Genomic DNA, 144179 nt, shown 5'->3' on the forward strand with positions numbered 1-144179 from the left:
GAAGAAGAAGCAAGTGGCACCACTTACCAAGGAGACTGGTGGCTCGACCACTAAATTTTTGTGGAAAAAACAAAAGTCCACCATGAGTGCTGCACAGGTAGCCTGTTTAGTGGTTCAATCACCAACGACTAGTGATGTTGGCTCATCGCAAGAAAGTAGCAGCACACAATCAACACAGGTTGTAACTCATCTCACAAGTACTATTCAACAACCAAAGCTGCAACAACAACTGCATGGGCTACTAGTACAAGCACAAGTACATGCGCAAGGAGCTGTCCGAGAAGGAGCTGTCGAGAAGGAGCTGTCCGAGAAGGAGCTGTCCGAGAAGGAGCTGTCCGAGAAGGAGCTGGCCGAGAAGGAGCTGTCCGAGAAGGAGCTGGCCGAGAAGGAGCTGGCCGAGAAGGAGCTGGCCGAGAAGGAGCTGGCCGAGAAGGAGAAGGCCGAGAAGGAGAAGGCCGAGAAGGAGAAGGCCGAGAAGGAGAAGGCCGAGAAGGAGAGGTCCATGGAGAGTTGCAAGTAGAGGTCAGTGAAGAGGCCCATGTAGCGGCGCATGGAGCGGTGCAAGTGCCCACAATGGTTGTTCTTCCAGAAGTAGGGGCACAGGAGGAAATTGACTTTGGAGCCGGGGTATCATGTCAGGAAGACGAAGCCACTCCTCCTGATGATTCATTTTCTCCCAGCTCCCCAGCAAGGAAAAGATCAAGGAGGGTGTGTAGAAGTTCCTCTTCAAGCCCCGCTCCATCAGATGATCTGGATCTAGATTGGCAACCATCTCCGACGTCTGAGAGGAAGGCACACCATGAGCTGCGAAAGGTATCAAATGTTAAAAGGAAGGGCCCCGGAAAGCTCATACTTATGGATCCGAACGTCGGACTTGATGAAGTGGTGCATTCTGATGTTGTTGAACAGGATGACAGCAATGACCTAGTCATCACACACGTCATTCCAGCCACACCGGCCATGCAGCAGACAGACATTTATACCCTATCCCGACGTCATGCTGAGCGTGACCCTGGCGACGTGGCACTGGTAGCACCACCAACGCAGTCAAGTAGTACAACAAGTTCAACAAAACCTACAGCTCCCATATTTTCTCCCCAGAGGGGAACTCCATCCAGCTCGACTCCCTCAAGTAGGGTTGCTGCAATAATTGCACAACCCAGTAGATGTCTGCAAGGCTCATCCACCACTGCTTCATCTGGCATTGGCAGTATCACCTCGTGCGGCAAAACCAGAAGTTTCCAGTCCCCAGTTTGGAACTTTTTAGTGTCCATGCAAAGTATGATAACCTAGCCATTTGTTCCATTTGTAAGACTAGACTTAGCCGTGGTAAGCCTGGTACCAACTATGGTACCGGAGGCCAGATAGGTCATATTCAAAGAAGGCACAGTATGGAATGGTTTGCGCACCTAGCAAACATCGAGGGAAAGCAATCCCAAAGGGCAAGTGGCCAAAATATACCCGTACTAGATGTTTCATCTGAACATGACGGGGAGGTAGAAGAAGCGTCAGACATTTGTCCGGTTGCACCCAGTACCCCTGGCAGCACCACACCCTCCGCAACACATAGGAGGCACACTGAGAGTCTGGGAGACACACCAATGCGGAAAATGTCAACACTGCGCAGAACTGGGTCGAAGAAGGCATCAGCATCATCCAGTAAATTTGTCCAGCGCACCATTACAGCCATGTTCTCCTCAGATGCGCCATTTCAACGCAACCACCCAATTGTGCGCCTGTATAACACTAAGCTGGCTAAAATGCTAGCGGTGGACCTTCTCCCTTTTTTGTTTGTCGAAGGTGTGGGTTTCCTTGAACTCGTGGCAACACTGGCCCCTAAATGGAAGGTTCCTAGCTGGTTCTATTTTGCCAGGGTTGCTGTTCCAGCACTACATAAAGAGGTGCTTGAGTTGATTGGGGCAGCTTTGCAGAAGAGTGCTGTTCACACTGTACACCTGACAACAGACATGTGGACCAGTTGCCAAGCCCTTGATTACATGTGCATCACTGAACACTGGGTCTCTTTTTCAGGGGTTGCAAAACAGATAAATGCAGGTGGTGACTTGGTCGAGATTTTTAAGGGTGCTCGTAAACATGCAACATTAGCCATGTTTGGCATGGAGAAAAGTCATACTGCAGACAACATTTTGGATGACTTTAACAAAAAGGTCTTGCAATGGCTGCCCCCAAGAAAATGCAATGTTGGTTATGTTTCTACTGATAATGGCAGCAATGTAGTTAAGGCCATGGAGGACGGTGACTATTTCAGAGTGGCGTGTTTGGCGCACTGTATAAACCTGGTCGTGCAAAAGTTCTTGAAAAAAGAAATTGCAGTCGACAAAATACTGACCATCTGCAGAAGAATATGCACACATTTCAACCATTCTTTTAAGGCCCGGAAGGAGCTGAGGCGCAAGCAAAATGAACGTAGTATGCCAGTGAAAGCACTTATCCAGGAGGTGGCAACACGTTGGAACTCAACCTTCTACATGCTTGAGCGTCTGCATGAGCTGTTTCCAGTAGTCAATGAGTATGTCTACAACCTGGGTGGTGGTACGACAGAAATGATGCTAGCGGTGGAGCAATGGCAGCTAGTTAATTTAATTTAATTGTGGGTTTATATAGCGCTAGAATCAACTCCCGGAGGAGTATCTCCGCGCTTCGACCGCTGGGGAACCCGTCCTGGCTCACCCTGAGAGATGGTCCCTAATGGGTATCTCTAAGGTGCGACCAAGCATCCCCGGCGGTCTGGGGGGCCGTTGTGAAGATGAGGCAAGCTAATGCCCAGAGTTGCCGAGTGTGGTCCCTGACTGGAGTAGGCACCGAGGCGAGAATTATCGAGCCCGCTGACCCTGGTCCATGACCCTGCCGCGTCGGGAATCGAACCCTGGTCCCGGGCCGTCCTCTGCCTACGGGTCTGCCGCCTCTAACCAGTGAGCCACACCACTCCAGCCACTTAAAAGCCTGACAGACATGCTTCGTCCTTTTGAGGTCTTCACGCGTGAAGTCAGCAGGGAGGACTGTTCTTTGAGCAAAGCTATCCCATTGTTGCTGAAGCTCGAGCACCAAGTCAAGGTGGTGTCTTCAAAATTAAAGGACGCTGGAAAGAATGAAGCATATGAGTTGGCGCAGAGATTATTACAACGCCTAGTTAGCAATGAACGGCTTGTAAATATCAAGAAACAACAGCACTACATTTGTGCTACTATTCTGGATCCACGTTACAAAAAGCCATTGTTTGGCAAAGTATTAATTCCTTTTGAAACATCAGATGTTACAGAGTACAAAGGTTGGCTAACTCAGTCAGCCATTCGTTTTGAAAGAGAGCGCAAGGAAACTGTAGGAGAAGACAGTACTACTAGTGAATCAGCAGGCCATCAGGCGTCCCAAAAAAGCACTTCTGCATCTGTGCCTGTGGCAGAAGTGAGTGTCTTTTCCTCTGAGCCGTTAACCACACCAGCAACCGTATCATCTGCACCAGGCCCAGGCGATATGTCTGAAGAGGATTGGCTAAGTCAGCTAGGGTTTCCTTGTCCCAGAAAGGACACAGAAGTGCAAAGTACAGGAATCCGGGAGAACATTGTTTCAATGGTGCAGGCCTATCTGGATGACTCAACAGCGGTCAATATTACTGAGGACCCATTGGCGTATTGGCATGGGAAAAGAAACATGTGGCGAGAGCTCACCAACCTGGCTATCAATTACTTGTCTTGCCCACTCGCAAGCGTGTCTTCAGAACGTGTTTTTAGTTCTGCTGGTGGCATTGTGACTTCCAAAAGGTCCCGCCTCTTGCCCGCAAATGTGGAGCGGCTCACCATGATAAAGATGAACCAGCACTTCATACCACCAGATTACAAAGTACGAGAATGCACGCAGGAAGAAGAGGACACCGACCTACCTGAGGGAAGTTTTCCTCAGTTACCAGAAGTACTACCGACTCAATTTGCAGAGTTTGAGGACGAGCTCTGCTTCCCTGACAGCGAGTTCTGAAAATGAGTCAATGATTCATTAACTTTATTTTTCGTCCTTATTCACTTTTATTCCTGTGTGTCTGTCTTTCTTTGTTTAGCAAGTGCTTGATCACATTCACAACAAAACTGTAATCACCCCATCACAACAACAAGGCCATCAGCAGAACTGTCTTGATTTTGATGCCGCAGCATTCCTCATTTGGCCAATTACACGTGAACCAACACGATGACAGTGTTCAGTAAAACGAACTTACTGCAAAACCACCACCCACCAGGCTCAAAAGTAGTAAAAAACAGGTATGCTCAGATAAAGTTTGAAAAAGTATATTTTTATATCCCTAACAAAATAATCTACCGCAAGACCCTCCCTAACCCCAACAAATAAATAGTCCTTCAAAAGTCCCCAAAAACCCCAACTCCCAATTCCCACCCCCCAAACGTCTCTAAAAAAGGGGCAAGGGACACTCTAGGGATGCATGCTGTGGACTTTGGCCTCCAGGGCATCATGCCTTAGGGCCAGGGCATCGTACTGCTCCTGGAGGATGGCGTGGTCTAAGCGGAGGCCCTCCAACAAATTTTGATGTTCCTTCAACTTGCGGACCTCCGCCTCCAGGTCGGACACTCTGTGGGTTGCACGGCGCAAGCGAGCATTCAGAGTACTGTGAGGGACAGCCTTTGATGCTCGGCGGTGGCGTCTGCCAGCCCGGCTCCGTACCGCCGGAGCACTGCGCTGACCGGCAGAACGTGGGGGCGCGGAGGAGGATGCAGGTGTCCCATTAGATGTACTGGACTGCGTGTCCTCCCCCTCCAGTTCCACCAGCCGCCGATATTCAGCAACAGTGGCATCCAGCCTCCGTTGCCGGGCCAGTAGAGCCTGTATACTCCTGGATGGTTTGGATGTTTTAGTACAACCAACTATATGAAGAAAGAAAGACATAATCTGTAACCAATGCTCTTTAAGAATATGATTAACACAAAATGATTCAGCAGAAAGTTGTGTCACAGTACAACTAGCAACTAGCCAGCGCAGTACAAAACTATTGAGGCCAGTATCATGGGCGTCCGCAGGGAGGGGCAAGGGGGCAAAAGTGTTTGGTACGTTATCTGCAAGCCGGCATAATGCCAGCGCAGTGAACTTGCACCCGAGAAAAATAACAGACGCACGCCATGATGAGTGACATACACTTGCGTTACTGTACCGGTCCAGTACATGCAGGTGGTGAAGCTCTTACTTTTCTATTACGGGTGGCACTGAGAATACTCTGTTACAAGGGCTACTGCTTAATTAATTTAACTTTCACCCTACAGTGCAAATGAGTACTAGGAAAGGAAAATCAAGGAGATAAATAATGGGATTATCTATCACTTCACATGGGATGTATTTGCTTACATATGGGATGACTTCAGGTGCTTTGCTTTTTATTGAGTGACCAGTGATACATCCACACATGAATGACGTACTACTACTAAAACTATTAAGAGGTAGGGAGTGGCCACCGTACTATTAACCGGATATATGCTGTGCTTGCAATAAAAACTACTGCTACTATTCATGGTAGTTTTTTGACAAAATTACAACTTCTTTTCCTTGCCTTTCCTACACTGGAACGGACGTGCGGGTGCGGTGTTACATGCTCTTCAAAGTAACACGTAGTTCATCCAGTGACCGTCTACTCTCTGTAGATACACATCATATGCTATCTAAGAGTCAGATAGTACCATGATCCAGCTTACCTCTACCCGCCACCACCACTGTCTGCTTCCTCACAGTATCTTCTTGGGCCACTTGCGCCGCCTCCTCCCCAGAGTTGTCCTCGGAGTCGACCACCACCACCACATCCAAGCTGGCCCCGCCACCAGATGTTCCACCTACAAAGTAGATTTAAGAATGTTAGATTACACCACTCACTAGTATTTGGTCTAGGAATGAAGAAATGTGAAAACAACAGAAAAAGTAATTGACTGTCTAATCTAAAGTAAAAATGTCCCTCCTTCCACGGAAAGGCTGTTGTCTTGCTGCACTTTTTTGTCACAATTGATGAATGCTTGCTTAATTTTAACACACACCATTTTTCTCCGAACAGACAGAAGCTGGACTTCTAAGGACAAGAGCAACATCAACTTCAAACCAGGTGAAAGCTCGGCTCGACCACAAGAAATGTGTTCCATTACTCATCAACTCAGCACCAAGCACTTTTCCATTTCCAGCTAACTTAATTTTAATATATGTGTTTACTTTTAATAAAGCTTTTAAACTTGAATAGACTCTGTGGTTTTTGGTCCTCCAGACTAGAGTGACTGAGCGAAAGGTTTTGCAATTTTTGCAAGGAGGAGTCCGTGCCTCTGACACTACCAGGTTTATACAGTGCGCCAAACACGCCACTCTGAAATATTTTTACTCTGGTGTTTAGTGTCCATAGTTCGGTTTGTGGAGAATTGTCCCTGCAACAGTAGTATTATGGATTGTGCTCCTATCTAAACACTATTTTGAAAAAATTAAATTAGGAACGCTTGGACAACAATAGGTCCTCTATATTTAAATGAAAACTTACTGGGGCCAGCAAAGGAGCACTCGCCGCCCTGGCCTGCATCCTCCTCCTCCTCTGGAGCCACAGCATCCTCCTGTTCCGTCCGCTTGCCCCTGGGGGGACCTGACGTACAACATGAAAGAAAGAACAGAAAACATTGATGATTGCTGCTTGTCGATGTCCTTGTCAACCAAATCAAACATTTAGAAAGAACAAGAACCAACTATTTCAGCCAAAAAGAGGGCTACAAAGGAAGGACTGCACCTGAGCCTCTACTCTAGGGGCAAATTTACAAGCCCCTTGCAGCTCTTTTGCTACGTTCTTGCGTCACTTTTGTGACGCAGCGCCACAACAAGAGAGGCGCCATGGTGTGGCGTATATTAACAACGTGACGCATATGGGAGATGCATCCCATTCTAAAGCCCTGCGCCATAAGGGAGCGTTCCAGCGCAAGGGAGGGCGTTCCTGCGCAGGAACGCATGCTAAAAGTGGCTATGGGGAATATATAAAATTTCAATCAGTCATTTAGGACAATGATGCGTCACTCAAACCCTGCGCCTGCATGAAGCAGACGTACGGCTTGACGCAGCATTGCTGGAGCTGCGCCATCGTTGCAACGCAACTCCATCAATGTGCTGCCTTACGGCACCGATGCGTAACGCTTCGGTGACGTTTTGGGACCATGGTGTGTCGCATTGTAAATACGGCGCACCATGGGTGGAGCTGGCGTGCACCACACTTTGCAGGGATGCGCAGGTAATTGCAAATCTGACACTTAGGGGCATACTTACGAGTTCTGGGCTGCACACCTCCAGAGGTGATCCAGAACAAATGCGTAACGCAAAACTAACCTTGCGTCACGGTAGATGCGCCGCAATTACAATGCGGCACACCCTGGCGCAAGGGTAGGCAGATGCGTGACGCATCTCGTGCCGAAAGAGGGGCGCATCTCTACAGTCGCGTCGCAGGCGCAATGCAACTCTAGCAATGCTCAGGGCTGCCCAATACTCAACATACCGCATCAGTCCTTACGCCTGCTTCAAGCAAGCAGGCATAAAGAATTGACGTAGCAGCGTCGCGGAAGTGCCTGCGTTATATCTTGTAGATTTCACGCAGGCACTTTTGCGAGGCGCACAGCTGCCTGACCCCCCCCCCACCCCACCCCCCTGCGTGGGAACGCACCCATTGTGGAGCAGGCCCAGGCCTTAACGTGGCGCATCTCCCTAGATGCATCACGTTGTACATGACTCGCAGGGATGCGCCACGTTTACGTCGCTGTTGCGTCAGGTAAGGCAGCGTAAACGTGGCGCAAGGGGCTTGTAAATCTGCCCCTTTGTGTCTAGCATTACGCAGTTCTGTAAAGTACACTCATACATTACTCAGCACAATTAAATGAACACAAAATAGAAAACAAATAAGCAGTGGCACCGCCACAGAGAAGGAGAGCAGTGCACCTGAAATGCACAGAAGATTTTGAAATATTAGTTTACCTCTATGTAGGAAGGTAGATCCCTGACTATGGTTGCCCCCAACTTTTTGCCTGGTGTTTTGCTGGTTTTCTGACTTAGTTGACCTGGGGCCCTGCTATTCAGGACCCCAGGCCTACTGCTCTCTCTATAAAATGGATTCCATGTACCCTAGGTACATATCTAATTGGATACTGAGTCACCTTATCAGTCCCTGTACAGTGTACCTTAGGTACCCAGGGCATAGGTGTACCCAGGGCCTACCAGGGGCTGCAGCATGTATTATGCCACCCCTGGCTGGCCATCCAAATCTGACACAACTGGCTGCACGACAGCTGGGGCAAGGTGGTGTAATCACCCTTTGCTTTAGATATAGTATACCTATATCTAACCCTAAAATGGACACACAGATCTCCTATCAGTCACTCCTATGGCAGGCCTTAACAATCCTGAAGGCAGAGTGCTTGGAATCGTGTGAGATGGTGCTCTGGCATGAGCTGAGCCTGTCTGCGGCTTTCGGGATCTATCCCTTAGCCGTTTCCATGATATCGCATACCATATACTCTTAACTGCATTATAATCCTCGCGGTTAAATGCCAACTCTGGTATCGCTTTATCAAAACATGTCGAGTAAGGTGTCATACGAATTGGAATACTAGCCCCTCGCCAATTCTGGCGACGGGGTTAGCATTCCACCCTTCTAGAGGGACACGACATGTGTGTAACCTATAACCCGGTTAAAAGTCAGACAGAGCCTTAGCATCCACAAAATGGATGCTGCCACCGAGACACAAGTCTGCCCTCCTGCTGCTGGGAGTCCTCCCAGAGCAGGAGATAAGGACAAAGGGTTTCCTGCCAGGGGCGGTGCCAGCACCGTCCCAGACAGGGTTTTGTGTATTGTAGGTAGGCAGGGCTTCAGAGGAAGGTGACTGCACTTGGCACCCCGGTGCTCACTGTGCATAGGCTGGCTTAAACCAGTTCCAGGGACACTCCAGACCCTGTGCTGGGGAAAAGCCCGCCAAGGAAGTGGGTGTAACCACCCCCCTCCTGGTCCCACCCATAGGGCAGGACTTAGTCGCGTGCCAGCCCCCTTTTCCCAGGTAAAGGTAGAGACTGGCCCCCTTCCAAATCAGATCATCTTTGAATCCTGAAACTACTTTCTACGAAAGGAACTCAAGACTTCTTCCTAAGATTTCTCCCTTGTGGCTAAGGAGTAGTCACCCTGCATCCGCAGGCACCATCTAAGAACACTGCGGTCTGCTGCACGTCCTTCCTCCGGAATCCGACTGCCCAGCTCGACGAGAACCGGCTTCCCTGGCACCTCTGACCTCTACCCACCTCTACAGCCCAGCTGAGAACCGTGGGTGCGACGAGACCTCGAGGGACCGGCCATCTTCAAGACTGCACGACTTCTGCACAGCAAGCCCGCCGAGTAATTTCCTGGTGAGTGCTTTGGGGTCCGAGAAGCCCCGACCCTGAGCAGCTCCAGCACCGAAGAGCAGCCCCCCAGCATCTCCACGATCTGCGTGGGGCCCTTCTGCTTTTTGCTGCTCACCGCGTTGTTTGGCTACTAGCCCGTTGGCTTGTGGCCTTCTGAACGACGCCCGACGACATTTCTGCTGCTGGTCTGGTTGCTCCAGACTGGCCCTTGCTCCCTTCCAGAAGAGGAGCACCCCGGACCCTCCTGGTCCACTCAAGACACCATTTTGAGTCCACCGCGTGGGCTTGAATTAGCCAAGGCTTGTTACCCAATCCAGGGTAACTTCGACGCCGACAGCTTCATCCATCGTGGGACAGCTCGCCTCTCCATCCTGGTCACCGACAACGCCTCCTGGTCCGTGAGATCTGCAGAGCCAGCGTCGCCCACTCACCTAGTCGAGGTGACTACCATCCGGTGCCCTCCTGGTGCCCACTGACTACTGGCTAGTAGTCACGAACTTGGTCCCCTCTGCTTTCAGGTGTCATCCATCTTCCAGATCCAGGCTTGGATCAACTCGAACTATCTTCACTGGTCGCCTGCCAGCATCTTTCTTCCAGGCTCCTGGTCCGGCAACGAGGATTCCAAACGTCTTTTGAGACCTATGCAGCTGCAGCCCCTGGGCTAGGTAACTTCGGCACTTCGGTGTCCCAGCATAGCCTCACTATCCAAGGGTCAGGATCCACTGTCGTTTTCTCCCTACCAGGTCGGGTTCGCCCGTGAACACTAACTTTGCCTTTACTAGCTTCCATAGACTTTGTCCCGCATCCCGCGTGAGAGTGCACACTCTGCACCCGAGCCCCCTAGGTCTCCTAGAAGTAATCTAACGATTCTGTAGTCAAGTCCTAGCGATTCCAAAGCCTATTAGTACTGTACTTACCTGCTAGTAACTTCGCATTCCACTTTTAGAGTATATGGTTTTTCGTGCCCCTCGGGCATTTGTGTATACTGTGCTAACTTAAGTATTTTCGTAAGAGTTTTGTTGTGTGCCTAGCACCCTGTCCTCATAAAGAGTACAGGGTTGTTGTGATTCTAATAAATACACTGTTTATTTTCATAACACTTGTGTGGTGTCCTTTCACTGGGTGTTCAAGGGGTAATGTGATGGTAAAACAGCTGGCTTAACACGCCCTCTAGAGTCTTAGCCTTAGACTGCTCGTATCCATGCTACTAGGATAGCTGGTCTATAAGGTTGACTTACAACCAATCATCAATAAGGGTCGTTTGGACTGATACAAAGTGCTCACTAGAATAGTGAACATTATATATCAGGCCAACTTCTCACACTCTACTATCAATGTAATTGGCAGCATTATTGCTCTTTGTAAAAAAGTTAAAACAAACATTTGCAATATAACACACAGAGCAGGAGAAAAAACAGAGTAGTGAGTGATGAAAAAATTGCTACTACTACTCACCAAGCCCGGGGACCTCCACTCCCAGCCGGTCGAGCAGGTCGCGCTCCCGGTCCAGGAGATCCGTCCAGCGGTGGGTCACCTGGTTGTAGGTGCGCTGGACCCCCGAGATGTCAAACAGAGCCCGGCACACCAACTCCCACCGCTTCCGCCGCTCCTGGAGGTTGTTGTAGCCACCAGCGATCCTGCCGCCTGCCGCGATGGTCCTGGGGAGGCGGCGGTGTACAAAGTAAACCAGTGCGCCCACCTCCTCAGGGCTGAAGATTTCCCTGGGCACCACCATTTCCGCCCTCAAACGGCCACACGGGAGCCGGGCACGGGCTGCGGGGCCCGTCTTGGGCAGCTTGACTGATGGCTTCACCATGGTCTGGGCAGGTGGTAGCAACAAGGAGAAAAAATTAAAAAGAATAAGACTAGGGAAGAAGAAAATAAAAGTTTAAAAAAGTAGTTGAAAAGTAAACAAAAGTAGCCTAAAACACAAAAATATAGAGCTACAAAACTAGAGGGATAGATAATAAGTTAAATAGATCAAAAAAATATTAAAACAAGCAAAGGATGGCAGAGATATAGAGAGGATAGAAACACCATGCCCAGACACATAGGAATAAATGAAAAACAAGATGGCGGCCCGATCACGTGCGCGTAAGTAAGTTCGCACGCGATTTCTCTCGCGAACTCGTGCGAACTTGTATTCGCAAGGCGCTCATTCCGCGAGATTACAAATAGCGGGCGGAAACGGAAATACGTCACGCAAAAAAAATGGCGGCGCCCATACTCGACCTTGGGGTAATTCGCACGAGTTCGCGGCTTCCACAGTCGATTTCGCACGACGCCGCGCCTCGCGAAAAGCGCGAAATTACCGAAAAACGATTTTTGCAAAAGCAAAACCAATGAGCAGGTGCAAAAGTTCAAGCTCATCATTTGTAACCATTTCCTGTAGTGCTTCCTGAAGGGGCCCTCCAGAATTCGGTTGCCTACTTGCAACTATTGTGTGACCCTGCTCTGACAGTCACAGAATAGTTACAAGTATGCCATTGCCAACAAAGATCATGTTAAAAAAATTTACATTGCAACACAAAGTAAAGGGAGCAGACAAGCAGGTGCCAGCCTTCATTAATGTCAGTTGGGGCAGGGCAGGTGTTGTTGTAATTTAATTTTGCAAAACTTAAAGCACTTAGCAGGTGTGCTTTGCTTTGCCACAATAATGTACACTGACTGGTCAACCAGAGGGTGCTGTGATGACACCGAGGGTGGCATGGGTGTGCCAGCCAGAGGGTGGCATGGGTGAACCAGAGTGCCAGTGTTGACAGAGGATGGCAGTGCTTTGCTTTCCCCCAATAATGTACACTGGTGAACCAGAGGGTGCTGTGATGACACAGAGGGTGACATGGGTGAGCCAGAGGGTGGCATGGGTGAACAAAGAGAGTGCCAGTGGTGACAGAGGGTGGCAGTGATGAAGAAAGGCTTGCAAACAGGCTGGGCACGTAGAAACAACAAGTTCGCAAAACTGGCGACCCGACAAGTAAGTTCGTAATTTGCGAAATTGTACGAAACCCTCGCGAACTTGCAGAAACCCGTGCGAACACACAAAAAAATATCTGCAAAATCCGTGAGAATTCGCGGATTTTGCGGATTTTCGCAATCCGCAAATTCGCAAATCCGCAAATTCGCGGATTGCGAATCCGCAAAATCCGCCGATGCCTAGTTGTGTTGTGGTGTGCGGTGTTTGCCTGTCATGGCGCAGCAACACCTCCTAAAAGTTGCTGACTGTAATCTTAAAGATTTCACTCCGTCACTTCTATGCACATGCTGCCTCAAAACTCTGTGCATGCTTGAAGCAGACGTAAGGATTGACACAGAATTGTGCAGATAGGGCCATACAGAGCATAACAGGATCTGCCTTGTGCCAGCTACACAACTACAGCAATGTGCCACTTCCATGGCACAGATGCGTGATGCAGCTGTTCTGTTCTTCCACCATGTATATGAAAATTTGATGTTGCATGACATGGCATTAACATCTTCTGTCTCTCACACCCACAGGGCAATGTGCCGTATCTACCCCCAACCAGGGGGAAGATGGATCCCAGTCCCAGGCTCTGCAGGATCCTGATCCCACCAACAGCGACACCTCTTACCACTCCACGGATGACACAGACCAACCTGGCACCTCTGGTTCCCAAACCCATGCAGCAGCTGGATCAGGGCCATCTGTGCCAACCACCACACCCATTCCGGCCACATCCCAGCAGACAGCTCGGAGCCCTGCCCACGATCCACAACTGAGCCAGTCTGACAATGAGGGACAAGGTTCACCGGACACCCAGGAGGTGGCAGACAACACCCCGACTGTCAACTCTCAGGGGTCCCGGCGACCCGATGTGCCCACTGCAGCAGGCCAGGCTTGTGTGGGCAGGGGTGGTGGGAGTGGCACAAGGCGGAGAAGAGAACCTGACCAGCAAGGTGCAGGGCCCGGTATATCTGAACTGAGAAACATCATGGAGGTATACCGGCGGGACACCAGGTAGTTCAGCCAGGGAGTGGGGGCCCTCATTGACTTTACAAAGCAGCAGGCCGAGCAACACGCCAGTCAACAACAACACCAATGACGGATGGAGGCAAGACTGACTGAGCTCTTGGCGGTGCAGAGGGACATAAGCCACTCACTCCGTCGGATCGCTGACAACATGCAGCAGCCTCCCTGTGTCACCAGGCCAGAAACATCAAGGCAAAGACTGACAACAGGCACAGGGAGTGAGTAGGAGGCGGAATCGTCCGACGGAGCGTCCCAGGCATCGTCAAGGCCTGCATATGAGGGTCCCCCAAGGAAGGTGGATCGTCCACGAAGAAGGCGCTTTGAGGCAGTGGGCCATGCGCATCTCCCAGGTCACCTGGTCTGGCATCTTGCCTTTCTGTGCAACAGCATCACCTTATTAACTTTCCAACTCTCCCACATGGCTTTGCTGGTTGCAGTGTGACCAATGATGCCAAGCAATGTGTGCTGGACTCTGTTGACTCAAACTGCAAGGCATCACATCTCCCTTTGTGAACTTTGGATTCCCAACATTTTTGTACAGCACCTACCACCTACTCACATTTTATGCACAAGATGGTCAAATAAATTTGACAACCACTATATGTATTGATGTACTAATTATTTTTCCCGGGCTCAACAACCTACGTGTGGGGATATGTCAAAGTATGCCAGAGTGTAGAACAAACTAAAGCCACCCGTACAGTGGAGTCTGAGTCCGGTTGAGGACACACATAGGTCACAATGTATCATCAACTACATACATGGAGGGCAATACTCACCTGTGATGGTTACTATCTGCTTAGGGGGTGGCTTGCCATACTACTATGACAGACAGTTACAGAACAGTCCCATGAATGTATAGAGGTCATGTGTAATGTGTAGGTGTCCAGGGAGGGAGTACCAGGTCTGTTTGTTTAGGTGGGAGAATTATCACCCACATGCAGATGTATTGTGGATGTGATGAATGGTCCCCAGGGCAACGGTGGCTGGACGAAGTTTGGCCAACGGGGTGTAGTTTGGCAGACGTCCATATTTCAGCTACTATTGGTTTGGGTTGTGGAGTGCCTACTGAGTGTGGCAGAGGAGCATGAAGGTGTTCCTGCAGTTGACTGTGGGACTATTGTACGTATCTAAGGTGGACGATCATGTGGCTGTGGCAGGGGAAGTTGAGGATGAACATGTGCATGCACCCTGTATGAGCACAAGTACTGCTGGAGTATGGCTCTTGTTCCTGCATAGATGTTGTTGCTGTAGTACAGCTGCCTGGTATCGTGGACCTGGGTGGCTGTCTGTCTTGACTAGGAGTGGATCTATCGGAAGATCATTTCCTGCATGTGGAGGGAATTGCAGCATGAGGTAGTGATGGTATTGTCTTGGGGAATTGGATGCAAACGGTGAGGTACCAATCCTGGATGTTGGTGTGCATCTCATCCAAAAAAACAAAAGGAATCCACTCCTTGAGTATAGGGTGTATCCTCCACAGTTGGGGAACACCTTCTTTGTTTTTGGGTCCCCTCACACACCAACAGGCCCCTTGGTGTCATGCTTCATCATCGGGGTCCTCGTACCCCTCAACGGGGTAAGGCGTGCTGCGACCTACGGATACGTGGGAGCACTTAAAAGACTATGTGTGGTGCGGATGGGGTATTTAGATGTGAGTGTATGGTGGGGTTTAGATCTAAGTGAATGAAGTTTAAAAAGGACCTGGCTCGTGGGGTGACTAAAAATTATTTAATGAGCCCCCGGGCTGGTGCTATTAAAATAAAGTGTGGGAGGTTAATCACGCAGACAATGTGCATTACCTCCTCTCTGTGTGCATCGACATGTTTCGGTGTAAAAACACCTTCTTCAGGACGGGGTACACAAATCCCCACCTTACTCACGTTTCTCTAACTCATATCAGAATCTCTAATAAAAAGTGAGAACTACAGTGCAGGTAAAACAATGTACCTAACAAAACGTCGCTTTATAGTCGACCTGTTTAAGAGAAGGAGACAACATTTTTTTTGGGGTGGTCTACTTTTCAACAACCATAGGTAAGGTGAACAGTGGTTACAGGTGACAAAATTGCGGTCAAATCTATTACTATAGGTGTCAATTGTGCCTATAGTGGAATAAAAACAAAAGGACAAACCAGACTCACTAACACTTAACATAAAACACACACTTGTTTTGTAGATTTGGTATTTAGCATTTCAGAGCATAACACCACTCGTGGTTGAAAAATGTTACGCAAAATGTTCAGTGCCCCTGTAAGGAAAGAAAGACACTACATGCCCTTAAGTACTATTAACATACTGTTTTGCAGGGGTGGAAAAGCCTCATGAGCCAACCAAATGTCAGGGTCCCATATGCTATTTAGCACCTGTTTGGAAAAACGGATATTCAAATTCCCATTCTACTTACATTAGCGTCGTGGAGATAATAGCTGCTCTTTGCCCCAAGTACTCACGATTTCAGCGAGGAAATTCCTCCCGATCGGTGATTATGCCAAGTGGAGTCAAAAGTACGTGTTTTTTATCCTTTCCCGCGGTTGAGTTAATTGCTCGATTGAGCAATTAGCGTTTCCTCTCTGTCCATATAAGGGTTTTTTGTCGGTTCTGCTCGCGACTAAATGCAATAGCGTACCAGAGTCGCGCATGCAGCTATTATCTCCACGACGCTAATGTAAGTAGAATGGGAATTTGAATATCCGTTTTTCCAAACAGGTGCTAAATAGCATATGGGACCCTGATGTTTGGTTGGCTCATGAGGCTTTTCCACCTCTGCAAAACAGTATGTTAATAGTACTAATAGTACTTAAGGGTGTGTAGTGTCTCTCTTTCCTTACAGGGGCACTGAACATTTTGCGTAACATTTTTCAACCACGAGTGGTGTTATGCTCTGAAACAACGCTAAATACCAAATCTACAAAACAAGTGTGTGTTTCATGTTAAGTGTTAGTGAGTCTGGTTTGTCCTTTTGTTTTTATCCCACTATAGGCACAATTGACACCTATAGTAATAGATTTGACCGCAATTTTGTCACCTGTAACCACTGGTCACCTTACCTATGGTTGTTGAAAAGTAGACCACCCCAAAAAAAATGTGTCTCCTTCTCTTAAACAGGTCGACTATAAAGCGACGTTTTGTTAGGTACATTGTTTTACCTGCACTGTAGTTCTCACTTTTTATTAGAGATTCTGATATGAGTTAGAGAAACGTGAGTAAGGTGGGGATTTGTGTACCCCGTCCTGAAGAAGGTGTTTTTACACCGAAACATGTCGACGCACACAGAGAGGAGGTAATGCACATTGTCTGCGTGATTAACCTCCCACACTTTATTTTAATAGCACCAGCCCGGGGGCTCATTAAATAATTTTTAGTCACCCCACGAGCCAGGTCCTTTTTAAACTTCACTCACTTAGATCTAAACCCCACCATACACTCACATCTAAATACCCCATCCGCACCACACATAGTCTTTTAAGTGCTCCCGCGTATCCGTATGTCGCAGCACGCTGTACCCCGTAGAGGGGTACGAGGACCCCGATGATGAAGCATGACACCAAGGGGCCTGTTGGTGTGTGAGGGGACCCAAAAACAAAGAAGGTGTTCCCCAACTGTGGAGGATACACCCTATACTCAAGGAGTGGATTCCTTTTGTTTATTTGCATATGTTTAGGGAGAACTAATCCATTTCGATCTATTTTTCTCTCTCCCCCTTTTGTTATTGATAGTGCATCTCATCCAGCCAGGACTTGCTCTACCTCTGACCCATGTAGTCTGTGTAGGTGCGGACCTGTGTGCTGATGTAGTACTCCAATGTCTGAGGAGCAATCAGTTGCGTTGATTCCAAGCTCAGTAGTCTCAGATTTTGACACAATTAATGGTGAAGCCTCTCTGCTCGATTAGCAGATGTGCCAATCCAGTTCCCCTATGGACCCCATTCCCGCAAAGCAATACAACATCCTTGCTAAGATTCCCAAACACCATTTGTACACCATTTGTAACCTGTACCTCAGATTGGCCACTAATCCGGATGGCTGCAGACACCTGTTACTCCTGCCCATCTTGAGTAAAGGCTAGAACAGCTCGTCGGGTTAAATGTGCGCACAATTAATGACTATTAATATGATACTAGATGGCTTAGCAGATATGTGGGTGTAGTTTTGGAGAGCTGTTGATGATAGTTACACTGAGGGTGGGCCAGGTGTTGGTGTGAAAGGTGAAGTGCAGAAGTTTGACAATGTGGAGTGTGTCCTTGGTGTTGTATGTGACACAGAGGGTGTACCTCGTAGAGTCTGGCAAATCATACTCCTGGAATCTTGTTCTGGTCCCTGCGGGTGTACCACTATCTGGCTGTGATGGCAATGTTGAAGTAGTGTGCTGTGGTTGTGGACAAACAGGTCACATGAATGAAGGCGATGTGTGGGGCTGTCGTGTTGATGAGTTGACAGATAACAATGGGCTGGTGGTGGAATTAGCGTGTGTGCAGTATGAGGCACATGACTTCGTTGTACGGACATGCACTGTTATGTGGTGCAGCGTGGTGTTGGCAGTATGAGTGCGCACACACAGCCTGGAAAGGTGTCATGTGTGCACCTAGGGGTTGGCTGATCACAGGTGGATGAATGTCTGGCCTACACTGTGTGGAGGGTGGCTGGAGCATGAGTCTGTTGTGTTACCTGCGTCATGGATGGCCCAGAGGGTCCTGCCTTGTGCACGTTGCATGCACTGATGGTCCTGCCTTTTGCACGTAGTTGGTGCAACAGTGGCATAGACAAGTTGTGGAATGCCTTAATGGCTGGAGGGACATCCTGGAGGCGTGTGTGTTGCAGAATCAGGGCACTCGTGTTGTAGTGTTGCTGGTGAGGCAGCAGCATGAATGACTGAACACATGACGGCAGAAGGGTTGACACACCATGAAAAACTAGTACCCAAAGAGAAGGATTATTGCAAGGCACCCTGTAACATGTGTATGCAAAGGAAGGAGTGTGTGGTTACTCATGGTTCACTGCACAAAACTTGTTGAACACTCACAAATTATGATGGACACAGGATCAGGCACCAAAAGGACAAGGGGGGCACAGGACACACAGCGTCATCTGGTGTTGCCGTCCCGTTGTGGGTAGCCAGCTAAACAAGACATAACCAACCATGTACGTCATGCACTATATGGACCATTAGCCATTTAAAAAACAGCATGCATGTTGCCACATTACACATAAGCACATATGTACAAACATTGTAAATAAAAACATAGATGACGCATGGAAACTGGCTAAAGATCTGCGGTGATAGTAATGATGCACAACGTACTGTGGGTAACACATTCACTACACAAAATTATCACGTTTGCTATGAGGCCATGATGCTTTGCACAATGTACATGGTCAGTGGCATTGCTCTGATGAAGATAACAGATATGCAATGATGTTACCTGTAATGCTGTTCAACCAATAGCCACATGACTGCCAGGAGCTGTCGGTACCTTTGGGCCTCAGAGTTGTGCGATGCTGAAATGGGTCCATCTCCCAATAGCCCCTTGGTCTGAGTATAAATGACAGACACAAAAGGGTGATCAGGCGAGGGAAGGGGAGGATGGGAACAGCAGGGAGTCAGATCTGAAACAAAGGTAAAGAAGCATAAGAACCTATTGAACAGCACTCACATGTAACGCTGCTTGTGTACTTCTTAATCTTTGCTGCTACTTTTAACCTCACAGAGCCTCCTGCTCGTTTTTTAATGTTTATTGTGTTTATTGTTTTCTGCGTATTTTGCACTATCATCACATTTTAATATTTCTGCCGCTTTGAAATTGACCGCATTGTTCACATTTACACCCCAGTGACTCTAGTTGGGGATTTTTATCGCTGCCTCACTGCCGACCGCCATTTTGGGTGTGGGGGCTGAGACGCCATCTAGCTGCCTTGCCGGTTAGCGGTACAGTCTTTCTAGGGTCACTGCCCTATACTATTTAACCTCAGATATGCTAGCGCGCAGCGCACGCGCCGGAGGAGCGCCAGAGGAAAGCCCGTCTGCGCCCGTCAGCGTCCTGGAGGCGGACGGGGCGCCGGGAGGCGCTGACTCTAGGATATTATATACGGCAGGTGAGCTGTTGGCTATAAGGACGGGGAGGGGAGCATGTCGAACTGTTTTCCCGGGTCGATATTGTGGGAAACGGCGCTGCCCTGGCTGCGGCTGGCTCCCAAGTAATATACGTGTAGGGATACCTGTGGCCCCTGAGGTCACTAACAACCATCTGTGCTTGCTTCTCAATACACGCTCCTTGGGCAGGCATGCGCCCAATATCTATGAGCTCCTCGTATCAGAGAGGCCGCTATGTTTAATGCTGACTGAAACCTGGCTGGGGGAAACATCCAATCCAGATCTCGCAGCCGCCATCCCTTCCGATTATGTCATCTTACAGCAAGATAGAGTGAAAGGGAGAGGTGGTGGTGTGGCGATTGGGGTTAGGAGATCGGCCACCTGTGCTGTAGTCCCGATAGAGCCCCTTCCGGGTTGTGAGGCTCTAGCTTTCTCTATAACTCTTTCTGCCCACCAATCCTTTACGGGGCTTCTTGTTTATTGCCCCCCGGGGCCCCTTGGTTCTTTTCATGAGGATCTACAGGCAAGGGCCATAGAGCTATGTTTGAAGGGTAAACATTGTCTGGTCTTGGGCGATCTAAACATTCATATGGACCAAGGAGATGAGGGTGACACGACTAAAATCTTGGAAGTCACCGCCCCTCTTGGCCTTATCCCCTACTTGGCTGTGCCGACCCATAATAGAGGTCATACCCTTGACCAGGTGTTTTCCACTTTGCCTCTCATCATGGCCCACCCGATCCCGGTGCTCTGGTCAGATCACTTTTTGATATCCTTTCAGATTGTCGGGGTCGGTAAGCCTGTGTGTGCCGCCACTTGTCCATCGGGGCAGCCCCGACGAGCCTATCATAAGATATCCCTTGAAGATTTAGGACAGGCCTGCCTGGATTATCCCTGCCGGTTGTCGGGAAACCTGGAGTCCGACCTTGTCCAGCTACAAGATTGGATCAGGGAGCGACTTAATGAACTTGCTCCCGAATCCTCTCCTCGTAAAACTCCTAGGCGGTCCTCTGCACCTTGGTTTACCGAGGCCCTGGCCTCTTCCAGACGCGCCTGTAAGAGTGCGGAAAGACGGTGGCGCCATAGGTACGAGGATGTGGCCAAGACGGAGTACAAGATAGCTATTAAAGCCTATCATGCTGACATTCTGCGGGAAAAACGGCACTACTTCGCGGCTCGAATAGAGTCAGCCTCTAGCTCCTGTAAGGAGATTTTCGCCATTGTGAAGGAGTTCATGTCGCCCAAAGCTCTTGCATCTCAGCACGAGTTCTCTGAACCGTGGGTGACCGCATTGGCCAGCTTCTTTCATGATAAGATCAAGTTGATCCAGGACTCTTCCCCAGCCCCTGTCATCGGGACTAGGGTGTGCCAGGAGATCCGCGGGAATTTGGCGGAAGATTCTGAGCGTACTTTATCGGAATTTCCACCTTTATCGATCACTGCGTCGCTTGATTTGCTTTTTCAGCTCAAATCAGGTTCACCTGCTGACCCGTGTCCTGCCAGGTTTTTGGCAAGGATGGCGGAGGTGGTCAATCCACTTGTGAATCGTGTGCTGAATTGTTCCTTGACCAGCGGCGTTGTTCCTGGTGTCTGGAAAGAGGCGAGGGTGGTTCCGCTTCTCAAAAAACCGGGCCTTGACCCTGACCTTCATGCTAACTATCGCCCGATCTCTCTCCTACCTGCTTTTGCTAAAATCGTCGAGAAGCATGTCCATAAGGTCCTCTCTGCCTTTCTTGAGTCACATAGCCTGCTGCATGCCACCCAGTCTGGCTTCCGTATTAACTTTAGCACCGAAACGGCGCTTCTCGAAGTCAGTGAGGCTATCAAGGATGTGCTGGATTCAGGGGGTAGGGCGTTGTTGGTCATGCTTGATCTGTCGGCGGCCTTCGACACCGTCCCTCATGAAGGTCTTCTCCGCAGACTGTATGAGATAGGTCTGCGTGGGACGGTGTTGAGGTGGTTTCAATCTTACCTGGCTGGTCGCCGGCAGGTGGTCTGGGCCACCCCTTACACAGCCGAAGTGCCGCTGCTGGAGGTTGGAGTATCGCAGGGCTCCGTGCTGAGCCCGACACTCTTTAATATCTTTCTGACCCCTTTGGCGGTGCTGGCTGAGTCCTTTGGGGCCCAGATAATATCATACGCCGACGACACCCAGCTCCTTTTCACGTGCGCAAAGGGGGCTGAGTTCGATGGAGAGAGTAGCCGTGGCTGCCTGGGAGCTGTATTTGAATGGTTTCAGGGTAATAGTCTTAAGTGTAACCCTGGAAAATCTGAGGTGCTCTTTTTTGGGTGCCAATCTGACCCGAGTTGGCAGGAATGGTGGCCGCATGACATGTTTCCACCGGCATCTTCCTCCACCGTGGCGAAAAACCTGGGGGTCAAAATTGATAACGGCCTGACTATGAAAGCCCAAGTTCTTGGCCTTGTGGGCGTCTGCTTTGGCTTGCTTAGGATGCTTCGGAGGTTTCTCCCTCTGCTCTCATTTGACCATCGAAAGATTACCGTCCATGCCCTCATTGGCTGGAGGCTGGACTACTCCAATGTTCTCTACCTGGGTTTGCCCGACTACCTGCTGCAGCGTCTTCAGGTAGTCCAGAACTCGGCGGCCCGCGCCATTTATGGTCTTCCCCGCCGTGCCAGTGCCTCTGACCTTTTATCCACCTTGCACTGGCTCCCTGTCAGAAAGCGAATTGCCTTTAAGGCCCTTACTTTGGCCCACAAGGCGCTCTATTCTACTGGAGCGACCTATATCCGGAAAAGGCTAGCCTTTTATAATCCTACCAGGGCTCTGAGATCAGAAACTCTCTCTCTTGCGGTGGTGCCAGTGGTGAAGAAGGCCCGGACTGGTGGACGCTCCTTCAAACGTCTCGCTCCTCAGCTCTGGAACACTCTCCCCTTATCACTCCGCAGCACTGCCAATTTGCTTGCTTTTAGAAAGAGACTTAAAACCTAGTTGTTTTGTCTCTAGTCTTCTGTTTTCTTTTTCCACTGGTCCTATTTCCTGTTGTGTTATGTGTTAGTTGCTGACCTGTTGATCTAAAAGCGCTGGGACACTCCTTTGGAGTAGCTGAGCGCTATACAAACCCCCCCCATAACATAACATAACATAACATAACATAACATAACATAAGCATTCCACGCTTCTTGTCACATATTAACAGAAAACCTCTGGACCTATACTGTAACATTTACACATGTGAAGTATGATCACAGCCACTGTATCCTAATTGGGAACACATATTTGGAAATGATACAAGATCAGAACATTGAATACGGGCACATCAAAGGTAGCAGAGTTTGTCACCTAAATGAAGGGGGTGTAACGCTCACCAGGACAGCATTAATGCAATGAGATCTATGCACTCATCTATAGATTCACAGTGTATGAATGAGGCTCAAACTTACAGTGAAGATAATGTGTGGCAGTGCTACTCACACAAAGCCCACAATCTGTAGTCATCCTGGGGAATCAGTGACGGTCATCAAGGCAAATAACACATCACCCGCAAGAGCTCTAAGAAGCTCAACCAACGAGGAAGGGAATTATCTAAACACAAGGTAGCCCCGCAAGAGCCTGTCATTGGCTTGTCCAACTGTGCCTTATGATGCCTAACATGACAAGTAGGTCGCAACAAGCTACAACGAGAGAAATTATTTACAAATCCAATAAACCACCCCTACCGTGACCAGGATATGCAGCACAGCACAAAAGAATCCTGGGATTGACGTCACCCGACTGGTGCCACAGAAGTGTAAACATTATCCACAGCACAACGTTGTGACATCATCAGTGCTACATACCTGCCATCATGGGAATAGAAAGTTAACATCAACTTACAGAGAAGGCTTGCAAAGCAGTGTTCTCCACCGGCACAGGGGTAGCGACATGACTGTGACATTACATACGGGCACAAGGGGCAATGCATCCCTACGAACAGACTCACAGGAGAGTTGACAGACCATGTGGGACATACACTGTCCCACAACTTCACAACATGGTTGTTTGCAGATCAAACTGTACTGGCACACAGGATAAAGGGGATGAGCCAGACACATCCTGCTGCACACAGTGAGGCTGCAATTCCACACAGAGCTTGTTGTTGAGATGTCCCACGCTATTATTCGGCACACGTTGCAATCGTCATGGGGAATAGCAGGAGGACTAAGATGACACGAACAGGCAACAGGCTGAGCAACCTGCAAATAACAGGCACACTAGTCTTTACATTGAGAATCAATATCCTACAGGCATGGTCATGTAAAATACACCAACAATGTAGTACACATGTACATTTCAGGATCACTCATTGTGCATATGTGTGTGGTCGAACATCAGCACTTGTGTGACATGTCACAACATACATCAAAGTGACTTTCCATACAGTCAGCTGGACACACAGTTTGAAACACATGCCACTCTATGCTACAAGCTTGCACAATAATTCACAATGGCTCACCATTAAGAGAAAAAGTTGCGTATGAGCTGACTCCGGATATCCTCCTCCTCCTCCTCATCTCTCTCATCGTGGCCAAGGCCGGCAACCTCAACGGGTGGATGTTTCAGCTCGTCAGGATCCAGGATGAGCGGCACAGCCTCCTCAACTGCCATGTTGTGCAGCATGCAGCACACGATGAAGATGTTACACACCTTTTGTGGGGCGTATGGGAGGGATCCACCAGTCTTATCAAGGCACCAGAATCGACTCTTCAGGAGTCCAAAAGTCCGCTATATCAATCGCCTGGTCTGCCCGTGTGCATTGTTGTACCGCTGTTCTGGGATTGCGGAGCGGTGTCATGAGCCACGGCATGTTGGGATATCCCGCGTCTCCTACAAGTAAACATCATGCAAAAAAGTGTGTAATGAGATGCCGTCATACATAAAACATAAATGAGACATACAGGACAAACAGAGTTTATCCACCAACAAGACATGCCTGCTCGTTGTGCAGCTGCAGCATCATCAGTGGTACCCTGCTACGCCTCATGATGAATGCACCATGGCACGATCCTGGAAAACTTGCACAAAAATGGGAAATCAGCATGTTAGCAAGACACACAACCAGGGCATTTATTGAGTGGTAATGTTTCCTGTTGTGGAAGGCCTGCTCCTGAGCCTGTGGTGGCACCAAAGCCACATGTGTACCATCAATGGACCCAATGACATGTGGCATCCCTCCCAGGGCATAGAAGTAACCCTTGACATCTGTCAACTCTTGTGCAATTGGAAATTTTATGAACTCATCAATGTGCTGCAACATAGCAGCTAACACATCATGTAGAACACGGCTGAACATGGTTTGGGACATACCCCCAACATCAGCTATGGTAAATTGAAACGTACCAGTAGCAAAGAAATGTACTGCTGCCATCACCTTTAGCTTGGGTGTCAGCGCAGCCGGATACCTGTGTTGCGGTTGGGGATGTGGTTCCAGCCTGACCGTCAAGTTCTGAATCAACTCTCGAGTGAATCGGTAACGTCGGATGCAATCACGTTCCCTCATGGTCTCCAAGTCAGGAAAAGGCCTTGGTAGAGGCGGTGCCCTGCAGGACATATTTGGGAAGAATTGAGAACAACTGTCAGCCAACAACGATACCAATGTACATAGCACATGCAACACTGCAACTACACATCAAGTCACTATGGGGTCTGGAATGTGCAAAACATCCAGGACACATATGGCATCTTGCTGGCACTCCAACATTTCATATCGGACAAATTGTAAATGAGGTGTGCATGTGTTAAAGCAACACCACAGCCATTGTCACGCAGACATGTATGCCTGAGGATAAATGATGTATGATGCCATCAGACACAAAACCCTTTGAAAAGCACATGTGGCATGGTGTACGTACATGGACAACCATGTCAATCATAACACAGACGCATGAGAGATGCACCAACAGCATATGCAGTTAATGCAACACAAACAGCTATTGCAACTCTTACCATGACACACACATGACATTGTCAGATAGTGTCATGCTGAGCGTCAAAATGTCAAGTGAGAAGGGGCCCCGGTCACTGGCATAATGAGACAGCTGCCCATAGTGATGACTGTGCCATCCCAGTGTTGATGTGCATGAGTGAATGCACATATTGATACATAGGGGACAAGTGTTAAGGTGATGTGTTACACTTACTGACCCATCACACATGACAGGTGTCAACAGGTCGTCACACTGATTGAGGAAAGGGTCAGATGCCCTGTGTTTATGTCACAGCCTGCTACACCTAGGCACTGCTCATGTAATTATGCAATGACAAAAACCTGTTATACATCCTGGTTTGAACCATACACAAACATTGGTGCTATGTGTGCGCCTCGAAACACAATTGTAATATTGCAGTAAGTGAGCATGTGCAACGCACCGTACCCCTGCCTTCACCACAGCGAGTGTAACGCACCATACCCCGACCTGACGTGCATGTGTGCGCCTCATTTCACTATTGTCATCGTGCCATATGGGAGCGAACCGTACCCCGACCTGACGTACGTGTGTGCACCTCGTTTCACTACTACAATCTTGCAATACGCGAGCGAACCGTACCCCGACCTGACGTGCGTCTGTGCGCCTCGTTTCACTATTGTCATCGTGCCATACGCAAGCGAACCGTACCCCGACCTGACGTGCGTGTGTGTGCCTCGTTTCACTACTACACTTGTGCCATACGCGAGCAAACCGTACCCCGACCTGACGTGCGTGTGTGCGCCTCGTTTCACTACTACAATGGTGCCATACGCGAGCGAACCATACCCCGACCTGACGTGCGTGTGTGCTCCTCGTTTCACTACTACAATCGTGCCATACGCGACGTGGAAAGCACCGTAGACGTGTGTTGATCTCAGAAACTAGCTAGGGTACACCTATGAGGCAAATAATGGGCCCTTAATGCAGCCTGGTTGTCATGGATACTGAGATTTGAGTGTGTTCTACAGGTGTCCTGCAAAAGTCAGTTGGGCAGAAATATACACTGTTGCAATTAGCATTTGGAGCTGAAGCACAAATTTTAAAGCATGCAAATGTGAATCAGGACCTTATGTTTGAAGGGATTGAATGAAACATAGGATGCAAAGTATTCTGGCCTATCACACTGTACTCTAGAAACAGAAAGCCCCTCAGCAGCACAGATTTAAGGCTGCATGTGTCTGTGAGTGAGCACTTGCCTGCACAACATTGGAGTGGACCACACTGCTGCTGTCTCTGCAGTCCCTGGACTCTGAATGTGCTGGCCATGGAGAGGGCACCTGCATTCAGTGAGGAGGAGAACCAGGCCCTGCTGGATGCCCTCCTACCAAACTACAGCAAGCTGTATGGGAGACCAGGGGAGCAGGTGAGTGATGACTGCACTTGCTTTGGCTGTGCACCTGTTGTGTGAGTGGCACTACGGGCATTGTGTATTTGTGGAACAGACTTGCAATGTGGTTTGGCAGTGAGTGCCGGGTGTGTACATTGTGCTGTCTCCCATGCAGAGCATGTTGTAGTTAAAGTGTGTTTACTCCGTACTTGCATTATGCTAACTGTAACATTCAATGCATACTGATTTACACATTCTGCTGTGCCACACCTTGCAGGTTTTTTAGCCATAATTTACTGAGCTGTAATAGTGTTCACCCCAGAGTGACAGCTGAATGTACTCACTGATGTTTATGTTTTGTGGACCTGTGGTGATGTTATACAAATGCTGTGTTTGAACTCATGGACATCGAAGAGTGTGAATGTTCCTTGTCACCTGGCTGAGTGTGTATGTGATGTTTTGCACCACAGCTGCATGGCGTATGCAGCAGCTGTAGCCATCTGATGTGACAAGTATGCTATAGTGTGTGCCTGACTTGCACAGTTAGCACAACACCTGTGGCACCTCTTTGTCAAGTAGGACATGTGCAAAATGAAGGTTGTTTTATACACTGTTGACACTGACAGGCAAGTGATCGGTACCAGGGTGTGTCTGTCTGGTCTGCTGAGTGTTTTTAAGTGGAGTAGGATATGTGGCAGGTTGTCACGTGCTGTCCCACAACCTGCATTTGTATGTGTTGTACAGTGTGTGCCATGATCAGTGAGTGTGTTGCACCCCTTATGCCATATGTTGACTTTCAAAGGCATGTGGTGTGTTTGGGTTTGCCCATATGCCTAATTCACATGGATAATAATGCAAATCCTGTCAGCATCCTATGCCCTATTCACATTATCAATGGTGTGCAAGTGTGTGTCTCTGGGACATGGAGCAGGTGTACTGATGTTGATTCACTTGTTCTTCCTGACAGGTATCTGTCTATGAGAAGGGAGAGATGTGGATGGACATCGTCAGGGCTGTCAGGAGTACGGGGGGGCCATCGCCGGTGGCTGAGGAATGTAAAGAAGAGGTGGCAAGACATCCGGTGCTGGACCCCGCGTATCGCCCGGGTCCAACTGAAGATGGAGGCCCCACGCTGGCATGGTGGAAGCCGCCACCTCACCCCCCAGATGCTCCGGGTCCTGGCAGTGGTAAGGTAGGGTAAGGTAAATTTTATTATGCATAGTTAATTAAAACCAGTTCAAAATGTGTTACAAAAAAAGGATTTAAAATGTCATAAAAGTTTGTTCATTATAATCGTCCTTAAAAGCATACAATGAATGACCCAGTCTGAATTGTCCGAGAGCATTTTCCCTAAGGGAGAGCCGCGTATTCCCATGGGTCCTGATGACCGCCTACTTGTTGCCTATGTCGATGATCGTTGATTTTGGTAGTTTTGACAGTCTTTGCTCGATCATCTCAAGGAACTTAACGTATCTGCAGTTCAGTTTCGTGTTTGCAGGATTCAAGCAGGCAAGCACCGCTTGCCTTCTAGTACGAGTCCCTGTCTGCTTGAACTGGTCCTTTAAGAGCTGTTGAAGGGCTGGCTGAAGCTCTTCGCAGAGACAGGTCATGTGGAGCATGTCGCCCTTCTCTAGTTTGCAGAAAGGGCAGGCTTCGTGGCTTTTGCTCCTGAGCCATGGTGGAAGATGCTCTCTACTAGGCAAGACCCCTAGTCTGTGTTTCAAAAACCTCAGTTTTGTCGCCTTTGGATAACCCTGACTGAAATATGATTGTGGTTTCAGGGATTTGTATGAATTTAATGTCATCCATGCGTGGTTTCTTTTTGCAAATGTGGCCCTATCCTCTAGTAAGGAGAGAGATTTGATGTTTTTCCAGACTAGTTTTTTAAACGGGTTATGCCCGAGTTGCAAATCCCAGATCTCGAATAGATTGATGGTCCCCAGGGCTACCTTCAGGTATGATCTTGCCTGAGATACGTCCCTGCTTTGGATATCTAGCCATAACAACAAGTTTAGTGTGTTATGAGTAGCAGAGCGAAGTTTATGGCAGCAGATGATGTAAGCTCCCTGTCTGGCAAGAACTTGTTTTTGCAAACCAAATTCCAGCCTAATTTGGGCGGGCGAAGTATAGGATGGGAGCGAAAACATTGTTCTGTAGGCTTTTGTCTGGATTATGTCCAGGTTTTTAGAGTCTCTTCCTCGTAGCGCCTCGTTGCCATAGCAGATAGATGGGAGTAGCTTGGCCTGAATAACTTTCAGGTAAGGGGTCAGAATTGGCCCCGTCAGTTGATTGGCTAAATTTTTTAATGTGACGGCAATGCAAGCCCCTCTCCTTTTTGATTCCTGCTTCTGCTGCGCAAATGTGCCATCTCTGTCAAAGATGACTCCCAGGTATTTATAGTTAGTCGCTGGCTCTATTTTTTGGCCGCCTAGGGCCCATGACTTCTGTTGTTTGTTTTTGGTATTGATCGACATGGTGCGTGTCTTACTCAGGTTCATTTTTAGTTTATTTTCCGTTGCGTATCTGTGCATTTGGATCAGAAGCCGCTGGAGACCGATGTGGGTGTGAGTAGTACGACGTCGTCCACGTACAAAAGATTACTCAAAGTTTTCCCTCCCAACCTCGGGGAATGGGAGTTGCATGTGTTGAGTATGCTTGGTAGGTCCGCCATGAACAGATGAAGCAATATTGGGGTTAGCACACACCCTTGCTTGAGGCCTTTGGTGGTGCGAACTTTAGATGACAAGTGTGTGCCGCCTCCTAGCTTCACCTGTACCCATGTATCAGAGTGGAGAAGCTTCAGCATACTTAGAGTCGACTGAGGTATGCCCCATTGTGCCAGTTTCCCCCAAAGTCTGCCTCTCTCGATATTGTCAAATGCCGCACTGAAGTCGATGTAACACATGTGCAGCGGCAATTTTTTTGTTTTTGATGCGTCAATCATTAGAGAGATAGCCAGAATGTTGGTTATTGTTCCAGAATTTTTTCGGAAACCGGTCTGGTTCAATGGTATGATCTGATTTAATTCTGCCCATAGCACAATCTCCTCTAAGATGGTTCCCGCAAAGTATTTTGCCTCATTGTCGAGGAGGGCTACTAGGCGATAGTTGTTAGGGTCCATTTTATCGCCCTTTTTGTGTATGGGGACGATCGTCGACCCTCTCCAAGATTCTGGGATTTTATTTAGGAGTCTGATTTCCATGAATAACAGTTGCATGATGGTCGCCCATTCTGTATTTATTTCCTTAAATAGGGCTGGCGGGATGCCGTTGGGGCCTGGAGCACCTTCTTTCCTGCCCTTACGAATCTGCTTTGTTATCAAAGCTATTTGCTCAGCACGTGATGTGTCCAAAAAGTTTTTGGGTAGGCCTTGCTCTCTCTGGACCAGGGACCCCGGCATGAACGTTATGGAATCTGACTCTGTATTATTGCAACTTTGTGCTCCTGCGTGTTCCTGATAATCAAGTGTCTAAAAAGATAATTGATCCATGACTCTTCAACAATATGCGAACCTAGGTCATTATGCTGTGGACGCAGGATCCTGTTAACTGATTGCCAGAAGCGGGCGCTGTTGCTACTTTTGGTGTCATGTAGTAGTTTTGCCCATGCCTCATTTTCAGCGTCATTTTTTATGTTCCATTTTGTGCATTTGAGCTCAGCCCTTTGTTTTTTCAGTGCCACTCGAAGATGAACATTTTTGGGGGCTGATCTTAGATGCCGTAAGGTCAGGTTAACGGATCTTTTAATTAACCTTAGTTGTGCTCTCGGTCCTTTTTTTAAGTTGGTTTTGCTGCTCTCTGTGTGGAAATTATTTTTTGGAGCGGTCTTAGTTCCAAGTTCTTTTAGCAGAAGTCCTGTGTATTGTTCCCAGTGATGGATGTGCCCAACTGCATTTGGTTTTTGTATGTTATATAGTTGAAGGGCAGTTTTGGACAGGGTCGTTGAGTTGGTTGGTGTGCATTTGATCCTTTTTAGATTAATGGGGGGCTGTGTTTTGCGAGGGGAGAGCTTGCCCTTACCTCGACCGGAGCCACCAGAGGTACTGCTGCTGTCCTGTCTCCCTCCCGCCGCCTCAACCACCAACGCGGCCGCCGAGCGGAGGGAGACTACGTTTCCCAGGTGCCCCAGGACCAGGAAGTGAAGGCGGAGCACCCGGAGGCGCATTTAAAAATCACCGGCTGTGTCGGTGGAGCGGGGGCTGTGTTTTGCGAGGGGAGAGCTTGCCCTTACCTCGACCGGAGCCACCAGAGGTCCTGCTGCTGTCCTGTCTCCCTCCCGCAGCCGCAACCACCAACGCGGCCGCCGAGCGGAGGGAGACTACGTTTCCCAGGTGCCTCAGGACCAGGAAGTGAAGGCGGAGCGCCCGGAGGCGCATTTAAAAATCACCGGCTGTGTCGGTGGAGCGGGGGCTGTGTTTTGCGAGGGGAGAGCTTGCCCTTACCTCGACCGAAGCCACCAGAGGTCCTGCTGCTGTCCTGTCTCCCTTCTGCCGCCGCAACCACCAAAGCGGCCGCCAAGCGGAGGGAGACTACGTTTCCTAGGTGCCCCAGGACCAGGAAGTGAAGGCGGAGCGCCCGGAGGCGCATTTAAAAATCACCGGCTGTGTCGGTGGAGCGGGGGCTGTGTTTTGCGAGGGGAGAGCTTGCCCTTACCTCGACCGGAGCCACCAGAGGTCCTGCTGCTGTCCTGTCTCCCTCCCGCCGCCGCAACCACCAATGCGGCCGCTGAGCGGAGGGAGACTACGTTTCCCAGGTGCCCCAGGACCAGGAAGTGAAGGCGGAGCGCCCAGAGGCGCATTTAAAAATCACCGGCTGTGTCGGTGGAGCGGGGGCTGTGTTTTGCGAGGGGAGAGCTTGCCCTTACCTCGACCGGAGCCACCAGAGGTCCTGCTGCTGTCCTGTCTCCCTCCCGCCGCCGCAACCACCAACGCGGCCGCCGAGTGGAGGGAGACTACGTTTCCCAGGTGCCCCAGGACCAGGAAGTGAAGGCGGAGCGCCCGGAGGCGCATTTAAAAATCACCGGCTGTGCCCGCGTCGCGGGAGCGCGTGGGGCTTCGCCGGGCTAAGCCCGGGCAAAGGGCGGGCCCTCTGTGGCTCTCAGAGGCCTGAAGAGACTGGACTGGGCCAGAGACCCTGGTCTTTTTTAACTGACCCCATATTATTATTTCATCAAGTGAGACTTTATTTATTTTAATATTTGTGTATAAGTCGCGTTATTACCTAAATACGTACTGTTTACATTTTATTATAGGATGTCTAAATCTAAAAATGACAAACCTGCCACTGGCCACAGCACTATTGAAAATTACATGGTAAAAAAAGTTAGTCAGATTAATAGTGAACGTCGGGCATCTCTAGGGAAGGGGAGCCTAGCACCGGTTCTGGTTGAGCCGCCTTCGATAGCGGTGGACGCTGAGGGTGAGGCAAGTACCAATGGTACAGTTAGAGAAGATCTGATAACACCGATTGCGGTGAGGGCTGAGGTCCACCTAGATCATCATGACACATCAAGTGAGGAACTGGAGGAAGTTCCACTTGCCTTAAGGCCGGTGCGTACCTGCAGGAAAGCGCAGACAAAAAGGGGGGGGGAAACAGAACAAAAAAAGACCCGACGTAGAACCCCCAATTAATAATGCCCCACTGATCAACCCCTTTGTATTCACTGGAAATAAGGAAGGCAGTCCGAACCTAAACATTGAACAATTTGCTACTCTCATAAAAAAGCTAGAGGCCAAATTAGAAGCTAAGTTAGAGGAGGCGATTAGACCATTAACCACTAAGATAGACACCCTAACCGCGGAGGTGGCTAGGCTTGGCGGCCTGGTAACTTCTTATCAGGCTGCAGCCACCGGTATAAGGGTCAATCCTGGGGAAGGAAGGCAGGTAGTGGTGGTGCGTGGTAAAACTCAGTTGAACACCGGTAATACTGCAGTAGCACCTATCACTGTGAGTAGGGCAGTAACAACAGTAATTACACCAGCCACCACAGTAACAGTTGACTTGCAGACGCAGCCCTATCCAGTCCCAAGGCATGGAGTAGATACTAGGCCCCATAGGAGCAACCGCTATCTTAATCGACCACCTGACTGTGCACCGTTTGTGGTGGTCTTGACTAATGTCCCACCCTGCGGTACCCACCCTGCCTCACCCCATGATGAATCGCACGCCTCACTTAAAAATAAAACAGTGTCATGGCTTAACAAAAACTGTGGCTTCCCAATTGCGTATCTAGACCAGATAATGGCAGTAAGGAGGGTGAATAGGGTGGGCCCGTCGAAAAAATAGGAAGTGGAGATTGCATTCTTGTGAACTTCAAATATCCCCAACATGTGGCCACTGTTCTCTTAAGAGCATCTTCACTGATATATAATGAGAGCAGTATATGTGTGCGCCCGTTGGGGTACTTCTATGCACATCTCTGCAATAACCCTCCTCAACAAAGGTTAACCAGACCTGTGGTTGCAACCCAGACCCCGGTTATGGACACCCGCTTCTTATATAATATTGTTAACACGAGCGGACCTGGAAATGTTCTCAACACACAGAATAAAATTAATTTCATGGGTCATCCTCAGCACGGGTTTAATGTTAATACACAGAATAGGTACGAGCTTTTATCTGGCCTGGATATGTGTGATTGACATGAGGTACCTGCGGGTCAGGGCTCTATAATTCCAGATGAACTAGTACCTATTGTGAACTCACAGGACAAAATTTGTGGTAGTAATGTTGTCTCGTGGAACATTGCGGGGTTGGTTGCAAAAATGGCAGACGTAAACTGGGTCAATTATATTAAGCAATTTAAGGTTATCTGCCTACAAGAGACATGGCTGGTTGAGTGCGATCTCTTTTTAGAAGGGTACAAGGCCTTTTATGTACCTGCTATACCATCAATTAGAGGCAGACCAAAGGGAGGACTGGTGATTTTTGTTTCTATTCTTGTCACCTTTAAAATTTGCAGAATTGATGCATACCATTCTGGTATGATGGGCTTAGCTCTAATTGGAGAAAATTGTCGAGTCGGTCTGGTGAATTTTTATAATGCTACCAACGCTATTCCAGCACCTAAACTTATATCTGTTTTGTATGCTTTTATTACTTCCTCTATGAAGGATTTCAGCCATAACCTCATGATCATGGGTGATCTTAATGTGCACCCGTGTGGAGATCCATTGAAGAAATGTCTAGCAGATTTACGTTGTGAGCGCATGGATGGTTTACATCTGGAACATACACTGGATGGAGAACTCTGTAATGCTTTACTGGACAATCTGGACCTCTCACTGGCCATGACACTCAGGGATCCTTTAAAATGTTTTGAAACTCCTACTTTTAAGGGGCACGGGAGGGGCACCTTCATTGATCATATGTTATTATCACTGACAATGCTGCCTTTTCTGGATTCGTTTGATATTGTCCAAAGCAAATTCAGTGACCATAATCCTTTAACAATTCGCCTGAAGGGACCTTAGACTAACAAGGAAAAACAGATATGTAGTTCAGGGAGGTTGGGTACAACAGACGGGAGGCGGCCACTTAAATGGTCAATGGTTAACCCAGATCTACTGTATAAAAATATTGTAGATACATGCACTGAGGATATTGTGAACTGTACTCGGGAGGGGGCAGAGCCACGGCGGGTACTTATTGCTTATCAAAATCTGTCGGAGAAGGTGTTAGACCTGATGTTGGTCCCAGTAAAGAGGAGCATGGAGAAATGTGGGCCAAGGTGGTTTAATCACGATTGTTCCAAAGCTGCTCGTAAACTTAGGTTAGCCCTGGCAGCTACCCCGAGAGTCCAGGAGAACGTCAAATTGCGCCGTAAAGAATATAAGTCTGTTCTCAAATCCCATAAGGAGTTTTTAAGAGAAGAGGCTTGGAGCGAGATACTTGACCCCTCCACCTTAAAATGTAGCTCCAGATTCTGGGCAATAGTTAAAAAAACATTCTTGGTTGAAGAGCCGGGTGATGGTCTGGATTGCTGCATAACCAAGGAGAAGTGGGAATTACACTTTAAACAACTGTATTTTTGAGTGGCCCCCGTAAAAGCTGAGTCACTCCCTGGCGTTAGGGGAGGCACTATCAGGTTTGAGAGCAGTGAGGTTTTGGAGGCAATAGAAGGACTTACTGCTAGAAAATCCCCAGGACCTGATGGGATCCCTCCAGACTTGTATAAGTCTAACCCGAGTTTTTGGGCGCCCATCTTGGCTGCAGTTTTTAATGCAGCTGCCAAAGTGGGCTGTCCCATGTCCTGGGGACTATCAACGATTGTTCCCGTATTTAAAAAAGGAGACAAGGGTAGTCCCCATTGTTATCGGCCAATTTCATTAATTGATTCTATGGTCAAAATTATGGGGAGAATTCTGCTGCAGAGAATAACATGCTGGGCGTCCGAGAATAACATCATGTCAATCTCCCAGTATGGTTTCTGCGGTAGGCGCTCCACCATAACCCAGTGCCTTAACCTCTTTCTTGTACTGAGCAAATACACTGTTGTGCAGAAGGGAACTGTCCACCTCGCCTTCATGGACTTGTCATCAGCCTTCGACTGTGTCAACAGGGGAGGGCTGTGGCAGTCCATGAGGGAGAAAGGTGTGGACACAGGGATTGTTGATTTTTTAGTGGATATGCACTGTAATACCAGTGCTAACGTCAGGTATTCTGCAAAGGGGGATACCACTGGCAACTTTGAGATTAAGAAGGGAGTGCGTCAGGGTTGCATTCTTGCCCCATTCCTTTTTAACTTTTATATTAATGAGTTAGATGCTGTTTTACAGAAGGTACAGGCAGACTGCCCTAGAGTTGGTAGGCGGGGTAATCCAGTCCTTTTATACGCAGATGATGCGGTTTTAATTTCTAGAACGGAGAAGGGACTCCAGGCGCTTTTAAATGCTTTTGACATCTTTATGACTGATAGAAACCTACTGGTCAACAACTCTAAATCATACATTATGCATGTTGGCCGTCAACCTAAAAAGAACTTTGTTTTTAAACTGGATGATGTGCCAATTCCCGTCACGCAAACATTCTCATATCTTGGTGTCTTATTTGATACCAAGCTTAGCTGGGGCCCTCATCTGGCTAAAAAGAAAGGGGAATTGGCGAGGGTCAATGCCTCTATTTTTAACTTTGCAACAAAATTGGGGAAGAAGCCAATTAACGCAATGATTAAACTCTATAATGCTAAATCGGTTGCAACAGCTACATATAGCAGCGAACTATGGGGTTATGTAACTGGAGAACAGTTACAGGCTGCTGAAAACAATTTCCTAAAACGTCTTCTCTGTGTCCCCGCCAGTACACCCAACCTGGTAGTACACGAAGAACTGGGGACACATTATCTATGTGATATCTTTGCTCTAAGGCCTCTGACTTGTTGGGTAAAACTGTGGATAAACCAAGATATACCTCTTACCCATTTGATTGTAAGAGACCTTGTGTCTCAGGATAATTCAATGTGCATCCCCTGGTTAAAATACTTGAAATCTGGCTTTTCCAGGCTGGGCCGTTTGAACTTGTTTGAAAACCCAAGCGGGATTGTAAAGGGGGATGTAGCAGCAATCAAACACGCATTTTATAAGGATAGGTTGGCCAAAAGAGAAAGTGAGGAGCTCATGAAACCAAGTATCAGGAAATATGTTATGTTAAAAACCTGTGACAGTATGGAGCCATATTTAACGGGTACTTTCACTTCTCATGAAAAATTCTTGTTGTCAAGGTTTAGATTCAATATTTTCCATCATCTTTTAATTAGACCAAAGTCAGACATTTTTAACAAGGTTGCAGCTCCCTGTGGCTGCGACGGGAAGTCTCCACAGGACATGCTACATTTTATGTTTTTATGTAGGTTTTATGAATACCCTCGCAGACGTTATCTTGTTGCCCTTCTCAGAAAACTTAATTTTAACCAAATCAGACCAGCATTTATATATTTACAGCTTTTGTACAGTGACAGTGTTCTCCAGGTAATAGAATTCTTAAAACTAACTGTCAAACTGAGAAACTGCTTGGACATATGATACTGTATTTTCCAATGACCGTCCAGCCTACCTGTTGAAAGATATTTTTTGTGGTATCATACCCGGCACTATTTGCACTTTACTATCTACCCGGTTTACTTATCTGGCACTGGGACACGTGTAATATGACTTTCTTATGTGACTATGAATTATTGTAATACTATGAGTAATGTTTTTAATTGTATTGTATATATGTGTACTTTTATGGTGTGAAATATAACCAAAATAAAGTCTCTATTGAATTGAATTGAATAGATTAATGGAATAGATCACCCCTAGCGTTTTAGCTAACCTGATTGCAGTAGGTGTCTTTGTTGAAATATGGCATTCCTGGGGACGATGGTCGCTTTCACCCTTGTCCCCCATTATGAACCCCAGGATGTGGGAAAATAATGCCAGACTAGCAAATGTATAATCCAGGATGGAGCTGACTGTTTGTGAATAAAAGGTTTCTACTGGAGGAGAGTCCCTCGCGAATCTTCTATTTAATGCCCGAAGGTTTTGGTGTTCTAGATCTTTGAGTAAAGTGTTGTTTTGGTGCTTTCTCCTGTGTTGCGGGAAGCTTTGTGGTGGTATGGTGTAGATTCTGTTTAGAGCCAAAGCCTCTTCTTCTACTGATGAGCCAAGCAAGTTTTGATTGAAGTCCCCTGTCAGGATAAAGAGTGGCTTTTCCATCTGAGTGACATACTCCGCCAGTTGGTTGGAGGTTTTGTTGGAATCTTTAGCTCTGTGTTTGGGGTGGACATATGCGTTGACAAGGCATATCTCTTCTTCTTTGTTTCCGAGCTGTAGTTTTATTTTTACTGTTAGGGTTGTGGATGTGGATGAGCCCATAAGAACTGCTGAAGGTATTGTTGTAGTGGAAATATATGTAGCCAAGCCTCCTGACTGGTGACCGAAACGGTTAGTTCTAACCGCTGCTGTTGAGTAGCAAGTGAAACCCGTGAAATGTTGTGTGGTTGTGAGCCAGGTTTCTTGCAGCATTATTATGTCAAATACCGAGATGTACTTTTGAAAGTCCGGTTCATCCATTTTTGAGGTTAGGCCGTTTATATTCCACGAGCAGATGCCTATGGTTGGCACCCTTCCCTTTTTGTCATCTCTGAATTGTTGGTTTCGTCAAGCCTCTTCAGGGCGTATAAAGATCGTACGAGACAGTGTTTCTCTTGTTGGTGCTCGATTTTGGTATGGAGCCCCCCTTGTGCTAACTTCTGTCCGTCCCCGGGGGCTACGTGCGTTTTTGTCTGGCGGGCTTCCTCGCACAGGCTTAGTGGTGATAAAAGTGCGGGTCTGGTAGTCCTTTGACACTGAGCTTCGCCCGCTCGTTGTGAGACCAGCAACCTCCTTCGGCCGGTCAATTGAACGCTACCAGGGGATGTTCGCTCTAATTTTGGGCGAGCTTCCCAAAGCGCCTCTGAGAACGCTAAGGGTGTTTGCCTGTTTTGTCTCGGTTTCAGACCTGACCTTCATCTGGAGTGGTGATGGGTAAGCTGGTCTTAGTAAAGGGACTAGCTCAATGCCTCAGGTCTTAAATTGCTCAGCTTCCTATGCTATTAAATCTGCAACGTTAATGGAAGACCAGATGGTCTTGGTCGCCTCCGGGCTGTTTAAATTTGTAGTGGGCAGGAATTCAACAGAGATTAAGTCCTTAGTACTTATCCCCCTCAAGCTGGAATACATTCCATTAATTTGAGGATGTTGCCACGATTTAGCGTGTCATGGTGCCCTTGTGACGTATATTCCGGAAGAAAGACCAAGATCTCAGTTGATTGTTTTGTGCTTCCTTCCTCCTGGTATTTTATTGTTGTGTGATGTGCTCGAGCTGATGAACCGTGGCTTGGGTGAGCTTCGTGAAATTCCCGGTTAGTGCCTTCACCTGGCATGTTGACGATGTGTGTTATTGGTTTGGTAGACAGAGTTTACTGTAATGAAGTTCGTGTTTCAGATGACCATTTTGCTTGTGAGTGCTCAATTTGACTAGGAACAGAATGAATGGTCGTGATTGATGTGTCTGTAATCTGGTCTTCGTGAATTGGACTTAACGTTGAGCCAAATATTCCTTTCTTGGCAATTTCTTCCACTATTTCCCTTTGGAGAGGAGGCTCCCTGCTTAGCGGTGTTAAGTCTCCCGCTTGTCTGTCGGAGACCCTCGCTTTCTTGTTCTTGACACAGCTTGACTGTATAAGCTGTTTGGTCTTTGCTGCCACGTCTTTGTGTGCATCCGTTTGTACCGTTTGGTCTCCTACCGGTGGTCCTTGGGGCCATTGTCCTTCTTGACTTGGCAGGCTGCTATTTGCTTTGTGCTGCTGCTGAGTTGAGCCGATAGGCGCGTGGTCTACGACATCTGTGGGAGGGGCGTTGTTTGTATTTCCCGAAGGTTTTTCCTTTGTAGCAAAGAAGATGGGAAAGTATTTTGTCGTGGATATTTCAAATTTTTGCTTACGCCCCTTCCTTTTTTGTTGCCGCCGTTGTTTGGCGTTGAGTTTTTGCGGGAGCTCTAGTCCTGTCAGGGTTGTCTCCTCAATTGCGGAGGCATGGTGAGCGGTTAACTCTGTTCTGGATCCGGAAGCATTACTCCTGAGTTCTCCCTGTTCAGATTTGGTGGGGCCTGTTTCTGTTGTTGCATTTCCTCTGTGTAGGTTCCTTATGTCTCCTATTAAATCAGTTAGCATTGAGGGCAGTGTGGCTACTTTATCTAATGCCTGGCTGCAATAGCAGCTCTTATAGGTGCTCGTTTGTGCTCTCACTATCAGATTGTTCAGGTTGCCCAGCTTCTCGTCAATGCCGGCTGTAAAAACTGCCAGTGTGTTAAGAAGGGTGAGTTGAAGCTCCATTTTCTCTGATTGATATTGCAGGGCATCTACTGCAAGCTGAATTGTATTTAGCAGTGAGTTCCAGGTTCCGGTGTTATGTTTGTTTCCCCGCTCTTTCTCCTTAGAGGTGTTAATGGAGTTGTTAATGTTATTGGCTGCCGGAGGTGGGTCAGGGGAGTGGGGCTCTTTGTGTTCCGGTGTGTAAGTTGCTAACATGTCTTCCCATTCTTGTGTATTAAGGTAAGACACTATTTCCCTGCGTTCCGCTTTCCGGCTAGAGTTGTGGGGACTAGCTGCTTCCCCAACAGAGGAGCTTGTTGCTTTGTCGTTGGTTCCCCGATCTGTGAGTGGTCGAGCGCATCCAGCCGTTGGGTGGGACTTGATGGGCGTGCTATGAGTATGGCTCATAGATTGTATGTCCAGCGCCGGGCTAGGAGGTGTTTCCTTAAGCAGATCCAGTGCTGATGTCTGTAGGCCTGCCCCGGAATCCCTTTCGATTGGGCAGCTATCTAGTTCATCAGTTGATTTTTGTGCTGAAGTAGATTTCGCATTCGCATCTGCTTTGAGCTCGTCCGGTAAGGGTGGTAAGTCATTTTCCCGATTGCATAAGGCCTGCCCGACTGAATGAGCAGGCGATAGATTCTGATTGGAAACAGAGTCGTGTGGCTTTCTTCTTACACTTGAGGTCTCCAGAGGAATGCTGGTATTCCTGTGCTTTGAGGTATTGCATTGGAGAGGGTCTATCGTCGAGTTTCCTAGGTACAAGGGGCTTGTTGTTTCAAGCAATGATGGTGACGGACATGCTGGTCTCAGGACAGCGGGAAGCAATGAAGTTTGCAAACCATGCAGGTGTCTATTGCTCGAAAAGATGGCTGAGCCAGCGTCCTTTAGGAATTCAAATTTTTTGTATATTTTTGGTTGGTGGAGCCTTTTTGCAGTTTGTGGTGCACTTGCTACGGTCTCTGGGACCAAGGCCGTTGGTGATCCCTGCTCCGTTTTATTGTGGTTCGGCCCCGATGCCTGTTACGGAGAGGTTCGACTCCATGTCGGTGGATGAGTTTGCGCTTGTTTTCTTCTTGCGTCCTTTCCCATTTTCTGTTTTTTCCTTCCATTTCGCAGTTGGCTTTAGCTCCGGGGGCCCCCTGGCCTTTCCTGACCTCATGGTGTTTGTAGACCTCGGAGCTTCTCCTGCGTTTTAGCCTCTCTTAGCCTCTCCTCCTCTCTGCCGCTCTCCGGCTCAGAGCACGCAGCAAAGGTCTACCTGCAGGTCCGTGAACCGTGATCGTCCCCCCACAGAGACCGATACAAGAGGAGTCGGATGGTAGGAGCAGGATAGGAACCTGCACCCCTGCTCCTGAGACTCTGTAGCTTCTGCAGTATATTGATGCAGTGGAGCTCACGGGGGGCTGGTTGTGAGTGAACTTGCGTTGGGAGACTTAATGCGAGCGGAACACACAAGGGGGCCGTAGGTCAGTCAGACCTGGTCGGGCTGCCTGTCAATCAGCCCCCCCGGGCTCTTACTTCGCGGCTGCCTCTATCGGCAGCCGCGCTCGCGTCTCACGTCTCACCCCCCCCCCCTTGTTGATGCTGGTGGGTTGCCGGGCATGTGGCCTCACCTCTCCTCCTCGCGTCGGGCCAGTGGCAGGTAGACGGCAGGTGGACGGACGAGCGGAGCAGTGCGCTGTCAGCGGCTAATTGGCCCTGGGTCGCGGAGAGGAAGCCCGGGATACCGCCGGAGAAAACAGCGAGCAGCGGCTTTCTCTGCTTCCTCTGCTCCTCGCTCCTCGCTAGCTTGCTTGCTTGCTCTTCTTCCTTCCTACAACACGTGACAGGAGAGCACTGAAGCATGACCAATATGTATGACCAACATATGTATGACTGAAGAGTTGGGCCAACTTGTTTATCTGCGCGTGTCCACAGCCTACTCCATGCACCGGTTGGTGCCACTTCAGCTAAAATGTCAACGGTGCCAAACCTACTTTGAGCTCAATGAGTGTCAGACACACGCTTTACCATCTTAACCAGCTTCTATGATATGCGCCGGTTTTGATCAAAGTTTAACAGCAGATTAATCTATTGCTGCTAATGCTCCTGCCGTTTTAAACAACCCCACGGCGCCTACCGTGTTGATCACTTCAGCGGCACCTACCGCGTTATTCACCGCCACGGCTCCTGCAGCGTAATTCACCGCCACTGCTCCTGCCGCGTAATTCACTGCCGCTGCTCCTGCCGCGTTATTCACCGTCGCGGCTCCTGCCATGTTGCACCTTGCTGCTACGCCACGATACAGAGGGTACAATGGCATTGCTACTGCTACTGGCGAGGGTGATGGCGAGGGTGCGGGCCGGCACCGGCCGCAGGCTCGACAGCACGACAGCCTCTATGTCCGAGGTATCGTGGCTCCACGGGCTCCACTGCACTGGTTTCTACCACGCTCTCCACCGCACCCAGCCCCGCCGCTCTCGACCCTCTCAGCTCCGTTCTGTGCTTACGCTCTTTGCAAAACGTGGACCGGATCACATTCTGGCAGTGGTCTTTCCAGACCTCCATAGGCAGTTTCAGGAGGGACAGCAGCAAGGAGGGGGTAGGTACATGGCTGTTTGTAGTGTTGTGTGTCAGCTGCTACTTGAGGTGCTATAAATCCTGGAAATACTCCCACAGTTGGGGTGTCTGGTCAGACAGGCTATTTGTGTATTGTATCTTCAATTCAACATATTCAGCTGGTGCTCTTTTTCATCCCTTCCCCTCCTCCACAGGTGTCCCCTGGTCTGTGTGTTTTCACATTTGCACATGTTCCTCTAGGGTGCAAGGTAATTAGACTGCACATTGATTAGCGCATCATGTGTGAGGGACGTTTGTGACATGTGCTGGTACCTTGCCTGTGCCCTGACCTGTGCACTGTGTTTGGCCTTCACATGTGTTTGCACTGATGATGAGTCTCAACAAAGGAGTGTGCGGTTTGAAATGCACACATGTGCAGCATGCATGACCCATGTTACATTCTCAGACATCATTTGTGAGATATGCATATTGTCATGACGGGTAATCCTGAGACAGTCAGCATTTTCTAGACCCATGGATCTGTGTGCCCACTACAGTCCCCTGAGACACCCTGGTATCCAAATCATGGGTTTTCTTGCAACACTGTGCCCATTCTATGTGTGTTCAGGATGGGTCAGCGTCTGTGGGATTGGTGCCTTGCATAGTTTGTATTTATCATGTGTCTGCTACATGTGCACACTGGCCATGGATACAAGATCTGGCTTGTGCATGCTCACACTGGGCACTGCCTGTGTGCCTATTCAGAACAATCTGTTGTTGTTTGGTTGTGACTAATATGTATTTCCAGCCCCACAAGGTGACCTTGGTGTAATTTTTGTGAAGTTGCTGCACTGTTTATGTTACCCTGATTCTGAGTTCTCACTTCTTGGGCTGTATCAATCACATTGACTGAGTGATGTGCGTGTTGTGCTGGAGTGGTGTAATGGGCCTGCCTGTTTGGCCCTTGGCAGTTTTGACCTGTGGATGTAAATTGTGTCTTGGATTTTTAATCTAGGCACCTACCCTGTGATGGTGGACAGTGCTCTCATTAGGGGCTTTACAGGCTATGTCATTAGCTTCAAGAGATGATTGTGCCTCCATCTTTTTAGCCACATGTATGTACTTCTGGTGCAACGCTGTTTTGTCTTGGTGTGCACACTAAGGCGTTGACATTTAGCATGTGGATCAGGGTGTGTCCACGATGCAGCAATGGTTTTGGACTACACAATTGCAGGCACATTAGCTTACGTATTGTCGTGATTTGGGACATGTGGGCCACTTCACATGACATCCAGTAGGTGTTATGTGCTAGCAACTGTATGATCTGGTGATAGATGCCCCTGTGTGGACTGACACATTAGAAGTTGTCTCACATTGAGGTATGTACCTTGGCACTCCCAACACTTGTTAAGAATTGTTCATGTTTTGAATGTGTTCATATGACAAATCATGTAGGTAACACTTATGTGTCTGCATTATAGTTGTTTCACAAGGTAATGCACACCAAAAAACATTTGCAATGTTTTGGATTAGCAGGCAGCTTTTGGAGGAGGCCAGTGTTCGTGATTGATGGTGTGCCTTGATCTACATAGACATGTCCACACAGTGTTCTGGAGTGCTTGAGAGTCCTTTGTTGTCAATTGCACAGACTAATGCGTGTCAAGCCATCAAGACCTCCGTTGGAGCATGTATATGGTACATGATCCACGCCATTTGTTTGTGACAGTGTTTCATTGAAAAGTGTGTCAGCTGTTTCAATGAATGTGTCTATGTTTTTGGTGTGCATTTCCTTGTGAGAGATCTTTCATGCAGGCACCTACGTGTTATGTTCACAAGATGGCAAATTTACACATGCAATGCATGTTGAATGTGTGAAGTATGGGGAGTCCCAAGATGCCAACAATTTGTGACATTAGTTGTCACCAAAATGTACTTACAGGGCTCAGAGTGTGGTGTCACCTTGTTGAGTGAGGTGTGTTAGTTTGCCCTGAGGGGCAACACAACTGTTTATTTCTTTGTGAACTTGAGGTGGCTCACTTCATTGTATAGATCTGCTCTCCTGTAAACAAACAGTAGCTACTCAGTGTGACTCTCATTCAAGTTGTGGCCTGGTCTGTTCTTTGGATCCTTGAGTCCAAGTAGAATTGCGTCTATACCAACTCGGCAGTACTAGTGTCAATTCTGTGCTGAGCTGTCTGGCTATTACTCATGATGCCTGCCATGATTTGCAGTGTGACCAAATGATTTTGTGCTCATGTGTCAGATGTGTACAGGTGACTGATGCATTTTTGTTTATTCTCCTTGCCCACAGCACCATCAACCGACACAGGAGGAGACATCATCACGGACCAGGAGGAGGGACCCAGCTGCAGTGCCACCAGCGCAGAGGAGTTGGAGGGAGCTAGTGGCACGGAGAGTGAGGGGAGTCAAACGGCTGGACCTTTGGAATGCCACACCTCTTACCATGTGGACGGCTCGGCTTCTGACTCCCAGGAGGAGGGGGAGTATGCGGCAACAGCAGCTACCATCACTTTGTCCGTCCCCACCTCCTCCAGACCCATCTCCACCCTCCCAGTTGCTCCGGTCCCTTCTGTCCGTGCTGCCCCCCATGTCTCTTTTGTCCCTGGCACCGCAGCCCCTGTCCCTGTCTCCCCTGCTGCCCTCAGTGCCGAGTCTGTGGACCTACTCTGGCAGATTCATGTTGGTCAGACATCAATGCTGACTGTCCTCCATGCCCACACTGCTATTCCGACACAGTTGTTGTCATTCATGGAGGGCATGTCAGCTGCGATGTCTGACCAACGTCGGATACTAGCGTCCATGGACTCCTCACTGACGGCAGCAGTTTCACTCATGCAGCGGTCAGTCTCCCCCTCCTTCTGACCCATCCACACCCCCATACCTGTCCCAAGCACACGCCGACGCACAAGATCAGGCACGCCAACACCCAAAACCAGCACACCACCACCACCTAAGTGTAAGCGCAGATCTCCTGGCACCCAATCTCAGAGGGATGCAGGCACACCCACAGGGCCAGGGGTCAGACGGCAGACACGCAGCCACAGAGACAGTACGCCTGACTCACAGCCCTCTACCTCCACTCCCATTGTGTCCCTGGGGGCAGGTGGTGGTCTGGCAGAATTGGCAGCAGTGTGCAGCGCTAAATATATATTTCCAGCTTTGGCGCTGCACAAGCCACTGAGGAGGATTCCTCCCCCCCCTGCACCCACAACACCTACCCTTCCCTCAACTGTCCCTGCGATGCCAGACCCTGACCCTGATGATGCCCCCCACGGGTCAACCCACCCTTAGCTCCAGAATGTGCAGGCAAGTTGGGGGTCGACAACCTCCACAACGTCCCCCAAACAGACTTGAAAATGGACTGGCCATTGGCCTTGTTGGAGACAGGACTCATTTTTTAATTACTTTTACTTTGGAGCTGAATAAAGCATTTTCTTTTTCATTCTAAACTATTGCATTTCAGGTACTTGCTTTAGGTGCTGTGTGCCTAGGAGTTGATGTCATGTTCATGTTTTGAGATTGTGAATTATGTATATTTTATGATGTTAATGAGGATGGACCATGGTATCTTTGTGCCATCACAAAGTAACAGCAATTAATCTTTGGTTGTGTGTCTTCAGTTTGCCAACCGACATTGTCCCAAGGAGTGTCCATTCCTCAGTTATACGATGAGAAGTTCACTACAGACAGTTGCACAATGGTTGTGCTGACATGTGTGCATATTCACTATGTTGTTGAAAGTTCACTCAACAATGGCCATGCCTGCTCACAGATGACTACTGATCATGACTGTGTTCCATCCATGCGACTCACTGTGCTTATATTTAGAGTATGTAGAGATACCTTCATGGACACAGTCACCCTTTTTCCCAATATGCAGATGTATAATCACAGCCTTACCCTTATGTTTGTACTGGTTCTGCAGGGTATTTGTGCACATGAATCAAAATGTTGTGCATTGTATCTAAGGTCTTGCAACCATATTCCTTCCATGAACAAGTACATGTTGGTGGTCTGACCAGCACCTGCACATCCATATCAGCCCAGGGGTGTACATGACAGTGTGTGTTCCCTTTTGCTGTCTTTGTTTGTTGGGCTGTTACATGACTATACACTATTGTGTCATGATGGTAGGGTGTGTAGGTTGCCTGCAACCTCCAGGGGTGGATATGCATGTGGGATCTGACATCACACCCACATGTGGTGTGTCACGCTGTGTGTGACAGATATCCATCATCCGTGTAGTGTGACACTGCTGTAAGTGATGTGTTGCTATGGCACTATCACAGGTTAGGATTCTAAACATAGCCCCATGTAGTTGTGGTATGATGATGACAATGCCCCCCCTATAACTGTGGCCTGCTGGGAGTACTCTGCACCCACCCCTCCTATATCTAGGCACTGCTGGGAGTCATATCCACCCACCCCTCCTATGTCTGGGCACTGCGGCGAGTCCTCTGCACCCACCCCTCCTATGTCTTGGCACTGCTGGGAGTCATATCCACCCACCCCTCCTATGTCTGGGCAGTGCTAGGAGTCCTCTGCACCCACCCCTCTTATGTCTGGGCACTGCTGGGAGTCCTCTGCACCCACCCCTCTCATGTCTGGGCACTGCTGGGAGTCACATCCACCCCCTCCTACGTCTGGGCACTGCTGGGAGACCTCTGCACCCACCCACCCCCCCCTATGTCTGGGCACTGCTGGGAGTCCTCAGCACCCACCCCTCTTATGTCTGGGCAATGCTGGGAGTCATATCCACCCACCCCTCCTATGTCTGGGCACTGCTGGGAGTCATATCCACCCACCCCTCCTATGTCTGGGCACTACTGGGAGTCCTCTGCACCCACCCCTCCTATGTCTGGGCACTGCTGGGAGTCCTCTGCACCCACCCCTCTTATGTCTGGGCAATGCTGGGAGTCATATCTACCCAGCCCTCCTATGTCTGGGCACTGCTGGGAGTCATATCCAGCCACCCCTCTTATGTCTGGGCACTTCTGTGAGTCATATACACCCACCCCTCCTATGTCTGGGCAGTGCTGGGAGTCATATCCACCCAACCCTCCTATGTCTGGGCACTGCTGGGAGTCCTCTGCACCCACCCCTCCTATGCCTGGGCATTGCTGGGAGTCATATCCAGCCACCCCTCTCATGTCTGGGCACTGCTGGGAGTCATATCCACCCACCCTCCTATGTCTGGGCATTGCTGGTAGTCCTCTGCACCCACCTCTCCTATGTCTGGGCGCTGCTGGGAGTCCTGTGCACCCACCCCTCTTATGTCTGGGCAAAGCTGGGAGTCATATCCACCCACCCCTCTTATATTTGGGCAGTGCTGGGAGTCATATCCAGCCACCCCTCTTATGTCTGGGCACTGCTGTGAGTCATATCCACCCACCCCTTCTATGTCTGGGCACTTCTGGGAGTCCTCTGCACCCACCCCTCCTATGTGGGCACTGCTGGGAGTCCTCTGCACCCACCCCTCTTATGTCTGGGCAATGCTGGGAGTCATATCCACCCACCCCTCCTATGTCTGGGCACTGCTGGGAGTCATATCCAGCCACCCCTCTCCTGTCTGGGCACTGCTGGGAGTCATATCCACCCACCCCTCCTATGTCTGGGCACTGCTGGGAGTCCTCTGCACCCACCCCTCCTATGTCTGGGCACTGCTGGGAGTCCTCTGCACCCACCCCTCTTATGTCTGGGCAATGCTGGGAGTCATATCCACCCACCCTTCTCATGTCTGGGCACTGCTGGGAGTCATATCCACCCACCCCTCCTATGTCTGGCCTCTGCTGGGAGTCCTCTGCACCCACACCTCCTATGTCTGGGCACTGCTGGGAGTCATATCCACCCACCCCTCTTATGTGTGGGCAATGCTGGGAGTCATATCCACCACACACTCAGATGTTACGCACCGTACCCCAACAATTTTGACGTCTGTGCGGCTCGTGTCACTATTGCACTGGTGCCATACGCGAGTGTGACGCACCGTACCCCTACATTAGTGACGTCTGTGCGGCTCATATCACTACTGCAATGATGCTGTACACGAGCGTGTGACGCACCGTACCCCAACATTAGTGACGTCTGTGCGGCTCTTATCACTACTGCAATGATGCGGTACGCGAGCGTGTGACGCACCGTACAAGTACACTTCTGTTATTGAGGTACGTTGTACTAACCGTATGCGCCGTCGTCGATTTTTATGCACCAGGTCGTAGGCGTACAGGACTGGGATGACTTGGCCGAGGGGGTTCATGGCGTGTATTTTGCGTACCGTGGTGCGGTTCGGGCCGGACTCTGCTTTTACGGCTGTTTTCAACTCCCGTAGCAGAAGGGTCATACGGAGTGTCGTCACACGGATCGTACTTGCTGGGCCGGAAACTGCTGGCTGTTTACGTACGGACAGCTCGTACTGCGTGACCCGGATATGAATCGTATGTATTTTTGTGTCGTATGGTGTTTGGTACGCTTAGTATGTAGATATGCTTTGTGTTAGGATCGTACTTCATTGTACGTACGGGGACGTTGTAGGTGTACGAATCGTACGGGAAAAACGCTCCATACAGCGAATCGTGGGGGATTTTACCGGATCGGAATCGGCCCCTAAATCGTTATAGAACAAAGGTAGTCCTTCCTCCCCAGACACTAATCACCAAATAATTAACTGAATAAAAAGCCCCTCCACTTCTGTTTCTCCTGTCCCACCGCCACCACCCCCAGGACCCCCCTCCCCGGCCCCCCCTGGTTTAAGGCATGCCACATCAACTACACGGAATCATGTACCAAATTATCCACCTTATGTCTCACAATCACATTTGGTGACATGCATGTGTTGTCACAGAAATGTGCATCACACATTCACCTTCGAATTAACAAATGAAAAGGTATTCAAATAAACACAGCACAGAAATGAAGACACATGGCGCTCCCCTCGGGACAACCTGTAGGTCTCAGCTTGCAAGACAAAAATCATGATGAGAAGGTGTTTCTTGCGCACATTATATTTAGAACACTTATATTGCGCACAGCTACCTCCAACGGAAGTGTCCCGGCGCATTTTCCCAAGCCAGGGATAGACTAACAAACACCCACACCCAGAAACTAGCATGGCAGTTGGTTCAGTCGAAACAACCATGTTTTTAGAGCTTTCCTAAAAAGATATTCCTTTTCTATCCCCCTGAGTTCCATCGGCATGGAGTTTCACACTGAGGGTGCGCGCGCCGAAAAAGCCCGGCCGCCCATTCGGGCTTTCGAGAATCTCGGGATTTTAAGGAGATTGTGACTATTGGATCTCAGGGTTCTAGTTTGTGAATATCTCTGGATCCTGAACCTGAGATACTTCGGGCCTATGTCATGAAGGGCTCTGTGCACCAGAACCATCGATTTGAACAACACTAATTTCCTCACGGGCAGCCAGTGAAGACTTACCAGATGATGGGCAATGCTGTGTCTTACTGGGATGTTTCTGATAATTCTTGCCGCCGCATTCTGGATAAGCTGAAGTCTGGCGATCAAATAATCAGGAGCCCCAATCAAAAGGCTATAAGCATAGTCCAGACGCGATGTTATGATTGCATGTACCACCGATAGTCGGCACTCCATGGGAAGATAGTGAAGAAATCTACATAGCATTTTGAGTTTCCAAAAACAGCTCGACGATAGCTGCGCCACATGGTCTTTCCCTGACATTTCTATGTCCATTTTAAAGCCTAAATTGCAAACTGATTTGACCGGGGTCGGGGGGGTTAAGATCGGTGGGCCACCACAGAACAGGGCGCAATGGGATTTTATTATTAAAGAAAAGGACCTCAAGCTTTTCAGTATTCAGCCTCAAACAATTGCCGGACATCCATGACACAATGTTTAACAAACACTCTTTAAAACAAATCAAGTCCCCGCCATCTATTTCTTGAAAGGAGAATAGAAGTTGGGTGTCATCAGCATAGTTGACAACTCTTACCCTGCACTTTTGTACTATTGAGGCTAGCGGGGAGAGATAAACATTAAAAAGAGTAGGACTCAGGGCAGAGCCCTGAGGAACTCCACACGATAGCCGCTTAGTTTCTGAGGCAAAAGGGTGTAATGTCACTTGCTGAGAACGCCCCTCCAGAAAGGTCCGAAACCAGGAAAGGACCAAACCTGAGATGCCCAAGCTTTCTAATCCGTGCAGAAGGATCTTGTGGGACACTGTATCAAATGCTGCGGAAAGGACTAACAACACAAGCATTGCACAGTGTCCCCGATCCACAGATTCCCGAAGTGTCTCAGCGACTTCCAGCAGTGCAGTTTCAGTGCTGAAACCCTTTCTGAAACCTGACTGCGTGTCATGCAACAGATTATTTGATTCCAAGAAATCAGAAAGCTGGCGCTGCACTTCTTTCTCCAGGATTTTCGCGGGGGCTAAGAGGAGCGAGATAGGTCGATAATTTTTCAAGACCAGGGGGTCTGCATTTTCTTTTTTTAGTATTGGTTTCATCAGAGCTTTTTTCCAATCAACCGGATAAATGCCAGACTCCAATGACTGATTCCAGATTACATTAAGTACTGGATTCAGTGCTAGGGCCAAGGTCCTATAAAACCTTGCAGACAGGGGATCTTCGGGGGACCTAGACTTAACCCGAGTTAGATCAGCCAATGAGTGTTGTGCATCAAATGGCTCAAAACGGGACCAACATTGTATATTGCCCCGAATGGGAGAGAGGAGCTCAGCATCTTTGGGAGGCGGGAAAGAGGCATACATTTCTGATATTTTATCGTGAAAGAAGGTAGCCAGACTATCACACAAGACTTTAGAGGGAGGAATGGTACTTTGTGATGCCTGAGGATTAGTGACATTTTCAACAATCCTGAAAATTTCTTTTACAGAGTTGTTAGACGCCTTGATCTGATTAGAGTAATACTCTTTCATACTGATACGTTTCCTCCGATGGAAAGTTCTGAGAGAATTCTTATAGATTAGCTTGGCTTCAGGTGTATAACCCCGTCGCCAAGCCCTCTCCAGTTTTCTGCAGGCACTCTTCAATTTTTGGAGTTCTTCCGAGAACCAAGGAGCAGAGGGAGATTTCCTAACCGAGGTTCTTATTACAATCCGGGCCAACTTATCTAAAGTAGATCCTTCGGATGTCTCAAAATTCTTAACATCATGCGGGGGGTCTCCGGACAACACAAAAGGGGACTTTTTCCACTCTCTGTCGAAATTGACTAGAGTGATATTTCTCCAGTTCCTAGTCTCTTTAGTGGGGGGTGTCCCTACTTGTTTCTTAGATCCCCTGCCGATACTATAGGCAATAAAAAAATGGTCAGACCAAGTTACCTGTTGGTTAGCATCAATAGTTAAGGTCCGATCATTAGTGAAAACTAGATCTAACATATGGCCTCCTGTGTGCGGGCTGCTTGGACCTTCTGATGGAGGTCAAAGCCCTGAAGTGTGTCGATAAGTTTTGTAGCAAGTGGATCGTCCTGGGCATCGGCATGCAAATTAAAGACCCCAAGAACAGTAAAAAAGGAATATCTTGGCACAAGACTGCCAATGTGATCATATACTTCAGTTAAATGTTTAATCGAAGAAGAGGGGGGTCTGTAAATGAGTATGCCTGACATTCTGGGGAAATTAGTACACAAGATGTTGAAAGCTAAGGCCTCGATAGGACCCAGTTCCTCAAGTTGTCTATGGGAGATATCCCACTTATCGCGGAATATGATTGCCAGGCCGCCCCCCACCCTGTAATTGGGGCGGTTTACTGCAATTAATCTATAACCCGCCGGTACTGCCAATGCGATGTCCGGTAGGGAGCTTTCTCTTAACCAGGTTTCCGTGAGAAACACCAAATCCCATCCCTCATTGTGAATACTTAGCCAGATATCTCCCGAGTGTTTGGGAAGCGACCTACAGTTTATATAACATGCCCTGGTGTGCTCCTCTCCTTTTAAGTCTGTGTCAAAATGTTTTTGTAGTGCCTCGGGGTTAAGGCTAAAATTACAATGTTTGCACTTTCCCTCCCGCTTTTTTTCCTCCCCATCCCCTCCCCTAACTACATCCGGGTTTACCTTATTAGTATCTTCGCATGTGGGGGGAGCCAGCGCGTATAGTTGTTCTCTAGACCATCTTATTGCCGGGGCAGTGGCAAAACCGGTAGCATGACTAGCGCTAGCCGCGATACAGGCGCGCTGGTGAGGTCATGAATAAATAGGCAGACTCTTCCAATGACTAGTCCGCTAACCCCCAAGATGGCGCCCAAAGCGGGGATGACAATATATGAGGAGCCCTGCAACCAGCGTTTACTGTTGGGCGTGCTAAAAAATGGCGGTGGAAAATGAGGTGCCAACACAAAGAATAGAACTAAGCAGTAATGTGTGATTTCAGATTGTACAATTAAAAAACTTATTAAAACGAAGCCAGGGCAAGAAATCGGTAAGTCCGATTTCGTGATGTGCAAAAAAGCCTTTTTTTAAAGTGCAGGTATGAGGATCAGGGATCAGCCAGTCTGAATTTAGGGAATTAAAAAGTTACCGCTTCCGGGGCTGCGCGCTAGCGTGGCCACCAATATATAGGCAGACTCTTCCAACTACTAGTCCGCTAACCTCCAAGATGGCGCTCAAAATGGGTATGACAATATATGAGGAGCCCTGCAACCAGCGTTTACTGTTGGGCGTGCTAAACAATGGCGGCGGAAAATGAGGTGCCAACACAAAGAATAAAACTAAGCAGCAATGTGTGATTATAGATTGAACAATTCAAAATTATTAAAACGAAGCCAGGGCAAGAAATCGGTAAGTCTGATTTCGTAATGTGCAAAAAAGCCTTTTTTTAAAGTGCAGGTATGAGGATCAGGGATCAGCCAGTCTGAATTTAGGGAATTAAAAAGTTACCGCTTCCGGGGCTGCGCGCTAGCGTGGCCACCAATATATAGGCAGACTCTTCCAACTACTAGTCCGCTAACCTCCAAGATGGCGCTCAAAATGGGTATGACAATATATGAGGAGCCCTGCAACCAGCGTTTACTATTGGGCATGTTAAACAATGGCGGCGGAAAATGAGGTGCCAACACAAAGAATAAAACTAAGCAGCAATGTGTGATTTCAGATTGAACAATTAAAATATTATTAAAACGAAGCCGGGGCAAGAAATCGGTAAGTCCGATTTCGTGATGTGCAAAAAAGCCTTTTTTTAAAGTGCAGGTATGAGGATCAGGGATCAGTTAGTCTGAATTTAGGGATTTAAAAAGTTCCCGCTTCCGGGGCTGCGCGCTAGCGTGGCCACCAATATATAGGCAGACTCTTCCAATGACTATTCCGCTAACCCCCAAGATGGCGCCCAAAATGGGGAGGACAATATATGAGGAACCCTGCAACCAGCGTTTACTGTTGGGCGTGCTAAACAATGGCAGCCGAAAATGAGGTGCCAACACAAAGAATAAAACTAAGCAGCAATGTGTGATTTCAGATTGAACAATTAAAAAGTTATTGAAACGAAGCCAGGGCAAGAAATCGGTAAGTCCGATTTCGTGATGTGCAAAAAAGCCTTTTTTTAAAGTGCAGGTATGAGGATCAGGTATCAGCCAGTCTGAAATTAGAGAATTAAAAAGTTACCGCTACCACATCAAAGGACAGAGAGAGAGCGAAGGAGAGAGAGAAATACAGAGAGAGAGAGACAGACGTACAGAGAGGGAGAGAGAGAGATAGACGTACAGAGAGGGGGAGAGAGACACAGAGAAAAAAAGAGAGGGACAGGGAGAGAGAGTGCCGACACTGCGCACACAGGCCTCACTGCTCACCTGCTGATGCTGGTGTGTCTCTAACCACGTGCCGGTATGTAGTGCAGTTCACCAGGTCCCACATCTGAAACAGATCCGTCATCTGAAACAGAGTCCAGATACATGAATGGCAGAGTACATACAATTGCATATGACATCATCACCTGCCCACCCCTGCACACCCAGGCAGCTGCACCCCAGCCCCCCCAACCCCCAGAGGTGCATGTCCACCTCTGCGCACCAAGGCAGCTGCACCCCATCCCTTCCTGTCGCCCAGCGGTGCATGCCCACCCCTGTGCACCCAGGCAGCTGCATCCCAGACCCTCCCACTGCCTAGCGGGAATGCCCGCCTCTGTGCACCCAGGCCTCAATGCTCACCCAGCACCACTGGCATGTCGCAATTTGGGCCCACCACATGCCGGTGCAACCCCCAAGCCTGGGGCCCAAGGACATGGCACCCTCCACATCATGCAGCCCACTCCACAGACCACCAGGTCTCACATTTGATTCTGGGTGATTTCGCCATGGCAGAGGACATACCAGTGCACCCGGCATCATCGCAGGTTGAACACCCGCTCAGCCCTTGAGGTGCCACTAACTCTGTGATCCGGGATGCGACGCCACTTGGCGGTAGACCCGCGCTGCCCGCTGGCTATGGCCTACACTGCGATCCAGCAGGCCACACAAATCCTGAGCAGTCCGGACTGCCAGTAAGGGGAATTATCGCAGGCTGCACAACCGCTCAGCACTAAGTATGGGCGAATTTTGCGGATCTGCGGTCCGTGAATTCGCGCGAAATTGCACAAAAATCTGCGAGTTCGCGGAAAAATCAGTGAACTAGGCGTCTGAATCGTCATTTGCACAGCCCTTCAGCCGAACCAATCCTAAGGGTGCTACGGGCCAAACTACTACCTGCAGTTACCTATGGCCACTTGGCCTTTCCCGGGAAAATGGACGCATTTCTGGGAAACCTACAAATAAAAGCTTATAAGAAAATCTTCTCCGTTCCGCAGCATGTGAGGAGGTCGAGGATGAGACTCGAGCTGGGCCTGACATGCGCAAACCTCTATTGCCTGGGCGACCTAATCAAATACTATATACACACCTTACGAGCACCAGGACAATCTTTGAAAGAGCAACTACAAGCTGTGTTCAAGGACGAACATTCCCCTTGGCACAAACAGTTGCACCTTGCCATCTCTACATTAAAGATTGAACCAACCTCTCTCATTAACTCAACTATTCCTCTGTTAACGTGGAAAAAACCAATAACAAAACAAATAATCTCAGTTTCATTTCAGACTGACGTTGCCGGGCTATCTAAAAATGAACTTTTCACTGCCTTGAATGAATCATATATCAAGGGGAAACCTCAATTATACTTTAACTACTCCCTCAACCCCCAGACTCGCAACAAAATATTATACATGAGGCTGCTAGCCCTACCAATCTTCGACTTTAACCCACAGTGGGCTCGGTGGAACGAGCAGCCCATTTGCAGGTTTTGCAACTATATACATGAGTCCTGGCTCCACCTGCTTTGCCTTTGCCCATTCTTTGCCACTGATCGACGTCGCCTACTGATCCCCGTCTTTCGGGAACAATCACTGAGACACTGCAGTGAAGCATCGACTTTGTGCTTTAGTAACAATTCAGCCCAGGCCTTAGCAAGAGCTGGGAAGTTCGTCAATATCATTTTAACTGCACTGCATAAACGCCTAGCATTAAGAACCTGATCATGTTTTTATATATTTTAAAATTTTAATCCAACACGCATTGATCTGTTTGTACATTACGGTTTTTATTAACTGTATAATGAATATAACTCGCCGATTTGCAGAAATATATACTGAAGTACTTTCAACTGGCTAATCACAGTAAGTGCTAGCTCGTTGGGTAAATGTATAGTGCTTTTCCTACACTGCAGCTGCGTAAAGGGCCAGAAGAGTTGTCTCCAGTCACCAAGTGTGTGTTACTATGCCATCGCGCCGAAGGGCGCAGGGTCCCTTGAGTGAGCTGTCCATCATAGTGGGTAAATGGAGGGAAGACGGTACACACCGCTAGTGTGTGGGCGGGGCCAAACGGGCGGGGCTTCTATGCGAGTTCACATGCCTCTTGTGTGTATAAAAGGTCAGAGACCGATCAGAGCAGCAGACAAGGAGAAAGAAGCTCCTGGTCACAGGAACTGCACAGGGATTGCTCTTGTGAAAGTAAAGGATGCAAAGACCTCCATCCAGCATCACAGCGTATTTTCGACGGTAGAAATGGGGAGAAAGCACACCTGCCCAGCCTCGACAAAGCTCACGATTGTTTTTGGGCTGAAGAATGCATTACTGAATTTGAGCTTCAACTCGGGCACCTGCTTTATTTATATCTGTAAGTGCTTCCTGTTGAGGTTTAATTTTTGTGACAGGAGCATCGAGCCAGAATGAACCCTGCACTTCATATTTATCCAAGAAGACGCCGCCGGTTTGTGCGATACCTCTACTCAACTGCCAAACTTGCAGGGCTTCTAAAAAATCTGCCCACAAGCGGATTTGCAAATTTTTCGGCAATTTCGCGAGATTCGCGGATCGCGAAATTGCGGAAAATCTGCAAAATACGCGAGCGGAACTAATTTTGCACCCATACTTACTCAGCACCTAACGTGCCCCTACCTCAATGCCCCCGAAGTCACCGTCCCGTGACGGTGTGCCTGTGCCAGCCGTAATGTATCCGGTGCCACCAAGTCTGTGCCCCCAAAGTCATGAACCCTCTATGATTGGGTATCGTGTTGCGGACGCCATCATGTCACCTCTGATCTTGGCGAATGTGATGTTGCAGGGCCCGAGGCCCTCATGCCTACATTAACACCACATGGATGCACCCAGATAGAGAGTGGAAATGGCGTGGAGCACGTGTGCCCGGCCCTTTTTATTGGCAAGGTCAAATGTCCTGTGAGGCGTGTGCTGGATGGGTGTGGTGTGGGTGTTAACCAGCCATGAGGGAGTGGCTTTAGTATGCTGCCAACTAGACCTTTGATCAGCAGATCACTACCGTGAAGACCTGGGACATGTAGCATTGCTGCCCCCCCCCCTGTGAGCGTAACCGGAGTGGGCTGGCTGGCGTATGCCAGTCCGCCGTAAGGGTTTGTAAATGACACTGGGGCCGTCGGCGTGGTTCCGCACTGGGCTGGATAAGGAAGTAACTCATGCGTGTGTCCCTGTTGTTGTGTCAGCGCCACCCGGACCGCATTCGGCAATGTGTCACCCTGTGACCCCTGTTCTATGACATGAGCCACATGGATGTAAGAGGAGTCCAGTGAGCCTACATTCATCCATACTTCCACACTTGAAAGACCATAGACATGACACATCTGTGTGATTATGAATGTTTAATGCAGATTCAGTGGCGTGTTGCATCTGGAGCAGTACAGGGCCATGCAAACCCCACATAACGATGATGGCCCGTGGAGGGCCAGCCAGAGTCCTTCAGGGAATGACAAGTCCAAAGGAAGAGGAAGAGTACAGTCCGCAGTCTGATTGCTGTGTCATTGGCAATCAAAAAGCATATGGCAGTCCATGTCGAGGTCCAAGGTAAGTGTTGCAGAGTGCATCGGGGGACAGTGGAAGGTGATGATGCAGAGGGCAGAACCAAGCTGAAGTCGGCTCTATGGTAGGGACGCATGCTACTGCGTCCTTCTTACCATGTGGGTAAATTCATCTGCATCTTCGTCCTCTGCTGCTTCATTTGCCTCACGTGTGGGTGGTGGGTTTCTGTCTCCAGCACTGTGTGGCAGGGGCACATCAGTGGCCAGGGGTGGAAGGTCTGCCGTACTGTGTGGCACTGACACTACAGGGGACGGAGATGTGAATGTAGTGGTAGCAGTGGGAAAAAGAGTTTACAAAGCTAGTAATACCATGTGGGTAGATAACAACGCGGATGTTACATCATCTGAGTTGTTACCACGCATGGCTTTGAACGACTTGCGCAAGATGGCGCGCAACACCAGGGATTTTAAATCCAACACATTCCCTGCCTTCTGCGCTAACTAGAGTAGGAATAGTAATGTATACTATTCCTCAGTCCAGTGCGCCTTCTAGCGCAAGTCGTAGAAACAACGTGCGATGTAGAGCCATGCATGTTAACAACACCGACGATGTAACGTCCGCGTTGTAACCTACTGTGGGGTAATAGATGGCGTAGCAATGTCATACATTCAGTAGCAGCAGCATGCATCAGCGCCAGGCCTTGTGGCAGCAATGCCAAGAGGATGGTCTTGAGGTCATTGAGGAACCCAGCTACCACTCGCTGGTGTGCAGCGCTGGCAGCCGCTCGTTCGCATTCACCCACTCCATGGTCTCCATTAACCTCAGCATGTTTCCCAACTCCTGTGTGACATCGCTAGAGCCACTCTTACTGGAAGGTTGTTCTATTCTCTGAGTCAGGGCCCCAGCGATGTCAGCCATAGTCCAGTGGAGAGCATGGAGCGGACTGTGGGTGTCCGTTAGGGACCATGAGTGGTCCCTGATGGGATTTAGACACCCACGTATGGAATCTAGTTAGTCTGCCATGCGGTCGCAGCCCACCCGCAACTGTTCAGCCAGATTCTCCTGGCACCCCAACACACGGCATTGGAAGGCCATGTGTTCTTTGTGGGGGTCCTGGGAGGCAGCCGTGGTGGTGGGTGCTGCCTACTGTGTGGTCTGTGCAGGGGGTGGGGTCTCTTTGTTGCTGCTGGGCTGCCCAGCTTCTGGAAGTGGGCTGCGTAGGCTGTCCACAAGCTGTTGGAGGCCGTCGGAGTTGAAGCTGTGGTGGTCCTCTTCATCATCAGAGAAGAGAGGGTCGGGCCGCTCTGCAGGAGGTGTTGATTCTCCCTCTGCAATGTGAAGGGGAGATGCAGTTTAACAATGTGTCCACATGTATGTTGTCGCATTGTACATGTTTTCATACAGACAGCATGACTGGGTACATTGTGGCTGTTTGGAAGGAACTGCCTATTTGATGGGGGACAGTGGATATTTTTACAACAGACGTATGTGTGTTTGTACTTGTAAATTATCAACTCACATTTTCCTGCAATGCCAAATGTGATTGGCCAGTGTCTGCACCCAAGCGGCACCAGTTGTGTCCTGTGTTCTGTTGTAGGTGTTTTGCGGTTTGTACAATATTGTTGTCAGTGTTGGTGTGTTCTGCAAGTTATGTGTGTGAGCTGCATTTTGGGGGAGTCACCCCCGCAGCTCTGATTTTGCTGCCCCTTATCCCTTTCATGCGGTGTGCCTTTGACTTCTGTGCTTGTACAGTGCTGAGATGTAGCATACTTGGGTACATTGGTCTCTTGATGGGGGATGGTGGTCTGGGGCATGGTTTGTCCTCAGATGTGCTCTACTTCATTGTGCATGTGTGCCATTGTGCCCATCTCCCCGCCCCCCCAGTCCCTGGTCGTTACTCACCCTGGTGCTGTTGTGTCCGGTCATGTTGAGCACTATCCGGTCCCCAAACTCCTGCCACCCTCTCCCCACTGATGACTGTGGACACCGTTTCCTCTATCTCGTCCAGGTCCTCCTGTGGCGCAGGACTCCCACCTCCAGTCTGCATTGCTGCCTTCCGATTGTTGGCGAGTTTCAGCTTGGTTTTGCGCTTGACATCATTCCAGCACCTCTTGACCTCTTCCATTGTCCTCTTCAGCACTCCCACTGCATTCACCTTGTCCACGATAGACTGCCATAGTCCATTTCTTGTTGCCAATGACAGTAGAGGTGACGAACAGTTGTTGATGGTGTTCTACCACCTCCGTTATCAGGATCCTGTTTTCCTGCAGACTGAATCACTTCTTCCTACTCTTCTTCTCCTTGGCCTTCCCTGACCCTGAGGTCCCAGGCTGGTCCTCCGGGGGAATTGTGGGGTTCTGGTTCTCCTCCGTACTTGCTCCGGCAAAGTCAATTGTGTTTCGCTGTTGTTTGGCATTTGTTTGTCTGTTTTTTTCTACTTTTATGGTGATTGTTCCTGCCTGACACGTGTGATTTGCAGACCTGTCGTTGGTTTTTGCTGATTTTTGTATCGCGATTGGCCTCATTGCAGCTTTTTTGGCGTTCGTGTTTCGCATTTGTGCGGCGTGGCGTTGATTTTAACGCGTTCATTTGGCACCTTATCTGTAGATTATCGCATGGTACCGCCGTGTTGTGAATACTTTGTTAACGTGGCCTAATTTTCCTGCGATAGACTGCGATGTTGTGTGTTGCATTAAGTTACTTTTGTGATTATTATCACACGTTCTTGAGAATATCCCCCCTAGTGCAATGTCCTTATCCTAGTGTGGACGTACTTCCAACCAAAGGGAATGTTTTGAGGATTAAGATCTTAATATCTTCTTATGAAGGGGTTCAAATGTAAGGTCTTTCAAGGCCTCCAAGACTAATAACTGATCCCAGCTAGAAAACTGTGAGATGGGGCTGGATGGATATCATTTAACCCCTTAATGGGGCGTAACACCAATCCCTCATCATTAGTAAGGTTCCCCCTTTGTGTTTGCTTTTTTCAAACATGGTATACCTGCTAGACAGAATCTGTTTTACCCCAGGTAATTACCTTATTTTACTGTGGCTCCAAATCTTTATCGTCCTTTGTAAGAGTACCTTAAAAAATCTCAATTTAGCATGTGCTCTCTACTGAACTTCTCCTTCTTATGTTTTAATAGACAAATGTTGCTCCTAATGTTCAAAAAATCTAACGGGGGTTCACATGACAACTGACTTGCCTCTTGGTTCACTTCTGGCCAGGGTAACTGGAATTATGTGGCAGAAGAGGTCCAAATTATGCAGCAGTGTTGGTAAAATTAAGAGTCAAGAAAAGGAAAATGGTGTGGCACAATGCAGCACATTTTGTGATAGTACTACCGCATTAGTTTGTCATTTCTAGACATGGTGACACTGTCTCTGCAAGATTTCAAGTTATTAAGACCAATTTAACATGTAAATACAGCATTAAGCAACTGAAATATGACCAGTCAACTTTTGGGAAGGACCTCTGCTTTTTCTTCCCTGTTCCAATAAGGGGGAGAGTATGTGGCCTAATGACTGGAGCGGTCGACTTCGAAGCTGGGGAACCGGGATCAAGTCTTGGCAGGGGCGCTCAACATGCTGTGATTCTGGACAAATCACTTAATCTCCCTGTGCCTAACAAAATGAAAGTGTCCGTCTGTAATGCAACTCGTGCTTATGTAAAGCGCTCTGATACCTTGGGGTCTACTTCGCGCTTTATAAAACTCCCCCCAAAAAACCCACAAAAAAAAACTTACAGAGCGCAGACACACGTATTGCCAAGTTGTTAGTACATTGTGATCCGTTTGAGCTAGAAACAATTTTTTTGGTCAAACTCTACAGACTATGCAGAAGACAAAGAATCATGTGGCAGGTGCACCTAATCTGATTTCATCCGAAAAATTATGGAATTACATAATTCCAGTGGCCCTGATTTGTCATCACAAGCATGGATGTTTCAAAGTTTACGTGTGGAAACTATGAATCCTGATAAATGTCAGTCGATGCAGAAATTAATTTTAGTGTACTTAAGCAAAACACTTCCAAGTTAAACAAATATACCCCTTTGAAATGTGAGTCTTCGGCAGATTTTAAATGATGAATTATATACCATGTAGAGGGGTCAGGCCCTGTTTTGGAGTTTAGAGACAAACCAGGCCAATTTCTGGGCACTATATATTATTGTGCTACTTGGCCACATTTGGATTGCATATGAAATCCTCTCTCCCTCTTAGGCAGCAACAGTCCATAACAAGAGAGGGGACAGCAGGGGTGTCGGTAGCAATTAAAATACACAAAGACCCCTGAACTAATAAATGGTCTTTTGAAGGCCTGCAAAGTACTTTAGATGAGCCGAGTCTGAGTCATCAGCCCCTGACCAGCCCCAACCCAGGACAGTTCAACAACTACTTGTGCACTCCACAGCAGATGACAGGGGGTGGGTGGTCTGAAGCCCTTTCAGCCTAATGAGCATTGCACACCTGCCTCAACATATGACCAATTTGAACCAACAAAGCCGGAAACAGCTGCACCTCCGCACACGGCTGACGAGTATTCTGGTGAGACAAAACACAAGGAAGAGAGATAGGAGAGTCTTTTTATTCAGTTAATTACTTGGTAATTGGTATTTTGGAAGGTAGGTCTGCCTCATTCTGCATGGGGAGGGATCATGAGGTAACACGTGATCAGGGCCGGACTGGGAAATGGGGTGAGGGGTGGTGGGGGGGGGGTGGAGGTGCCGCCGAGCTCTTTGCCGGGGCCGGTTTTCGGCCGATTTTGTTACAGGGCCGATTATGCAGCAAAAACGGCCCTGTAACAAAAACGGCCCCCAAGGCCCAGAACCGGCCCCCACCCGTGCGGCGCACCCGGGGATTGCCCGGTGCCCGCTATGGCCAGTCCGGCTCTGCACGTGATATTTTCCCACACAAGGGTGAACAAAAGATGGACAGCTCCGTTTCATTAATGTTTGGCTTCCGCCATCTTTGAGGGAACACACCATAATGATTTGTATAAGTATTGCCAGTGTCTGAGAATGTTTATTAATGCCATATTGTTTATTTCCTTCCTCATTATCAGTGCTTTGAGAGTAAATCCACCTCACAGAAACAACCACGTGAAGAAAAATGGTATGTTCGTTTCAGTTTATATAGATTTATACAATTTTAAGTTTACTGCTTGCTTGGCTCGCATGCAAAGAAAAGGATATGGTTGTGGCTAAGGAAAGCTTTTTCAAGAGAAAAAGCTGTTCATAGTCATGCTAAGTTATGCAAATGTCCATCTGTGGGTAAAAAGGACTGCCCACTGCGGATGAACACTAGAGTTTGGGGCCCACCAGGAGGGCTGGGGGGGGGGGAATGACCGACCACAGACACTGTAGTAAGGTGTGACAAAGGCCCCTTTATTGGAAGCAGGTGCATCCTGAAAACCCAATAACCTTGGCCTGCGCCGAACAAAACTAAGCCTCACTAAATAAGAAATACCTAAACGAACCCCCCACCGCCTCCCCTAAAAGATATCCCCCCAAACACAACATACTCACAACATAACCACCACATCTCCTCCGTCACATGCCTCCTATCTGAATTAAACATTCCTTGACCCCTACAAAGAAACCCCACCCCCTGTACAAACCATCCCAGTGCTCCAACTTAGCCCCTTTTATCTATGGAAAGCGCCTATCCCTTGCATAGCACACCTGCACCTGCTACAGCGACACGGCCCAGGGACCCCCTCCGGCCGCTGTGTCACTGCCACCGAAATGGTGGACAGTGACACAAGATGGCCGTAGAAATACCCCCCAGCCCAACCAGCCCAACAACCCAGCCCAAAAACAGCCCAAACCGCAGCAAGTAGACCAACCAGCCCAAACCCCCGGAAAACCAATGCTCAGGCTCCCCCCCCTTTCCTCCGGGCCCCAAAGCCCACCGGGGGTAGCAGGCCTCCCGGTGGTCGGCTGCCCCCCCCAAAACCTCAATGCCAGGGGTCATGAGGGCTACTGCCCTTATCTGAGGTTAACATATAGAATTATAGATGGGTAACAGAGAATGATGGGGATGCTTTTCACTGAGAGGTTCTGAGTGACATCAAATAGACAAACACAGGCAAAGCTCAAGTTGTCTATAATGTCACTCAGAACCCAAAGTGAAAATCATCTCTGTATTTCACTTTTTGCCCATCTGTAATTTTATGTTAAGTATTGCCCCCCAAATCATCTGCTGCTGCTTTCAGCTGCTATGCAGGGGGGGAGTAATGGGTGAGAATTATGTAACATGGCCTCTGTTTTGTATCCCTGTCCAAAAGGTGAACAAAATAAAACCTTACCTGCCATCTTTGACCAGTCCCCGCCACCTTCCCTGCCTTCCCTCCCTCTGCTGTAGCTGTGCTTTCTTTCATTCAAAGCAGACAAGCGCAGCTGCGCTGACACACACTCAAGGGCCCTGTCAGCCTCGCCTGAGGTAGCAACCGAGGGTAACAAGCATTGAGGTCAAAGCTGCATGTAATGACCGGGGTCACGTGGCAAGAAGCCTTTTCCAGGCAGGAGGGATAACAGCCCAAATCAGCAAACATACCAATTAAGAGGTGGACTGTTTTGCATTGCACGAATGAACCACGTTTACCTAAATGATCTTAATGAATGTGGAAGAAAACCTATGAAAAAGAAGCCATTGCTGCATCGTCCCATCTGACCTGCCAACCTAGACTCTTTTTCATCACCAAGAGTTGGTGCTTTGACACCATGCAGAAGACCATCTTTGCCATCTGGTGGGATGTGATTTTGTCAAAAAAACACGGAAAAAACCGTTTCCTTGAAATGTTCCACTTGAATGGCATTCCCCGGGCTGACAAAAACAAGCTGCAGGATGCTCTTCATGGTAAAATTTCACAGGTTTGTTTTCTCCCCTTCTGTTTTGGGAGGAGTGGGCAAAAGTAATTTTATCCTTGCCTTTGTTGTTTCATTCTTAGACATCACTCTAAGAACCCTGACTCAGCTTGTGAAATCACCATAGGACGCTGTGGGCAGACAGTGGCATCACTCCAGAACCTGAATTTATTCATTGTTATCATTTCAGGGACCTGATGCAAGAAATTCAGCTCATTCCAAAAGTTTCAAGACAAACTCACGGAAAATGACATTAGACTCTGAGGTCATCACAGGAAATTGGCTGCCGACTTTGCCTCCAGGAACCTGGTGTCAGATTGTGACATGCCTCAGGAAAGTGATATTACACCACCTCTGAAAAGTTCATAGTCCAGACCCAGCTGATATCTTAGTAGTAAAAGGGCAAGACAAATTTCAGTCAAAAGAATAATGTGGAGCAGGGAGAAACAACAATGAATATTGCTGCTCTCCAAGTAGAGCACAATTAGATCTGCTCTCAGTTGGGCTGTCATTGTTTAAACACTCAGTGCTCAAGGTATTGATTTTAAAACCGAGCAAGGCAGTGACTAATACCACATCATATTAATGCACTGACTACGACAATCAAAGGCCCGCACTGCTCCGTTAGAGCACCACTGAGAATGCAAGAGCAGCAATGGTTTCTCCACAGCACCCTGTAGTGATACTCCCCTCGACAGATGGATAACTCTTTTTGTTGCCGTGTGATGAGTGATACAGTTCTCTTCTGGAAAGTGCGCTATCGTTTGTCGTTTTCCTCTGTGGTATGTGTTGCTTCACATATTGCAATGTATTGTTTTCTTGCCATATATTCTATTGGAAAAAAGTCAGTCTAGATGAAAGCCCCATGAAATTGTGTTGTATGGCCGAAACATGCTGACACACTTTCGCTGCGTAAACGGTGTTACATCCACCAGTGTTCCATGAGCAGTAATTGAAGTGTAGGCTTAAGTGTGCCTATGTTTTGTTGGTCCTTTTGTCTATCCACCCCACAATGACACTGATACCCTCGACAAATGTGAGATTGTGTGCTGTTTTTTACCTAAGCAAGACATCTGGGTTATGGATGTTTATTGCACTCATACATTCATAAGGTGCCTCATGGCACAATTTTATATCATGTCGTTTTCTGAAATCAAAAAGGATATTTGTTATATTTGCTGTTTCTATCAATATAGATGGATTGTCTGCAGACCAACAGTTTGTTTTATTAATGATTACTAGTGTTGGGTTGGAAGAGGTCACCCTGCATGGCTCTGGAGTGTGCGTCTCTTCCTTGAGTTCCCCATGTGATTTGTGCATGTTGCTGACTTTTTTTCCTTTCAGCACACTTGACAATCAGACATGTGTGCTAGGGTTCCCGTCTGACAGGGAATGGAGTCCTGAGGAGGGCTCTGTGGTGTAGAGGCACACATACAGCCACCCCTCTTTACTTAGACAGACTACAAACAGTAGAGTGAGGGGGTTCATTATTTCCCAGAAGTGTTCCCCATACCAGTGATGGTTCAGTGGAGAAGCCTCTGCCTTTTATGTGCCTTTGTTTTGGGTCTTTCCTCACAGGGGACTCCAAACTCCACCCTCTTTCTCCTGAAGGTGTAAGACAAAATCGATGGTCGGGAGAAATGTGCAAAAGGCAGAAACTGCCTGAAACCAGCCGCAGATGTTGTTTTGTGCAATACACAAACTCTGTCTGAAAACTGTGTATGAGTCAGGGAGCGAAGATTTCACTGCCATAATCTGGAGTCCCACAGCAGTGGCGCCAGGAAAACGTTTAGGCTCCTGGGTTTTGGTAATGAAATCCAACCACCCCATCACTAGGTTTGTCACCAGAAACCTGCCAAGTTATACAGTCTGCCAGGAGGAGTTGTTTTGAAGGAAAGAATTGATGAACTACTTAAAGAGGAACACTTGAGGTACCATTGAATGTGGAAATGCTGCCTAGACCAAGGGGACTGCAAGAGGTCCAGAAGGATGGAATGGATGCTGCCCACTGTGACTCCGGGGACTGGCATCGCTAAGTCATAGGGTTAGGCTTTTGGATCTGAGTATCCCTGCAGTGTGCTAAAAAGCTGAAACATCTGTCACTGTGGGTTTCCTACAGAAGCTACAATTGGACCTAATGGGTTTTCCCGACAAAGAAGGTCTAGAAACTCACAGCCTGGCAATGAGAACCCGTGACTGCACTCTACGGTCTTGCCTGAGGAACTGTAGCATTGGAATAGGGGCTGCACCAGGCTGACACCACTCCCCAGGGTTGGTGTAGCCTCCAGCCTTCACTTCTCAATCACAGGTGTGACCCTCAGTGGCCTGTTTGGACCCAAGCAAGATCAGCAATCAAGATTCTCCAGACCATGAGTCGTGCGGCCTGAGGACGGCCTCCTCAGAACCGGTGCTGGCGATGTCAACTTTGTGTCGACTGCAGAGCGTTCTGTTGACTATGCATAGTATAGAATTGTGTTGTGTGTCACCCGGAGCACACACTTTCGTTTCTAAGTAAAATCATTGGCTAGACCCTGATTTTTTGATTAACATTGGATGGTCCATTGAGTTGTGAGTGTCTGCCCCCAGAGGCGCAATTAGAGCCAAATTTCGGAAAGGGCTACTAAAAATTTCGGGTGGGGGGAGGAGTGTGTGAGCTAATTCTTCCAGCAACAGGCAGAGCAGAGATGAAAGGGTGAAAAACACAACAAAACCTCGTTAACACATGAATGGTCGCTTACCGACCTATGAAGTACTCGGGTGTGGCTGCGATAAGCTCAAAAACTGTCTGTGTGTGTGCCCGGGGAACTGTCTCAGCCCGGGCTGACACACACGACGGGTCGGGGTGGGGTGCTGAAGCCCTTTGTGCCCAATGGGCGATGCGCGCCTGTCTGCCCCACACCCCAAAACTCCCTTGTTAAATCTTGGACTGCTTAATCTCTCTACCCGGAGGGTGAGGTGCTGAAGGAGTTAAAGCCCCAGGACACCGGTGTAAAAGGCTCGGATTGCTACATTCTGAGTCAATTAACCTCTCTCTGCCAAAACCTCTGAAAAAGTCCCCACTGCTAGCATTATATCTGTTCTGGCTAATCACAAATCAACAATGATCGGCCCTCTGGATGATGGCACCTGCCTGTGTTGTAAATCAATGAATACATATTAATAATTTTATATTCAAAAACACCTTTTTTCATTGTAAAAGATAAAATATATTTGATAAGAAGTCGACTAAAGATAATAAACACGTGCCCTAGCATTCAGTGGAAAGCTTCTAATGTTAATCTGTTTTCATGCGGTCACAGTCAGTCCATCTCCAGGGCCATTGCTATAATGTCCTCATTCGCTATACAAATAGATGACTCTATTGCACTGATGGAAGCGGCTATCGCTGCTGCCAGCTCAGTAAACAAACCCCCACCCAGGACCGACTTAGAAAATGTCAGCAGGTAATTTGTATGGAGATAGGAAGGCAGGAATGCCGGTGGTTTCACCTAGCCCTGATATTAGCATTCCTAGCTGGGGATGGTTTCTTTGACAGGTGGACGTTTGTAGAAGATTATGAATGTTGTCTTCTCTTAATGCTTTAAAAGCCACAGTGCGATTGGCCTAATTAGTCCCTACAACTCACTTGTGAGTGTACACTGAAATCATAAAAGTGCTTTGTGATTCTTAAATACAATTGTAAATGATAAAATGACTCATTCTGACCCCTCGTGAATCCAATGGCGGCTGGTGGATTTGAAAAGTGGTGGGTTGGAAGCTTTTTTACCCAAGTATAATGAGCGAGCGAGCCTGAAATGGAAAAGGAGGGTGCGAGGAGGGTTCCCCTCCCCGTAAGAAAAATGTGAAAAAAGGATTCAAATGGTGGATTTTAACACCACAAAATTACTGCAAATTTTACACTACATATTTTTCAGCAAATTCTTGAAAAAAAGGGTGTTCCAAATATACCATTTTAAAGCACAAGTGTGAAGAAAACATTAGCAACAATCAAAAATGTGCCCAATCCTCAAACTGGGGTGCTTGCAAAATGACCCTGAGCCAAGCAAATCCAACCAACGAAAATAGGCACTCAAAGGGGCATATTTGTAACGAAATGTTGGAGCACAGCTCTGCATCAAATTGGGCAGCGCCGCACTCCAACATTTCCAAAACGCAGGTCTGTTCTGTATTTACAACAATACGGCGCACAACTGTGTTTTCCCTTGTGCTGGCGGTTAAATGAGCTGCCTAGCGCAAACCCAAACACCCTAGCACCATAGTGCAAGGATGCCCACATTGCAGGGAATGATTGTTTATGTGCAGGAAGGTGTACCTTCCTGCACATAAACAATCAGTAATGGTGATTCTGCAGCACACATAGACGTAGCAAATCGCCATTATTTATTGATTGTTTATGTGCAGGAAGGGGCACCTTACTGCACAAAAGCAATCATTAATGGTTTTTTGCTCTTTGCAGAATGCAGCACACATAGAAGAAGCAAAAATTAGGAGAAATAAAAGTATTTCTCCTCGTGCGCCCTTCTAATACCAGCTATTGCATGGCGTTCGTTTTTGGCGCTGCCTCCAATTTACACATCCTTGTAAATCTGGGGCATCATCAAGACGCAATGAGTGTTGCGGTGGAGCACCCACCGCAACACCTATTGCACACCCCTTTCATGCAAAGTGATGCGTGTAAAGGGGCCATATTTACAAGGCAGCATTAAACCACTCAAAGTGGCATAGCGTTGCTTTGTAAATATGGAGAATGGCATAGTGCCACCTGAAGGTCTCTAAAAGTGACGTTCTGGTGGCGCTATCCCGTTGTAAATATACCCCTTAGTGGTTCCTACCTGAAGGACATGGCTCTTAGGAGCCATGTAGGTTACTTACAACCACCTGCTATTCCTTCCCAAGAAGGAAGAGCCGGTCAGACAGTAGAGAATACAAGCAGTTAGTTTTATTGTCTATACTCTGCAGAGGAGTCCATCATGACCTGCACCCTAAGATGTTTGCCGAGAGACTGGCTTTCCCAGGCATAGAGGTAACAATTATACATTTCAGCAGGAGCACAAGTCACACCCACCCAGTAACTTTCCACAGAAGGCAGCAAGAGAAAATGAGGGGCATACAAGGATGAGCTGGGTACACACTATCTCTCTGGCAAGGTCATTCTGTTTGTGCCTGCAGCTGAGCCAGTTGGAGCAGGGTCCGTCTCATGGGAAAGTTATGCAGAAGTACAAACAATATATTCATTAGTACAGTGAAGCCCAACCTTAGGAGAAAATGCACCCAGCAGCTTTCTGCTGAAGCAAGTAGTATGTATAATAAAACTTAGTTCAGTCATAGTCTAATATGGATTGCGAAATACAAAATGGAGCCACAGGCGCTAACTTAAGCCTGCATTCTATTAGGACAACTCAGTGGGTTGCCTACAAATATGGCAGCGGCTACTAACTTAGCCTTATAATGCTGGCCTAATATAGCACAGTGCAAGAATAACACAGCTAGGGGATTTTCAGACTAACATACCTGGAAGACATTTCTGCCTCTTTACTGTATTAGTTGATCAAATCTTCTAGGCCCAGACAAGTGGTATCACCGTACATGGCAGTGTGACCAAAGTGGGGCACGAGTGGAGGGGTACACCCAGGATCTCCAACGTCGGACTTTGATGTCTGCTGGTTTATCGACTGAGCTATGATATGAGGGGACACTCAAAGCGGATTACAGAACCTTTCGTAATGCGCATTGTGCCATACATAACATAATTAAATAGTTTTTATTTCACAGGAGTGTCTCCCAGAGCTGGCCAATTAATCAATGTATTGGTATACTGCTTCTTCCCAGTGGCAACAGATGCTAAGCAGAAGTATTTGTAATTTTTTAGTCATAGCAGCAGCGCAAGGTAACACAGAGTGACCATCAAAGGGGAGAAGGGAGGGACACGCTCGCTAGAAGTACATGCTTCAGAGTGTAAACGTAAACTGTGTACTCCTCAGAATTGACAACATTAAGCTCATCTACCCCCATTCACGACAATCTGCATTTTACAGTCTGTACATACTATGAGTGAGTAGATAAACATTTGCTTTAAATGTAGTGGGTAAACAAACATTTTCTTAAAATGTTAACTTCTAAGTCACAACTTTATGTTGTGTTTCTGAAAGTGCGTCACACCTCTTTTTAACACACATTACATTTATAAATCAAATCTATGTCTTGCTATGCTGCATCAGTTAGGCAATAGTTATTTTTTGTGTGCATTTCTGGATCACATGAATTATGTGTCAGCACACTATGTCTGCCGTGTCCCACTCTTCAAAATTAAACCCACTTGATGCACTGAATGCCCTGCTCTTATAACCCGAAACCAGGCCGGCCACCTTCTAAAAGCACCATGAGAAATGTGCACGCATCTCAGGGCCTGGCAGAGCGCATTATACTCACTTTACAGAGACAAGGCACTAGGAGGAGATGAGGCTCTATGGGCACTAGCGACTTGAGGCAGAGCACGTTTTACACATGTTACATGCACAGAGAAAAGCTCATACACCCACTGGACCCAGCTGCTCCCTTGGTACCACTCTCAGACTTCGACCCGAATCATTCAAATGCGCATTAGGTGCACTGAGAGCCTGCACTTCTTTCATTTAAGAGTGAGAGTACCTGCAATTCTCGACACTGCTGCAATACAGCTTACCGACCACGTCGTAATAACTAACATTGGAGTGTACCAACACTTCTCAAGAACACACAGGTACTCTGGCAAGTGAGTCATAGTACTTTTAAATTTTCATTTAATGTGCTGACAGTAGCTGTACTGTGCACACTCACTTGTTATGTGCATATGGTGATTAAACCCCAATTTCACCTGCTAGTAAGCAGTTTTGATTTTGGCAGAGATGGGAAACGAGTCCCGTGAAAATATGAGTTCCTTTGTAGACTAATGGGAAAACAGCAAATAGAGCTCTGGTCTCGCACATCCAAACCTATCGGCCGGTCCCACACACCCACATACCGGTCTGTTTATACGTTCCTACGTATCAGCCAAACCTTTATATGGTGCTGTTAAACTATTATACACTGTAGTAGAAGTGGCCAGGATCGGCAGGGCACGGCGTGCCCCTACTTCTTTAATTTAATGGATTTCGTTCCCCTACTTTTTTAGGTCTCGCCTAGCGAATGCAGCGCATGCGTTGCTTCGCCTTGGCAAGACTATTGTTGTCGGTTTGGTGCGCGAAGGGAGACAAACCATGTGCGCGCATGGACAGGTGATGTGCACGCGCATTGCGTCTCCTCTGCTTCACACGCTTCCACCGGCGCACCCTCATGGCGTCTCCTCTCTGGCTCCCACCACGCGCTCAAACGCTCCCACCGTGCGCTTGTTTGAAAGATGCTAACACTAAAGTATTTTTAAGATCTTGTGTTGGAAACTGGTAAAAACCTTTCCCATTCTGGACCCGCAGCACTGAAGGCATCTGTCAGCTCACTCCTTGCATGCGCTGACCCTCTAGGCGCTACCTGGGGTTATGGGCCGACAGCACTGACGGTATGTGAGCTCACTCCACGCATACGCTGCCCCTCTAGGCGCTACCCAGGGTTCTGGGCCCACAGCACTGCAGGCATATGGGAGCTCACTCCATGCATGCGCTACCCCTCTATACGCTACCTGAAGTCTATAGTAATTCTTGGTTAAGGATGGGCCACTACATGGAGTGGCACGTATCCACAATATACTACTGCTGACCCCCACCTCGCCCTACTACACGGTAACCTAGGATGTGTGTCATCCTAATGACTTTCTTTGTGCTACTAGGATTGTAAAAGATATGCCATATGTTGTCGACAAAGCCAGTACTTTCAGATCGAGTACTCAACAAACATTTCTACCTGCACGGCAATGAGGCACGTGATGCGGGTTGCCTCACCCACTCCCTGCCTCTCCTGCAATGAACCCGATGAGGCATCTCCCTGCACTGTACGCTTGTGAGAAATAACTCCCTCACTTCACCCATCGCCCTACACCGACACCGGTACACTGTCAACAGCCCTTACCGCAAGCACCCACAACACTATCTGTAACAAATATCTGGGCTCAGCGGACACTCAGCAGCACTTTACACCCAGCAACAGCATCAAACAGTAGTTGCAACCTCACCAACAAATGATGCTACTCAAGCACTACACTGCCATCAGTACACTGCGACAGCCCTTACCGTAAACACCGACCACACTCCCTGTAACAAATATCTGGGTTCAGCAGACACTCAGCAGCACTTTACACCCAGCAACAGACCACAGAACAGTTACAAACTCACCTACAAATGATGCTACTCAAGCACTACACTACCATCAGTACACTGCAGGGAGCCCTTACCACAAGACTCCACGGCACTCCATGTAACAAATATCTGAATTCAGCAGACACTCAGCAGCACTTTACCCTCAGTGATAATACCACAGGGGTGAAGTGCACTGAGACACACCACACACCGTATACACCCGAGAAGCGTACTTACAACACCACATAAACGACACACCGACACAGCATAAACCACACACCGGCACCGCAGCCACATCGCTCCAGAAGACAGCGCCCTGAGGTGCGATGCTTCTGTGGGAAGCACCATCTCCCTGGCTGAACAATCACACGCAGACACACAGCCTCTACAAACAGCTTCCATATTACTCCCACACAAACCACAAAAACATTTACAACTTAACACCCAACACGTAGGCTCAAACCAAAAGACATCGAATTCCTAACAAAGGGGAACAAGGATTAAAAAGCAGTAAAGCGCCACAGCAATGGTGAAAGCGCTATACAATTGTGAATAGTGGAACCATCACTAACTGTGAACTCCATGGGAAAGGCGCAGCTCACCAGCCGCCTCCCAGCTCAGCCCCACACACTGCCCAGGATGCCGCCATGCCCCGGGTGCCCCCAAGGAGGCCCCACTGGAATCCATCCCTCACCAGCCCTGGCACCACTCGAGGCACGTGGGCACATACCGTGCTAGCGCTGGGGAAGGAGCCCCCCCCCCCTGAGCAGTTGTGACATGTCCAGCCTGGCTCACGACCACCGCTTCAAGAGAGGACCTCGGACAGAGGCCAAGCCCTCCACAGCCTCCGATTACACAACACAAATAGCGCCCAATCCCTGCCCTGGGAGAGGAGGCGTGGGGCAGAGGAGGGCCCAGAGAGTGCAAGCACACCGTGTGCACGGGTAGGGGAGGGAGCCAGGGATGACTATGCCGGAGGAGGGCCAATGACGACACCTGGCAAGGCTCTTCCACGCCTGGCAAGGCTAGGCATGGCTCATTTTCCATAATTTATTTTGCATAACTTAGTAAAAAATGCATGTTGCTATTGCTTGTTTTTAACCCAGTCATTACAAAATAACGTTTACAAAACACAGCATAGAACTTTATCTGATACAAGCAAAAGGATGCAATTATTAACACTGTTTATGTAAATTTGTGCATTTCTTTTTTACTATAATATGTGCTACTAGCTGCTTCTCTGGTCCCATTGGTCCCATTGACAATTCCTCATTCTGAGTCCTCTATGCGGCGCTGCAGCTGCGCCTCTATTCCCAGTGGTAATTCTTCATTCTAAGTCCTATAGACAGTGCTGCTAGCTGCTTCTCTAGTCCTGTCTGTAATTCCTCATTCTAAGTCTTCTGGGCGGTGCTGCAGCTGTTACTCTGGTCCTGTCAGTAATTCCTCATTCTGAGTCCTCTAGGCAGTGCTACAGCTGCTTCTCTGTTCACAACAGTGATTCCTCATTTTAAATCCTCTACACAGTGCTGATAGTTGCTTCTCTGGTCCCAGTGGTAATTCTGCATTCTAAGTCCTCTAGACAGAGCTGGTAGCTGCATCTCTGGTCCCAGTGATAATTCCTCATTCTAAGTCCTCTATTCATTGCTGCTATCTTCCTCTCTGGTCCCGTTGGTATTTTCTCATTCTAAGTCCTCTACACAGTTCTGCAGCTGCAGCTCTGGTCCCAGTGGTAATTCCTCATTCTATGTCCTCTAGACAGTGCTGCAGCTGCTTCTCTGGCCCCAGAAGTAATTCCTCATTCTAAGTCATCTAGGCAGTGCTGCAGTTGTGTCTCTGTTCATACATCCTCTACAGTCCAAACCAAAACACATAGATAAAAGACAATGTCATTTACATTGCGGACAACTCAAACTCCGATAAATGCGAGACCTATTGCATTGCAAATGTTTGTTATTTTAAACTCACCGCCCAGGACTGCACAAACAGCCAAGGCCTATAGATAAGGCTCGGCATTCCTGGCCGTTCGGGCAGAGAAGGAAAAGGCCTGTCTCCTCCTTCTTGCCCAAAGAAGACAAGTGCAGTGTTTATTTCTCCTGATCTGCCGCTGTCAGTTGCCTCCCCCTTTCTTACTCTTCCTCTTTCTCCTTCCGTCTTGCTCCTCCTCACTTACTGAAAACCGTGACTTCAAGAAATGGTTATTACTCCCTCTTTCCTCTCCTATCGTTTATTTGTTCCTCCGTGAAATAGATCCTAAAAAGTAAAGCACTTTTGCTGGCAATGTCATCTTTTTCGGACATGTTTCTTTTCCAAAGTGTAGCCTTGGGACAAACAGAAATAAAAGGTTTAAAATGTGAAAAACAACTAAAGAAAGCAAGATAGAGTGGTCGCAATCTGCCCGAGATTTCGTTGACCCGGAAGTGGAGAGTGGAAAGTGAAGCGGAGGACGGAGTGCGAGGCAGTGTGAGCGGGGGAGCGTACTCAGCTCTCGGATTCACTGACTCACGGTTTTTGTCTGACGGAAAACCTTACAGACACTCGCGAGAGCTTACCGCGTGGTGCTGGTGGTCGGTGGCCTGCGATCCCAAAACCAATCCAGCGGCAGACAGCGGCAACAGGATCGAGGAGAGAGCATGAGCTGCGTGAGCCGCGGCAGGCGTAGCGGCAGTAGCAGTGGTCTCGTACTAACTACGGTGGCAGACTGAGGCAGCGGGATCACAGACTGTGAAACAGCAGAAGAATTACAACAAGAATGTGATGATGTTCGTACGAGGGTTGGATAGGACCGAGGAAGTCAAGAGGACTTGGAAGACGTGATAGCCCAGAAAAACCCTGTCAAAATAAACATGACAAATCTATATCCTAATATTATAAAGAGAGAGCCCTAGCATTTGAGGCAGGTAATCTCAGTAACCACAGCACCAATCACAACACCCAATATAGCATTGGAAAGGGCAGTTGCAGAAGAAGGACATGGGCTATACAGATGGCCACCATATACATTTGAAAGGTAAAAGAATCTTGCCAGCAAAGTAGTCCCTTGTGGGCGTGTGCGGGGCGCGGCAAAATGACAAAAAAATGCGTTCCTTAAACGTGTGCGTTGTGCTGGGGTCGTGTGCTGGGGGCGTGACAAACAACAATGGGTGCGGCAATTGCGGAATTGTGCGGGAGCAAGGGGCAGGACAAACGACAATGGGCGCGGCAATTGCAGAATTGCATGGGAGCAAGGGGCGTGGCCAATGGGCACGGAAATGCACGGGAGCAAGAGCGTTCAATGGGCGTCTGAGTTCAGCTGGAGGCGCGGCAATTGCGCAATTGCGCGGGAGCAAGGGCCGTGACTAACGACAATGGGTGCGGCAATTGTGGGATTGCACGGGAGCAAAGGCCATGGCCAATGGGCGCGGCCACCAACAATCGCGCCACATTCCTAAATTATGTTGCCAATCACACACCTGGGCCTATGCGTTCAATGGGCGCCTGCGTTCAGCTGGAGGCGTGGTAAGTAACCATTCGCTCTACTCACTTGTGGGCCTGCACGTTGTGCTGGGGGCGTGTCACACATACTGGGGCCGAATGCAGTGTGTGCCTTGTGCTGGGTGTGTGTCAAACAGACTGGGGACTAATGCCGTCAGTGCTTTACTAAATTGCTGTTACGTTCCTGCCTTCACGCCATGTGGGTTCTCAAAAAATAATAATACCGGGAAATAACTTTCAAGGGTCACATAATTCGCATTGTAATACGGTCGCCACTAGAGACGGGCCTCAAGCGGGGGCACTCGCCACTGAGCGTGCCTGCGGGGACAATAACTGCAGCGTCTCCTGCGCGCTGTCACTCAACTCTCTGCATAAACGAATTTACACACGGCGCCCAACATCAACCAGGGCTGTAGCCGGCCTCAAGCGGCGGCTGGCGCGACTAAGCGGCCCTGCTGGCACACTAACCTTGAAACTGACTGCACTTTCCCACACGCGCAGCGTCTCTAGCGCGACCTGTCACCCACTCAACTCTTCATACCCGGACAACGTCGGGACGGGCTGCTAGTACATTCATAACTGAAGCAGAAGTTCACAATCAAATTTCATGTGACTCTCTTTTTTCGTTAAACTTTAGCTGCTGGGAAGAACAGGAAAATATACCTGAACAAATACCTGAGACAGCTCAGTCAAGGGATTCATCACGTCCCCCAGAACTGGGGGGAGTTCAAGAGCAATTATTAGTTGAATTATTAGAATCTGCAATTCTTGTACTGCTCTTGGGTACACAAAGTCTGGTCCAGCCAAAGACTTCCTCGTTAACCTCAAATGGGAGCAGTCGGAACAGTGAAGAGCACAATAGCGACAGCATCAGATCGGAGCAAGGTAGGAGGTACCTGTAATATGGGCAAACATACATCATTAAATAAGTACTCTCCTATATCAAAACACGCTAGGGAAAGTGAAATTAATTTGCTCTCGCCAGAGAACCAACATCATCGCCAAATAGTGAACCCTCGATCAAACTTAAGCACAATCTCAAAGATGTAGGGGAAAGAGTTCCATCAAGCACATGGGGTGTCTTATCATCAACTCTGGATTCAATCTCATCAGCAATTTCCCACCAAGCGGATAAACACGACCTTCAAGTGGATCTTTTGAATATTATGGCTACCTACATTGCAGGAATAGACAAAAGGTTACGGCCTCAGAACTATCTCATTACGAGAGCCCTGAAGTACAAGTACACGCAGCAAATCAATTGTCAGTGTTTACCCCAAGGAGAGAACCAGGAAAGTTTAACATCAATCTTGATGGATATTTTAAGGGAAATAAGAGCACAGGCAGCAAGATCATATACAAGCCAAAACTTCGAAGAATCCAAGGAGAGTACTCCAAAAAATATTAGAACATTGGAATGTTGGGAGCTCCATTGAAAACAATGGAGTGCTCCGGGCTTATAATGGCTGGTATAAGCCTGGAGCTCCAACATTCCAATGTGTCTTTGTTCACAGCTCTGGCTGTGAACAAAGGCTTCAGGGAGCCTGAGGGGATTCCAATCCCCTCACGCTTCCAAAAGGCTTTGTTTTTTTTGTTAGAACATTCTGTCCTCTAGTGACAGAATGTTCTAATAGCCTTTATAGCCCTTCGAAGATGGGCTATACCGCTATTAAAGTCCCTCTCCCTTGTTAAAGGCCCTCGCCTTCGGCTCGGGGCCTTTAACGCTGGAGAGGGGCTTTAATAGCCGGTATAGCCCTCTACGGCGGGCTATAAGGCTATATTAAAAACCCCAGTAGAGAATCCTCAAATAAAGGAGGGCGGTTCTTCAACCAACCGAACCTCGACCGTGGAAATTCCAAAGTCAATAGAAACACCAGATAGCCCTCTTGACAATCAAGGCAAAAAGAACCCTGCTTCATTAAATCAGTCCTATAGTGGAGAGAAACCTCAAGTAATAGAAATATTAGACAACGCTTTGGAAAGCCAAGCCAACCGTCTAGTCTGCAGAAAAATAGAGGAAGAGGAAAAGTTGGAGATAGTAGAATCAAAGCCGGGGGTCGCAAAAAAGGAAAAAAAGAGAGCAAGAAAAATGCGTAATAAAGGGAAATCCGGGCAACAAATGAAAATATGCCAATTATTCTCTCAACACAAGAATGAAAGGCCTTCTAGTCAGGAAAACGTACCTGAAGAGTGTTTAGATCCAGTAAGCAAGCAGCTTGAAAGTCCAGAAATAGTTTCTAAAAGGAAAGAGAACACAATAGTTCCACTTGACTCGAATATAGATATAGGTCCTCAGAGTGGGTCTGCAGTCCACCACGAGATAGTTCCCTAAAACAAATATCAAAAGCACATATGGCAGCGGATTCTCTACGCCACCACTTGGTAGGAGAAAATAATCCAGAGGCAGAAGTGCGAAGGAATTCAGCAAATAGTGAAATTATATTTGAGGTGCAGAAACAGAGTTGTTTACACAAACAACAAAGGGATGGAATATGGATAATGCAAAAACAAAATACAAATTGGGTCTTTGAGGATCGAACATCACAAAATGACAGTCAGCTATCTCAGAAGACTGACCCAGATCAAAGGTTCACAACAAATGGACACCATTCTAATCAGTTAGTGTTTCTGCCCAATTACATCTCAAATGGGGAACTTTGACATCTTAAATAGAGGCACAATCATTAGACTGATAAAGGAAATAAGGGATATAGCACATATTGAATCTACCAACATGTTATCAGTTAAATTTAAAGATCACGCATTGCTGACTAACAGAGAGGCTACAGTAACAAGCTGGTCCTCACCAGAAATAGTAGATCAGACCATGACTCATCAGCATAGGTTCAAGTCCTGTGGGATTGAGCTACAAGGGATTGAGGTACCATCCTACCCAGGGCCTCTTATTCCGATAAAACAAAGAGGAGGGTTGATCTTAAGGGGTGCTAATGGCGCAGGAACCAGCAAAAAAGAATACGAGAACCTAAAAATTACTAAGCCCTTAAGCACGAGTACCCAAGGAGTAAATATAAAATGTAACAACAAGATCAATTGGGGAGCAGGCGACAAATTGACGGGGCCATTCAAACGCCACACACACACACACACAAGCAATCCTTACAATACGTGTAACAACCTGCAAGAAAGTCCTAAAACTCTTAGCATCTGCTCCTGGAACACCCATGGGTTAAAAAACCTACTAGAAAACAACACAGTCATGGATTTCCTGTCAAAACATTATACAATTTTGACACAAGAAACGTGGAGCCTCAAACCTCAGCCGATCTTAGGCTATACGGATTGCCATATACCGGCAGTGAAATTAGCAAGATTTGACCATCCAAAGTGGGTTTGTATACTTATCTCTCAACTAAACTGGACTGGTGTATGGAAGAACAACCAACGGAAATTAAATGGATCCTTGTAATAAAATTGGTTAATCAAAAGGCTAACATGACACCGACAATAATAATTTTAACAAATATCTATATCCATCCAAGAAGAGTGACTAAAGAGGCACACATGAATACCCTGATTAAATTGATAAAAACAATTCAGATACAATATGCGCAAGCACAGTTCATCGTCCCAGGTGACTTTAACACAAATTTATGCAAAGACGTCAGGAACCATCATCAAATGGGTAAAAGATTTAGAAGTCAGCTAGAATCTCTAGGTTTAAAACATTTGAATAGAAACACCAAAGAGGACTCTCTGGCATCAATCACCTTTCTAAGTGGGAACAAGAGCTCAACTATCGACCACACTTTTTTGAGCGAAAATGTAAGTTCTCAGAGGCATACATTCCAGATTATTCAATGCACGGAGAGTGATCATTTTCCACAATCAATACAATTGGAACACATTTTTGCCCGTCTGATGGCACCAAATGACTTAATCACGACGCCCTTCGTATATAATCTAAACAGTCTGAGATGGAGAAAAAAAGGGATAGAGAAAGTAATGGCTGTAGTATATCTTCAAGTAGGAACAAAAGAAGAAATCGAGAAGAAACTCGGATGCAAGAAATTCAACTATCGGTAAATAGGGAAAGACTAAAGCTTGGGTCTCCTTATTAACCTTCTTATTGGGAAAAAATTCCCACATAAAGGAAAACAAGAGTGCCACATCTCACACAGAAAGTACATTCCGGCAAACAGACACCATTCCTGGTACAGCAAGAAACTGGAAAAGCAAAAACGCCAAATTCTGCGAGAAATTAGCATAGTTGCAAAGCAGTTAAGACACGGAATAATGCCAGACAAACGTAAGCCTAAAAAATTAAGAGCTCAATATAAGAAAAGCTGCTGCGAAGCTAAAATAAAACACCACGCGCTTATTTGTAACAAACTGCTGATGGCAAGTACACAACCTAACGGGAAAGAATTTTGTCAAGTGATAAACATGCTGACACATGGAAAATCCAGTCATCATACCGTAGGTATCAACGCAGACATGTGGGCGGCCCACTTTCGAGCAATGTACAAAGAACCGGAGTGCAAACTAAAAACAGACAGTTGTGATATTGTAACTGAAAAGAGAAGGGGCTTGTCAACAGCAATGCAGATAGTCATAGGAGCTCAAGAGAAAACCTTCATGAATAAACATCAAAGCAAAAATATCCTTGAACTTACAGATACAGACAAATTAACAAAAATCATAAAGAAATTAAAAACAGACGGTGCAGTAGGCCCAAATGGTATACCAAATGCTGTCTGTAAGGTAAAGCCTGCATATTAGACAGTTTATTTTAAACCGTTTTTTAAGGAGCTGTTTCTGACAAATAAAATTCCAGAATCATGGAGGGGACGCATTTTTCAACCAATCTTTAAAGGTGGAAATCAGTCCCTGCCCAGCGGTATACAACCTTTAGAACGCAACTTTTACAACGCAGTACCATTACAACGAAACTTTTACAACGCAAATACTATTACAACGCATGTATTTACAACGCATGTTTTTACAACGCAGGTACCTTTACAACGCATACCATTACAACGTAAGTATTGGTAAGTATATAATTATATTTAAAATGTTATATGTTTGGTTTTTTTTAAAGGGGTATTTTTAGGGGTCAGGGTCAGTTTTGAGTTTTTGGGTAAAGGGGTATTTTTAGGGTTCAGGGTCAGTTTTGGGTTTTTGGGTAAAGGGGTATTTTTAGGGTTCAGGGTCAGTTTTGGGTTTTTGGGTAAAGGGGTATTTTTAGGGTTCAGGGTCAGTTTTGGGTTTTTGGGTAAAGGGGTATTTTTAGGGTTCAGGGTCAGTTTTAGGTTTTTGGGTAAAGGGGTATTTTTAGGGTTCAGGGTCAGTTTTAGGTTTTTGGGTAAAGGGGTATTTTTAGGGTTCAGGGTCAGTTTTGGGGTTTGGGTAAAGGGGTATTTTTAGGGTTCAGGGTCAGTTTTGGGTTTTTGGGTAAAGGGGTATTTTTAGGGTTCAGGGTCAGTTTTAGGTTTTTGGGTAAAGGGGTATTTTTAGGGTTCAGGGTCAGTTTTGGGTTTTTGGGTAAAGGGGTATTTTTAGGGTTCAGGGTCAGTTTTGGGTTTTGGGGTAAATGGCATTTTTAGGGTTCAGGGTCAGTTTTGGGTTTTTGGGTAAAGGGGTATTTTTAGGGTTCAGGGTCAGTTTTGGGTTTTGGGGTAAAGGGTATTTTTAGGGTTCAGGGTCAGTTTTGGGTTTTTGGGTAAAGGGGTATTTTTAGGGTTCAGGGTCAGTTTTGGGTTTTGGGGTAAAGGGTATTTTTAGGGTTCAGGGTCAGTTTTGGGTAAAGGGGTATTTTTAGGGTTCAGGGTCAGTTTTGGGTTTTTGGGTAAAGGGGTATTTTTAGAGTTCAGGGTCAGTTTTGGGTTTTTGGGGTACAGGGGTACAGGGTAAAAATAAAGTAAAATTAAATTTAAATTAAATTAATTAAATTAAATTAAATTACATTACATTACATTAAATTATATTAATTTAAATAAATTTACAATTAAAAAATTAATATATACTTACCAATACTTACGTTGTAATGGTATGCGTTGTAAAGGTACCTGCGTTGTAAAAACATGCGTTGTAAATACATGCGTTGTAATAGTATTTGCGTTGTAAAAGTTTTGTTGTAACGGTATGCGTTGTAAAAGTATGCGTTGTAACGTCATACATCCCTGCCCAGCAACTACAGACTTATCGCATTCACAGATGTTGAAGCTAAGCTATACGCTACCTGTCTGCTAGAACATCTAAAAAAATGGTCAGACAACAAGAAACGGATACCTCTGTCTCAAACTGGGTTCAGGGTAGGGGCAGGCACACTAACTAATCTTTCAGCTATAACGCTACTAATCAAAAATGCCAAACAACAGAACAAGCGAATGTTTGCATGCTTTGCAGACCTAAAGTCAGCTTTCAATCGTGTGCCCCGAAAAAACATATATGGAGCAAACTGGTGACGTGGGGCATTTCAAACAACTTACTGAACACCATCAAAGAAGTGTACACTGATACCAGGACTCAGGTGAAAATAGGTGATGGCAGTTGTGTAACAAAGAAAATAGGTACCCACAATGGATTGAAACAGGGTTGCGTGTTAGCCCCACGCCTCTTTAATATTTATTTATCTGATGTTGAAGAAGAACTTACTGGAGTAAACAGCCATCCACCAACGTTAGCCAAAGAGGAAATCAGGTACCTGCAGTATGCTGATGACAAACCCCAATTGGGCTACAACGCAGCTTGAGTACACTAGCGAAGTATGTGGATCGGCATGGGTCAGAATTATCTAAAATAAAAAGATAGTGCGGTTAGTGGAAGCCAATTACAAAAAACATGTGTGGTTTTTGGATGAAAAAAAAGTCGATGTTGTTGCCTGATATAAATATCTGGGGTTTAAAATCAAGAGAACAGTGAGTTAAAAGCATCAGCTTCTAGCAATGAGGGCTAAAGCCCAAAATCTCATATACGGCTTCAATTTAGTAAAAAAGAAATTAAGCTGTCCATCTTACAGCCACCTATTATCCGTTATGTCTGCACACTTAATGCCTTCTTTCACATATGGTAGCAAAATTATGAGGGGTCGTGAAACCTAAATCCTAAATAGTATCCAAACGAAGGTTTATAAAAATGTCTTCCTCATTCAGCAAGCAGCATCACCGGCTCAAGTCCGATTAGAGTTTGGTTTGACCAATCCAATATATACGCACGTAAAAGTGCTTTTATTAAACAATGTGAAAGGCTTAGAGCAGCGACAACCGACTCTATTGAGAATCTGTGCTGGAAAAAAATAGAAGCTTCAAGAGAAAAGAAAATACAAGGTTCCTGGGGTTTGTTACTTAGCACAGGTTATTGAGGATCTTTGTGCTCAAGAAATTTGGAACTCAGGCATGGGGAAACAGGCCCTTAACAGAGCATTAAATCTGTCAACAAAAATCCTGTCAAATATAACAGATGAAAACAGCTTATTACAAAGACGTCATGCCTGGACTATGATTAATTTATATGGCACCAGGAAACCTCAGGTTTATTTATGAGCACATTTCTCAACAATTTTAAAGAACCAATTCATGAATTGAATTTACGCTTTAGTATGTGGTAAACAAAGGATTTGATCCCCTCCTGGAAAGACCAGTGCCAAAATCAAGACTGCAGATTGTGCAACTACAAACATGAATCCCTACCACATATTCTCTGTGCATGTCTGAAGTTATTAAAAGAAAGAAAGATATTTTTGAAAGAAATATGAATTAATATGAACATACGAACATGCAGAGAAGCTGGTTAGCTGGGTTTTTGATTCCGCTAGTCTGCAGGGGGGTTAAATTAATACATTTGTACCTAAAGGAATTAGGAAGAATTGCAGAAGAAAATCAAATAATTTAATATACAGTTTTATGATGATTATGGTCTTTAAGATGAGGACGATGTTAGGGTTGCAGCACTTTATGGACAATATAATCGGGTCTTGATTTTATGAAGTGTAGATCAATGAAGGAAGACCTTATTCTTTTTATTAAACTTCTTTTATTACATATAGGATGCTTTAAGTAATGTAAATGAAATTATACGGTGTAATGGTTTTAAAAGACCAAACATTTGAATAAACTTGACCTGACTTGACCTGAGTGGTCGCAAAGTGACCAGATTGATTTTATTCACACCAAAACACATTAGCTCCACTTTACAGAGTTTGCCAGTGAAGCGCTACTTTTGTTTTCTTGTCTCTCTTTGAACATTGTTTTCCCTGGGTGGGGAAGTGCACCATTGCTGGAGGTAGGATGTATGACGTTACAACGCAGGCTATTACAACGCCTGCCTTTACAACGCGGTTTTTACATCTCAATCCATTACAACGCATAGCGCTTTGGGGTGCTGGATAGTGAAAAGTTTAATTTACTATTCCAAAACCAGTCCCCGTGGACACTAGGGAAGGTGTTGGATAGTAAATTAAACGTATTCCCTATCCTAGAGCGCCCCCCAGCGCAATGCGTTGTAATGTTTTGCGTTGTAATGACCGCGTTGTAATGGTAGTGCGTTGTAAAAGTTTCGTTGTAAAGGTTGTTCACCCTGGAGGTAGTGTGCAATATATGCTTGATGGGTGGATTGGAAAACAGATTGTGACAGATTGTGTACCGCGGCTCTGTGTTCAGGGATGTGGTCTTTTTAAACCATACCGCTTACGTTTTGTAAAGACATAGGCAATGGACATTGAAACTGGTCCCTTCCAGGCCCTGTAGACATAGCTTTAACTTTTTTTGTTGCAAAAACACTAATTAATTTCTAATTAATTAATGTAAACCATTAAGGTAACCATGCTGTTTCTGCTTACATTTCACATGCTTTAATTAATCCTGCATTCCCTATGAGTGTTTGCTTTTTCCAGGATGCAATTGCTTTTTTTTCAGGCAACATATTACTCTTGTATAGTATTGAATTTGAACTGAGTTGTGTCCAGGTGCTTATAGCTGGGCACAATTGGGTTGTAGTTGGGCAATGCCAGTTTCTCTCAGTGGGGCACTATGGTGTTCAGTGGGGGAGAGGATGTTGCACTTTGGCCAGAGCTGCCAAATTTAGAACTGGGGAGCTAGGTTCAGCCTTCATGATCAATCCACCAGACCACTCTATTGAGGGAGCAGATTCCCATGCTAGACCTTAGAAGGCCACTCAAGACCTTAGAAGCCATCGTGTCATTGGAACCAGCAGGTGGACCCTAGCGGTGGCAAGAGTGGGTTAACCTTGAAGGCTTGTCAACCACAATTCATGCTGAAATTCAGCTCGAGTCTTGCAGGCCGTCTTATAAAGCAGCACACCCTAGAGCGACAGTGACTGTCGCTGAGGTTACAGAACCCTTGTGCAGGGCGGCTTTAGAGCCGTGTGACCAGTGCGATCTCACTGGGCGCTGGCTTCGGGTGGGGGCGTCATTTTTGCAAGTATAATATGTTTCTAAAAGCACTTCTTGCCTCCTTCCTGGCCTCCAGCAATTTTCGGCAACAATAAAATGTCACAATAACTCCTGGGATTAATGTTCTCCCTAGAGGGAGACGGAGTTTTGAAAAGTGGAAGTTTTGTAAAGTGGAAAGGTAGTGCAGAGAGTTTAATGTGCCTGCTGCAAAGAACATGTACCATGCAGATCACAAAGTGCACATAAAGTAAATAGATCAGTGGGCTACTGCTTTTGTCAGTGAGATCCTTTTGTACTTGCAGTTTATAAGTCAAAATTATAACAGAGAATAGTGAGATATTAACTGTCATCTAAGAGCTGCATGTAAACTGCAAGGTATAAATTAGTGTTATGTTTTTCCCCAGTCTTTGATTATCCTAATGTTGCTAAAAGGGTTCATTCGTATAGCAATCAATTCTGGTTATTAAAGAGAACCTCCAACCATAGTATTACGTTCTAAATTCAGAGTTTGTGTTTCTCCAGACCAATCACTATTAAACTATACTGACTACTAGTATGGTTGTAATGGGACTCCTACACCTCGTAGTCCTTTGTGTTATGTAATAGTTTCTCTACAGTGATTTACACACATATAATTGAGTGTCTCTGTGTAATGTGTGTGATGTAAAGTGCTCTGACACCCTACACTGGTATCGGTGGCGCTGTAAATCAAATTAAATGCATCTGATCCAGATTGTGGTTATGGAGACTTGAGGGGCACTGTTAAAGGGTGGTAGTGAGGGAATCTGTGGCGGAGGGAGTCATTGGGGGGTACAGGGGTCCAGCAGCAAAAAAGCCACCTATGCCCTTGAGGCCAGTCCGCCTCACCCATAGGTTCCTCCATTAGCCTTGTTTTAGCAGTAGTAGCTGCAACTTACCAGGGGTCTGCAATGCAGGATTTGCATGCACGCCAAACTAAGTTTACAAACTTCACGGTCTCTACTTCATGCATAAGTACTCTTAACATGTGCGGCCTGCTTTGGGGCCACTGAAATTATGCAGCAATATAGGACAAAATGATGGCGCTGTTTTGACTATATTATGCAGCAAATAAAAGGCTGCATCGTAATGCAGTATATTTTCTGATACTTTATTTTGACATTTTTACACATACTAACAATCTTTGCAAAGATTTTGCCTTATTAGTACCAGTGTAAAATACAAATGCAGCAGTGAGAAAGGTAATCAGTCAACCTTTGGAATGGGCCGACCACTTTGCAGGAACACGTCACATTTTTTTAGTATCTTTTGATCTGTTTGAGCTACAAACAATTTATTAGTTAAAATCATCAAATTATGCAGCAGATGATTCATTATGTGGCTAACATTGCAGAGCCATAATTATATAGAAAACATTTGCAAACTAGGATATTTTGCCATTCATGTTTGAACTGCTCTTGTGGAAATTGGGAGGAGAAGTACTGATGACAGAAACTCCATGGCTCAGAGACAAATGCCTTGTGATTCCACTTTTAAGCGTATTTGGGACATTCTGTAAGTGGAAACGAATCCCACTTTGTGAATGTAATTTAATGTCAATAACTCTTATGAAACCTTAAATAAATGTGTTTCTATGGGTTGAATTAAATAACGTAATAATCTGTAACTGGGTTATGAAATACCCAACAAATACTAAAAATAAGACAGATTTGCTCTTTCTGGCCAAACCTCTGACTCCGCCCACTGACCCAGTCGTCGGGTTATTCCCGCCCTCTGCTTTTCCGTCCACAGTTCCATTTCCCTACTTTCCCCCCCACTTCTACCACTGATTATACATGAAGCTTCCAATTGGTTGAACTCCGTAGCTCATGGATATAAAGCCAAATGGATGACAGGTTCTGAAATACTGCAGCGCCCTCAAATGTATTTCGCCCTGTGTTATGCGCTGTGAATACAACATTTTCCAGCTATCGCGACGAGAATTTTAGATTCTATTAAGGACAATGAGGTGAGGATTATGCTTTCTCAATTTCTTTACTGACTCACAGCAGCCAATGAGAATAAAGTAACATTTGTAAAAAAATTAATTTCCGTTGAGGCTTTGAACCACGCCTTCTCAACCAACCAATAGTAACATATTACAACATACAAAATAGAGAGGCACCATCTTGACTTCCGCTTTTTTTGCAAGCCAGTCTTTAAGTGTCCAAAAATGAGTAACAGTTCTGACTCTCAACGGAGAGTAATAAGAGCCAATCCAATTCTCAACGGAGATCAATATCCAATAATCCTGGGTACAACTTCCATCCTGCAACAACGAGGCGGTCCATCTTGAGGAACAGCAGAACATTAATTCTGTTTAGAATCGTCCCCTGAAAACAGAAACAAGTTTGAAAATAGGGACCCCAAATCGTTTGATGTCTCAGGGTGGGTATAATATTGCTTAACCCCTTCCAGGTTCATGACGAGCTCAGCTCGTCATGGCATATACCTCTCAGGTGCTCATGACGAGCCTAGCTCGTCATGACCACACCCGTTTTCGTTGCTGTCCAGCACAGGAGGGGAAAGTAGCAAGCAGCGATGTGGTTAAATACATATCTTTCAACAGTTGACCATTACCTGTCCCAATGGGTGGGATAATCCTTGCCTTCGTGTCCTCAATAGACTCTAAAATTCTTGTTGCGATAGCCAAAAAAATTCGTATTCTGTGGCAGGACTGGAGGGTTCAGATTATGCTGGTTCAAAGCTCATCAATAACAACAGATGAAACATGCATAATAGGTTTATAATAAAATACCTTAAACATTGAATCCGAAAACCAAACAGCAGCTTTCAAGATGTCTTCTAAACTAGACCCCAACATATATGCTTTAGAGGCCATAGCGCCTCTGGTGGAATGAGCACCATACACAAAATATCAATCCCTGATTCGGACATAACCCATCTTATCCACCTTGCCAAGGTGGCTACTGAAACTGATCGGAAGGGCTTTTGGATTGCTAACAACTGTTGACCCAACGGTTCAGTCCTATGTGCCAGTATGAGTTCTTCATAAACTTTCAAACATTGCAAAAAACATAATTTATCATTGTGTGGAAAAGCAGGATACTCAAACGAATGTTACATAGTTTTGGTCCGTCTCGTAATGATGAAAGAGACACCCTGTGGGGAAAACATCCTTCCTGCCAAATCTAAAGCATGCACATCAGAAACTCTGCGACATGAGATCAAACACAACAACATTTTGAGTTTGGCAGATAATTGTTGTAATGATAAATCCTTGTTATCTGGCCAAGATTCCAATATGGACAAAACTTTAGAAACGTCCCAAAACATAGCATACCTGGGTCATGGCAGTTTAGCCACCCTAATGCCCTTGAGCAACTTACACACCAGGGGATGCATCCCCACCGGCTTACCATCAATGAGATTGTGTCCAGCCGAAAGCACTGATCTTAAGTTGTTAATAGACCTATATGATAGAGCAGATTCAGCACATTCTGACAAAAAAATGTAAGACCTACATCCGATCCCACGGGATCCACCTGCCGTTGAAGGCACCAACCCATCCATCACTTCCATGAAGCTGAATACCGTTTGCGGGTGGATGGAGCCTAAGCTTGTTGTATAAATCTGGCAGCCGCCGGTGAAAGGCCCTCAATTTCCTCATGTCTCCTGAGAGCGTCCACACCATGAGGTGGTTCTGCAGGACAAGTGGATGAGGAGCCCCCACTGGGTACTGGAGAAGCGTCGGAAACACAGGAAGCTGAAAGGGTAAGTCCACCGATAACTCCAATAGTGTCAGAAACCAACACCAAGTCTTCCAAAAGGGTGTTACCAACACTATCGATGCCATCTGTCGACGGATCTGGGCCGCCACTCTCGGGATCAGAGCAAAGGGGGGAAAGGCATAGTTCCTCTGTGGCCCCCGATGTTGAAGGAACACATCCGTTCCCATCGCCATCGGGTCCGGTCTCCAACTTAAGAATTATGGGAGATGTGCATTGAGGTGAGAGGCAAAAGGTCTATCCTACAGGGACCTCACATACCAATGATCTCTACAAAAAAGGAAGGGTGAAGCCTCCAGTCACTGTAATTCCTCAGGAACCTTGATTCCCAATCCGCAACCTGATTGAGCTTCCCCGGCAGGTATTCTGCTATTACATTGATTTTGTGGTCCAGACAAAGGTGCCAAAATTCCTTCACTATGTTGGTCAGCATTTGAGATCTCATCCCTCCTAGGCGATTGATGTGTCTCACCGCTGACACATTGTCCATCCTGAGAAGGATACAACAACTGCTCTTCTGTGGAGAGATTGATTTTATGGCAAACAAGCCTGCTAACAGTTCTAGGCAGTTGATGTGCAACTTTAACTCGACGGCTGACCAACGTCCGCCGGTGATAAAGTCTCCACATCGAGCGCCCCAGCCCCATCGGCAGGCATCGGACTCTATTATGACGTCCGGGGAGGAGCCAAAAATCACCCTTCCATTGCAAGTTGCAATGTTCTCTAACCACCACAGAAGTTCTTCTCGAGCGTCTGGGGACAGGGGGATTAGATGATCTTAAGAAAACCTTTTTTGTAGATAGTAAATCTTGAGGCGCTTCAAGGCCCTGTAATGGAGGGGACCTGGAAAGATGGCCTGGATAGAGGATGCCAGAAGGCCCACAATCCTTGATCAGATTCGCAACGAGATCATCTGTTTCGACAGGGTGGATCTGATCTCTCTCTTGATGGATCTGAGTTTGGTCAGCGGCAGAAGTAACTGGGCGGATATTGAATTTATCTGAAACCCCAGGAACTTTACCTGTTGATTCGGGATGATCATGGATTTCTTGATATTCATGACAAACCCCAACTCCTGTAACAGTGACATTGTTCACTTTAAGTGAGTAAGGAGAAGGTTCCGATCTTGGGCCAGAAAAAGCATGTCGTCGAGATAGACAATCATGCGCACTCCCATTTCTCGTAGGCGGGTTACCACTTGTTTTAACAGTTTGGTAAACACCCAAGGTGCTGAGGACAGGCTGAAGGGTAGTGTGGGATACTGGTACAATTGCCCTTTCCAGTAGAATTGAAGGAATTTCTGGTGAGAAGGGAAAATTGGGACTGTCAGGTAGGCATCCTTTAGATCCAATCGGACCATCCTATCCTGTTCTAATAGAAGATCTCTCAATAGATGGATTCCCTCCATCTTGAAATGCCTGTACATCACAAACGGGTTGAACTCCCTGAGATTTAGAACCAATCTCTGTCCTCCTCCTTTCTTTTGCACCAGGAAAACGTTGCTGCAAAACCCTTTGGGAATTAAGGGTGCTAAGGCAATAGCTTGCTTGGCCAAAAGTTCTTGAAGCTTCGAGTCTCTAAAAATCTGTTCTTTTAGCGAAAAAAGGAGAGGACGAGAAGGGGTCACCTGACACATGGAATCTAGTAATTCTATCTGATACCCTTGGACGGTGTGGAGAATCCACGCATCTGTGGTTATACGTGTCCAGTTCACTACATAATGTAACAGTCTTCCACCTAGGGGATCATAGGAATCAGAATGGGACTTACCAGATGACTGGGCAACCTCTGTTGACGCCTCTGTTAAAGCGGCCTCGAAACCCGCTGGACCTGGGACGGATAGAAGCCTGCTTGGTCTGGCTCTTGGGTGTACCGAGGGGCGAAACCTGGCTGAGGGCTGGGGTTGACGTAGCAGCAGGTCGACCATCCCCTGCCACGACCAGCCCTACCAGAGACCTGGTGGAAGACTCTTTTTAGCGAAGACTGGGACTTGTCTAAGAAAGCAAAGGTACTGACAAATGTTGCTATGTCCTTGACGAACCGTTTGCCAAATAACTGCCCCTCGTCCTGAGGGCCTGGTTCGGCCGCAGCCAGTTCCACAATTTGCGGGTTGATTCTCAAGAGGACATATTTGCCGCGTTCTGAGGACAGGGCGCAGTTGGCGTTGCCAAGGAGGCAAATCGCCCTCTGGGTCCACCCAGCCAGGATCTCCTGATGAATAGCAGCTTCAGTCTCTTGCGCTTTCAGGGCTAGTTCAAGGATTTTGGCTAGAGGCCCAGCAACATCAAACACCATGTCTTGACATGCCCTGAGGGCGCGATCGATGCCCTTTTTCGGGTCTTTTTGTATTTTTTCAAAAAGGTGGTCATTGAAGGGTTAATATCAGTTGTAACTGCCATTTTATGCGCTAGGTCAGGACGGACATTCTGATTTTAGGCGAGATCTAATCTCCTTATCAAAACTTTCCCTCAGGTGTGTTTGCATATACTCTGCTACAGCTGGGGAGGGGGTCCAGTCAGCCGAGCGTGGATAGACAATGTCTGAAGGGTCAAATGAAAAGGGGGAGGGATGGATGGGGGATAAAGAGTGTTTGCGCTTCTTGGTGCATTTGCGTGGCCTAGACTCTTGGGAAGAGTCTTGTTCGTGCCAGTGTCAGTGGTAGTATCCGGGATAGGGATCGAAAGAGCGGGGGAGGGGTTGGGGCATCATCTTGGGCCTGTTCTTTGGACTTGTAAAGAGAGGAATACGCCTGATCAGGAGGCCAGGGAAGCCAGGTAGGTTCGGGGACGGGGAGGGGGGGGCAGGAGCAGGAGTAGGAGTGTTCTAAATGCTGGGATATAGGTAATAAGGCGGAGGAGAGGACCTTATCAAGTTTGGCATCTAACCTCTTATCAATAATCTCTTGCACAGATTCATCATAATAATATCCTTCTTCATCACTGGCATCACACGCAGCCACCTCCTCCACGTAGACCTCGCAGTCTGACATGTCTCAGTAAATATATAGAAATATATATGTCTCAAAATTCTCCCCAGGGGGAAGCTCAATTGTTTCTGCCAACAGGCTCTCCAGAACTTGAGCTCTAGGCGCAAGGACTAATGGAGGGGAAGAAACCCCTACCTGCCTGCGCAGAGAAGGGTTGCCAAAAATGTGCTTCCAATATCACTGGTAATGGAGGTGTTAAGCACTCCCTAAGTGATGCCTGCAAAAGTTGCCAGGATTAATTAAGGCCCGGTATCTGCTCCGACTGCCAGCTGCGATTACCCACGAACCAGCCCAGGGTGAAGCGTCTATCCGGCTTGTAGAGGGAGCTGCTCGCACACACATGCGTGTGCAGACTCCCGAGACGCATGCAGGCCACCCGAACGGGCGCCCGCGTGTGTCTCGCTCTCTGCGGGAGGGGCCAGTCCCAGCCCACGCGCGGAGCGCAAGATGGGCAAAGCGCACTCAGCGCGAGTCAGCAGCAATAAAAAGGGGGAAAAGCACAAAAACAAGGGGAAAAACTACAGCGCAACACGCGCTGGGATAGATACAGTAATGAGGTGAGATCGCACGTGGAGAATGCAGCACGGCGTTAGCTCATTATACAGCCATAAATAAATACATTCATCGATCTAAATCATGACAACAATGCATATAAAGCAAATAAGGTATAATAATGTCAATAAATGAGATAACGATGAACAAAGTAGAGAGGCACTCATCTTGACTGCGGAGCAGCAAAGTAAGAGGAAGCCAAGTTGCTGCCTCTCTATTTTGTATGTTGTAAAATGTTACTATTGATTGTTTGAGGAGGCGTGGTTCAAAGCCTACGGGAAATTAATTTTTTTACAAATATTACTTTATTCTCATTGGCTGCTGTGAGTCAGTAAAGAAATTGAGAAAGCATATTCTGAAGCCTCCGGTCCTGCCATAGAATTGACTCTCCCCGACCCAGCAGTTCGGGTGAGGACAGTGTGGAGACCGAGGTTCTATCTGGCCTGTACGTGTGCTTGGCGCTGTGCAGCCATGGACGCTTCAAAGTACAGCACTGCAACAGCACCTCGAGTGACCTGGCTGTGCTTTCAGGTTAATGATGAAAAATGAATATTTTATTTAGAGTCCCTCTTTTGCTCGCTCACTGCCTCTCTAAATCAATAGTTTATTCCAGCTGTAATTTCCTCTGTGCGTCAGTTTGTGTTATCCAAATAAACTCCAGCACACACGTGTCTCAATTGCTTTGCAGGCACATAAACATATTACTTTAGCATAACATGCATGTCTGTATTCCAAGCACACATACCTATAAGCAAAAAGGCGCATTTGAATAATCCACCCCAACCGATGCATAAGTACATACTTGTATCAGTCAGCACAGATATATATGTTCTTTCCAATACACGTCACGTATGTATATTATGTCGATGCGCAAGATCATTTTACTTTTCACATACAGGGTAATACATTACACACATTAGCCTGCACATGCTCGTTAACTTGCATGCTTTTTAGAATAAACATGCTATATTTCCCCAGCGAGCTTGCACGTTTTACCCAACACACTTGCCTATTTGAATAATAGGGAAACATTAGAATTCGCAATGACACGTCCATGTTGGCCACTATTAACATGATCGTATTACTGAATTGTTCTGCTCGTTTTACCCCATGAATGTGTTCCTTCAACACACACTCCTATTTTACCCTCTACACACATGTGCATTATTGCAACACTACTGGCACACTTTAGATAAAGTTTCTATTTGGAAAGGGCTGTGCACCGGGCAAGGCGCTAGATATGCATTTAGTAGTGCTTACACCATGAATTCAATCAATACATATATGACACAGGACTTCATATCTTTATAGAAAAAATAACATCGGGTTCCAAACACATCGTAACTCGACATACAACATGAAGATGCCATCATGAACTATCCATACTTCATCGTATAAATCAAGAAATAGGAGGTTACTAATAAAATCTGCAGAATCGATGAGACGATCCAGAGGACGTTGATAAAAATAAGGATCTAGAATGAATGATCTATCTTTGAACTGAGTTGGAAAAAAGAGAAAAATACAAACTCTATGAGAGAAGTAAAAAAACTTTTTTGAAATATTCATGTGGATAGAATACAAGGACAAATCAGAATCCCATGAAGACCACGATTAAAAAATTGCTTTAATTTTGGTGTGAACACCCTGAGGAAGGCTTTCGCCAGAAACGCGTTGGTGCATTGTAACATCTCTGATTAGACCTTTACCAAAACTGGATATATACTTGGTGTTAAAATAATCTATGTTCTTGATTGTTCAGACAATGTATTCTAAGATCATAACATCATATACGTTCTGTTTAATTGTCTAGTATGATATTTATACTATCATTATCTACGATAGTAGACAATTCATGCGCCTTAGGTTAAAACATACCATAAGAGAATTATGTATCTTTGGATATAGATAGGGAAAGATAGAAACATCATCCAATTCATAATTATCATGTATATAAAGTTTTTTTAATGAAAATTTTCTTCTTGAATGTGAAACACAGTTTACAATTTATCATGTATAATAATATAAAATGAAAAATAAATAATTGGACAATAAATAAAGAAAATACATATATTTTTTCTATAAAGATATGAAGTCCTGTGTCATATATGTATTGATTGAATTCATGGTGTAAGCACTACTAAATGCATATCTAGCGCCTTGCCTGGTGCACAGCCCTTTCCAAATAAGTATTTTCCCTGTCAGGGTTCTATCCTTTTTTCAGGGGGCCCCTTTTGTAGCTTTTCAAGTCACACTTTAGGTAAAGTACATTGTTCAGCACATATAGGAACACTACATATAACTATTGCTTCCCACCCATGTCGTGATTCATGAAACACGCAAGAACACAGGGAGAGTGGTGCGTGCCTCGTGTCTGCCTCAAGCACCTCGCTAAGGCAGAAGCTGTGTTTTGAGCACCAGTGTGAAGTGTTCAGTGTTAGACACCATGAGAAACTAGCAGTACCATAACTAATGCTATCACCTAGTGTTTTATCACTTAGTTCATGTTGTTTGCCATAAAATCTGTTATTTTTATAAAAACACATGATGCGACAAACATACCTGCTGCCAGCCCATTGGTGATTTACAACAAGGGGTGGTGATGGACAGAGTCTCTGAATTAAGCAGAGTACTCTCACCCAGTCAAGAGATCAGGGCTAGATCCAACACCGTTTTTTAGCTCATTGCACCATCCCAGTTTCAGAACCTGGCTGTATGCAAATTAGTCTGTCCCTGGCCCAGTGCATCATGGGAACAGGGCAGACCAGACTACAAAAGCCAATTCTTACACTGGGAAGGAAACAAGCTTCCGGGGACCGGTTTCTGGCATTTCAGCCGTCTTCGGCCCGGCTTGCTTGAATCCTGATGGTGCAATGAGCAAGGGACTCACATCTGAGTATACCCTTCCACGCTTAGGGGTGGACAAAATAATTTACAACAAGGGGTGGTGATGGACAGAGTCTCTGAATTAAGCAGAGTACTCTCACCCAGTCAAGAGATCAGGGCTAGATCCAACACCGTTTTTTAGGTCATTGCACCATCCCAGTTTCAGAACCTGGCTGTATGCAAATTAGTCTGTCCCTGGCCCAGTGCATCATGGGAACAGGGCAGACCAGACTACAAAAGCCAATTCTTACACTGGGAAGGAAACAAGCTTCCGGGGACCGGTTTCTGGCATTTCAGCCGTCTTCGGCCCGGCTTGCTTGAATCCTGATGGTGCAATGAGCAAGGGACTCACATCTGAGTATACCCTTCCACGCTTAGGGGTGGACAAAATAATTTACAACAAGGGGTGGTGATGGACAGAGTCTCTGAATTAAGCAGAGTACTCTCACCCAGTCAAGAGATCAGGGCTAGATCCAACACCGTTTTTTAGCTCATTGCACCATCCCAGTTTCAGAACCTGGCTGTATGCAAATTAGTCTGCCCTGGCCCAGTGCATCATGGGAACAGGGCAGACCAGACTACAAAAGCCAATTCTTACACTGGGAAGGAAACAAGCTTCCGGAGACCGGTTTCTGGCATTTCAGCCGTCTTCGGCCCGGCTTGCTTGAATCCTGATGGTGCAATGAGCAAGGGACTCACATCTGAGTATACCCTTCCACGCTTAGGGGTGGACAAAATAATTTACAACAAGGGGTGGTGATGGACAGAGTCTCTGAATTAAGCAGAGTACTCTCACCCAGTCAAGAGATCAGGGCTAGATCCAACACCGTTTTTTAGCTCATTGCACCATCCCAGTTTCAGAACCTGGCTGTATGCAAATTAGTCTGTCCCTGGCCCAGTGCATCATGGGAACAGGGCAGACCAGACTACAAAAGCCAATTCTTACACTGGGAAGGAAACAAGCTTCCGGGGACCGGTTTCTGGTATTTCAGCCGTCTTCGGCCCGGCTTGCTTGAATCCTGATGGTGCAATGAGCAAGGCACTCACATCTGAGTATACCCTTCCACGCTTAGGGGTGGACAAAATAATTTACAACAAGGGGTGGTGATGGACAGAGTCTCTGAATTAAGCAGAGTACTCTCACCCAGTCAAGAGATCAGGGCTAGATCCAACACCGTTTTTTAGCTCATTGCACCATCCCAGTTTCAGAACCTGGCTGTATGCAAATTAGTCTGTCCCTGGCCCAGTGCATCATGGGAACAGGGCAGACCAGACTACAAAAGCCAATTCATACACTGGGAAGGAAACAAGCTTCCGGGGACCGGTTTCTGGCATTTCAGCCGTCTTCGGCCCGGCTTGCTTGAATCCTGATGGTGCAATGAGCAAGGGACTCACATCTGAGTATACCCTTCCACGCTTAGGGGTGTGGACAAAATAATTTACAACAAGGGGTGGTGATGGACAGAGTCTCTGAATTAAGCAGAGTACTCTCACCCAGTCAAGAGATCAGGGCTAGATCCAACACCGTTTTTTAGCTCATTGCACCATCCCAGTTTCAGAACCTGGCTGTATGCAAATTAGTCTGTCCCTGGCCCAGTGCATCATGGGAACAGGGCAGACCAGACTACAAAAGCCAATTCTTACACTGGGAAGGAAACAAGCTTCCGGGGACCGGTTTCTGGCATTTCAGCCGTCTTCGGCCCGGCTTGCTTGAATCCTGATGGTGCAATGAGCAAGGGACTCACATCTGAGTATACCCTTCCACGCTTAGGGGTGGACAAAATAATTTACAACAAGGGGTGGTGATGGACAGAGTCTCTGAATTAAGCAGAGTACTCTCACCCAGTTAAGAGATCAGGGCTAGATCCAACACCGTTTTTTAGCTCATTGCACCATCCCAGTTTCAGAACCTGGCTGTATGCAAATTAGTCTGTCCCTGGCCCAGTGCATCATGGGAACAGGGCAGACCAGACTACAAAAGCCAATTCTTACACTGGGAAGGAAACAAGCTTCCGGGGACCGGTTTCTGGCATTTCAGCCATCTTCGGCCCGGCTTGCTTGAATCCTGATGGTGCAATGAGCAAGGGACTCACATCTGAGTATACCCTTCCACGCTTAGGGGTGGACAAAATAATTTACAACAAGGGGTGGTGATGGACAGAGTCTCTGAATTAAGCAGAGTACTCTCACCCAGTCAAGAGATCAGGGCTAGATCCAACACCGTTTTTTAGCTCATTGCACCATCCCAGTTTCAGAACCTGGCTGTATGCAAATTAGTCTGTCCCTGGCCCAGCGCATCATGGGAACAGGGCAGACCAGACTACAAAAGCCAATTCTTACACTGGGAAGGAAACAAGCTTCCGGGGACCGGTTTCTGGCATTTCAGCCGTCTTCGGCCCGGCTTGCTTGAATCCTGATGGTGCAATGAGCAAGGGACTCACATCTGAGTATTCCCTTCCACGCTTAGGGGTGGACAAAATAATTTACAACAAGGGGTGGTGATGGACAGAGTCTCTGAATTAAGCAGAGTACCCTCACCCAGTCAAGAGATCCGGGCTAGATCCAACACCGTTTTTTAGCTCATTGCACCATCCCAGTTTCAGAACCTGGCTGTATGCAAATTAGTCTGTCCCTGGCCCAGTGCATCATGGGAACAGGGCAGACCAGACTACAAAAGCCAATTCTTACACTGGGAAGGAAACAAGCTTCCGGAGACCGGTTTCTGGCATTTCAGCCGTCTTCGGCCCGGCTTGCTTGAATCCTGATGGTGCAATGAGCAAGGGACTCACATCTGAGTATACCCTTCCACGCTTAGGGGTGGACAAAATAATTTACAACAAGGGGTGGTGATGGACAGAGTCTCTGAATTAAGCAGAGTACTCTCACCCAGTCAAGAGATCAGGGCTAGATCCAACACCGTTTTTTAGCTCATTGCACCATCCCAGTTTCAGAACCTGGCTGTATGCAAATTAGTCTGTCCCTGGCCCAGTGCATCATGGGAACAGGGCAGACCAGACTACAAAAGCCAATTCTTACACTGGGAAGGAAACAAGCTTCCGGGGACCGGTTTCTGGTATTTCAGCCGTCTTCGGCCCGGCTTGCTTGAATCCTGATGGTGCAATGAGCAAGGCACTCACATCTGAGTATACCCTTCCACGCTTAGGGGTGGACAAAATAATTTACAACAAGGGGTGGTGATGGACAGAGTCTCTGAATTAAGCAGAGTACTCTCACCCAGTCAAGAGATCAGGGCTAGATCCAACACCGTTTTTTAGCTCATTGCACCATCCCAGTTTCAGAACCTGGCTGTATGCAAATTAGTCTGTCCCTGGCCCAGTGCATCATGGGAACAGGGCAGACCAGACTACAAAAGCCAATTCATACACTGGGAAGGAAACAAGCTTCCGGGGACCGGTTTCTGGCATTTCAGCCGTCTTCGGCCCGGCTTGCTTGAATCCTGATGGTGCAATGAGCAAGGGACTCACATCTGAGTATACCCTTCCACGCTTAGGGGTGTGGACAAAATAATTTACAACAAGGGGTGGTGATGGACAGAGTCTCTGAATTAAGCAGAGTACTCTCACCCAGTCAAGAGATCAGGGCTAGATCCAACACCGTTTTTTAGCTCATTGCACCATCCCAGTTTCAGAACCTGGCTGTATGCAAATTAGTCTGTCCCTGGCCCAGTGCATCATGGGAACAGGGCAGACCAGACTACAAAAGCCAATTCTTACACTGGGAAGGAAACAAGCTTCCGGGGACCGGTTTCTGGCATTTCAGCCGTCTTCGGCCCGGCTTGCTTGAATCCTGATGGTGCAATGAGCAAGGGACTCACATCTGAGTATACCCTTCCACGCTTAGGGGTGGACAAAATAATTTACAACAAGGGGTGGTGATGGACAGAGTCTCTGAATTAAGCAGAGTACTCTCACCCAGTTAAGAGATCAGGGCTAGATCCAACACCGTTTTTTAGCTCATTGCACCATCCCAGTTTCAGAACCTGGCTGTATGCAAATTAGTCTGTCCCTGGCCCAGTGCATCATGGGAACAGGGCAGACCAGACTACAAAAGCCAATTCTTACACTGGGAAGGAAACAAGCTTCCGGGGACCGGTTTCTGGCATTTCAGCCATCTTCGGCCCGGCTTGCTTGAATCCTGATGGTGCAATGAGCAAGGGACTCACATCTGAGTATACCCTTCCACGCTTAGGGGTGGACAAAATAATTTACAACAAGGGGTGGTGATGGACAGAGTCTCTGAATTAAGCAGAGTACTCTCACCCAGTCAAGAGATCAGGGCTAGATCCAACACCGTTTTTTAGCTCATTGCACCATCCCAGTTTCAGAACCTGGCTGTATGCAAATTAGTCTGTCCCTGGCCCAGCGCATCATGGGAACAGGGCAGACCAGACTACAAAAGCCAATTCTTACACTGGGAAGGAAACAAGCTTCCGGGGACCGGTTTCTGGCATTTCAGCCGTCTTCGGCCCGGCTTGCTTGAATCCTGATGGTGCAATGAGCAAGGGACTCACATCTGAGTATTCCCTTCCACGCTTAGGGGTGGACAAAATAATTTACAACAAGGGGTGGTGATGGACAGAGTCTCTGAATTAAGCAGAGTACCCTCACCCAGTCAAGAGATCCGGGCTAGATCCAACACCGTTTTTTAGCTCATTGCACCATCCCAGTTTCAGAACCTGGCTGTATGCAAATTAGTCTGTCCCTGGCCCAGTGCATCATGGGAACAGGGCAGACCAGACTACAAAAGCCAATTCTTACACTGGGAAGGAAACAAGCTTCCGGGGACCGGTTTCTAGCATTTCAGCCGTCTTCGGCCCGGCTTGCTTGAATCCTGATGGTGCAATGAGCAAGGGACTCACATCTGAGTATACCCTTCCACGCTTAGGGGTGGACAAAATAATTTACAACAAGGGGTGGTGATGGACAGAGTCTCTGAATTAAGCAGAGTACTCTCACCCAGTCAAGAGATCAGGGCTAGATCCAACACCGTTTTTTAGCTCATTGCACCATCCCAGTTTCAGAACCTGGCTGTATGCAAATTAGTCTGTCCCTGGCCCAGTGAATCATGGGAACAGGGCAGACCAGACTACAAAAGCCAATTCTTACACTGGGAAGGAAACAAGCTTCCGGGGACCGGTTTCTGGCATTTCAGCCGTCTTCGGCCCGGCTTGCTTGAATCCTGATGGTGCAATGAGCAAGGCACTCACATCTGAGTATACCCTTCCACGCTTAGGGGTGGACAAAATAATTTACAACAAGGGGTGGTGATGGACAGAGTCTCTGAATTAAGCAGAGTACTCTCACCCAGTCAAGAGATCAGGGCTAGATCCAACACAGTTTTTTAGCTCATTGCACCATCCCAGTTTCAGAACCTGTCTGTATGCAAATTAGTCTGTCCCTGGCCCAGTGCATCATGGGAACAGGGCAGACCAGACTACAAAAGCCAATTCATACACTGGGAAGGAAACAAGCTTCCGGGGACCGGTTTCTGGCATTTCAGCCGTCTTCGGCCCGGCTTGCTTGAATCCTGATGGTGCAATGAGCAAGGGACTCACATCTGAGTATACCCTTCCACGCTTAGGGGTGTGGACAAAATAATTTACAACAAGGGGTGGTGATGGACAGAGTCTCTGAATTAAGCAGAGTACTCTCACCCAGTCAAGAGATCAGGGCTAGATCCAACACCGTTTTTTAGCTCATTGCACCATCCCAGTTTCAGAACCTGGCTGTATGCAAATTAGTCTGTCCCTGGCCCAGTGCATCATGGGAACAGGGCAGACCAGACTACAAAAGCCAATTCTTACACTGGGAAGGAAACAAGCTTCCGGGGACCGGTTTCTGGCATTTCAGCCGTCTTCGGCCCGGCTTGCTTGAATCCTGATGGTGCAATGAGCAAGGGACTCACATCTGAGTATACCCTTCCACGCTTAGGGGTGGACAAAATAATTTACAACAAGGGGTGGTGATGGACAGAGTCTCTGAATTAAGCAGAGTACTCTCACCCAGTCAAGAGATCAGGGCTAGATCCAACACCGTTTTTTAGCTCATTGCACCATCCCAGTTTCAGAACCTGGCTGTATGCAAATTAGTCTGTCCCTGGCTCAGTGCATCATGGGAACAGGGCAGACCAGACTACAAAAGCCAATTCTTACACTGGGAAGGAAACAAGCTTCCGGGGACCGGTTTCTGGCATTTCAGCCGTCTTCGGCCCGGCTTGCTTGAATCCTGATGGTGCAATGAGCAAGGGACTCACATCTGAGTATACCCTTCCACGCTTAGGGGTGGACAAAATAATTTACAACAAGGGGTGGTGATGGACAGAGTCTCTGAATTAAGCAGAGTACTCTCACCCAGTCAAGAGATCAGGGCTAGATCCAACACCGTTTTTTAGCTCATTGCACCATCCCAGTTTCAGAACCTGGCTGTATGCAAATTAGTCTGTCCCTGGCCCAGTGCATCATGGGAACAGGGCAGACCAGACTACAAAAGCCAATTCTTACACTGGGAAGGAAACAAGCTTCCGGGGACCGGTTTCTGGCATTTCAGCCATCTTCGGCCCGGCTTGCTTGAATCCTGATGGTGCAATGAGCAAGGGACTCACATCTGAGTATACCCTTCCACGCTTAGGGGTGGACAAAATAATTTACAACAAGGGGTGGTGATGGACAGAGTCTCTGAATTAAGCAGAGTACTCTCACCCAGTCAAGAGATCAGGGCTAGATCCAACACCGTTTTTTAGCTCATTGCACCATCCCAGTTTCAGAACCTGGCTGTATGCAAATTAGTCTGTCCCTGGCCCAGCGCATCATGGGAACAGGGCAGACCAGACTACAAAAGCCAATTCTTACACTGGGAAGGAAACAAGCTTCCGGGGACCGGTTTCTGGCATTTCAGCCGTCTTCGGCCCGGCTTGCTTGAATCCTGATGGTGCAATGAGCAAGGGACTCACATCTGAGTATACCCTTCCACGCTTAGGGGTGGACAAAATAATTTACAACAAGGGGTGGTGATGGACAGAGTCTCTGAATTAAGCAGAGTACCCTCACCCAGTCAAGAGATCCGGGCTAGATCCAACACCGTTTTTTAGCTCATTGCACCATCCCAGTTTCAGAACCTGGCTGTATGCAAATTAGTCTGTCCCTGGCCCAGTGCATCATGGGAACAGGGCAGACCAGACTACAAAAGCCAATTCTTACACTGGGAAGGAAACAAGCTTCCGGGGACCGGTTTCTAGCATTTCAGCCGTCTTCGGCCCGGCTTGCTTGAATCCTGATGGTGCAATGAGCAAGGGACTCACATCTGAGTATACCCTTCCACGCTTAGGAGTGGACAAAATAATTTACAACAAGGGGTGGTGATGGACAGAGTCTCTGAATTAAGCAGAGTACTCTCACCCAGTCAAGAGATCAGGGCTAGATCCAACACCGTTTTTTAGCTCATTGCACCATCCCAGTTTCAGAACCTGGCTGTATGCAAATTAGTCTGCCCTGGCCCAGTGCATCATGGGAACAGGGCAGACCAGACTACAAAAGCCAATTCTTACACTGGGAAGGAAACAAGCTTCCGGAGACCGGTTTCTGGCATTTCAGCCGTCTTCGGCCCGGCTTGCTTGAATCCTGATGGTGCAATGAGCAAGGGACTCACATCTGAGTATACCCTTCCACGCTTAGGGGTGGACAAAATAATTTACAACAAGGGGTGGTGATGGACAGAGTCTCTGAATTAAGCAGAGTACTCTCACCCAGTCAAGAGATCAGGGCTAGATCCAACACCGTTTTTTAGCTCATTGCACCATCCCAGTTTCAGAACCTGGCTGTATGCAAATTAGTCTGTCCCTGGCCCAGTGCATCATGGGAACAGGGCAGACCAGACTACAAAAGCCAATTCTTACACTGGGAAGGAAACAAGCTTCCGGGGACCGGTTTCTGGCATTTCAGCCGTCTTCGGCCCGGCTTGCTTGAATCCTGATGGTGCAATGAGCAAGGGACTCACATCTGAGTATACCCTACCACGCTTAGGGGTGGACAAAATAATTTACAACAAGGAGTGGTGATGGACAGAGTCTCTGAATTAAGCAGAGTACTCTCACCCAGTCAAGAGATCAGGGCTAGATCCAACACCGTTTTTTAGCTCATTGCACCATCCCAGTTTCAGAACCTGGCTGTATGCAAATTAGTCTGTCCCTGGCCCAGTGCATCATGGGAACAGGGCAGACCAGACTACAAAATCCATTTCTTACACTGGGAAGGAAACAAGCTTCCGGGGACCGGTTCCTGGCATTTCAGCCGTCTTCGGCCCGGCTTGCTTGAATCCTGATGGTGCAATGAGCAAGGGACTCACATCTGAGTATACCCTTCCACGCTTAGGGGTGGACAAAATAATTTACAACAAGGGGTGGTGATGGACAGAGTCTCTGAATTAAGCAGAGTACTCTCACCCAGTCAAGAGATCAGGGCTAGATCCAACACCGTTTTTTAGCTCATTGCACCATCCCAGTTTCAGAACCTGGCTGTATGCAAATTAGTCTGTCCCTGGCCCAGTGCATCATGGGAACAGGGCAGACCAGACTACAAAAGCCAATTCTTACACTGGGAAGGAAACAAGCTTCCGGGGACCGGTTTCTGGCATTTCAGCCGTCTTCGGCCCGGCTTGCTTGAATCCTGATGGTGCAATGAGCAAGGGACTCACATCTGAGTATACCCTTCCACGCTTAGGGGTGGACAAAATAATTTACAACAAGGGGTGGTGATGGACAGAGTCTCTGAATTAAGCAGAGTACTCTCACCCAGTCAAGAGATCAGGGCTAGATCCAACACCGTTTTTTAGCTCATTGCACCATCCCAGTTTCAGAACCTGGCTGTATGCAAATTAGTCTGTCCCTGGCCCAGTGCATCATGGGAACAGGGCAGACCAGACTACAAAAGCCAATTCTTACACTGGGAAGGAAACAAGCTTCCGGGGACCGGTTTCTGGCATTTCAGCCGTCTTCGGCCCGGCTTGCTTGAATCCTGATGGTGCAATGAGCAAGGGACTCACATCTGAGTATACCCTTCCACGCTTAGGGGTGGACAAAATAATTTACAACAAGGGGTGGTGATGGACAGAGTCTCTGAATTAAGCAGAGTACTCTCACCCAGTCAAGAGATCAGGGCTAGATCCAACACCGTTTTTTAGCTCATTGCACCATCCCAGTTTCAGAACCTGGCTGTATGCAAATTAGTCTGTCCCTGGCCCAGTGCATCATGGGAACAGGGCAGACCAGACTACAAAAGCCAATTCTTACACTGGGAAGGAAACAAGCTTCCGGGGACCGGTTTCTGGCATTTCAGCCATCTTCGGCCCGGCTTGCTTGAATCCTGATGGTGCAATGAGCAAGGGACTCACATCTGAGTATACCCTTCCACGCTTAGGGGTGGACAAAATAATTTACAACAAGGGGTGGTGATGGACAGAGTCTCTGAATTAAGCAGAGTACTCTCACCCAGTCAAGAGATCAGGGCTAGATCCAACACCGTTTTTTAGCTCATTGCACCATCCCAGTTTCAGAACCTGGCTGTATGCAAATTAGTCTGTCCCTGGCCCAGCGCATCATGGGAACAGGGCAGACCAGACTACAAAAGCCAATTCTTACACTGGGAAGGAAACAAGCTTCCGGGGACCGGTTTCTGGCATTTCAGCCGTCTTCGGCCCGGCTTGCTTGAATCCTGATGGTGCAATGAGCAAGGGACTCACATCTGAGTATACCCTTCCACGCTTAGGGGTGGACAAAATAATTTACAACAAGGGGTGGTGATGGACAGAGTCTCTGAATTAAGCAGAGTACCCTCACCCAGTCAAGAGATCCGGGCTAGATCCAACACCGTTTTTTAGCTCATTGCACCATCCCAGTTTCAGAACCTGGCTGTATGCAAATTAGTCTGTCCCTGGCCCAGTGCATCATGGGAACAGGGCAGACCAGACTACAAAAGCCAATTCTTACACTGGGAAGGAAACAAGCTTCCGGGGACCGGTTTCTAGCATTTCAGCCGTCTTCGGCCCGGCTTGCTTGAATCCTGATGGTGCAATGAGCAAGGGACTCACATCTGAGTATACCCTTCCACGCTTAGGGGTGGACAAAATAATTTACAACAAGGGGTGGTGATGGACAGAGTCTCTGAATTAAGCAGAGTACTCTCACCCAGTCAAGAGATCAGGGCTAGATCCAACACCGTTTTTTAGCTCATTGCACCATCCCAGTTTCAGAACCTGGCTGTATGCAAATTAGTCTGCCCTGGCCCAGTGCATCATGGGAACAGGGCAGACCAGACTACAAAAGCCAATTCTTACACTGGGAAGGAAACAAGCTTCCGGAGACCGGTTTCTGGCATTTCAGCCGTCTTCGGCCCGGCTTGCTTGAATCCTGATGGTGCAATGAGCAAGGGACTCACATCTGAGTATACCCTTCCACGCTTAGGGGTGGACAAAATAATTTACAACAAGGGGTGGTGATGGACAGAGTCTCTGAATTAAGCAGAGTACTCTCACCCAGTCAAGAGATCAGGGCTAGATCCAACACCGTTTTTTAGCTCATTGCACCATCCCAGTTTCAGAACCTGGCTGTATGCAAATTAGTCTGTCCCTGGCCCAGTGCATCATGGGAACAGGGCAGACCAGACTACAAAAGCCAATTCTTACACTGGGAAGGAAACAAGCTTCCGGGGACCGGTTTCTGGCATTTCAGCCGTCTTCGGCCCGGCTTGCTTGAATCCTGATGGTGCAATGAGCAAGGGACTCACATCTGAGTATACCCTACCACGCTTAGGGGTGGACAAAATAATTTACAACAAGGGGTGGTGATGGACAGAGTCTCTGAATTAAGCAGAGTACTCTCACCCAGTCAAGAGATCAGGGCTAGATCCAACACCGTTTTTAGCTCATTGCACCATCCCAGTTTCAGAACCTGGCTGTATGCAAATTAGTCTGTCCCTGGCCCAGTGCATCATGGGAACAGGGCAGACCAGACTACAAAATCCATTTCTTACACTGGGAAGGAAACAAGCTTCCGGGGACCGGTTCCTGGCATTTCAGCCGTCTTCGGCCCGGCTTGCTTGAATCCTGATGGTGCAATGAGCAAGGGACTCACATCTGAGTATACCCTTCCACGCTTAGGGGTGGACAAAATAATTTACAACAAGGGGTGGTGATGGACAGAGTCTCTGAATTAAGCAGAGTACTCTCACCCAGTCAAGAGATCAGGGCTAGATCCAACACCGTTTTTTAGCTCATTGCACCATCCCAGTTTCAGAACCTGGCTGTATGCAAATTAGTCTGTCCCTGGCCCAGTGCATCATGGGAACAGGGCAGACCAGACTACAAAAGCCAATTCTTACACTGGGAAGGAAACAAGCTTCCGGGGACCGGTTTCTGGCATTTCAGCCGTCTTCGGCCCGGCTTGCTTGAATCCTGATGGTGCAATGAGCAAGGGACTCACATCTGAGTATACCCTTCCACGCTTAGGGGTGGACAAAATAATTTACAACAAGGGGTGGTGATGGACAGAGTCTCTGAATTAAGCAGAGTACTCTCACCCAGTCAAGAGATCAGGGCTAGATCCAACACCGTTTTTTAGCTCATTGCACCATCCCAGTTTCAGAACCTGGCTGTATGCAAATTAGTCTGTCCCTGGCCCAGTGCATCATGGGAACAGGGCAGACCAGACTACAAAAGCCAATTCTTACACTGGGAAGGAAACAAGCTTCCGGGGACCGGTTTCTGGCATTTCAGCCGTCTTCGGCCCGGCTTGCTTGAATCCTGATGGTGCAATGAGCAAGGGACTCACATCTGAGTATACCCTTCCACGCTTAGGGGTGGACAAAATAATTTACAACAAGGGGTGGTGATGGACAGAGTCTCTGAATTAAGCAGAGTACTCTCACCCAGTCAAGAGATCAGGGCTAGATCCAACACCGTTTTTTAGCTCATTGCACCATCCCAGTTTCAGAACCTGGCTGTATGCAAATTAGTCTGTCCCTGGCCCAGTGCATCATGGGAACAGGGCAGACCAGACTACAAAAGCCAATTCTTACACTGGGAAGGAAACAAGCTTCCGGGGACCGGTTTCTGGCATTTCAGCCGTCTTCGGCCCGGCTTGCTTGAATCCTGATGGTGCAATGAGCAAGGGACTCACATCTGAGTATACCCTTCCACGCTTAGGGGTGGACAAAATAATTTACAACAAGGGGTGGTGATGGACAGAGTCTCTGAATTAAGCAGAGTACTCTCACCCAGTCAAGAGATCAGGGCTAGATCCAACATCGTTTTTTAGCTCATTGCACCATCCCAGTTTCAGAACCTGGCTGTATGCAAATTAGTCTGTCCCTGGCCCAGTGCATCATGGGAACAGGGCAGACCAGACTACAAAAGCCAATTCTTACACTGGGAAGGAAACAAGCTTCCGGGGACCGGTTTCTGGCATTTCAGCCGTCTTCGGCCCGGCTTGCTTGAATCCTGATGGTGCAATGAGCAAGGGACTCACATCTGAGTATACCCTTCCACGCTTAGGGGTGGACAAAATAATTTACAACAAGGGGTGGTGATGGACAGAGTCTCTGAATTAAGCAGAGTACCCTCACCCAGTCAAGAGATCCGGGCTAGATCCAACACCGTTTTTTAGCTCATTGCACCATCCCAGTTTCAGAACCTGGCTGTATGCAAATTAGTCTGTCCCTGGCCCAGTGCATCATGGGAACAGGGCAGACCAGACTACAAAAGCCAATTCTTACACTGGGAAGGAAACAAGCTTCCGGGGACCGGTTTCTAGCATTTCAGCCGTCTTCGGCCCGGCTTGCTTGAATCCTGATGGTGCAATGAGCAAGGGACTCACATCTGAGTATACCCTTCCACGCTTAGGGGTGGACAAAATAATTTACAACAAGGGGTGGTGATGGACAGAGTCTCTGAATTAAGCAGAGTACTCTCACCCAGTCAAGAGATCAGGGCTAGACCCAACACCGTTTTTTAGCTCATTGCACCATCCCAGTTTCAGAACCTGGCTGTATGCAAATTAGTCTGTCCCGGGCCCAGTGCATCATGGGAACAGGGCAGACCAGACTACAAAAGCCAATTCTTACACTGGGAAGGAAACAAGCTTCCGGGGACCGGTTTCTGGCATTTCAGCCGTCTTCGGCCCGGCTTGCTTGAATCCTGATGGTGCAATGAGCAAGGGACTCACATCTGAGTATACCCTTCCACGCTTAGGGGTGGACAAAATAATTTACAACAAGGGGTGGTGATGGACAGAGTCTCTGAATTAAGCAGAGTACTCTCACTCAGTCAAGAGATCAGGGCTAGATCCAACACCGTTTTTTAGCTCATTGCACCATCCCAGTTTCAGAACCTGGCTGTATGCAAATTAGTCTGTCCCTGGCCCAGTGCATCATGGGAACAGGGCAGACCAGACTACAAAAGCCAATTCTTACACTGGGAAGGAAACAAGCTTCCGGGGACCGGTTTCTGGCATTTCAGCCGTCTTCGGCCCGGCTTGCTTGAATCCTGATGGTACAATGAGCAAGGGACTCACATCTGAGTATACCCTTCCACGCTTAGGGGTGGACAAAATAATTTACAACAAGGGGTGGTGATGGACAGAGTCTCTGAATTAAGCAGAGTACTCTCACCCAGTCAAGAGATCAGGGCTAGATCCAACACCGTTTTTTAGCTCATTGCACCATCCCAGTTTCAGAACCTGGCTGTATGCAAATTAGTCTGTCCCTGGCCCAGTGCATCATGGGAACAGGGCAGACCAGACTACAAAAGCCAATTCTTACACTGGGAAGGAAACAAGCTTCCGGGAACCGGTTTCTGGCATTTCAGCCGTCTTCGGCCCGGCTTGCTTGAATCCTGATGGTGCAATGAGCAAGGGACTCACATCTGAGTATACCCTTCCACGCTTAGGGGTGGACAAAATAATTTACAACAAGGGGTGGTGATGGACAGAGTCTCTGAATTAAGCAGAGTACTCTCACCCAGTCAAGAGATCAGGGCTAGATCCAACACCGTTTTTTAGCTCATTGCACCATCCCAGTTTCAGAACCTGGCTGTATGCAAATTAGTCTGTCCCTGGCCCAGTGCATCATGGGAACAGGGCAGACCAGACTACAAAAGCCAATTCTTACACTGGGAAGGAAACAAGCTTCCGGGGACCGGTTTCTGGCATTTCAGCCGTCTTCGGCCCGGCTTGCTTGAATCCTGATGGTGCAATGAGCAAGGGACTCACATCTGAGTATACCCTTCCACGCTTAGGGGTGGACAAAATAATTTACAACAAGGGGTGGTGATGGACAGAGTCTCTGAATTAAGCAGAGTACTCTCACCCAGTCAAGAGATCAGGGCTAGATCCAACACCGTTTTTTAGCTCATTGCACCATCCCAGTTTCAGAACCTGGCTGTATGCAAATTAGTCTGCCCTGGCCCAGTGCATCATGGGAACAGGGCAGACCAGACTACAAAAGCCAATTCTTACACTGGGAAGGAAACAAGCTTCCGGAGACCGGTTTCTGGCATTTCAGCCGTCTTCGGCCCGGCTTGCTTGAATCCTGATGGTGCAATGAGCAAGGGACTCACATCTGAGTATACCCTTCCACGCTTAGGGGTGGACAAAATAATTTACAACAAGGGGTGGTGATGGACAGAGTCTCTGAATTAAGCAGAGTACTCTCACCCAGTCAAGAGATCAGGGCTAGATCCAACACCGTTTTTTAGCTCATTGCACCATCCCAGTTTCAGAACCTGGCTGTATGCAAATTAGTCTGTCCCTGGCCCAGTGCATCATGGGAACAGGGCAGACCAGACTACAAAAGCCAATTCTTACACTGGGAAGGAAACAAGCTTCCGGGGACCGGTTTCTGGCATTTCAGCCGTCTTCGGCCCGGCTTGCTTGAATCCTGATGGTGCAATGAGCAAGGGACTCACATCTGAGTATACCCTACCACGCTTAGGGGTGGACAAAATAATTTACAACAAGGGGTGGTGATGGACAGAGTCTCTGAATTAAGCAGAGTACTCTCACCCAGTCAAGAGATCAGGGCTAGATCCAACACCGTTTTTAGCTCATTGCACCATCCCAGTTTCAGAACCTGGCTGTATGCAAATTAGTCTGTCCCTGGCCCAGTGCATCATGGGAACAGGGCAGACCAGACTACAAAATCCATTTCTTACACTGGGAAGGAAACAAGCTTCCGGGGACCGGTTCCTGGCATTTCAGCCGTCTTCGGCCCGGCTTGCTTGAATCCTGATGGTGCAATGAGCAAGGGACTCACATCTGAGTATACCCTTCCACGCTTAGGGGTGGACAAAATAATTTACAACAAGGGGTGGTGATGGACAGAGTCTCTGAATTAAGCAGAGTACTCTCACCCAGTCAAGAGATCAGGGCTAGATCCAACACCGTTTTTTAGCTCATTGCACCATCCCAGTTTCAGAACCTGGCTGTATGCAAATTAGTCTGTCCCTGGCCCAGTGCATCATGGGAACAGGGCAGACCAGACTACAAAAGCCAATTCTTACACTGGGAAGGAAACAAGCTTCCGGGGACCGGTTTCTGGCATTTCAGCCGTCTTCGGCCCGGCTTGCTTGAATCCTGATGGTGCAATGAGCAAGGGACTCACATCTGAGTATACCCTTCCACGCTTAGGGGTGGACAAAATAATTTACAACAAGGGGTGGTGATGGACAGAGTCTCTGAATTAAGCAGAGTACTCTCACCCAGTCAAGAGATCAGGGCTAGATCCAACACCGTTTTTTAGCTCATTGCACCATCCCAGTTTCAGAACCTGGCTGTATGCAAATTAGTCTGTCCCTGGCCCAGTGCATCATGGGAACAGGGCAGACCAGACTACAAAAGCCAATTCTTACACTGGGAAGGAAACAAGCTTCCGGGGACCGGTTTCTGGCATTTCAGCCGTCTTCGGCCCGGCTTGCTTGAATCCTGATGGTGCAATGAGCAAGGGACTCACATCTGAGTATACCCTTCCACGCTTAGGGGTGGACAAAATAATTTACAACAAGGGGTGGTGATGGACAGAGTCTCTGAATTAAGCAGAGTACTCTCACCCAGTCAAGAGATCAGGGCTAGATCCAACACCGTTTTTTAGCTCATTGCACCATCCCAGTTTCAGAACCTGGCTGTATGCAAATTAGTCTGTCCCTGGCCCAGTGCATCATGGGAACAGGGCAGACCAGACTACAAAAGCCAATTCTTACACTGGGAAGGAAACAAGCTTCCGGGGACCGGTTTCTGGCATTTCAGCCGTCTTCGGCCCGGCTTGCTTGAATCCTGATGGTGCAATGAGCAAGGGACTCACATCTGAGTATACCCTTCCACGCTTAGGGGTGGACAAAATAATTTACAACAAGGGGTGGTGATGGACAGAGTCTCTGAATTAAGCAGAGTACTCTCACCCAGTCAAGAGATCAGGGCTAGATCCAACATCGTTTTTTAGCTCATTGCACCATCCCAGTTTCAGAACCTGGCTGTATGCAAATTAGTCTGTCCCTGGCCCAGTGCATCATGGGAACAGGGCAGACCAGACTACAAAAGCCAATTCTTACACTGGGAAGGAAACAAGCTTCCGGGGACCGGTTTCTGGCATTTCAGCCGTCTTCGGCCCGGCTTGCTTGAATCCTGATGGTGCAATGAGCAAGGGACTCACATCTGAGTATACCCTTCCACGCTTAGGGGTGGACAAAATAATTTACAACAAGGGGTGGTGATGGACAGAGTCTCTGAATTAAGCAGAGTACCCTCACCCAGTCAAGAGATCCGGGCTAGATCCAACACCGTTTTTTAGCTCATTGCACCATCCCAGTTTCAGAACCTGGCTGTATGCAAATTAGTCTGTCCCTGGCCCAGTGCATCATGGGAACAGGGCAGACCAGACTACAAAAGCCAATTCTTACACTGGGAAGGAAACAAGCTTCCGGGGACCGGTTTCTAGCATTTCAGCCGTCTTCGGCCCGGCTTGCTTGAATCCTGATGGTGCAATGAGCAAGGGACTCACATCTGAGTATACCCTTCCACGCTTAGGGGTGGACAAAATAATTTACAACAAGGGGTGGTGATGGACAGAGTCTCTGAATTAAGCAGAGTACTCTCACCCAGTCAAGAGATCAGGGCTAGACCCAACACCGTTTTTTAGCTCATTGCACCATCCCAGTTTCAGAACCTGGCTGTATGCAAATTAGTCTGTCCCGGGCCCAGTGCATCATGGGAACAGGGCAGACCAGACTACAAAAGCCAATTCTTACACTGGGAAGGAAACAAGCTTCCGGGGACCGGTTTCTGGCATTTCAGCCGTCTTCGGCCCGGCTTGCTTGAATCCTGATGGTGCAATGAGCAAGGGACTCACATCTGAGTATACCCTTCCACGCTTAGGGGTGGACAAAATAATTTACAACAAGGGGTGGTGATGGACAGAGTCTCTGAATTAAGCAGAGTACTCTCACTCAGTCAAGAGATCAGGGCTAGATCCAACACCGTTTTTTAGCTCATTGCACCATCCCAGTTTCAGAACCTGGCTGTATGCAAATTAGTCTGTCCCTGGCCCAGTGCATCATGGGAACAGGGCAGACCAGACTACAAAAGCCAATTCTTACACTGGGAAGGAAACAAGCTTCCGGGGACCGGTTTCTGGCATTTCAGCCGTCTTCGGCCCGGCTTGCTTGAATCCTGATGGTACAATGAGCAAGGGACTCACATCTGAGTATACCCTTCCACGCTTAGGGGTGGACAAAATAATTTACAACAAGGGGTGGTGATGGACAGAGTCTCTGAATTAAGCAGAGTACTCTCACCCAGTCAAGAGATCAGGGCTAGATCCAACACCGTTTTTTAGCTCATTGCACCATCCCAGTTTCAGAACCTGGCTGTATGCAAATTAGTCTGTCCCTGGCCCAGTGCATCATGGGAACAGGGCAGACCAGACTACAAAAGCCAATTCTTACACTGGGAAGGAAACAAGCTTCCGGGAACCGGTTTCTGGCATTTCAGCCGTCTTCGGCCCGGCTTGCTTGAATCCTGATGGTGCAATGAGCAAGGGACTCACATCTGAGTATACCCTTCCACGCTTAGGGGTGGACAAAATAATTTACAACAAGGGGTGGTGATGGACAGAGTCTCTGAATTAAGCAGAGTACTCTCACCCAGTCAAGAGATCAGGGCTAGATCCAACACCGTTTTTTAGCTCATTGCACCATCCCAGTTTCAGAACCTGGCTGTATGCAAATTAGTCTGTCCCTGGCCCAGTGCATCATGGGAACAGGGCAGACCAGACTACAAAAGCCAATTCTTACACTGGGAAGGAAACAAGCTTCCGGGGACCGGTTTCTGGCATTTCAGCCGTCTTCGGCCCGGCTTGCTTGAATCCTGATGGTGCAATGAGCAAGGGACTCACATCTGAGTATACCCTTCCACGCTTAGGGGTGGACAAAATAATTTACAACAAGGGGTGGTGATGGACAGAGTCTCTGAATTAAGCAGAGTACTCTCACCCAGTCAAGAGATCAGGGCTAGATCCAACACCGTTTTTTAGCTCATTGCACCATCCCAGTTTCAGAACCTGGCTGTATGCAAATTAGTCTGTGGGAAGGGTCTGTAACGAGGCCATGACCATGACGGCTTGGGTCTCTGCATTTTCCATTACGTTTCCTGTTTTCTGTGCCCTGGGAGCCCATCATGGCATCTCAGTAAGCCCTATGGGGCATCAATCAAGCTGACACCTCCTCCTAGTGCCCCTGTGGGACTATCTGAGAGAAGAGCCTCACTACTAATTAAAGCTCTCACTCAGCAGAGGCAAACACGCAGGGGTGCTCTCTAGCATACAACCTCTTCAGAGAGGTACACAAATAGGGATTCTGCGCTATTCTGGAAGACTTAGGTAGCTGACAGTGTTTTTGTGTGTAAGATAGTTTTCTATTACAGCCCTGCAGAAATTTCAAACTGTAAACTCTTCATTTTACTTTTTGTCTACATCATGTGCTCTCCCTACTGTGCAATATGATCTGGTGCCATCCCCGTTGTTTATGATTTGGCATCTATTACATGGAGTTTAAAGTGTTCCAAAATGCTGCGGGGATTTTAAGTTTTCCATGGTTCGAGATCCCCGTTTCTGATCCAGTGGGTTAGTATTGGTGGAGCGCGGCACTGCTGAAGACACTCAGTCTGTGTCCCGGGATATACGAGCAGGAAAGGGAAGGAAGTTAGTTGACTTCCTGCACGTAAACCCAGCAAATCCTGTTCATATGGTGTTTTCAGATTGAGAGAAGCTCCTGGATTGGTTGGAGTAGCCCAACCTAGCGCTCATTTTTAGGTCTCGCCTACGCAGCACACATGCGCTGCATAGGAAAAAGACCTTTTGGAATAGATTCACTTTTCGCCCTAAAAACGTGCACGCGTTGCATGGCTTTCAATGGCAACGCGTGCACGTTTGGCGATTACTTTGCAGGAGCGAGCTTTGGCGCCATGTGTTAGCAATTATCGCTTCTGGCACAAGGGAAAGGCTTTCACTTTTGCAGACTTTACATTTACGTGAGAAACGCTTTCACTTTTGCCGACTTTACATTCATGCAAGGGCTTGTCTGTTTTTTGCGAGCCCGGGAAGCAGCAGCGTGAGGCGTCTGCGAGAGCCCCGGGGTGACATCCAGAGCCAGCCCGCGCGAGGAGCCCCTTTTCTTTTCCAGCTGCCGCCATGGAGTGGAGATCGAAACCATTTCACCCGGTGATGGTAAGCCGCGAGGCAGAAGGGGCGTGTGCGCTTTGGTCCAGCCGAGCAGGAAGCTCTCCGGCTACAGTTTAGCAGGAGCATCCACTCCCAGCGGCCACTTTTCCAAGCCCAGCCCAGGGAGGCTGCAGGGTTTTAAATGACATGCGTTGACAGCTGCGGAAAGGAAAAAAGTTTTCAAAAGGGGGCGCGCACCCTTCTTTATAACCCAGATTTAGACCTGCTTCTTCTTCTCAGCTGCTCCCATTTTGTCGGGCAGGTTTAGCCGGGGAGTTTTGCTGTCCCCTCTGACTGCACGTGCCCGCTCCCACTTTCAATAACGTTGGGGCTTCCCTTTCTAACCGAACAGCATCCTAGGAGATGCTTTTACTGTACCCTGAGATGCATTTACTGTCCCCTGAGACGCATTTACTGTCCCATGATCATGTCAGTTATGTGAAGCATGTTTGGGCGAAGAGATTGTGATCATCTGGCTTTGGGAGATGCGGATATTGAGGGACGTGGACGTTTGCCCAAGATCACATGATTTCGGTTTAGTTGTTAAACCAAGATTTTGACCGATCTCTCCAAGAACCACAGCTCTATCTGTCCTCTATTGGTCACATATCATGGCTGAATTTGCCCATAAATATCCCAAGCATATTTACTTCTGGCTGACTGTTCTGTACTATGGGAAGTCGCTGTGTCGGATACACTGTTTATTCTAGCACCACAACTTGGATCGGGCTAATAAATGTGTATATGTCTTACAAAGTCATTTGTCGTAAGGACATATATAATCCTTTGCATAATTAGTTGTTGAATCCAGTATCATCCGTAACTCCCACATTATTTGCTTGCAAGCTTCGCTGACATTTTTTTAAAGTAATTTGACTCTCTAATTTAATGTTACTTGTTGTGCTATGCCCATTTCCGATATGTTTTTCAGGTAGCCGAGATTGGCTGTTATCTGATTTAAAAAAAAGAAAAGACGTAGATAAGTATGAATATATATGAATTTGACACCTGTAGTGGATTTAGACACCTAAAATACAATTAATTTCAAGTGTAAATTGTATTTTTAATTCCATGCTCATTGTTTGTGCAGACTAAACGTCTACGTGTACCACATTAAGTAGATTTGAAGTGCTAGTACTTATGACATTTCCCCCGGAGCACACACTGAAGTAGCAAAACGGGTACTAGACTCCATTTTCTCGTTCTACAGTTGCAAACCCTTAGATCCTTGGCGGCCCGTGGACCTTGCAGAAATCGGACCTGTGTTAAGAAAAATAAAAAATTATTTGTGTCAGCAAACGCCCGGACTCTCAGAGACTCTGCTCTGTGGGGGCAGGGGAATTCCAGTGATTGTCAGAGTGGAGATGCAGGGGCGCTAAGAGGTGAAATACAACAAAGCTTAATTAGGTTTAAAGCATTTTATTAAAACATAAAAACACGGGGAAGGGAATTAGGAGGTCAAGTTTACATACAGTACAAAAGGAGGCATGTTGCAGCAATTCTGGTGGAAAGTGGGGAGGTCGGTAGTCCCGGAGGGGAAAAAAGGCAAATGCTGTAAGGCAAGAAGGCCGTGCGAATAACCCTCCAATAGTCCCCAACCTCCCAATCAAAGCTAAGCATGAGTAGCGTCCCGCAACACAGCGTAAACAACACAGTCCCTCCAAGCCCCCCATCCCCAGAAAAAGAAAAAGAAGAAAACAATACCCCAACATCCCCGTCCAATAGCCCGTTATAGAAACATTCACCCCAGCCACCCACCCCCAGCCCCCAGTCCCCCCGATCCCATCCCTCTTAATCCGCTGGAGCCGCCGGCGGCGTCACCTAAGAAGGCGTAGGTACCTCGGACATGTGATCTTGCGAAATTCCGTGGACAACAGTGCCAAGAAAGGGTGCCAGAGCTCCTCGAACTGGTCTACATTACCAGCCACTGTGAGCGACATCTTCTCCATACCCAGTACCTGCCAGAGTCTATGTAACCAGCCAGTGATAGAGGGGGCAGTGGGGGTGCACCAGTGCACAAGGATATTTTGAACCGCTGAGCCTAGCGCAATAGCAATCTGCCTACCCCTGCGGGACTTCAGCGGGTACATCAAGTCGTTGGGAAGGCCTAGCAGGACATATGCCGGGAAGCGCGGGAGTTCAACCTCGAAGTGCCTGTCCACCTCATCTAAGACCTCCTTCCAATAAGCAGACAGTATCGGGCACCCCCAGAGAATGTGCGATAGAGTACCCTCCCGTCCGCAGCCTCGCCAGCAACCCTTGTCGGTGAGTTTGTGCATCTCGTAGAGCCTCTCCGGGGTGTAATACCAGTAGGTGGACACCTTGGTAAAAGTCTCCGTCAGCCCAGTGTGGTACGCAGAGTGCCTCGCCCGATATGCGATCCCGTCCCACTCCTTGTGGCTCAGGGTTCTGCCCAACTCTCTGTGCCAGCGCTCTCTCCCCGGGTTGTGGTAATGAAACGGCGGGGGTTGGAGAAATTTATATAGATCAGTGATAAGCTTGGCATCCGAGGTCCGGGTCACCAGCCACCGCTCGTAAGGTGTGATTTGACGGGCTGCGACGTCGCGCACTTGGGGTTGGAGAGCCCAGTGACGGACCTGCATATAACGCAGTCTGTCCACCTCCGTCAGACCAAAGTCCTGTCGGAGTTGTTGGAAAGGGAGTACGCCCTCCGGCCCGTAAATCTGAAAGAGCGCCCTGCAACCCGCACTCACCCAGTGAGAAAAAGCTCCCGGTTCCAGGCCCGGAGTAAAGTCTGGGTTACCAACTATGGGTGTGAACGGTGATGGGAAAGTAGTTAGCTCGCGGAGCTCACAAACCGCATCCCACACTCGTAGTGGAACCCGGGTGACAAAGGAGGCGTAGAGATTAGCCGGGCGGTGTGCGCGCCGCAGGAATGGAACCTCTTGAAGGGTGCGACCTGCAACCGCCTGATCTTGAAAGAGCCAGTGCTTGTCCGATTCCCACCTGCTCCATTCCACCAAATACCGGAGTTGCGCCGCTTGAAAATACTTCCGGAGGTCCGGAACACCGAGACCCCCCGCCTCCGGTGCAAGCGTGGAAAGAACCCTCTTCATCCGAGGCTTGCGGCCCTGCCACACGAAACGGGAGATGTCAGCTTGCGCTTGCTGTATCCAACCCACAGGGGGCTGGAGAGGTAGAGCGCGAAAAAGATACAAGATCTGGGGCAGTACCGTCATCTTCACCGCTGCGATACGGCCCAGCCACGAGAGCAGGCCCTTGCCCCATCGGCCGAGTTCCTCTTTAATCTTCTTGCTAAGGGAAGAATAGTTGGCTTTGACCATCTCGGGCAGCGAAGGTGCAAGCAGGATCCCCAGGTACGGCACCGTGGAAGAGGACCACTGCATAGGGAAAAGACGCTGGAGGTCTCGCCTGGTGTCCGCGGAGAGCGACACATCCAGGGCAGCCGATTTGGACATGTTCATTTTAAAGCCGGCCACGCGTGCAAAGGCGTTCAGTTCCCGGACGCAGGCAGGGAGTGACCGCCTGGGGTCATCCAGGGTCAGCAGGACATCATCCGCATATAGACTAACAGTATGGGTATACTGACCCATCTCAACCCCAATAGCGTCCGGATTGTCGCGAATCCTCTGGGCGAACGGCTCCATATAGAGGGCGAACAAAAGCGGTGAGAGGGGGCATCCCTGTCTCGTACCACGCTCAATGGCAAAACTACTAGAGCTGTGTCCGTTGACCCGCACCGATGCTGACGGTCTCCTATAACAATTGAAGACCATGGAGCGGAACTTCTCGCCGATCCCCAGTTTCCCGAGAACCAGCTCAAGGTACGGCCAATGAACCCTATCAAAGGCCTTCTCCGCATCGACCGACAGCAACATCCGTTCCCCCGGGACGCGTGAGGCCTTTTCTAACACGTGCGTCACCCTCTTGGTGTTGTCGACTGTCTGCCTACCGGGCACAAAACCAGCCTGGTCCGCCTCCACCAGGCCCGGTAGGTGCAGTCCAAGTCTGGCCGCCAGGATCCCCGTGTAGAGCTTAAGGTCCACATTCAGAAGCGAAATAGGCCGATATGAACCGCACAGGGTCCGATCCTTCCCGGGCTTCGGAATAACCGACACCGTCGCGGAAAGAAGGTCCGGCGGGATGGCCCCCGGCTCAGAGAAGGAGTTGAACAGGCGAGCCAGTATAGGCGCCACAGTGGAGCAGAAGGTCTTGTAGAACAAGGCCGTGTAGCCATCCGGGCCCGGGGCCTTACCGTGCTTCAATCGTGCGATAGCGGAGATGACTTCCTCCACATGGATGTCCCTCTCCAGATGGTCCGCCTGGGCGGGCTCCAGAGACGGGAGGGTCACAGACTCCAGATAGGCCTCAGCTTCTCCCGGTGGGGAGGGTTCCGCGGCGTATAGCGCCTCGTAAAAGCTACGGAAAGAATCCGCCACATCCGCGTCACCGGAAACCGGGACCCCATCCGCGCCCACTAGCTCCTTCACCACATTGCGTTGCCGCGCAGCCCTGAGCCGATGGGCCAGGAGCTTACTGCATCTGTCTCCGCCCGTATAAAAGGCATGCTTCAGACGCAACGCTGCGTATTCCGCCCGATCTAGATCTAGCGCAGAGAGGAGTTTCCTCGCCGCTTTCAGCCGCCTCCAGACCCGAGGAGCCCCCGTGCGGCGGTGAACCTGCTCAAGTTCCCTGACTTGCGCCGTCAGTTCGTCTCTCTTACATTGCCGCTCTCTGTTCTCCGCCGAGGAAATGGAAATAAATTCCCCCCTGAGGACCGCCTTCAAGGCTGCCCACTGCGTCGCTAGAGACGTGTCGGAGTTGCTATTGTGGACCAGGTACTCCTGAATGACCTCCCCCACTCGCGTCACCACCGACCTCCTATGTAGAAGCGTATCCCGAAGCCGCCACATCCCTCTAGAGGGGGGGGCTGCCGGCCAAGCAAAGACTCCGGAAACCGGTGCATGATCGGACAGGGACAAGACCCCGATGTCTGCCGCCGTGGCGGCCGAGCGAAGCGGTCCGCTCACCAAGAGGTAGTCCAACCGTGAATAAGTGCGGTGCGCATGGGAGAAGTATGAATAGTCCCTATCGGTGGGGTGCATAGTGCGCCAGAGGTCATGCAGATCCATCTCAGCAATCCGGTCTCGCACCGCTCGAGAAAGCTCCCCCGTCTGCGGGAAGCGTTGGGCAGACCTATCCAAAGCTGAGTCGAAGACCACATTTAGGTCTCCCCCCAGGACAACATGGTGATCGGGCGAGGCAGTGACGTCCACCAACACTGATGCCAGGAAACGATCCTGGTGGTCATTCGGGCTGTGAACGGAGCCAACCGTGAAGGCGATACCTCCAAGCCGCATGCGATACACTAGGAGCCTCCCCTTCTGCTCGGCATATTTATACAACACCTCGCCCCTGAAGGAGCTGGCTAAAAGAATGGCTACACCCGCAGTCTTGGTCGCCGCCGAAGAGAAGAATTGGATGGGGAACTTGGCAGAGCGCAACCTATGACAATCTTTGGAAAGTAAATGGGTTTCCTGCAAAAGGCAAATGTCCGCCTGCGTCCCCTCCAGCAGGGAAAGGATCGCCCTACGCTTCACAGGGTTGTTCAGACCCTTAACATTAAGGGTCACCACCTTCAAGGACGGCATCGCTCCCAGGGGATCGAAGCGCTATGCAGCAAGTGAGGGATCAGCGGAGGGGGCGCGCGGGGCAGGGGTGCAGGGAAGGCCAGAACCGGCCTCGCGCGTGCATGGGCAGTATCGGACGGGACCCCACCAACAACAAACCAACTCCTAAACCCTCCCTGAACCAACCCACGGCAACTAGCCAAAACCATAGACAAAGAAAAACACCCCATTGTCTCAGTCCAGCCCGAACGGGCAAGTCTGCAGAAATCAATCAAGTGGACGTTCAGCCACTCACCTCCAACCGTCCCCCCCCAACCCCCCAGCCCCAACCCAGCATCGTAGAAGCTAAGAATCTCTCCCCCCGGAGTGAAGTTAGGCCGTCATGGCCACACCGCTGGATTCAGGCAAGGTCCCGGCCGCCGCTCTCAGGGCCTCCGCCATATCCGCCCTGACGGTAGGGGAATCAGGGCGACTCGCAGTCGCCGGCGATTGTCGTCTCCTCGATCTTCGCCGGCCCCGTCTCTCGGGACGTCTCCATGCGGGCGTCGCTCCGTCTTCTTCCGTGGCTGTGAGTCCCAACACCCCGCAGATGTCTTGGAGGGAGCGCAGCTGGTGTAACACTCCATTCCATCGGAAGATTAGACGGAAGGGGTGACCCCAAGAGTAGGGCGTCTCATGTTCCCGCAGAAAGTCCGTAGCGATCCGGAAGGACCTACGCTTCTGCAGCGTGATGGCGGACAGGTCCTGGTAGAGCGCCACGGGCCGCTCTCTGAAGGTTAAAGGCTGCTTCCTGCGGGCTTCTGTCATAATGCGCTCCTTCAAAGGGAAGTCCGGCAGGAACGCCAGAATATCAGGGGGGGGTGCCGATGACTGGCGCTGGCGGCCCACTCTGTGCGCTCTGTCTATGCGAATCGGAAAGTCCGTGTCTTCTCCCAAAATCTCCCGGAACAGGTCCTGCAAATAGGCCACCAGGTCCGATCCCTCATCTGTGGATGAAACACCCCGCACCCGGATATTGTTCCGCCTGGACCTGTTCTCGAGGTCCTCAGAGTGGGCCTGGAGCTCGACGCATTGCTCCCGTAGGCGGAGAACGTCCTGCTGGAGATGGACTATCTCCTCATCGCGGCGCTGGGCTGCCGTTTCCACCGTGTCAACACGTTCGCCAAGGCCCTCGACCTCTCTGCGCACCTCTCGGACCTCGCTGGCTACCTCGCTCTTGAGCGTCTGGAAGTCCTCCCTGAGGGAGCTGAATAAGTCCTCCATGAAGGACCTCGTGACCGGTGGCTCGCCTCCAGTGGCGTCCGCCGAGGCCCGAGAGGGCCCCGGGGATGGTTGCGTCCTGTCCCGCTGCTGCTGGGCCCTGCTGAGCATGTCTGGCAGAGTGCGGTCCCCCCTTTTCGCGCCTCCTCTCCCAGTCATCCTGGCCTCCGCAGTGGGCAAAGCTCAGGGCTGGCCACTGTAGATGCGTCCAGTCGCTCGTGGGCACCAGATGTGAAGGCCCCGCCGGGGACAAGGGTGATGCGTCACAGGCGACAAAATGGCGGCTCAGGCCAGGGCGAGACGATCATAGTACCGACCAGAGCGGTAAGCAGGGCCAAAGTCAGGGTCCTTCAGTAGTTCACTCTCAAGGAAGGCAGTGCGGGAGCCAGGGCGAAAGGAGGCACTCGTTCGGCAAGGGCGCGGGGAGGGTCGCCAGCTCCAGCTCCTCAGTGACAAGATGGCGGAAGAGCGGAACCCGGGAGGGCGGCCCAGGCCGGCAAGACCGCCGGAGACCCCCGGGCTGCAATGGGCCAGGAAAGATCAAAGCCAGTGTCCCACAGTTGTACCGGCGGGTACACCCAGATCGGCCGCCGTTCAAACGCCTCCGTCTCCCGCCTCCAGGTTCGGGATCCACGTCGCATCACTCACCGACATCAGTGGTGAAGGGGTAGCGCACCAGCGAGGGTCCAGGGTCCGCTGTCCAGCGGCGACTCTGGTCACGTAGGCTCCGGCCGGAGGGACCCGCACTCTGCAGAGCACGTCGGGTCCGATCCCTCGGGAACACCCGCACTCAGCACTCGGCCCAGCCGAGGCGCCTGGACAGCGCCGCAACACGCTCCGCCCCCAGGCTCCTCTCCGTGGTCCGATCCAAGCTCTTCTCCGTGGGCCGATCTACGAATAAACTTTCAGGGCACTTCCTCCAGGGCGATAGGAGTCAAAGTAGTATCAAAATGTGCCCCAGGAACTCCGGCACAGTTCTCTCGCCCGCAAAGCAGCCGCGGGTGGAGAGAAGCGCAGGAACCGGGGCTCGAGCTGAGCTGGGCCGGGGGAGCTACGGGAGGAAGCGTCCACTCACACCGCCATCTTGGCCACGCCCCAACAAAGCTTAATTAACATGTAAATGGTCTTTTAAAGACCTGTGAAGTACTCCAGTGCGGCTGTGTGTGTGCACAGGGGAAGCTGTCTCAGCCCGGTCTGAGGGCTGACATACACATGGGGTAAGATGACATAGGGAGGGAGAGGGAGACAGAGGGAGAGGGAGTGAAGGACGGAGAGGGAGATAGGGAGACAGAGGTTGACAGAGGGAGGGCGACAGAGAGGGAGACAAAGAGAGGCAGTCAGGGGGAGACAGGGGGAGGGAGACAGAGGGAGAGGGAGGGAGACAGAGGGTGACAGAGGGAGGGAGAGGGAGACAGAGGGAGAGGGGAGGAGAGAAAGGGAGAGGGAGGGAGGGAGACAGAGGTTGGCAGTGGGATCAGTGGCGTCACTAGGGTTGGTGTCACCCGGTGCGGGTAACTCACGGTGTCACCCCCTCACAACTTACCGGATGGACCCTCTGCCTGCATCATGTCTCCTCTGCCTGCACTATCTCTCCCTCTGTCTGCACCATGTCCCCTCCTCCTGCACACCATCTCACCCCCTGCCTGCACCATCTCTCCCTCAGCTTGCACCATCTCTCCCTCAGTCTGCACCATCTCTCCCTCAGTCTGCACCACCTTCCCTCTGCCTGCACAATCTCCCCTTTGCCTGCACCATCTCTCCCTTTGTCCACACCATTTCCCCTCCGCCTGCACCATCTCTCCCTCTGCCTGCACCATCTCCCCTCCGCCTGCACCATCTCCCTTCCGCCTGCACCATCTCTCCCTCTGCCTGCACCATCTCCCCTCCGCCTGCACCATCTCTCCCTCTGGCTGCACCATCTCTCCCTCTGTCTGCACCATGTCCCCTCCTCCTGCACACCATCTCACCCCCTGCCTGCACCATCTCTCCCTCAGCCAGCACCATCTCTCCCTCAGTCTGCACCATCTTCCCTCTGCCTGCACAATCTCCCCTCTGCCTGCACCATCTCTCCCTTTGTCCACACCATCTCCCCTCCGCCTGCACCATCTCTCCCTCCGCCTGCACCATCTCTCCCTCTGCCTGCACCATCTCCCCTCCGCCTGCACCAGCTCCCTTCCACCTGCACCATCTCTCCCTCTGCCTGCACCATCTCCCCTCCGCCTGCACCATCTCTCCCTCTGCCTGCACCATCTCTCCCTCTGTCTGCACCATCTCCGCTCCGCCTGCACCATCTCACCCCCTACCTGCACCATCTCTCCCTCTGTCTGCACCATCTCTCCCTCTGTCTGCACCATCTCTCCCTCGGTCTGCACCATCTCACCCTCTGCCTGCACCATCTCCCCTCTGCCTGCACCATCTCCTCTCTGCCTGCACCATCTCTCCCTTTGTCCACACCATCTCCCCTCCGCCTGCACCATCGCTCCCTCTGCCTGCACCATCTCTTCCTCTGCCTGCACCATCTCCCCTCCGCCTGCACCATTTCTCCCTCTGTCTGCACCATCTCCCCTCCGCCTGCACCATCTCACCCCCTGCCTGCACCATCTCTCCCTCTGTCTGCACCATCTCTCCCTCTGTCTGCACCATCTCTCCCTCTGTCTGCACCATCTCACCCTCTGCCTGCACCATCTCCCCTCTGCCTGCACAATCTCCTCTCTGCCTGCACCATCTCTCCCTTTGTCCACATCATCTCCCCTCTGCCTGCACCATCGCTCCCTCTGCCTGCACCATCTCTTCCTCTGCCTGCACCATCTCCCCTCCGCCTGCACCATCTCTCACTCTGTCTGCACCATCTCCCCTCTGCCTGCACCATCTCACCCCTGCCTGCACCATCTCTCCCTATGTCTGCACCATCTCTCCCTCTGTCTGCACCATCTCTCCCTCTGTCTGCACCATCTCACCCTCCACCTGCACCATCTCTCCCTCTGTCTGCACCAACTCCCCTCCGCCTGCACCATCTCACCCTCTGCCTGCGCCATCTCACCCCCTGTCTGTGCCATCTCTCCCTCAGCCTGCACATCTCACCCTCTGCCTGCACCATCTCCCCTCTGCCTGCATCATATCTCCCTCTGCCTGCACCATCTCTCCCTCAGCCTGCACCATCTCTCACCCTTTGCCTGCACCATCTCCCCTCCGGCCTGCACCATCTCCCCCTCTGCCTGCACCATCTCCCCTCCGCCTGCACCATCTCCCCTTCGCCTGCACCATCTCCCCCTCTGCCTGCACCATCTCCCCTCCGCCTGCACCATCTCCCCCTCTGCCTGCACCATTTCCCCTCTGCCTGCACCATCTCCCTGTCTGCCTGTACCATCCCTCCCCCTCCGCCTGCACCATCTCTCCCCCGCCTGCACCATCTCCCCTCCGCCTGCACCATCTCTCCTCCGCCTGCACCATCTCTCCCCCGCCTGCTGCTCTTTTAACCCTTTAAACTCATGAAATGTGCTTTGAGTTTGTGCGCGCGTCACTGAGGATAAGTTTAAATAGACACAGAAGACACACTCGCCCTCACGAGCGTAGCAGGGAGGGGAGGGTGTGGGGGGGCCTGGATGGGGGCAGATCATTGCCTTTTGAATGTAATATATTTTGGACCGATGTCATACTTAACCTCTGCTAAAGAAGGACTCCATTTTCTAGCCAACTATAAAGTAACCTCTTTGGTAAGAACCCCTTAAATTATGTTTGAATTCTTCTCCTCAATAGGATTTACTTTTAAGATGTATTCCCCATAATGTCTGTCTTTAGAGCTCTGACTCATTACATACATCTGTTTTAGACCAGTCCTTCAAATGCCGATCTGTCTACTTGACCTTTCATCCTTTTGAGGTCGATAAAATGAGTGCTAGTGAGTTGGGTAACAAGAAGTCTGTTTTTCAGCGCCACGATACCCACAGATAAGTGTTCCCTTTACAAACACACTTTGCTAAAGTTATACACTGAAACCGAAAAATATATAGATAGTATACTTTCCTGTAAAGAAAAGTTAAGATGCTCTTTCTAATCTTCCCCAATATATCTATATAATTATGTCTTATTCAATTATAAATATCCTGTTATAAATGTGTACGTAATCATTTCCTATCCTCGTTTAAAATTCCACTTATTCTTCAGAGTCAACCATTTGATTCCATGAAAGCCCTTCTTTTATCCAGTATTAATTTCATATGCTAAAAAGCTGTTAAATACCTCATTAATTTCAAAGAAGTTGAACGATTCAAAAGATTGTCCGTTACAACTGACAGCGAGTCCAAGTGAAGACATTATTTAAATGCTCACATCAGCCTCTGCTTGTCAGAGAGAGAGGCGCAATGTTTTATTAGGCTCAGGGTTCCTCCTGATAAGCGAAGCAGAGCAGAGGCGAGGCTGCAGAGCTGTGTTACATACACAGCATACCCAGATGGTGTCACCCCATGTAACGGTGTCACCCGGTGCGGTCCGCACCCCCCGCACCCACTAGTGACGCCACTGAGTGGGATGGTGACAGAGAGAGGGAGACAGAGAGGGAGACAGAGAGAGGCAGTCAGGGGGAGACAGAGTGAGGGAGGGAGACAGAGGGTGACAGAGGGAGGGAGAGGAAGGGAGACAGAGAGAGACAGAGAGAGGGAGGCAAAGAGGGAGACCGAGAGGAAGGGAGACAGAGGGAGGGAGAGGGAGGGAGACAGAGGGAGAGAGACAAAGGGAGAGAGAGGGAGGGAGGGAGACAGAGGGAGAGAGACAGAGTGGGAGGGAGACAGAGTGGGAGGAAGAAAGAGTGGGAGGGAGACACAGAGGGAGGGAGATAGAGAGGGAGGGAGACAGAGGGAGGGAGACAGGGAGGGAGACAGAGAGGGAGACAGACAGGGGGACAGAGGGAGGGAGACAGAGGGAGGGAGACAGAGGGAGGGAGACAGAGGGAGACGGAGACAGAGAGGGGGACAGAGGGAGACAGACAGAGGGAGGAGGGCGACAAAGGGAGGAGGGCGACAGAGGGAGGAGGGTGACGGAGGAGGGAAGGAGACAGTGGAGAGAGACAGAGGGACAGAGACAAAGGGAGACAGAGGGACGGAGACAGAGGGAGACAGAGCGAGGGAGACAGAGAGAGGGAGACAGAGAGGGAGACAGAGAGAGAGAGAGGGAGACAGAGAGAGAGAGAGAGAGAGAGAGAGGGAGACGGAGGGAGACAGAGAGGGAGACAGACAGGGGGACAGAGGGAGGGAGACAGAGGGAGGGAGACAGAGGGAGGGAGACAGAGGGAGACGGAGACAGAGGGAGACAGAGAGAGGGAGGCAAAGAGGGAGACCGAGAGGAAGGGAGACAGAGGGAGGGAGAGGGAGGGAGACAGAGGGAGAGAGACAAAGGGAGAGAGAGGGAGGGAGGGAGACAGAGGGAGGGAGACAGAGTGGGAGGGAGACAGAGTGGGAGGAAGAAAGAGTGGGAGGGAGACACAGAGGGAGGGAGATAGAGAGGGAGGGAGACAGAGGGAGGGAGACAGGGAGGGAGACAGAGAGGGAGACAGACAGGGGGACAGAGGGAGGGAGACAGAGGGAGGGAGACAGAGGGAGGGAGACAGAGGGAGACGGAGACAGAGAGGGGGACAGAGGGAGACAGACAGAGGGAGGAGGGCGACAAAGGGAGGAGGGCGACAGAGGGAGGAGGGTGACGGAGGAGGGAAGGAGACAGTGGAGAGAGACAGAGGGACAGAGACAAAGGGAGACAGAGGGACGGAGACAGAGGGAGACAGAGAGAGGGAGACAGAGAGAGGGAGACAGAGAGGGAGACAGAGAGAGAGAGAGGGAGACAGAGAGAGAGGGAGAGAGAGAGAGAGAGGGAGACGGAGGGAGACAGAGAGGGAGACAGACAGGGGGACAGAGGGAGGGAGACAGAGGGAGGGAGACAGAGGGAGGGAGACAGAGGGAGACGGAGACAGAGGGAGACAGAGAGAGGGAGACAGAGAGGGGGACAGAGGGAGACAGACAGAGGGAGGAGGGCGACAAAGGGAGGAGGGCGACAGAGGGAGGAGGGTGACGGAGGAGGGAAGGAGACAGTGGAGAGAGACAGAGGGACAGAGACAAAGGGAGACAGAGGGACGGAGACAGAGGGAGACAGAGAGAGGGAGACAGAGAGAGGGAGACAGAGAGGGAGACAGAGAGAGAGAGGGAGACAGAGAGAGAGAGAGAGAGAGAGAGAGAGAGAGAGGGAGATGGAGGGAGACAGAGGGAGACAGAGAGAGAGGGAGACAGAGAGAGGGAGACAGAGAGGGAGACAGAGAGGGAGACAGAGAGGGAGACAGAGAGAGGGAGGACGGCGACAGAGGGAGGGCGATGGAGGGAGACAGATGGAGGGAGACAGATAGACAGAGGTAGACAGACAGAGGGAGACAGAGGGAGGGAGACAGACAGAGGGAGACAGATGGAAAGAGACAGACGGAGGGAGACAGACAGAGGGAGACAGACGGAGGGAGACAGATGGAGGAAGACAGAGTGAGAGAGAGCAAGGGAGAGGGAGGGAGGGAGAGAGAGGGAGACAGAAAGAGTGAGAGAGAGAGAGAGAGAGAGAGAGAGAGAGAGAGAGAGAGATGTGTGTATGCCGGGTCTGGTGGCTCAGTGGACGAAGGCGTCTGCTGCACGGGCCTGTGTTCAACCTCATGGTCACAGGTGTTTTTTTGCTCTAGCCCTGCCCCCTCCCCCACTGACCCCTCCCCCACCGGTGCGGCCCTCGGCCACAAACCACACTGTAAATCTGGCCCCCGAGAGAAAGTTTGTGAGTACCCAGGGCCTTAGATCAAGTCTCCTAGCACAAGCGAGCCCCAAGACCTGTCTTTTTAGTTGCAAACATATTTTGCAGTGATGTACACTGCTAAGAGGTGTCTCCCCTGAAAGTCTTAATACAGCCTCGTTTAAAAAAAACAAAAAAACAATGTACAGCTAACTAGGGGAGAGGAGGCTGCTGTAGTTCCAGCATGTGGAACATTGCTTTCTTTACTGGGACAAGCTTTAAATAGTGCTACCGCCTGCTGCTCGCTTCCTACTGTCTCTTCTGAACATGCTGTACAGGGAATATCGGCGGTGTATTTGTAATCTGAAATAAAATAAGGTTGCTGCAGCATTGCCTTTCTGCGGTAAACTGCATGTTACTTCTTTTTAAGTATTCACTTGCTACAGTGACGTTCCACAAAAGATGTATGGACAGATTTTTGCAAAATAAATTGAAACATTGACAAAAAAACTCAACATCAGAAAAACAATGTTGACCGCACTTTACCGTAATATTTCAACTTTACTCATTGCTAACAATGCACAAAAATGTACGGATCCAATAATACATTAAAGACATTGTCGTAAATACAAGTCAGTTTCTAAAAAGAACATTACTTGTAAAGCTCAAGAAATGGGGACCATGTTCCCTCAAATCCATCCAATCTCTGTTCAGCCCTTATAATACACCATTGTACCTGGTAGCAATTGGTCCAGGTTCCATTTCCAGGATGTCTTCCTCCGGCTTAACTAACCTACATATTCATGTAATGGTTCAAGGGCTAAACAAGAAAAAGAATCAAATGGAGGCATAGCTTTCTACATCCCTGAAACTTCACTGAGACCAGCTCTGTCATGCTAATACCCTGCCATTTGGGAAGCAATTATTATTATTTGAGACAGGCAACACGTTCTTCTGAAATTTTTCTCAGTCAGTTCCTCAAACTCTGAGTTTTGTCTCCACTTTCTGAATGTATATTTGTGTGGTGCCCTAACGGATGTATGTCGTTACAATGCATGCTTTTTCCACGCATGCCTTTACAACGCTGGTTTTACAACACAAGTCGTTACAACGACTTGCGTTGGGGGTGCTGGATAGTGAATAGTTTAATTTACTATTCCAACTCCAGTCCCCGTGGATAGTAGGGAAGGTTTTGGATAGTAAATTAAACTATTCCCTATCCTCCAGCGCCCTCCAGCGCAAGTCGTTGTAACGACTTGCGTTGTAATTCCTGCGTTGTAAAGGTACTGCGTGGAAAAAGTTTCATTGTAAAGGATGTTTACCTGCCCTAACAGTGTTCTGGACGACGTATGTGGGAAGTTTTGAAGAACTGCACCCAGCTAAAAGGTATCTCTGAGCGGGTGCAAGGGTGGGGGGGTTACACACAATACTACTGGCAAACTTGTGAAGTGTAAGGGTGCTGCTTTGCTATTTTTAATACACATTTCTAATTCTTAGGTCTCCCGCACGGACATCCCCCTTTCTTTTTCAACCTTCCTCTGTCTTTTTTATCCTTCCTCCACTTCTCTTTTCTTTCTCATTCTTTCTTTCTCTCTCACTACTTTTCTTTCTTCTTCCCTGTGGGTCTTTCTTTCTCCTTCCTTGTCTCTTTCTTTAATGCCATGCTCTTCTACCTTTCTTTCTACACCCCATCAGTCTCTTCCTCCCATTACTCTCTATTTTCTTTCTCCCTTTCTTTCTTACTCCCTCCCTTCCTTCCAACACTCTTTTTATACCTCCCCTCCTTTGCTTTTATTCTTTCTACTGCCCCCTCTCTCCTCTCTAACTCTCATCATCCCTCACGTTCTCTTTTTTCCCAACATCCTTCCCTTTCTAACTTCAACCTTCAGTCTGTCCCTTTCCTTGACTTCTTCCTTTGTTTGAGTGTTTAGCCTCTTAAAACAACGCTCTATGGCTCCAGAGACATATTTAATAACGAAATGTATGAAGCCTTTGTTTAACTTGTCATGATAATGATTCCAGTTATGGGTGCAATGAATGCTTTGTTTTTTGTCCACCTTTTACCTCTTCTCCCCATAGCATCACTAATTTTTAGCCTATATATCAGGTACACATATTTTTATCCTCGTACGACCCCATTTACCTAATCTCCCCACTTTATAATAAAACCAGTAACAACACAATATAGTGCTTTTCTCAAAAAAGAAGTCAGAGCCCTTCAAAAGACTTTCAATAATTGATATTGAACAACTATTCACCAAACTACAATTTACAACAAAAAACTAATTTGTATTATTCACATATGTGAAACTTAATGCATTTAACAATGGTTGTTTATGAATACGTTTTATTGGCTGTAGAATGCATCTTAATTGGGACCTGTAATGTAAACTATGAAAACTTTACCAGGCACATCTCAGTGACCGTTTTAAGCTGCACAATTTAATTTCACCTGTATTTTGGCAGTTACTAATCTCTGTTCTTTATGCAAATGTCCAGCTTTTGCTGGTATTATCTCATACTCAGGTAGGTTTACAAGTCACTGAAATCTAAAGGGAATTGTTTCTCTTTGTAGAAAGTCTTGCATGCTATCCATCTTCTTCTTTGGCATTCATTTCTAATTACAAAGTAGTTGCCTTGCTATCGCTTTCTTACACATCCGACTGCAATGTAGATCTCAGGTATTTGCATTTAAAAAGGCAGCTTTTAGCCCGAGGCGGGTCTCTTCTCCCTCCTGCTCCTGCCTTGCAATGCAAATCATCCAAAGCACTTTGGTTTTTGTGATACCACTTTCAAGTCTATCAGAACAGAAACCGTTTAGCACCTTATTAAATCCTGAAAAAGGCACACCTACACTTCGCATTATCTATCTATCCGGTCCCCTGAGTCTAGTTCATCATTCTCCGGTGATGATGCTGGCGGTGATCTGATGGGGGGGGGGGGGGGTGTTACCAGGGGAGGAACATAGCAGTGAGATGATTTACCTTTTAAGTTACATTTTATCAAGGTAGCTTAATACAAAGCATCCTCTTCTAAGCACACTTAATTTTTGTACACAAGGGAATGGAAGTACAGAAAGAAGCAGGAGAGTGAGAGAGAGAAGCACACAAAATCACAGTGTAATCAAGGATGAGCCAGGGCAAGTGAGGTACAAAGAGATGTGGGATCGTAACAGATAATTGCAAGGCCCTTAACAACCAGGGCACGAGTCCTAAAAAGAGAAGTGAGGGGACGCTGTCACCGGAAGTGACGTCACGACCGGAAGTGACGTCACAAAAGGTGCGCTCCGATCTCGTCCCAGAGAGGCCAAAGAGTGAAGTCCAGCTGTTTGGCAGAGGGGACGGCGTCCACCCGGTAAAATAAGTGGGGGGACGCCGTCCACCCGCGTGGTACCCCGACTCGAGCCCTGTTAACAACTATTTCTCTGACATATGCAGGTAGATGGTAAGATGTGTCCTGCAGCAAGCAGACATTGAGGACCGCCAGACTCGCGGAGGTGCGACGGCGGCCGTCCAGGCACTGCCGCACTAGCACCCGGCTGCCCTGTTACAACTAGGGCAGTCGGACCGCCATCGCTGCGTGGATGCCGCCAGGGAACTATGATTCCCTGGCGGTGCCGCTGTGTTGTAGAGGCAGCAATATGCTAGGAGGGGACACCGCGGTCCCGCAAAGGATATTACGAGTTTCCTCTCCACCACGGTTTTTATGGCGGTTTCTCCTCCATGATAACCATGACGGAGAGGAAACAACAGCTGCCTCTGGGCCCTGGGGTGCATGCAAGGAGGTACAACGTGTGCCTCCCTATGTGCATGCACCACAGTTCCTGCACAGCATGGTCTTTACAGTCCATGCCATGCAGGAACTGTTTTCGGTCTTCCCATTGTGGTGCCTATTTTTAGAGGCACAGCCGTGGAAATGCTAAAAAAAAGCTCACCAGACACGAGGAAACCACGGAGTTGGCAGAGAGGGTGTGGGCCACCAGCACGGCAGTCAGCTCCAGCACCTCCAAACTCGTAATCGGGGGCATAGTAATTGCCAGGTAAAAGCACAACTTGGCATTAGATTACTGATTTGAAGTCCACATTGAAAGCATAAAATTAATATTTAAGGCCACGCACTTGAAGTTGCTGAAGCTCATAATAAATACAAATAAAGTCAGCATGTAAAACACAAAGGCAAATGGAAAATAGAAAGGCCGTGTATATGAGCCTCACAGAAACGTAACGATAAAGGCAGCTTGTCAAGAATGGGCGGAGGGCTGACTGGAAGTCATGGTTGCTGGAAGAGGTGGGTAAGCCAACAAACTGATGTGAGCTCAGCCAGAGCCAAGCCATGTAAATCATGCAACAAAGATCACATAAAGTTATAAGAAAGAGCCTTCAAAATTCATAAAATTATATTTCTTTCACATGTAGAAGCATTTGACCTCACTGCATTGAGAAGCATTTATTAAAAGTGATCGTTTTTAAACATGAATTGACAAAATATTGCTACCCCACCCTGCTGAGAATGTTGCTAGTGAATTAAGAAGTAAGGGCCTGATTACGATCTTGGAAGATAGGATACTCGTCACAAACATGACAGATATCCCGCCCGTTGTATTACCATTCCATTATATCCTATGGAGCTTGTAATACGGCCGATGGGATATCTGTCATATTTGTGATGGAGTATTCCATCTGTCAAGATCGCAATCGAGCCTAAGTCAGTTGCCATGCGTTTTCTATAGGTGGCCTGAGCTCTTATTGCAGATTGAGCAATAATATAGGATATTAAATAAAGCGAGAGCTTTATGAAGAGCGCACATCCTGACCTCATATATTTAAAGGTACTTGAACATATGGTAATAAACAATAATCAGGCTAGGTGACATCAAGCATTTGCTTAGAACCACACAATTTGGTCAAGCAAGGCAGCCGAGATTGAGTCCAGTTTTCTGGTTTTAGACTGCAATTCAGCCCCTGGATGGGCATTTCTTTCACCATGAAAGGTTAATCCTTTTTTTAAATTATTAACATGAGTGACAGCCAGACTCAACATTTTGTGGTAGTTTGACTAACCCTGAACCTACCTTGCCCAATGACATAAGGGGGCTTCATAACTGACATGCAGATATATTTTTTTCAGCTCAGGAGATTTGCTGGGATTCACAGGAGAGTGAGCCACATCTGGAATTCGAACCCGGCTCATTATGTTCCACGACTATATACAGGCTTTGTAAAGATTATGATGACTGCACAAAATACATTTTTGGCAGCTTTGATATGGACAACTAATATGTGCCTGTAGCTGGTGTTCACTGCTTTCTAAGGAATCAGACGTGGTAGCCCGAGGGGCACGGTCCTTTCATATTTTAGTGTTGTCACATTGCTGCATCCTTCAACATGCAATGTATTTACTGGGGCCAACATCCTGCAGATCTGTTCATACACAGGAGAGAAGTGTGGGCTCCTTATAACCAGTCCCTTGCTAATGCTATCGCAAAAGGATCCACCATACCAGACACCTGGAAGGGTGCCGAGATAATCCCTATTTATAAGAAGGGGGACCGTTCAGACCCAGCCAACTACAGACCTAAAAGTTTAATAGACTGCATCCAGAAGGTGATAGCCAGGCTCGTTTTGTCCAGGATCCAAGCCTGGATTGATGAGGATGATATTTTGTCCCCTCTCCAGGTCGGATTCCGCACACATACGAGCACTATTGATCAGGTCTTCAGATTTGTTTTAATTTACTGGCGAGTGGTAATCCTTAGAGGTGGCACTCTTTTTGCGGCGTTCGTCGACCTTAAGTCGGCGTTCGATTTGGTACCGCGCTCAAAAATGTGGAGTGTCTTTCTAGAACAAGGTATGCCACTGGATGTACTTGCTTTTCTAATTAAATTCCATGAAGTTAATTTTGCCCAAGTCCGCTGGGGGAGCACGGCAAAGTTACAGACAGGTTTCCGATTCTTAGAGGGGTAAGGCAATGGTGCGTTCTGGCGCCGACACTGTTTTCATTGTACATTAACAGGGTCATCGATTATTTTAAGAACGATTCGACGGATGCCCCCAAGTTGAATGGAATATCGATCCCCCTGCTAATGTTTGCAGATGACACTCTTCTAATATCTAAAACGCAGCAAGGCCTACAGAAGGCTATTGGGCGTTTTGAAGTGTTCTTCAAAGATTATGGCCTTACAATTAATGTGATGTAGCAGGGTGGAGGGTATCGCTAACGACACAGACTGGTGGAACCCTGTTAATCATCCCGCCCCTTCTCTGCTTCAGAACTCCTGGGAATTGGAGTCCGAAGAATGGTGGAACCGGCAAGACAGCAGAAAGGAGAACTGTTCCTTTAACTCGGAAGAGGAAGACAGAGGAGACACGCCCCACTGTGACACGCTGGTATGCCTCAGCGGAACCATCATGGAGTGAGTAGTCACGCCCCCCTGTGACGCATGGCGCGGAGGAGTGGACAAAAACCCGGAAGGAGAAGGATCGGTGTGTTCCGACACTTGGGAGGAGAAGAGTGGAGAGCGTGGGAAGTACGAGGAGGAAGGACGGCGTGTGGAGACGGCGGAGGAGCGGAGACGAAGTGAAGCAGTGCCAGGAGGCCAACGTTTACACGAATCGCCCAGCCACGCTCACGGAGGAGTGTGGCTCACTCAGGTGCGTCATCGTGTGGCGGACTGGCTTGGGAGGCGTGGCAACGCCTTGTAGATAGTGTACATAGCGTATCTCTTTCCCTATCGGTTTTCCCTTAAACCCCCCCTGCCTACTTTCCTCACCTTTGTCCCTTGCACTTGACCATCACGCTCGGGTACTATTGTATAGCACGTCAACACACCGGTGCCCTCACGTCCTGGGTCTCCCTGGGGTACAGTCAGCCTGAACAAAACGCTAACAGCCTGATTCATGTACAGGCCGTTTTGCGTGGCCCTAATAGCGAATCATAGCGACTCGCTATTGAGGACACGCAAAACGGCATTCATGTAGGAATTGCTAATTAAATAGCGATTCCTACATGTTCTTTATTTGCGAGTAGCAATTTGCTACTCGCAAAAACTCCCCATTCATTCCTATGGGCCAAGAGGCCCATAGGAATGAATGGGGAGTATCCCTTATTTGCGAGTAGCAATTTGCTACTCGCAAATAAGATAGCGATTTTAAGGGTGCCAGGGGTGTCCAAAGGACGCCCTGTAGCACCCCTAAAATGCACATTTGAACAGGTGTTGCGCACACACATGTCCAAAGGACATGTGTGTGTGCAACATGCAACTTAGAAAAATGCTTTTAAAAGCATTTTTCTGAGTTTTTGCTATTTACCGACAGGTCTGACCTCTCGGTAAATAGCGGCCCCAAAAGTGCAAAATCGCAATTTTTTAATGTGTCATGAATAGCATTTGAGGAATCTCTAATAGAGATTCCTTAAATGCTATTCCTCGCATATTTGCTAATTCTTAAATAGCGATTTTTGCATTTGGGATCATGAATACCAAATGCAAAAATCGCACTCGCAAAGGGCCAGATTCTCAGAATCTGGCCCTTTTGCGAGCGCTATTGCCTACATGAATCAGGCTGAAAGAGTTCTTTTTTCTCCTTCCTGCATGTGGCGTTGGGCGAATACGAAGGACGAGGGCCCCGCCGACAGTAGACAGAGGGGAACAAGTCCCAGAAGACCCCGGAGCCTTACGGATACCCTGAATCCAGCGACCCTTGCACGGGAAAGACTTACTCAAAGGAAAAAGAAAACGTTTATCCGAATAAAACCTCATTTACCCCATTCAGTTGTACGTGTCCCTCCTTCTGAACCACCACATGTGACCAAGACAAAATTTATGGTCATGCACAAGCAAAAGCTTGTGAGAGGGAGGGTTGCCATGAATGGTGAATTGCTCGAACAGACTCAAACCTTCTCCTACCTTGGCATTACACTGGGTTCCAGATTAGAATGGAAACCCCATATAAATCAGTTGGCTACTAAACACGCTCAGCTAGCAGGCGCATTAGTTAGGGAATTGCGCCTTTCTGCTACTAAACCAATTGCCCCAGCGATTAAAATTTATAACACCAAAATAAACGCTTCTATACTCTACGGGGCCGAACTATGGGGTTTTAGTAATACTGTTCAACTGATGAATTCCCAAAATAAATTTATGAGGGGCTTAGTAGGCCTACCACGATCTACGCCACTCTTGCCTCTCTACTATGATCTGGGCTGTCAACGATTAGAGGACGTGGCGCGCTTTAGACCAGCGATCTACTGGCGTCGGCTCTGGGTTACACCTCAGCTCTCCCAGTATGCCCAGGCCCTCCCCGAAGTCCGAGGCGCAGATATGGCAAACAGAATCCCATGGTTGAGAGAGGTTAAGTCTGTGTACACCGCTATGGGCTTGAATTCATTATGGGACAACCCTACTCTTAAACCTTTTCCATCTCGAACGGCGCTCAGGGAGTCCTATTGGTCAATGGTGTCGATGCGGAATTTTGGGCTATTGGGATATCATTACCATTCCCGAAGATCGGAAGTGGTACCACCAATATAGGGTGGGTACCCTTCCTGTCAATACCTTTACCGGCAAATGACAAAATGCAAATAATACATCATGCCCATTCTGTCCTACACAGCCGGAAAGTATAGCCCATATTCTGTTTATTTGTCCTGAGTACAAATATCCTCGGTACAAGTGGCTGAAGCCCGTATGTTTGTTAAAGAGCATTACAACTGGGGCAGAGGCCCTAAGGATCTTTCAATCTGATTGCTCAGAATGTATTGTAAATGCTGTTGCAAAATTTCTGCATTGGATGTGGGCAATTAGGAGGAGTAAGCTTCGCCAGAATTAGAATGGCCTTTTATGGAAATCTTGTGTACTACCACTTCTGTGATGCTAAGAGACTAATGACCTCTTGAGCTTTTTAAAATAACTTAATTTATTGTACATGTTTTTAAAATGTTGCTGCTTTTTTAACAACATTAATTTATTGTATGAAATAACTTTTGGACCTGGTTCCTTGGCAGGAATGCCGTGCCACTGATATTGCTATGGTTTTTTAACTGGTGTAGTTTTATTAATGTACAGTCTTTCATGATATATTTATCGAAATAAAGACTTCTTTGAATTGAATTACTGGAGCCAAGCCTCCATTTCAGCTATGGTCTAACGCTGGCTGTTACTGAGCTTTTTTACCTGTTGTATCTTTTAAATTACATTTAATATTATCTTTTAATACAACGTTCACATATATTGGTTCTGTCTGCATTGTAACAGTTTCATTTACCTGAACAATAAACCTGTTATTAAGTCAAAATCAGAATCATAAAGAAAATAAATAACTTAAGCACACAATTTAAAGTGCCTAATGAAAATAAAGGCCACATTTCTATATAAACCCCCACAAAATTCAACGACAAGGCAAAATTATTAATGAAGAGCATGAATCAAGGTAGCCGAGTTAAATAAACATAAATTAACCAGTACCCTACAGTTCGTTTTTCAGTATAACACATATATATTTAATAGCTAGCATCCATAGCTAATGTGCTGGATAGAACAGCAAACAAAAATCAGAAGGTTTATGGTGTGAAAAACGTATCACAGCAACTTAATTCCATGTTTAAAAGATTATCAGCCTGATTCATGAAGCTAAATTACACTTGCAAAGGGCAAGATTCTCAGAATCTTGCCTTTTGCGAGTGCAATTTTTGCATTTGGGATTCATCATCCCAAATGCAAAATTTGCTATTTAAGTATTCGCACATTTGCGAAGAATTGAATTTAAGGAATCTCTATTTGAGATTCCTTAAATGCAATTCATGAAGCATTTTAAAATTGCGAAATTGCAATTTTGGGCCGCTATTTACCGAGAGGTCAGACCTCTCGGTAAATAGCAAAAAGTTAGAAAAATGCATTTAAATGCATTTTTCTAAGTTGCATGTTACACACACACATGTCCTTTGGACATGTGTGTGCGCAACACCAATGTAGATTACATTTCAGGGGTGCTACAGGGTGTCCTTTGGACACCCCTGCACCCTTGAAATCGCATCCTTATTTGCGATTAGCTAATTGCTGCTAATCGCAAATAAGGAATAATTCCCCATGCATTCCTATGGGCCTGTAGGCCCATAGGAATGCATGGGGAGTTATTCCTTATTAGCGATTAGCAATTAGCTAATCGCAAATAAGGAACATGTAGGAATCGCAATATTTATTGCAATTCCTACATGAATCCCGTTTTGTAAGTCCTTAATAGCGATTCGTTATGAATCGCTATTAGGGGCTCGCAAAACGGGAGAATGATGAATCAGGCTGTAAGTTCTGAGCTGGATGTGTGCGTGTGCCTGCTGTGCGTGCACACGTGCATTTAATATAATCTTAACCATCTTTTGTATGGGTGGCAGCAGTGAGTGATGTTGACAGAAAGGATTTTTGTCTTGATTTAGCCTTGCCCGTCCGGCTCAGATTCTGCTGTTGGGGGTAACCGGTCTGGGTTGGCACCTGCAGGACAGTAATGTGTTGACATGATGGCGTGTTTAATTTCATTTGACTAAGGTAGGCTAACACCGAGGGTCCTCTTCTAGGCACTCCCAATTTGAGCACATTGAGTAACCAAGGTACAAAGAGAGGTGGTAGTCTGAAATAGTGATGTGCTCAAGATCAAACAATGAAATTGAGGATAAGTGTGAGAACGGAAGTACAGAGTGAATACTGAACGAGGGATGGTAATGCGCACAAGATCATACAACAGTGAGAGCAACAGGAACTGAGGAAAACACAGAAGTGGGATCATATCAAATATTCTAAATAACATTGATAAATATTTCCCTAATTATATGCGGGTTGACACAAATCAGCATTCAATTTATGTTTTATAATTAATAACGAAAATCTAAATAAAAATGTAGTCGGGGCTCCCACAGCCACTACAGAAGCTGCTCTAACGCAAATATTGCGATAAAAGTGTGAATGTCACAACCACACTCACGATAAAAGAAAATAAGGCCAGGATGTAACATCAATGCACACTTAAAAGGCAGCAAGGAAAGGAGAAAGAGCATGTATTACTGAGAGCCCCTTTGGCACTTGAAGGGCACTATAAGCACGTCAAGAAGAGGCCTGGCGACGGTTAGGACCCTGTAGCCTGGTGGAGCACATAGGCTACAGCAGAGTAACATAAGGCCCTCTATCAATACCTTTGTTCACCTCTGATATATCTATAACTGGAGACGTATAGATTAAAATGGAGCGCTCGACCACACCATAAGATTGAGGCACATACACACATAAGATCAGACAATGCGATGAAGGATGAGCCATGGGAATTGAGAAATAATGTGACAAAGCAATGCGCACAAGATCACACAGTCTAGTCATGGACTCCACAGGGACCTGGGGTAACAAGATAAACAGTACAATGGGGCTTATTTACAAGCCTCTTGCGCTGCCTTACTTACTTTACAGCGCAAGGGGCTTGTAAATAAGCCCCAATGTGTACAAGATCACACAGTCTAGTCAGGGATGCCACAGGGGATCTGGGGAAACAAGAGAAGAAGCACAATGTGCACAAGATCACACACTTAGGCAAAGATTAGAATTGGATCTCCTTATGCAGTAGTTTACATTGTAACCCATTCTGCATCTCCTTGTTGTTGCAACAAAGCAACGCTGTCAGGGGGAAGAATGATGGTGGTAGTGTGTGGTTTACACAGCAGTAAAATGTGTCTTTACACGTGTCCTCGTAGGTTAAGTCGCAGTATTTGGTCATGCAAACCGTGCACTCAAGAGATTACAGCATGTGCATTATTCCATACATCTATACGCTGTATATGTTGGTACACCAGATATAAAGTGCTTTCTTGTGTACGTTGTCAAAGAGGATTGGTAAGTGATATTAACATGAACCGTGTGTATGAAGGTAGCATCTGACTGCATGGTTACCCCCACTTTTTCCCTGGTGTTTTGCTGGTTTTTGACTAGTCTGACTGGCATTCTGCTAATCAGGAACCAAGTCTATCTGCTTTCTCCTTAAATTGGTTGTGTTATGTACTTAGGTACACTCCAGATTGGATACTGGGATACCCTTATAAGTCCCTAGTATATGGTACACATGTACCCAGGGCATAGGTACCCCAGAGGCCTCCCATGGGCTGAAGCATGTATTATGCCACCCATAAGAGGCCATGCAAAATGGAACTACTGGTCTGCCATTGCAGCCTGTGTGAGCTGGTGCTTGCACCATTTCCGTTAGATATAGGTTTACTAAAACCACAGGTCACTGCACTTAAAACTTAAAAGTCACCCCTATAGCAGGCCTTGACAATGCTGAAGGCAGGGTGCTAGGTTTTACATGAGAGGGTGCCCCTACACCAGCAGAGCCCCTCTGCAGCCTTCGGAGACCATTCTCCCAGGTTGACACAGCTAGACATATAGGTAGAGGTGCATTATATCCTCGCGGGAAATGCTATCTTCAAAACAGCTGAAACAAAACATGTTGTGTTTGGTATCAAACACCTTGGAATAATACCTCAACACTGGTAGCAGGTGTGGGAGGTATGATTCAACCCTTTTGAAGCAAACTTCGTGGGGTCACTGATCTTTCCGGTACCAGCCTTCTCGACCAGGGCAGCCTAAAATGGTTGCTGCCAACCAGAGACACATTTCTGCCCTCCTGCTCCTGAGCCAAGCTTGAGCAGAAGAAAGCAGGACAATAGGCATCCTGTCACAGGGAGGTGTGACCACCTCCCAGACAGGATTTAGTGTATTGGGACTGGGTGGGTGCCATTCCATTTGATAACTTTATATCGGTCAATGACTATAAAAGTGCAATAAAATATATACAAGCACAGAAGTAAAACCATAAATGCAGACAATTTAAAAAGTTATTAAACATTGAGTTATCAAAGATGTGAAAAAAGCAAGGGGGCATTACTTTTTGTTAATAAAAACAGTTTTTCTCCGCCACATGCCATATAAAAATAGGGAGACAGCGAAGACAATGGAAGGGGCAGTATCATATGTTAAAACTCTGCAGGCTTGTGCACATTGTCTAAGTCCCAAGTTTTTACACAATGGGATAAGCCAACATTTCCGAATTTCACTATATGCCGGGCAGAAAAAGAAAATATGTACAATGTCTTCCTTGCTATAATTACAGGCAGAACAGTTACCCTCCATCGACTTTACCCATTTAGATGTCAATGCCCCAATCGGTGGAGAACCGTGTCTCAAATGAGTATATAATTTTCTTGCGAGTAAAGGCTGCACTAAGTCCAAGAATACCTCCGTCTTGGGTTCAATTTTCCTCAATAGGAACTCAGTAGACAGCCTACCCAAGGAAGTCGAACAATATAGTATTTTAAGGTTATAACACCTTACAGCCGCCACTAGCGCAGACCTTTGCATCCTCGCGCAGCTGTCCTCCGGTGTGTCCCACAATTGGGGCAAACCAACTTGGTAGAAGAGAGCCTTTATATGAACTAGCCAGGGTATGTTCTTATTCTTTAGCTGCCCCCAAATTGCAATTAATTCTGCTCTAAAGGATACAAGCTCTGGCACAGACCAGAGCCTTTTCCAGTAGAGTAGAGGTCGTGCAGCTGCCAGTTCATTGATGGGTTCCAGGCCCATATCCAGCCGTAGTGGTATAAGAGGCGTGCTTTGGGGAAGGCCAACCAAACTACGCATGAAGGCCTGTTCTACCTTCAGTAAATTATGTGTGTTCGTGTGTCCCCAAAGTTCTGCAGCATACAAGGCTGCTGACCTCACCTGTGTTTTATAAATCTCGAGTACAGGGGCAACAGGTTTGAATAATGAAGTTCTATGGAATCTGCCAATACCCCCCATAATCTGCGACAGTCTCAGGGAAGATTTGGATACTTGTTGGTCCCATACAAACGTAACCCCCAGATAAATAAAAGTCTTAACTCGCTCTAAGGGAGTGCCACTCAGAACGGGGTTCGGGCGGGTGTGCCTCGGGGGATTGAAAATCATAAACTTGGTTTTCTCCAAGTTAACCTCCAATCACCGCGAGGCACAAAAGGTCAAGAACCCGTCCAGGACCCGATGATGTCCGCGACAACAGCAAAGTATCGTCCGCGAACATCAGAGTGGGCACCCGGCCGGAAGCCAGGCGTGGAGCATCATTGTCCCTAACACTATTGAGTTCATCTACCAGTCCATTAACATATAGACTGAAAAGTGTAGGGGCCAGTAAGCAGCCCTGACGTACGCCCCAAGTTACAGGGAAACGGGCCGATAATTCACCGTTCTTCCCACACCTCACCTGTGCATAATTCCCTGTATGAAATCTAATTAGGGCATCCAGTAAATAGGGCAGGAGCACTAATTCCTCCAACACCGTCCAGAGCCTCTCCCTAGGAACCAGATCGAACGCGGCCCGCAGGTCCACGAAGACAAGGTAGAGACTGCCACCCTCTACTCTTGCAGTTTTCCAGTATAGGACCTGGAGCCGGAAGATCTGGTCCATGGTCGAGACGCCCGATCTAAATCCGGCTTGGAGGGTGGTCAATGTTTTGTTCTCCTCCATCCAGCCCAATAGTCTATCGAGTAGAATTCGGCCCATCAGTTTCTGGGTAGTATCCAGTAAGCTGATGGGTCTATAGTTGGATGGAACAAGCGGACAACCCTTCTTATAAATGGGGACAATCTCAGCTCCCAACCAGGTCTCTGGCAATGTGGTAACCTGCAAAACCGCATTGAACAAGACCGCCAGGTATGGAACCCAGATTTTAGGTTGGGAACGGAAGAGGTTCCCCGGGAGCTTGTCAAGGCCTGGGGCTTTATTCGGGAGCAGTCTCTCAATTGCAGATTCCACTTCCTTAAGGGAAATGGAGTCTAGATTATTAGTGGCAATCCTCTCCTGGGCATCCAGCTGTCCTATCCGGTTTCCAAGGCCCAAGGCCCCCGGCAGTCTTTGCTCATGCGGGAGGTCTGGGGCCGTGGAAGTCCCAGAGACTGAAACCACTTCTGCCATCGTATCCTGGCCTTGAGACACAAGAGCCCCAGGCCCCAAGACCCCCGGCAGTCTATACTCATGCGGGAGGTCTTGGGCCATGGAGGTCCGAGGGACCGTAACCACTTTAGGCATCTTGTCCTGACCTAGGCACACAAAAGCCCCATGCTCAGGGCTTGTGTAGAGTGCCTTAAAATGCGCCTCCCACACTGAGGGAGC

This window comes from Lissotriton helveticus, chromosome 5_1 (genome assembly GCF_964261635.1).
Source record: "Lissotriton helveticus chromosome 5_1, aLisHel1.1, whole genome shotgun sequence".
Classification (NCBI taxonomy): domain Eukaryota; kingdom Metazoa; phylum Chordata; class Amphibia; order Caudata; family Salamandridae; genus Lissotriton; species Lissotriton helveticus.